Genomic DNA, 144179 nt, shown 5'->3' with positions numbered 1-144179 from the left:
TTCTTTGAATCCTATTTAGGTTAAAAAAGGCAAGTGATAACCCCCTGGAAATTGCTACAGAAACCTGACAGCCCAGGGTAATTTACAAGAAGTTAAAATTTATAAAAAGTACAACCTGACAGTGTAATATTTAGTTAGGGACAGCAATATCGAGCCCCAGTGCAACAAATTACAACAAAAGCATCAGGACAATTAATTGAGTCTAAAGTATATCTCATGAACTCAGTTCATATTTAGGACTCAGTTCTGTAAAAGGCACAGAGTACAGGGGTTTAAGAATGGGCCTCATAACCTAACCCTCCTAGGACTATCTTTCTAGTTAGAATAATACACAGGCAGTAAATTCAAGTAATATGATTACACTTTTACAACTATGCAGAGACCATGCATACAATTAGACTTCCAGTAGGAGAGAAAATGGTTCCTTGGATTTCATTGTAATGAATTATGAAGAACTCAAGCTATAGGTCAGTTCTTTAAATCTATAAATTATTCTCATTAAAGTCTACTTCTTTTTCTGAAATTACAGATTTTGACATTTTCCTCCTCCAAATTCTATGATGTAGTCATTTGGGGAGGGACTTTTTTTCTCTTCAGTGTTATCAAGTTTATATACATACTTGATATATTTAACATAACTATGAAAATAGTCTGACTTCTAATAGAGTAAATAATAAACTCAGATTTTCCCTGCTGAATAAAGTAAGCCTTAGCTTGAACTATGTCGAACTATGAAACACCCAATTAAACCATTTAATACTGTTTAATTATAGTTCTAAATAATAAAGAATTTGGTGTAGTAAATAACATTGAAACAAAGCCAATTCATCATAACACAGACGTGTTTTCCATAATTAAAAAATGGAAGGGTGACACTCGCAGAGCGAATGAAGCCAACTGTAGGTCTGTCAGCACAGATATCCCCACACCTCCCAAGGCTGAACCAATACCGCGATGTGGGAGGCTCGTGGTGTTCAGACCCTATCCGCACTGATGGACTCACACAGCCAACTCCTTACAATAGCAGTCATCCCGTAAATATTCATCAAATCGAGCCATGTAATTATTTGACTCTCCATTTGAGTAGTTATACCCTAAATCATGAGATGAACCAGCAGGTAAAGGAATGAAATTTGAAATTCATTCAATAATAGCTAATGTTTATACTATATTTTCACTCATAGAAATGACCTCATTTGCTCCAAAAGTAGCTAAGGGGTTACCCCAGCCTTCCTCACTTTAAAGCGGAAGAAACTGGGTCTGGCGGAGGTGAGCGGACTCTGCTGCCATGCAGCAAAGCCCACGACTGACCCCACCATGGCCGAGTTGCAAAAGCAGCCCTGACACCCCACCCCTCCTCACTCTGTGGAGGATCTCGGGGCATCCGAGGTGCACAAACGTGAATGTTTGTACTTTTTAAAATAACAGCTATCAATTGCTCTGTTGACAACCTCCCTCCACCTCTCCAGTTGGGAAGTGCTTCCCTGAGTCACATCTCAGTCTGATTTCCTAACTTCACGTCCGGTTTTGGTCACTATAACGCAAGTCTCTTTTCAGTCCCCCCCTGCCTTCCTGCAGCAGGCAGTGTAGGGTGGTCCTGGGTTCCAAGCTGGGGCGCAGGGAGGGCGCAGAGGGAGCGGGCGAACAAGGGCGGGATAGGGGCGTCCCCGGGCCTCCCCGGCCGGCGCCATGAGCCCAGCGAGACCGCAGCCCGGGTACCCCAGGGTCGCGCGCTGCCGTTGCCCTTGACCCGGACGCCCCACCGCCGCCTGGTCCCCGGGCCACCGCTCACTCCGCCCCTGCGGGTTTTTGACTGCGCGCGTGTGGGAGCTGTGCGTCTACGCGGACTTCCAACCTGGGCAGAAGCGGTCAGTCCTGCCTTGTTTCACACACCCAGGGAGTTGAGACTGAATTCTCCCGGAGCCTGACCCTCTTGCTTTAGGACGAAAAACACCCCCGGCCGCGCGTCCACCCCACGCCGCGGTGCCGCGTCCCCGGCGCGCCCCTTCCTGGCTGCGCTCCCGGCACTTGCAGCCTCACGGTGCAGCTGGCCCTGGCGCCTCGACCCCAAAGCCTGTGTCACTGTGGGACTCAATACCCATCTGTATCCTAGCGTTACCTGGTAACTTCTGAGAGCAGAAAAGGATCTCAGGAAGTGCCCGCAGGTCAGCCGCACGCCCACGAGTGAATAGGCTTTGTTATGGCTTAAAGCAGAGGGCTCTGCCTTCGTGGTTTGTCGGGGTCTAGCAATGTACATTGCACAAAGCTGGTCTAAATAAACCCCAAAGCCAGCCACCGGCAGAAACCCAGATGCCGTATTAAGCAAACTGATAACTTCTGGGCTTCCACTTTCTGCAACGCGTTAAAGATGTGGTGGTACAGACCCCAGCGTGTGGGACTCCGTGAGGCAGCTCCCTGCGAGGTGCGGGGGCCGAGGCCCCACCCGCAGGCTTCGCCCACGTGCCGGCTGCCGGGCCCCTGCAGGCATTTCAGTTTCTGATCCCCCATCTAGCATGCCCATACCAGTGTTGGGTCTCCTCCACTCGTTGCAAACTGGTGCAAAATATGAAATAAATTTAAGTCAATTTAGCATGGTTTTCCTACAGTATAAAACCAGACATCTGGAGTTGGGGAGTTCCAATTTCAGTGCCCTCCTGGCATTAGGCCAACTCTACACTCCTACGTCAAAGTCTCAGACCTAATTCCTGGTGACTGTCCCTCTAACGTAACGCTGTTGCCGTTCGTGCTCTCAGCAGCCTTGTTCGGCTCCCTGTGCTACCACCACAGACCTAACTAGGCCTTCCACGTTTTCTATTTCCCTTGGGAACTGGGGGGCCCTGGAGGATCTGACAGTCTGCAAAGTTAGTGTGTTATTTTGTGAAAAGAGAAACTCAGCATCCAAAGAGCTCCAGAGAAGGAAGGAGATATGTTGCGTGAAGACAAAAGGAGAAGGGACATCCAGGTTTTGCAAAATAGAGATACAACTGAACGCGATAAGGCTGGACAGATGGGATTTGCACAGGAACACTGGCTATCTGAACACGACGTGGCTGTCAGAAACACATTTGGGAGGGAAAAGAAAGAATAATATGATTTCTCATTCTGACATATTTTGGAGACCAGCCCATGGGGAAACAGTCTTATCGCTGAGATATTTTTCTTTCTTCAACACCACCCAAATTAACATTTGTTAACATTTTTGAATATTTGTAACATTTTATTTCTCTAGGGTATAAATTCATATATTGATAGATTCTACTTTCCTGGGCATAGAATAATTAGATCTTAAATTTTGGAGATTAAAAAAAATAGCTCAAACAGACTTGAACAAAAAAGATAATAAGGTTAGTTGTTCCTATAACAAACCTCCGAGCCAGCTTCAGGTAGGGGTGGATTCAGCTATTCATGTGGTGTTGCCAGGAATCAGGAACCACCTCCCTGCTCTGCTTTTCTTTGTGCTGTCTTTGTTCTCTGGCAGGCTCTCCTTCTGGGGTGCTGAGATGACCTCTAGCAGCTCCAGATGTATATTTTGCTAGCTTAGCAATCCCAACAAAAAGAAATGATCTTTCTCTAAAGAATTTGAGTACGGTCCTCAGGATTGTCTCTGTTTGATCTGGCCATTGCTGAGCCCAGAGGAATGTGGTGTTCTCATTGGTTGGACCCTGCATCTCCAGTTAAAAAAAAAGGGGGTGGTGCCATCTCCTCAAACCATCCATTGGGAGAGATGTGATTCTCCAAAAGAAATAGATGGATTCTATGTGGGGAAGAAGGAAGCTGGGCAGCCAGACCACGGATGGTCACTGACATTCTTTACTCAGGCTTTGGGGGAGGGGGGAGCATTCATTAATCCGTTTTTCTCCTGGTCCTTTTTCAGTATTAAGTTCCTTGGTTTTTGGATCCAACCCACAAATAAGCCAGAAAAGTAAAAATTATTCTTTTCATTGGATCACTGCATCAAATACAATCAAACAGGAGCCAAACTATCAACAAAGAAGCCTTTTCATGAGATTTGCTGCCTAGCTTTAGTGACCCAAGAGTTATCTCCAGGTAATCAAACATAAAAATGTTATTCATCCAAACTCCCATATATTAACTCTGAGACTACTGTGTTACTGGGGTAGAGCCAATTCTTAATTATTGGAAGATATAGAATACAGAACTATGGATCACACCTAAAGTCTTGTTTTTGCCAACAGTTTCAGACTCTTTCCCAGATAAAGCTTTACCCCAGCTGCAGGGAGCAACAACACTGACCAACCTGACCCACATCTGGCAAAACTGCTCCCACGCACATCTAGATGGTGGTGCAGGTCATGCCCTCCTCAACACGCTTCATGGAGTCTTATTAATTCATATTGCATTATCCCAAACACAAAAAGGAAAGCATTTTATCATCTTGGTGAAAAGATTCACTTAACTGAGAACTTAAATATCCAATGGTGAAAACTGAATCCAAAGCTGACATTTTAAACTGAATTCCTTCCTGTCTTAGTCAAGTTAGTCAAGAAAGACCCCCCAACAACCTTTCCTATCAAAACATAAAATTTTCTTTCTCATATGTCCTTAATCATTCTGTAAGTTTCTGTAACTACTTAAGCATAAATCATCAGAGACGAGAGAAGAGAAGGGGGAAAGGTTGAACCTTGAAGGAAGTGGGAGTAGAGGGGCCAGCTGAGGAAGACGAGGAGGGAGCAGAAAAGCTGGGCAGCGGCGTGGAGGGGTTTCACCACGGAGGCCGCGCTGCAGGACTGGCCATTGTAGCCTCCATAGTGGGCCTGGACTTCTCTCCCCCATTCTCTCCACCTGCTGAATAACTTTGTTTTCTTCCCTAGAAGTTCACTCCATCCTCTCTTTTAGAAATCTCCATATGGACCACAACTTGTGCCCAGCCGATTGCTGTCTAACTGCCCAGTCTTGACAGCCACTTGTCCTGCAGTGACAGTTATTCAGGCTTCCTGTGTGCCAGGCACAGTGTTAAAGACCAGGCATGAATTACTTTGTTCACCCCTTAAAGTAATTCTAAAGAATGGGACTCTTTTGTTATCCCATTTTCCAGCTGAGCAAATTTGGCTTAAAATGATGAAGTAGTTTGCCCAAGGTTAATCCATTTGTAAGTAGCAGAGCAATGCATAAAAATGGAAGGAAGAAAGAAGAAACCTAGAAAATCCACACATTTGTCTAAGCAATTATTGTGTGACCAGACTGTGTTTATATCTTAAGTAAAGCTGTCATTCTCTTTTTAGAATATCCATTAAGCAAATGCCTGATAAGAACATAAAGCTTGTATTCTTTAACAAAAAGCCTGTTAAAACATAAGGAATAATTAAAACTATAAAACTCATTTCTTGGCTCAGCATCTATGGCTCAAGTGGCTAAGGCGCCAGCCACATACACCTGAGCTGGCGGGTTCGAATCCAGCCTGGGCCTGCCAAACAACAATGATGGCTGCAACCAAAAAAAAAAAAAAATAGCCAGACATTGTGGTAGACACCTGTAGTCCCAGCTACTTGGGAGGCGGAGGCAGGAGAATTGCTTGAGCCCAGAAGTTGGAGGTTGCTGTGAGCTGTGATACCACAGCACTCTACCCAGGGTGACAGCTTGAGGCTCTGTCTCAAAAAAAAATAAATAAATAAATAAATTCTCAAGATCAACACATTCTAATAACATTAAGATCCAAAGAATATCTGTTTCTTTGTTTGTTTTCTAAGAACATACATCCCTTCCTCAGCTGAAAGAGAACAGAGGCGCCAGGGCAGTGACTGACTCATGATCTAGGTGTAAATTATGGCTCCCAAGAATAAATCACAAAAGAAACGCCATTGTAATTACAGAATTGACAGCTAGCACACGGTAGAATCCACATAGGACATGGAGTCGGAAGGGCAGAGTTGAGATTCCAAGTCCTTATTAGCTATGGGGTTCGAGACAAGTCCTGTAACCTCACAGGTTTGAGGACAACTGTGGTCCACAGGCTCCTGGGACGGCCGGTGGAGCTGAGGGTGATGGTGAGGGGGAAACCAGGTTGATACCTACAGATGCTTGAAAAGGAAATAGACCTGTTTTTTGATTCAGCAACCCCACTTCTAGGAAATAACCAGTAAGAATGAAAAACACTAGTAAATAAAGACACATGTAGAAGGATAATCATCACTCATGATAAAAGCAAAAAAGAAAAAAGTGAAATAGCTACCAAACTGTGGTCCATCCACTGCATAGTGCCTGGGAACGGGGGTAAGGCCCCAAGCTATGTGGGCAGCAGGGCTGAATTACTGGAGTTGGGATCCCGGCTGCATTAATGCTGTGTGATTCTGGGCAAATTACTTGAGTTTTCAAGCCACAGTCTCTTACTTCTGTAAAATAGAAATAATAAAAAATGGTAACCTCATGGGTCATTGTGAGTTAATACTTGTAAAGTGCTTAGAAGAATAAGTAGCACGTAATAAACTTTGGCAAATGTCAACTATTTCATAAATATTTTTAAGTTTTTTTATTTTTAGTTTCATTGAGATATAATTTACATATTCACCAACTGTAGGTATACAGTTTGATAAATTTTGGTAATTATATGCAGTGGTCTAATCATCAACATAATCACACACAGCTAAGTGTTCTTAATTTTTGTAAAGACAGGCCTCTCTCTGTTGCCCAGGCTTATCTTGAACTCCTGGGTACAAGTGATCCTCCCACTTCGGCCTCCCAAAGTTCTGGGATTATAGGCATGAGCCACTGCACCCAGCTCCATTGTAACCATTTTCAGAAAGGAAAAAGTCTAGGTGCTTGTAAGAGAAACCTAGGCAAAATATATATATATATATATAGAAAATCGCATTCCAATTTGTTTGAGAAAGTGGGTGTGAGGTAAAATCCCACATTTACAAAAAGAAATGGGAGGAATACACACCTTATTTTTTCTTTTCTTAACAGAAATTACCTCTGGAGCATGGCATGAGAGGAATCAAAGAAAACACTCTCCTTGTATCTATCTAAGTGACTAGATTAGGAAAAATCTTTTCTTTCTCATTTTTAAATATTTTTCAAGTAAATAAAAGCATTAATTTTCCTCGATTTTGATGCTGTGTTGGAAAGGGGCTGCCTCCTTTCCTAGGGCCCTTTGCAAAACAGATGTTGAGGTTCCTGGTCCCTGAAGAGTCCAGGAGACATCAGAGGGACTGCAGAAGGGCTTTTCATCATTCCACGGAGCCCAGGAGGAACCCTGCCTTAACTGGTAACGGGCTGCTTAGAACAGCTAAAGCAATGTGTGTCTCTAGTCATGGCCAACGTTACATCAACTCAGCGTGGTAACACTGACTAGTCCAGGATGATGAAACATTCAGGGGAGTAGTTTTCTTTTTCTACAAAATGTGACTAATTATTTTTAAAGAAAGAAAATGACAGGCGGCGCCTGTGGCTCAGTGAGTAGGGCGCCGGCCCCATATACCGAGGGTGGCGGGTTCAAACCCAGCTCCAGCCAAACTGCAACAAAAAAATAGCCAGGCGTTGTGGCGGGCGCCTGTAGTCCCAGCTGCTCGGGAGGCTGAGGCAGGAGAATCCCGTAAGCCCAAGAGTTAGAGGTTGCTGTGAGCTGTGTGAGGCCACGGCACTCGACCCGAGGGCGGTACAGTGAGACTCTGTCTCTACAAAAAAAAAAATAATAATAATAATAATAAAAAGAAAGAAAGAAAATGACTGGACCTAATAAATGCTGTTTGGCATATAAAGGTTTTCAGAACACAAACACAGAATTCAGCGGATTAAAAGATTGAGAACTGGCGGGTGAGGTGGCTCACTCCTGTAATCCCAGCACTCAGGGAGGCTAAGACAGGTGGATCTCCTGAGTTCGGGAGTTTGAGACCGGAATTAGCAAGAGTGAGACCCTGTCTCTACTAAAAATAGAAAAACTAGCCAGGTGTTGTGGTGAGCGCCTGTAGTCCCAGCTACTCGGGAAGCTGAGGCAAGAGGACCACGTGAGCCCAGGAGTTTGAGGTTGTTGTGAGCTGTGATGATGCCAGGCCACTCTACCCAGTGTGAAAGAGTGAGTCTCTGTCTCAAAAAAGAAAAATCAAGATTGGAAACTAACAGGCCAACAGACCGTGGCTGTCTGGTGGTGCTAGTGTGTTCAAGCTTCAAAAAGCTCTGGGTCAGGCTGCGTCCTTTATCAAAGCAAATGAAGGCAGCCCCTCCTTGGGTTTCCTGTCTGACAGAGCTCTTTAAAGGCTTTCAGTCAACTGGTAGCTTTTGCCAAGTAATGACTTGATAGTCTCCAGGTTCCATGTAACCTTGACACAATCTTTCTTTTTTCACCAGATAGCGTGTAGTAAATAACACTGAAGCTTCAGCTTTGTCAGGGCCTGGTGAGCCTCCCTGCCGCCGGTCAGCCCAGCGTGTCTGAACCTTTAGTCATCTCTGCAGAGCCACTTTTCCAGAAAGAGGCTATTGTTCCTGCATTTCCTGATCACTTCCTTCCTGTCATTTTTTTCAAAAGGAAAAGAATAAAAACTATTCTCAAATCACAGAGCAGTTCTGCTCCACTTCACAATCACAGCTCATTACACTATCATCATTGACTTGATTCGGGGGCCACCTAAATACACCATGACTTACCTGACCTCCGTCTTAGCTGTTCTTAGCTGTGTCCCTCCGTCACAGGTAGATTCCACCTGAGTCCTTGGCATAAAGCACGGCCTTGTCTTCATTCACACGTTCATGCAGCTTAAACTTACTTTGCTCCAACACCTCAAAGAAACATGTAAGAGTATCCACATTATCAATACTGCACCAATAACCCAATTGACAAAGAAAATGCAGAGAGGGGACCATCTTCCCAAGTTGAGAAGGGAGGAGCAGGCCCACGAAGACATGGGGATGTCTCTTCTCGGTGCCAGCCCTTCTCCCAATTCACAAAAGGGTAAGAAATGGGTCAAACTGACTCTTGCTGCCCAGAAGGCACTGAGTCACTAGGAGGAGGGGAAATGAGAGGGCGGAAGCTCAGGAAACCAAGAACCTGGGTTTGAACTGTGGCACACACGTGCACAAACGTGTGCCACAGGCATGCATGCACACACATATCCGTGCACACACACACAGGCATGCACGCACACATACATGCATGCACACACACACAGGCACGCACACACACAGGCATGTACGCACACACACACACAGGCATGCACGCACACACACGCATGCATGCACACGCACATGCATGCACACACACACACAGGCGTGCATGCACACATACACACATGCACACATATGTACACACATACACATTTAAGGGATTCCTTTGTACCAGGTACTGTGTTAAGTGTTCATGGATACTATCTCAATTAATTTTGACACCTTCCCTTCTCCTCGATACGCTTATTTTTCACATTTTACATATTAATAGGTACATGTTACACATTGATGAACTTGTCCAAGTTCATACAACTAGTAAAACAGCTGAGCCACAGTTAACTCACAGTTAGCTAATGACAAAGTTACACAATTAACTCCCTCTGTAATTTCTGGTAAATCACTTGACTATTCGGTGTCCTCATCTATAAAATGGAAATAATGGGTGGCGGCTGCGGCTTAAAGGAGTAGGGTGTCGGCCACATATACCAGAGGTGGTGGGTTCAAACCCAGCCCTGGCCAAAAAAAATAATAATAATTCCAAAAAAAAATAATGAAATAAAATGGAAATAATAAAACCTATAAAATCTGCTTCCATGCTGTGTTGAGAATTAAGGAAATTTATGTATGTATTTACCACACAGAAAGTTCATTTCTGCTCTTTATCTTAGTTTTGATTTGCTTCTAGGTAAAATGCTTATTATTACCAGATTATTGTAAGAATTAATGAAAAGGCGTGAAAATACCTTGGAAATCACAATTTGCTTTATAAAATTAATATTTATTTTTCTCAGTTTTTTTTTTTCTGAGACAGAGTCTCTATTGCCCTAGGTAGAGTGCCCTGGCATCATCATAACTCACAGCATCCTCAAACTCCCGGGTTCAAGTAATCCTCTTGCCTCAGCTTCCTGAGTAGCTGGGACTAGAGGTGCTGGCAACCAGACCTATTTAGTTTTTCCATTTTTAGTAGAGATGGGGTCTTGCTCTTGTTCAGACCAGTCTCAAACTCTAAAGCTCAAGTAATCCACCTGCCTCAGCCTCCCTGAGTGCTAGGATTATAAGCATGAGCCACCATGCCTGGCCTCTCATATATGGTTTAAACAAAAATATGTGACCATGTAATCTAAATTAACCATACAGTTTGTCGGTTTTCAGATGGGGAAAGATAAAAATGTTTGATAATTATCGTGTTAGAAGATGTAAGAGAAATGAGCAAGCTCACACACTGCTCATAGGTGTGTAATTGTCAAATCTTCTAAGGAGATAAACTTGACAACATTTGTCAAAATTAAACATTCATCAAATAATTCAAATCAAATAAATAAAGATTATTTGACCCAGTTTTTCCAGCTGCATATGTGTGAAATAGACAAGGCTATTTATTATACATACAACATCATGAGTCAAAATTGAAGGCAAAAATATTGGAAACAACCTAAAGTTTCACCAAAAAGAATGGGTTACATAAATGAAGTATTATACAACAGAATACCACAAATAAGTATTTCCAAAAATCTCTTTACATAGTGATTTTAGATGATTTCTAAGTCACATTGCTGAGTAGAAAAAGAAAGTTACAGAATAGTGTTTATATTACCCTACCAGACACTCCTGTGCCCACACACACAAACATGCATACAAGTGAACGCTTATTTATGTTAGATCAGCACTATCCACTAGAAATATAACACAAGCAACAAATGTGAGCCATATGTGCATTTTGAAATTTTCTAATAGCTACACGAAGTAGCTACACAAACCAAGTGTGGTGACTTATGCCTGTAATACTACATCTTTGGGAGGCCAAAGAAAGATCCCCTGAGGCCAGGAGATCAAGACTAGCCTGCAGCAACACAGCGAGACTCCACCTCTATAAAAAATTTAAAATTTAGTCCAGGAACAGTGGCTCACACCTGTAATCTTAGCACTCTGGAAGGCTGAGGCAGGAGGATCACTTGAGCTCAGGAGTTTGAGACCAGACCGAGCAAGAGGGAGATCCCATCTCTACTAAAAAAAAATTAAAAACTTAGCTGGGTATGGTGGTGCAGGCCTGTCGTCCCAGCTACTCGGGAGGCTGAGGCAAAAGGATTGCTTCAGCCCAAGAATTTGAGGTTGCTGTGAACTATGATACAACAGCACTCCTACCAGCACAACAGAGTGAGACTGTCTAAAAAAAAAAAAAGAAACAATATTTTCAATCAGACAAAAGCTTGAAAACTAGGATCTATAGAGAACTCAAATTAATCCACATGAAAAAAGCCAACAATCCCATATATCAATGGGCAAGAGACATGAATAGAACTTTCTCTAAAGATGACAGACGAATGGCTAAAAAATACATGAAAAAATGTTCATCATCTCTATATATTAGAGAAATGCAAATCAAAACAACCCTGAGATATCATCTAACCCCAGTGAGAATGGCCCACATCACAAAATCTCAAAACTGCAGATGCTGGCATGGATGTGGAGAGAAGGGAACACTTTAACACTGCTGGTGGGACTGCAAACTAGTACAACCTTTCTGGAAGGAAGTATGGAGAAACCTCAAAGCACTCAAGCTAGACCTCCCATTTGATCCTGCAATCCCATTACTGGGCATCTACCCAGAAGGAAAAAAATCCTTTTATCATAAGGACACTTGTACTAGACTGTTTATTGTAGCTCAATTTACAATCGCCAAAATGTGGAAACAGCCTAAATGCCCACCAACCCAGGAATGGATTACCAAGCTGTGGTATATGTATACCATGGAATACTATTTGGCCATTAAAAAAAAATGGAGACTTTACATCCTTCGTATTCACCTGGATGGACGTGGAAGACATTATTCTTAGTAAAGCATCACAAGAATGGAGAAGCATGAATCCTATGTACTCAATTTTGATATGAGGACAATTAATGACAATTATGGTTATGGGGGGGAAACAGAAAGAGGGAAGGAGGGAGGTGGGTGGGGCCTTGGTGTGTGTCACACTTTATGGGGGCAAGACATGATTGCAAGAGGGACTTTACCTAACAATTGCAATCAGTGTAACCTGGCTTATTGTACCCTCAATGAATCCCCAACAATAAAAAAAAAAAAAGAAACAACTTAAGAATTAGTTGGCATGGTGGTGTGTACCTTTAGTCCTAGCTACTCAGGAGGCTGAGACAGGAGGATCACTTGACCCCAGAAGTTCTTTATTACAGTGAGCTATGATCATGCCACTATACTCCAACCTGGGTGACAGAGGGAGACTCCCCTCTCTAAAAAAAGAAATATAGAAGAAAAAAATAACCTGAAATGGTATCTAAAATATTATCATACCAAAATGCAACCAACATAAAAATTATTTCCAAAATGTTTTGCATTCTTTTACAAATCTTTGAAATATGGTGTGTGTTTTACACCTACAGCACATGTCCATTCAGACTTGCCAGCGTCCCAGTGTTCAGTGTTCAGCGTCCCACGGGCACATGTGGCTGTCACCTACTCACTGAATGTCCACGGCATAACCATGTCCACGAGCAACTAGCGATAGCAGTCACCTCTGGAGGGGAGAACCTCCCTGGAAGCACGAGGGAAGGGGAGAATTACTTGTCACTCAATGCCTTTTAGAGCTTTTTGAATTACATGCCTAGTGCATGTGTTGCCTTTTCGGAATAAAGTGAATAAAAACAGTTTTTTATAGCAATTCTTTACAGTAACTGTTTATTCACTCTGCCATACAAACAGGAACAGATGATTCAGATGATGTGAATCCAGTGATCATAGCAAATGACTTCTGCTCCTTGCACTCTTGTCGTTGTTGAGTAATTCAAAGAGTCTGTCTGAGGGACAAGTCACCTTGAGCAACAGTTTGCCACCCAGAGGACAGAGTCAAGCCGGGGACATTCCCCCAAACTGGGGGAGGGGAGTGCATCAAATCAGAAAGGGAGTTCTGTGGTTGATTCCCAGCTGAGTGAATGGGGTACAAGACGCTCCCAGCTGGTCAGGCCTGTCAGACATCCCCCATGAGCGCAGAGAAGCCTCCGAGGCAGGACGCAGAGCAGGAAGTTGCAGGGGGCATGTGAAGGCAGACAGGAAGGACAGGTGAGGAAAGAGGAGGTTTCCATAAACAGGAAACAACTGGGTGCTCTCCCCACCTCTTAAATCTTAAGTAGAGACAAGGGAAGAACCCCCCCTCCCAACCAGGGGAGAGGACTTACCTTCTCCGGAAAGCTTAACACTGGAAATACTCAAATGGACCAACATGAGATTAATTATCTTCCTCTGATTCCTTCCCTGGGTGGCAAGGTAGGGTTCTTGGGGGAGAGAAAGATCAAAGTGGGTGGGTGGGCTGAAGAGAAGGGAGCACTGAATGCCCCAGCTTAGAATTCAGAGAAGTTGGGGGGTATGGTTGGAGGAGGGCAGCAGTCAGTGTACGAGTTCTGGCTGGGTACAGAAATTAGCATCAGGATGTTTATCAAAGTCCTGTTCAAGACCCGGAGACACCAAGGACAGCCCAATGCTTTCATCTGCCAGGTATTTGCAATATAATCCAGGGGGAAAAACAAATTTAAAACAATAGCACACTGCAACTCCACTCCTCAAAATAATTTTGCACACACACACACGTACACCTGCACTCACATGTGACTGGATGTATAGTGATTGAAACAAAAAAGGAAGCGATGGTGAAACTAGAGATGTATGTTAATTTTCCTTTTAGCTTGTCTGTATTTTCCAGAGTTTCAATAATAAGCACGTATTCCTTAGTAATAATGTAGAAGGTCACAAATTTCTCTCACAAACACTGGAAATACAAAGAGGCAGCTCCTTATTTGAACTGTAAATAACCTATTCTTCACAATCCCTACTTTGGAGAGGACAAGCCCGAAACTTCCATCCTGTCTACTGTGAAACGTAGTTCAGCCCAGTAGGTTAGACAGAATTTTTACAATATATACCATCCAATCCTGTAGCCACCACAGTCTATTTAATTTCAAATGTTAATTAACACTTAAAATTTGATTCCTCAAACACTTATTCTATTTGACTTCCTTTTCGACTCCTTAAAATAATTGTAAAAAAAAGTTTATTTTCACTGCCATTTACTCAGAAATAGTTCTGCTCTCTTCCTAAATATCCTCAGAGGTGAGATAATTAGCAGTTGATTTTTATCTTGTGTGTGTTCTATAATTTTAAAGATAAAAAAGGAGATACATCAGGGAATAAAGACTGAAAGAAAACACCGGTAACTGCATGTTGGGGTGTAAGGACTATAAGGGATAATTTTAAATTTAAATTCTCTTTTAATGTTACATTCTTTTAAATATATAATTTTAAATTCTATGTTTCCCTTTTAAAATTCTCCTTTGGCATTGTCATATTATTTTCTACAATAAAAGAAGTTAAAATATAAAAATAAAATCTGATTCCTCACAACCACTGGCCACGTTTCAAGTATTCAACAGCCACCTGCTGCTCTCGACCACCATATGGAATATTTAGAATGTTGCATCATTAAGGAACATTCTGTTGGACAGGCAGCTCCAGATGATGCCTGATTTCAGATCTTTCAGCCACCCAGCCCCTCCCTTGGCTGGCTAGGTCTGGGGTAAGATCTGCATGTGTGGAGATAGGAACGTGGCTGGCTCCCCTTCCTCCAGCCACCTTCCATGACAGACACTGCAGTCCAGGCCCACATGATTCTCCAGACTCCCATCACCGCAGCCTCAGCACCTCAGGACACCAGAACTCTTTCCCCCAGTTACCTCCCACAACTGGCTCTGATCTTACTTCTGCAGACCACCAAGTTTTTCCAGAGCCTGATACATTGAGAGCCTCTCTAAAGGGACTATAATTTGCCCAGACTGTGCTTAAAAAGTAGGGGCAAGGCCACAGTCTTCAGACTCCCTGAAACTTTTCTGGCCGGTGTTAGCACATACCTTCCTTTAGAAGTTTCAGTGCACATGGGAATAGGCCCAGAAGCCTGCTTCTCACCTCCCACCTCTGTTTTTCTCTCCTGACCATTTTTCTTCTTCCCACAGCTTCTTGGGGCTGGAACAGGGTGGAATATTCATTTTCTACCCAGTGTTGTATGGAAAAGCAACAATTCTACTAACCAGACTTTCTCACCCATAATTGAGAAAGCAAGACTTCTTCCTTTGTATATTTTAGGGGGAAATTAAGGAATTTTAAAAATCTCTCCTCAAAACAATAGCTGGCTTGCAAGACCATTGTCTTCCAGGAGAATGCAACTTTATTTCCAGTGTAGGGAGGGATTATTCCTTGCACCTTTGTCTTTGCATTCTGTATGTAAGACTTCCAAGCTCTACATCCTCCCTTGTGTTCTCCCACCCCACCCACACAGGCAGAGCGCTGCTGTGGTCCCACCAAGGCACAGATCATTTCCTTAGAAAGAGTAATCAGAAAAAGCACATAAACAAGTTTCAAATAATCACATCAGTTACAATAAGGAAAAATATATATGTTCATTTTTTAAATTTTCATTACAGTTGTTGGCTTACACTAATCTCAAACCATCTTTAGGGAGAAAATACTCCCCAAGGTCATTTTTTTATATAATTAGGATGGGATCAAATGGATGTTACAGAGTTAACATCCAAAATTCACACCATACTATGGGCTCTATGGTCTTGGGCAAATTGCTTTAAGTCTCTTTGCCTCACTTTTCTCATCTGTAAAGTGGAAGCAGTAATAATATACTACTATGTACTATTATGAAAATTAAATGGAACTGCGTGTGTCAAGTGTGAGGTCTGCAGTGGGGCTCAGATTGAGCATTCTAACTTCAGAAACCCGAAATCCAAAATGCTCTAGAATATGAAATTTTTTAAGCTTCAGAAAGATGGTGCTCAAAGATGCATTTTTGGATTGGGGATTTTTAGATTTGGGATGCTCAACTGTAAGTATGAAACAAATATTCCAAATCCAAAAAGTCCAAATTCCAAAACACTTCTGGTCCCAAGACTTTTGGGTAAGCAAAGGCCTTACACAGCCCTTAGTCACTCAGGAAATAACTCATGATAATATTATATTACCATACCATTACTAATTAATAACAACAACATTTAACGTCTTAAAACCGAGAATCACAGTAATAGCTTAATTTTTGCATTGAGCCCCAGGATTATGGTTTAAAATGGATATAAGTAGTACCATTAAATTCAGTAGAACTTGTAGAAGTTGACTGCCCAAGGAACTGTAACAAACTGGTCAACATACGGAGGTGTAGTTCCAATGTAAGGAACTGGGCCTCCTGTACTGATACGGATATGTGGTGCCTGGCCAGTATGTGAGAATTAGGTCAACTCAAGGATGTGGTCAATGTAGGGAGACAGTCAACTATGGAAGTTCTACAGTATTTTTATTTTATCTTGGAATCTCAAAATGTAGTGGGATCACAGGGGTGACAGAAGCCTTCCAGACCAGTCACCCAAACCCCATCAAGCATATGTGTGTCCTGACAGCAGTGACGGCTTGCTCCGTCTGCTCGGCGTCTCCAGAGGAGAGATCTCTCACCATCACTTCCAAATCAGCTTTTCCCTTTATGTTCTGATGGTTCTAATTCTCTTCTTCACATTATATGTTACTTTCTCTCATTATAACTGCTTATTCTTTAAATAAAAGTTTTTTCATGACTAACACAGCAGTTTATAAAGTAGACAGTTGAGTTTCTCTCATTAGATCCCACTCAATTCTGCTCTCTAGGGATGAGTCCTTCAACAGCCATTTTCCACTTGTATACAAAACCATCCATGTCTGCGTTTTTATGTAAGTGGGATCAGACTCTTTGTGTACTTCCGACAAGAGGGCTTTTCATTTAATATTGTGCTGTGGACATAGTCTCATATTCTGGATTGACACGATGCCCCTGCATGGACAGGCCATGATTTGTCTAACACTCCCCATCTGCGGCCCCAGGTTTGGGCTTCTAGTGCTACTTGCAAGAGTCTTAGTAGTTTTTAAAACATTTAAAGTCAGCTACCATGTCCCTGCTGAGCTGTCTCTAGGCTAAGTGCCCTGTGTTTCTGAGACTGTTCCTCATGTGACACGCTCAGCCCTTCTCTGGGCCCTTGATACCCAACAGCACATTCCAGAGCAGCTGCCCAGCCACTGCAGAGGGAGGGAGGCCAGGCCCCAATTTCTGCTGAAGGCCCAGGGGATGCTCACTTGCCAGGCACCTGGGTTCCCTTGTCACTCATAGCTGGGTGACTATATAATTAAATTCCCTTTCTTTTTTTCTTTTTTATTAAATCATAACTGTATACATTGATATGATCATGGGGCATCTTACACTCGCTTCATAGACCATTTGACACATTTTTATCACAATGGTTAACATAGCCTTTCCTGCGTATCTCAGTTACTGTGCCAAAACATTTACATTCTACATTTACCAAGTTTCGCAAATACCCCTGTAAGATGCACCACAGGTGTGATCCCACCGATCCCCCTCCCTCTACCCACCACCCCCCCCTTTCCCACTTCCCCCTATTGTTAGGTTGTAACTGGGTTATAGCTTTCATGTGAGAGCCCCAAATTAGTTTCATAGTAGGGCTGAGTACATTGGGTACTTTTCCTTGAGATACTTTACTAAGAATATGTTCTAGCTCCATCCATGTAAACATGAAAGAGGTAAAGTCTCCATCTTTCTTTAAGGCTGCATAGTATTCCATGGCGTACATATACTACAATTTATTAATCCATTCGTGGATCGATGGGCACTTGGGCTTTTTCCATGACTTAGCAATTATGAATTGGGCTGCAATAAACATTCTGGTACAAATATCTTTGTTATGTTGTGATTTTTGGTCTTCTGGGTATATGCCCAGTAGAGGAATTACAGGATTGAATGGCAGATCTATTTTTAGATCTCTGCGTGTTCTCCATATATCTTTCCAAAAGGAATGTATTAATTTGCATTCCCACCAGCAGTGCAGAAGTGTTCCCTTTTCTCCACATCCACACCCAACATCTCTGGTCTTGAGATTTTGTGATATAGGCTAGTCTCAGTGGAGTTGGATGATATCTCAAAGTAGTTTTGATTTGCATTTATCTGATGATTAAAGATGATGAGCATTTTTTCATATGTCTGAAGGCCGTGCGCCTGTCTTCTTCAGAGAAGTTTCTCTTCAAATCCCTTGCCCAGCCTGTGACGGGATCCCTTGTTTTTTTCTTGCTGATGCGTTTGAGTTCTCTGTGGATTCTGGTTACTAAACCTTTGTCAGAGATATACCCTGCAAATATCTTCTCCCATTCTGAGGGCTGTCTGCTTGCTTTACTTACAGTGTTCTTAGCTGTGCAGAAGCTTTTTAGTTTGATCAAGTCCCAGTAGTGTATTTTTGAAGCTGCTTCAATTGCCCGGGGGGTTCTCCTCATGAAATACTCACCCAGACCAATTTCTTCAAGGGTTTTCCCTGCATTCTCCTCTAGTATTTTTATAGTTTCATGTCTTAAGTTTAAATCTTTAATCCAATGAGAGTCTATCTTAGTTAATGGTGAAAGGTGTGGGTCCAATTTCAGTCTTCTGCAGGTTGCCAGCCAGTTCACCCAGCACCATTTGTTAAATAGGGAATCTTTTCCCCACTGAATGTTTTTAATTGGCTTGTCAAAAACAAATAGCGGTAAGTAGCTGGATTCATCTCTTGGTTCTCTATTCTGTTCCAGATATCTACTTCTCTGTTTTTGTGCCAATACCATGCTGTTTTGATCACTATCGATTTGTAGTAAAGTCTGAAGTCTGGTAGTGTGATTCCTCCTGTTTTGTTTTTATTTCTGAGTAATGTCTTGGCTATTTGAGTTTTTTTCTGATTCCATATAAAACGAAGTATTGTTTTTTCAAGATCTTTAAAATATGACAGTGGAACTTTAATAGGGAGTACGTTGAAATTATATATTGCTTTGGGTAGTATGGACATTTTGACAATGTTGATTCTTCCCAGCCATGAGCATGGTATGTTTTTCCATTTGTTAACATTTTCAGCTATTTCTTTTCTTAGAGTTTCATAGTTCTCTTTATAGAGATCTTTCACGTTTTTTGTTAGGTAAATTCCCAAATATTTCATCTTCTTTGGCACTACTGTGATGGGATAGAGTCCTTAACTGCTTTTTCAACATGACTGTTGTTGATGTATATAAAGGCTACCAATTTATGGATGTTGATTTTGTAACCTGAGACGCTGCTGTATTCCTTGATCACTTCTAGGAGTTTTGTAGTAGAGTCCCTAGTGTTTTCCAGATACACAATCATATCATCTGCGAAGAGCGAAAGTTTGATCTCTTCTGACCCTATATGGATACCCTTGATTGCCTTTTCTTCCCTAATTGCAGTGGCTAAAACTTCCATTACAATGTTGAAAAGCAACGGAGACAATGGGCAGCCTTGTCTGGTTCCTGATCTGAGTGGAAATGATTCCAATTTAACTCCATTCAATATGATATTGGCTGTGGGTTTGCTGTAGATGGCCTCTATTAGTTTAAAAAATGTCCCTTCTATACCAATTTTCTTGAGTGTTCTGATCATGAAGGGATGCTGAATATTATCAAAAGCTTTTTCTGCATCAATTGAGAGAATCATATGGTCTTTGTTTTTTAATTTGTTTATGTGCTGAATTACATTTATAGATTTACATATATTGAACCTGCCTTAACACCCTGGGATAAAACCAACTTGGTCATGATGTATAATTTGTTTGATGTGTTGCTGGATTCTGTTTGTTAGGATCTTGTTGAATATTTTTGCATCTATATTCATTAGTGATATTGGTCTATAATTTTCTTTTCTTGTTGGGTCTTTTCCTGGTTTGGGGATCAGGGTGATGTTTGCTTCATAGAACGTGTTGGGTAGTCTTCCTTCTTTTTCTACATTTTGGAACAGGTTGAGTAATATAGGTACTAATTCCTCTTTAAAGGTTTGGTAGAATTCTGATGTGAAACCATCTGGTCCCGGGCTTTTCTTTTTAGGGAGGTTTTGTATAGTTGATGCTATTTCTGAACTTGATATGGGTCTGTTCAACATTTCCACTTGATTCTGGTTAAGTCTTGGAAGGTGGCGTGCTTCCAAGTATCGGTCAATTTCCTTCAGATTTTCATATTTCTGAGAATAAAGTTTCTTGTACTATTCATTAAGGATTTTTTGGATTTCTGATGAGTCTGTTGTTATTTTGTCTTTGTTGTTTCTGATTGATGATATTAGAGATTTTACTCTTTTTTTTCTGATTAGGTTGGCCAGAGGTTTATCTATTTTATTGAACTTTTCAAAAAACCAGCTTTTTGATTTATTGATTTGTTGTATTATTCTTTTGTTTTCAATTTAATTTAATTCTGCTCTAATTTTGTTTATTTCTTTTCTTCTACTGGGTTTGGGGTTGGAATGTTCTTCCTTTTCCAGTTGCTTGAGATGTCCCATTAAGTTGTTAACTTCCTCTCTTTCCGTTCTCTCAAGGAAGGCTTGCAGTGCTATAAATTTCCCTCTTAGAACTGCCTTTGCGGTGTCCCAGAGGTTCTGATAGTTTGTGTCTTCATTGTCATTTTGTTCCAAAAAATTGGCGATTTCTTTCTTAATCTCATCTCTGACCCAGCTATCATTCAGCATAAGGTTATTTAACTTCCATGTTTTTGTATGAGTATGCAGATTCCTGTTGTTACTCAATTCAAGTTTTATTCCATGATGGTCCGAGAAGATGCATGGAATAATTTCTATTCCTTTAAATTTACTGAGGTTAGACTTGTGACCTAAAATGTGATCAATTTTGGAGTAAGTTCCGTCGGCTGATGAGAAGTATGTGTATTCAGTTTTGTTGGGATGAAATGTTCTGTAGATGTCTGCTAAATCTAAATATTGGATGGTTAGGTTTAAATCTAAGATTTCTTTGTTCAGCTTCTTGCTGGAGGATCGATCCAACACTGCCAAAGGAGTGTTGAAATCTCCGACGATTATGGAGCTGGAGGAAATCAAGTTACTCATGTCTGTTAGAGTTTCTCTTATAAATTGAGGTGCATTCTGGTTGGGTGCATAGATATTAATAATTGAGATCTCATCATGTTGAGTATTACCCTTAACAAATATAAAGTGACCATTCTTGTCCTTCCTTACTTTTGATGGTTTAAAGCCTACTGTATCTGCAAATAAAATTGCAACACCTGCTTTTTTCTGATTACCATTTGCCTGAAATATGGATGACCATCCTTTCACCCTGAGTCTGTATTTGTCTTTTAAGTTAAGATGTGACTCTTATATGCAACAAATATCTGGCTTGAGTCTTTGTATCCAGTCAGCTAACCTATGCCTCTTTAGAGGACAGTTTAAGCCATTCACATTGATGGAGAGTATTGATAAGTCTGGTGGAATTTTGGGTATCGAGTTTTTCAAAGGTCCAGTGGACATTTTTAATCCTTTCGCCAGTGTGGAAGTTGGAGTTTGATCCAAAGTTTCTGAGTGAGTTTACTTTTGTGGTATAGGATGGGTTGGTCATTGTGGAGGATAGGTCTGAGAATATCCTGAAGAGCTGGTTTACTTATGGCAAATTTTTTCAACATATGAATGTCATTGAAGTATTTAATTTCTCCATCATAGATGAAACTCAGTTTAGCTGGATACAAGATCCTGGGTTGAAAATTATTTTGCTTTAGGAGATTAAAAGTTGATGACCACCCTCTTCTGGCTTGAAAAGTTTCAGCAGAGAGATATGCAGTTATTCTAATATTCTTACCTTTGTACGTAATAGTTTTCTTTCGCCGGGCTGCTTTGAGAATCTTCTCTTTCATGTTAACTTTAGTGAAGCTAATTATGATATGTCTGGGGGATGACTTATTGGGGTTGAATCGTGCTGGGGTTCTGAAGCTGTCTGCTATCTGAATTTCAGATTCTCTAGGCATGTCTGGAAAATTTTCTTTCATAATTTCATGCAGAAGGGCCTCTGTGCCCTTCGAGGCCACTTCATCATTCTCAGAAATCCCAATAATTCGTATATTGCTTTTTTTCAAATTATCTGAGAGCTCTCTGAGTGAGTGATCCATTTTTGCTCTCCATTTCTCTTCCTCTTTGAGAGATTGGGAGCGTTCGAAGACTTTATCTTCAATGTCAGAAATCCTTTCTTCTGCTTGCTCCATTCTGTTACTGAGGAATTCTACTGTATTTTTCATATCTTTGAGGGCTGTAAATTCTTGCTTCAGTGTGTCTAAGTCTTTGGTGGTTTTGTCTTTAAATTCGTTAAATTCTTGAGACAACTTTTGAATTTCTCCTCGAATTCCTAATTCCATTTTATTAATCTTGTCTGCAATCCAAATTCTGAATTCAATTTCTGACATCTCAGCCAGTTGTTTATGAATGGAATCTTCAATCACATCTGCCGTATCTTTTCTTGGGGGGGTTGATCTATTCTGGTTATTCATGTTACCAGAGTTTTTCTGCTGATTCCGCCCCATGGTTATTTTACTCCCTTTGATTTTTCCCCTGGGGCTTTATCAAGGGCCCGTACAGTGTTGTGGCCTGAGAAACTGGGGCCCTGTCTTGTGTGGTGGAGCTAAGTGGTTCTGTCTTGTTTTCAGCTGGTTTCTGTTCAATCCTATTGCAACTTCTACTCTGGCTTGAAGTCTCAGCTGTGTGGAAAAATCAGCAATTAAGTCACCCTGCCTGCCCACCTCTGGCCCCAGTTGGAAAAGGAGAATCAAACCTTCCTACAACCGCACACCCAGGGCACCGCCTGAAAAGTCCTCAGTCTATTAGCCCAGTTCAAAAGGTCCAAATCAACTGTCTCAATCGGCACCTGTCTCGGGTGGGAGAGTTCAAGAGGTCTCTGGGAACTGGATCACAGGGGCCTGGTAACTCCTCTGACACGGCTCATCCCAGTGCAGCGTGGAGTCAGGAGGATGCACCCAGCAAACAGAGCAGTCTGGGAAGGTTGACGTCTCCTTCCCCACTTTGCCCCTCCGTCGGACCCAGTCACTGGTATCTCTGCAGATGGCTAACCCAGTTGCCTGCAGTGAACAGACACTCCAGGGGTTTGCACCTGCCTAAATCGCAAGGAAGTCTGCCAGGCCCCCGCAGACTGCCGCTATTTAGCAGGAGGAGATGGGGCCTGACATCTTGGAGTGCTTGATGCAGGTGATGGGAAGGAGGTGTTCACTCAGGCTTAGCCCCGTTCCTGATGGGTGCTGTTAACAGAACAGAACAGACAACTTTGCGGGGTTCTGTCTCTGTTCCTGCCGAAATCGCCTACAGAAGACGGGCTGTTCTGAGTTCAAACGTCTTTGCTGCTGGAGGTTTGTGTCCTCTTTGCTGCTGAAGGCTTGCATCCGATCACCTCTCTGTGTCGGCCCTGCCCTGGAAGCTTCCCGGGTTTGTGAGCAGTGTCAGGAAATCCCCCGCTCACCGGTGGCCTCCTCTGGTTGCCCAGGGAGACAGGGGGTGTGGCCTCAGAATATCCAGAAGTGAGCCGTTCTTCCGTTAAAGAAAAAACGGCTGTTGCTCTGCCTCCAGGGAACTGCTGCTCTGGTGTGGGCACTCAGCCGACCCTTTTCTCCTCTGTCTCGTGCCCCAGAGTCAGCACTGAGCAGCCGCAGTTTATGCTGGGTCCACACCCCTCCAGAGATCCCCCAAGAATCCGAACTCTTGGGGGACAGGCCCCCAGACCCCAAGTGGGAGTGGGGGGGGAAGCTAGAGTTTCATTCAGTTTTATGCCCAGCTGTACTGTTGCCCGCCTGGGGAGGGCTGCTGCACCGCACTGCAGGGAAGTGCCACCAAGGCTTGATTTCCCCTCAGCAGAGTGCCCTCTCCTTGCTCACGTGTCTCAGAGTCAGCGCTGACCTGACGCAGCTCGGGCACTGTGCACTCCCCTCGAGAAATCACCCAAGGATCCGCACTCCTGGGGGATAGGCCTCCAGACCCCGAGCGAGAGTAGGGGCACTCAGCGGGGAAGCTGGAGTTTTATTCAGTTTTAATGTTGCCCGGGGAGGGCTGCTGCACCGCACCGCAGGGAAGTGCCGCCGAGGCGTGACTCCCCCTCAGCCCGGTGCCCTCTCCTCACTCGCGCGCCTCAGAGTCAGTGCTGACCAGTCGCAGCTCGGGCACTGTGCGCTCCCCTCGACAAATCACCCAAGGATCCGAACTCCTGGGGGACAGGCCCCCAGACCCCAAGTGAGAGTGGGGGGGAAGCTAGAGTTTCATTCAGTTTTATGCCTGGCCGTATTGATGCACGGGGAGGGCTGCTGCACGGCACCACAGGGAAGTGCCGCCGAGGCATGACTCCCCCTCAGCCCGGTGCCCTCTCCTCACTCACGTGCCTCAGAGTCAATGCTGACCAGTCGCAACTCGGGGACTGCCCACTCCCCTTGAGAAATCACTCAAGAATCTGAACTCCTGGGGGACAGGCCTCCAGACCTCAGTGGGCGGGAGGGGAGTGTTGGGGATTCAGGGTTGCCGGCAAAGGATTTTTAAAGTTTTATTCAGTTTTATGCCCGGCAGGAGAACGCCACGGCACCCCAGTAGGGGAGGTAGGTCCAGTTTTTAGAAGGTCTCTCCCGTGGAGTGTAGTGGGAGGGCCTTTAATTTCTGCCCGTTTGTTTAATTGTGGGGCTCTTGAGTTGGTCTCATGGGGGAGGGGGACTCCCGTCCACTTGGTGGTGGATTTTGTACCTTTTGTTTGCGTCCTTGTGATCACAGCTTGCCTCAGCGGTGTTGATGTGCATTCTTCAACCTTCTCTCTTAGTGCGGCTCAAGTCCACCAGGATACTTACTAAATTCCTGTCCCTTAACTCTCCTTCTGGACGGGAGCCTCTGTGGAAAGCTGGCTTCAGTCCGCCATCTTGTCTCCCCTCCCCAGACCTTCTAAATTCCCTTTCTAAACCAAGATACATTTGAGAGTGGAAAGTATACCAACTGGGTGGAGAAACCAGGACCATCCAGGGTGAAAGAGGGCATTTTTCATGTAAATGCTGGAAGGAAGTAGTTGAAATTTTAAGAGCTTTTTTTTTTTTTTTTTTTTACAACGACTGCTTTTAAACCAAGCTCTAAGGCTACATCCTACTCAAGAGAGGCAGAACAGCCTTCTATGAGGGCAGATTTGATTTTTAAAGAGTCATTCTGTATCAGAGGGAGGAAATATGAGAGACCAACTACTCTAACTTCTTCTGCTGAGGAAGGACAAGCCCCCAAGAGGCCAAAGTCATCCAGCTGATCAGTACATCCTTCCTGAAGGGGGAAATGGAACCAAAATTCAAACCAACACCTGATATGTGACAGTCACTAGGACTTTCAAACATATTTTTTATTAAATTGACATTAATTGAGCACATACTTTATGCAAACCACTATGTCACAGGCTTGGGAGGAAATTCCTACCCTTACACAGCTCACCGATGTATTGACTCATGGAGCCACCAATAAACCACCAGGGTCAATAGTCATTTCTCATTTTAGGTACCTGGGGGTGTACGGGAGGACAGTATGCACACACGAAGAAATGGAGACTCGTAAGAGTGAACTTAGTTTCCTAAAGACACGTAACAAGTAAGCGGCAGAGCAGGATTCTGACTCCCAGCCTGACACCAGGAATCACCCCACAGCCTTCCCCACCCTGGCATCATTGTGTTTGGCTTGGGAAATCTGGGGGAAGGGTAGGGGTGGGGGAGATCTCAGGATCGCACCCTGCTCAGAGCACAGAGCATCTGTGAGCCAGAGCAGAAGTGGTGATGACCTCTACAAGAAAGACCGTAGTCTATTTCAGATTCCTGATGTAATTATAAGTAGGGAAGAGCATAAGACATTAAACAAAGATGTGTTTAACATACATGGAATAACAACACCCAGCATTTACCTGGACCTTTGCAGCTTCCTGAGTGCTTTCACATGCATCCTTACATTGGATCTTGATAACCCCAGGGGGTGGGCAGCCCTCGCCACCTTCACCTTGCAGAGTGACCAAGGACCCTGGGGAGTGAAGCAACTTGCCCAAATTGCCAGCATTAATGGATGAGAACCAATGTAGCAACCCAGACCCTTTTTCCTACTGTAATTAGTTGTCTATATCTGCCTATTGCGTTAGGAATCACAGTATGGAAGGTTCTTTTAGAGGGACATCACGAAATACCATCATGTTATTTGATGAATTGCAGTTTGGGGGAAGCAATGCTACTCTTCTTGAGGTGACTTCAAGATAATTTAAACTAGAAAGGCACGTTCAATCCAGCCTTCCAGCCTGAATCACCATCAGGGCCAATAAGCAGCCTGGCTCAGATTCCCTGTCCTCGGTGTTTTCTTATCTGTCTCCACCCCCCGACCCCGCAGTGGAGCCTCTATGGGTGAGTGGGGTCAGGAAGTGGTATCCAGTCTCTGCCTTTATTCTCTCTGTGGAAATTTTCTAATTATAGGTCACACCAAGAGTTTCCATTCTCCCCCATGGCACTTCACCTTGTTTATGTAACTTAATAAGCAAAGACCCAAGGCTTTTTTTTTTTTTTTTAAGACTTAAACCATGAAGCTTTTAATGAGAATTAAACTCATTCCCTTATCTTTCTGACTAGTAAATAGCCATCTGTTATCTGCTTAGTCTGTAGTTGAAATTACAATGTCCTCTCTGGTGGGGGTTTTACAGTCTGATTACGCCTCACACTTCCTGTGGGACCCATTAGGAGAAGTAGGAACATTAACACACCTAACCCCTCCCACACCAAAATAGATTTAAGAACAGTCCTTGAAAACTCCAGCCTTCATAGAATAAATAGATGATCAATCACAGAATCAAGAAACAAGAGTTACAGATTGAAGACAGACATATCATCACACCCAACAGAACATAAATGGGAGTCAGATTTCAGACACTTGCTATTCTTTGGAAAATGAACCTAAGTGCCAACACTTCGGTGGTTTTATTCTAATCATGTCCCTATTTCTTCCCCAACTTAACTGCCTACAAAGAAATTCTGAAAGTTATTCCATCTTTGTTGAGGATCCATCAGAAATGTATTCAATAATAGCAACTTTAAGGCAACATGTGAACAGTAGCAATAAACCAGAACACATTTTTAAGCCTAAATTTTTTTAAGTCAAAAAGCAACTCTGTAGGAAATATCCTCTTCTTTCCCTACCAACAGTGTGCAAAGTTCACTTTTGCAGAACCACTTGACGATGGAGGCTGGAAAGGAAGTAGAAAAGGAGTGGGATTTGAGTAACAGACCCTGACCCTGAAGATACGCACTAATATTAACTGTTATAAAATTAACCTTTTAATTATCCTCTAGGGTCCACAGGCTGCCAAGTAGGATCGAGTAAGGTATTTGCTAATCAGGAAGCTTAAAAAACAGCATAAGAATGAAAATTCAATTGACCCCAGAAAAGTTACCAGGTTTGCTGAAGCAGCAACAGTAGCAACCAAACTTTTTTTACCTGTCCCTTTATGCAGTGAGCAGGACACGAGATTCTGAGAGACATGTCCTAGCACAGAGCCTGGCACAGAATCAGTGCTGTCACCCGCGTAATTACCCTGTTATTTGGGAATCCCCAAGCAATGTTCACCTAGCAGATACCTGCAACAGTCAAACAAACATTGTCCAGGCTTTAGGGGTTTTTTTTTAACCTCTTTTCTTTATACTGATGTTCCCCTGGAATACATGGAAAAATCTTACCTCACTGTCCTAGATTTCAGTGTGTTTCTCCATGTGGCCATGTCCCCATGGGTCCCTAAGGAGTCTACTTTCTGGGTAGGATCAGCAGCCAGGAATAATTTGTTGAGCTTTACTTTCTTGTTGTTTATACTACGAAGTAAAACATATTTGCTGTAATTCAGGATAATGCAGAATATTTCATGTATACAGTGTTATGTCATTTATGTCATTTTTTTGTCTACTATCTGGTTAAACTGAACACATTTTCCCCAAGCGTCCACAGCTACCTTCTCCCCTCCCTGAATCCCTCACCATGCCCTTTATAAAAGTCACTGCTTTAGGACTTAGGTTAGGTCTAGGAGAATTACTCTGTCTTCGATACACACTGCAGAGTGATTTTCTAAAGAAAGTGGGGCTTTGGGTGGGAGCTTGCTGGATTCCTGTGGAAGGAAGTGAGAAAGTGTTCTGGAACATATGGCCAATATGCAGAAAAGTTGGAGGAGGAAATTGATTAGATCAGTTTGATATATATGTGAAAAATAAATATTATGCCCATTAGTCCCTCAAAAAGTGAAAGTGGTCACCTGAGCCTCCAGAACTCTAACATTGAATGATCCAAGTACACTTTCCTGTATTCTCCAGGCTTATCACCAGCTCACACAGAGCTTCTGGGCAAATTAGAAAAGGGTTCCCCTTCTTTAAGGCACTGTACCTTCATGACCTGAAAACCATTGCAAGGCACTGATATTTTTTAAGAACAAAAAACATGACTCCCATCTGCTTTTAAATTGTCATGTAAAGTTGCACAAATCTGTGATGTTTAAATGCAAATGACGCTCCACAGAAAGCCTTCTGTTCCATCTCCAACCTGCTCAGTGGCTCCCCTGGGAATTGCTGGTTTAGTGTCCATCACCACAACCACAAGAGGCCTTGCCTGTCTTACACAGGCTTCATCCCGCTCTGCTCCAGGCACAGTGTGTTCTCCAGAGAGCAATTGAATGAACGAATGAATAAATGAAAGAATGAAAGACCCCTCTTTAACATGAGAATCTGTTGCAAGAGTGAAAAAGTAAGTAGGGCTAAGGTTTACTGAGCACCCCCTATGCACCTAGCCCTGTGCTCAGCATGCACGCTCCACAAAGAGTTTAGGTAACTTGCTGAAGTCTGTCAGTTAATGACTCACAAACCACGTGACCACCACAATCACAGCCTAACCACTACACTGGCAAGTCAGCTCATAGTTTATCCTGCTCCGAGTGGTGGCTATCCCTGCTGCAAACTCAGAGTTCCCTGTGTGGCCTGTCCAAGGGGGAGAAGCTGCTAGAGCCCCCAGAGGCCAGCCTTCTCTTCCGTCTGTAGAGGCAAAGTTACTCTCTTTACGTGGCTCTGGCTGGTAATGAGGTCACGATATTCACCGTCCCAGCCTGCATGCCCAGCACTCACCTTAGAAATCAGTGATTCATTCAGCTGCTGAATAGGAGGGCCTTGCCTCACCTGTGGGTGCAACAGCAGGATTTTTAGCACCTTCTGAAATGTCCTGGCCACCAGATGGCACTGAAACTCAAATGTCACAGACCTATTTGGAATGCTTCTCCCTCCATATTTTTGGTAAGATTAATAACAGTAAGCAAAATAGCATTATTAAGCATTTATAATATGCCAGGTCCTCTCCTAAGGTCACTATCTGCATCACCACATTGAATCCTCACACCAATTCTGTGAGGGAGGATCCATTTCTAACTCCATTTACCCATAAAGGAACAGATTCAGAGTCAAGTAGCTTGCCCAAGGTCACAAAGCTAGTAAGGGGCAGAGCAAAGATTTTTAACCCAGGCAACCTGACTCCACAGCTCAACATTCCTGGCACCTCTCTGCTCTGCTTCCCCTGCACTGTCATTGTCCCTTCACTTAGCTGCTGAACACATGTTCAATCTCCACCACAAATTATTTTTTAAACTCCTTTGGAAAATCCTCTCTCATGGGGGATAAAGAAAAATTCTATTCAAGCCACATAAGCACGTCAGGCACAAGCCAAGATTAAGATGTACTGGAGCTATTTACTCAAGGGCACAACCTCAAAGCAAAATCATCCCGGTGGGGAAGAAATGGGTCACAGCCTGTGGTGCAGCAGAGCAAAGTCAGCTGAATCTGGCTGCAGCGTCTCATGTGTTAGAGCCCTAGGAAGATGACCTGGGTGATCAGAGCTCTTTCTTACTGGTCATAGGGTCCAGGACACGTCTTAGCATCTCAAGCCTCTGGTACTGTATCTGATAAAAGGGAGAATATTGTGTGTCTCATCCTCCCTCCTGGGTATAAAATGGGTGAAAGTGTTTATCAATGTTTAATGGTAAGTAAAGCATTATATCATTATAAGCCTTCTCTCCACATTTTCTCCTAAGCAAATTTCTCTTTTTTGCTTAGGAAAAAAAGCTAAAGTCTTTTTCCAGAGAACTATTCTTAAAGCATAGATCTTTCCAGACCTGCTTCTCCCAGCCATCAACTCAATCACAAATTTTAAACATCGTGCTAAGGCTTTCTGTGGCCCATGTCTAGCCTGCCACTTCCTCCTCATCCCTCCCAACTCTGCCCTCCTTCACCTTAGGCACAACCAGAACAGACTCTTTGCTGAGTTCAAACATCCTTCTTTTTTCTTTTTTTTCAGGGGGAAGGGGAGGATTCATTGAGGGTACAATAAGCCAGGTTACACTGATTGCATTTGTTAGGTAAAGTCCCTCTTGCAATCATGTCTCACCCCCAGAAGGTGTGGCACACACCAAGGCCCCGCCCCCTCCCTCCTTCCCTCTCTCTGCTTTTCCTTCCCCCCCCATAACCTTAATTGCCATTAATTGTCCTCATATCAGAATTGAGTACGTAGGATTCATGCTTCTCCATTCTTGTGATGCTTTACTAAGAATAATGTCTTCCACTTCCATCCAGGTGAATACGAAGGATGTAAAGTCTCCATTTTTTTTAATAGCTGAATAGTATTCCATGGTATACATATACCACAGCTTGGTAATCCATTCCTGGGTTGGTGGGCATTTAGGCTGTTTCCACATTTTGGCGATTGTAAATTGAGCTGCAATAAACAGTCTAGTACAAGTGTCCTTATGATAAAAGGATTTTTTTCCTTCTGGGTAGATGCCCAGTAATGGGATTGCTGGATCAAATGGGAGGTCTAGCTTGAGTGCTTTGAGGTTTCTCCATACTTCCTTCCAGAAAGGTTGTACTAATCTGCAGTCCCACCAGCAGTGTAAAAGTGTTCCCTTCTCTCCACATCCACACCAGCATCTGCAGTTTTGAGATTTTGTGATGTGGCCCATTCTCACTGGGGTTAGATGGTATCTCAGGGTGGTTTTGATTTGCATTTCTCTAATATATAGGGATGATGAACATTTTTTCATGTGTTTGTTAGCCATTCGTCTGTCTTTTTTTGAGAAGATTCTATTCATGTCTTTTGCCCATTGATATATGGGATTGTTGGATTTTTCATGTGGATTAATTTGAGTTCTCTATAGATCCTAGTTATCAAGCTTTTGTCTGATTCAAAATATGCAAATATCCTTTCCCATTGTGTAGGTTGTCTCTTTGCTTTGGTTGTTGTCTCCTTAGCTGTACAGAAGCTTTTCAGTTTAATGAAGTCCCATTTGCTTATTTTTGTTGTTGTTGCAATTGCCATGGCAGTCTTCTTCATGAAGTCTTTCCCCAGGCCGATATCTTCCAGTGTTTTTCCTATGCTTTCTTTGAGGATTTTTATTGTTTCGTGCCTTAAATTTAAGTCCTTTATCCATCTTGAATCAATTTTTGTGAGTGGGGAAAGGTGTGGGTCCAGTTTCAGTCTTTGACATGTGGATATCGAGTTCTCCCAGTACCATTTATTGAATCGGGAGTCTTTCCCCCAAGGTATGTTCTTGTTTGGTTTATCGAAGATTAGGTGGTTGTACGATGTTAGTTTCATTTCTTGGTTTTCTATTCGGTTCCAAGTGTCTATGTCTCTGTTTTTGTACCAGTACCATGCTGTCTTGACCACTATGGCTTTGTAGTACAGACTAAAATCTGGTATGCTGATGCCCCCAGCTTTATTTTTATTACTAAGAACTGCCTTAGCTATACGGGTATTTTGCTGGTTCCATACAAAACACAGAATCATTTTTTTTCCAAATCTCGAAAGTACGATGTTAGTATTTTGATAGGAATGGCATTGAATAGGTAGATTGCTTTGGGAAGTATAGACATTTTAGCAATGTTGATTCTTCCCATCCATGAGCATAGTGTGTTCTTCCATTTGTTAAAATCCTCTGCTATTTCCTTTCTGAGGATTTCATAATTTTCCTTATAGAGGTCCTTCACCTCCTTCATTAGGTATATTCCTAAGTATTTCATTTTCTTTAAAACTATGGTGAAGGGAGTTGTGTCCTTAATTAGCTTCTCATCTTCACTGTTATTGGCATATACAAAGGCTACTGACTTGTGGACATTGATTTTATATCCTGAAACATTACTGTATTTTTTGACAGCTTCTAGGAGTCTTGTGGTTGAGTCTTTGGGATTCTCTAAGTATAGGATCTCTCTACCTCTGTATCTCTGCTCAGATATTTCTTCCACCTGTCTGGTCTGAACAGCCCAGCATTGGCCTTTGGTTGGCGAGTGTGCTGTTCCTTTAAGGAATGGTCCCCTGGCATCGCACCGCACCAGGAGGCGAATGTGCAGCCCAATTTATACCTAGAGAGATGTGATCCAACCCAGTAGTGTAGTGTACTCATCCTTATAGGCCATTCTCTGAATAAAATATAGCCACCTGTCCCTAATACATCAGTTCTTAACACCTGTTTACTTAGAGGATGCTTTTTTTTTTTTGCAGTTTTTGCCCGAGGCTGGGTTTGAACCCGCCACCTCTGGTATATGGGGCCGGTGCCCTACTCCTTGAGCCACAGATGCCGCCCGAGGATGCTCTTTACATCAATTCAAGAACTACCTCCATGATCCCTAATAGATTCCCCCTCATGTTTTTTTCCTCTCCAATTAGCTAGAGTCCATCTCTGTTGCTTGTAGCCACTAAACAATCTTTCAAGATTCAGTTCAATGATAACTCCTTCATGAAGCCTGATACAAAGTTATTTGTGTATTTCCCTCTACATTAATTCCTTAAAGAGAGACATTTGGGTTTGTTCATCTTTGTTTCCCCAACTGTACTAGTAGAGTGCCAGACACACAGTCATGTTTTGATAAATATTTATTGACTTGAATGGCAAGCCTTTTAATAAGCGGAGTCTAAAGTAACTTATAGGATTTGGTGATATCTGTAGTGTTTGTGAATTCTGTTATCTAATTGATTTATTTTACTAAAGAAATTATGTGTCCATATTCTACAACATTACCACATTTTTCAAGAGAGCCCAGGGCTACAGTGAATTTGAGAGTGCTCCTCACATCCAGAGACTTCCCACTTTTGCCCTACTTCCCCTCTGCTGAAATGTTAGCAGCTGCCACATGGGATCCCAAACAAGCCTGTGAATAACAATGGGAAGTGTGACAATTCCCCAGGTTTTTTTTGTTTGTTTGTTTCAGCCTTCCCAGGAAGAGCTTGACTATGGTAAAATCTATGTTTAGACTGTTGTCTTTTGTATTTAGTGTGGTAAACTGAATTTCAAGGCCCTTAGGATGCAAGTTATACTCATTATAATGCACAAATAATTTCCCCTTCAACATGATTTTCACGTCAAGATGAGAAAGGATAACCAAAAAGTGAGAAGTACTGCAATATGAAACTGACCATAGTTAATGTGAAACCTTGAATGAGCACAATCCAATTGCTTATTGACCCATGTATATGACTACTATAAAGCGAACAGCATTTTTGTTAGCTTTATCAGGAAAAGATGATACTTTCCCTTTTTGACAGATTTTAGATCATTTTGAAGCAAGGTAAGAAAGATAAAAGAGGGAGAAGGGAAGTCAAGGCAACCCTCTGCTCCTTCTTTCCCCAATCAAGAGGTATGTTAATTGGGGCAGTCCTAATGGCAGTAGCCAGTGAACAGAGGTGCAGGGAAAGTCTTAGATCTGCTGGATATGCCCTAGAACAGGCACTCCCTGCTTTAAATTCTATGACTTGTTCACTCTCTATAATTACTTCCTGAACACCCATCCGGACAAGAGTGAAAGACCATCATAATAAAGGAGAGAGAAAAAGTTCAAATATTTTCTCCTTTCACATCTCATGCTTCTACATGTTGTCCCTCAATATCACAAAGGATAAGGTTAAACTTGACCTATTCTTCAAGAATAAAACCCAAAGGCATTATCCACACATAAATATAAACTGTACAGTCTGAGAAGATGGGGTAGATAACCCTTACCTATTCCTCCAACTAACCACAACTAAAAACTGTATACATTATGCATAAAACACACATAACAAGACTCTGAAAAGTGGTGAGAAGAAGAGAGACCGGCTAGGGGACCTCAGAATCCCAGGAAAAAGTTGGCTATAAGTTACCCTTATATATCCCAGACTTGGAGCTAAAGAATTGAACAACTCAGAAATGTCAGTGAGTTCAGGTCTAAAAAACAACAAAAGTCTGTTCTCCACAACCAAAGGGTCAGAAACAGGGCAACCTAGCAAGACAGAAAATCTTAGACAATAACCATTCTATTTCTACCAAATAGCACAAACACTGTGGCCCCACTCCCACCCAAATCAGCAAAGGTTGAAAGGAGACTTAGACTTCATTTTGAGGAAACTATAACAAGGTGGCTACTATGGTTTGAATGTTTGTGACCCCTCTAAAATTCATATTGAGACTTAACCCCCAATGCAACAGTATTAAGAAGTGGGGATGTAAGAGGTGGTTAGGACATAAGGGCTCTGCTCCGTCAGTCCCCTGTAAAAGAGCTGAAGAGAACTGGATGGCGTCCCTTTGCCTTTCTACCTTGCCACATTGTGAGGACACAGTCTTTGTCCCCTACAGAAATGTACCAATAAGGTGCCATCTTATAAGCACAGACTGGGCCTCACAAGACACCAAACTTGCCTTTGTCTTAGAATTCTAGCCTCCAGAACTGTGATTTCTATTCTTCAAAAACTAACTAGGTCATAGTATTTTGTTATAGTATTTTGTTAGTTAGCACAAATGGGCTAAGAAAGTAGCCCAACACCTCTCCAGGATGGCAACACAAGAAGCCAAGTAGGAAACTGGAACTTTTATCCCTGCCAACTGGAGCAAGTTCTCAGTCCCACAGAGTCAGTGGAAACCATCTGGGAACGTGGATTTCCACCCCAACTCAACAGTAAAGAGAAAATCCGCCCTCCCTCCCTGGTGCATGGAATCTCAGACAATACCTAGGAAAGAGTGAGGACTTCAACCACCACCCAACAGCAAAAAGCTGACTAGTAGCAACCCTTGTCAGAGGCTCCTAAGCAGAGGAAGAAAAACTGGACAGAATCAGACTCTATGAAGCCAAAGATGGGGAGCTGAGCCAAGAAAGAATTTCAGCAAGCTGTAACTCCAAGGAAGAGCATTCAAGAAAATAAATTACAGGTACAAAGCCTATTGACTAGAGGATGGGAGACCCCTCCGCCAAGCAGGAGGCCTGCCGCAGGCTATCTGTGAGGAGCAGGAAACAAAAGACCTCTCATTTTACCTGGCTGGAGAGAGCTGCTAAACTCCAGGTGTCTTTCTCCAGGGAGGTCCCACTTATGAACCTACACACCACCCTACCAGGCATAAAATTGAACAGATATTTTTCCCCTAAGTCCAAACTCCCAGTTCACCCTTTCCCCCTTGCATGGCAGTCTGAAGTTCTGCCCCCTGCAGAGCACAGAGTGTTTGGTCTTTTCCTGGGAGACCTGGGCATAGTGTGGACTGCCAACCATCAGGATGGATTCTGTGACTAACAGGGAAGAAAGAGAGTGTAGGAAGAAAGGGACACTCAGCGGGAGGAGGAGAAGTTCCCTGGTTATGACTATGCCTGGCCATTGGTAGCGTTGAGGGTCTGTGTCTGGCGGGATGGGGTGCAGAACCCCCATTTCTGATGGCACCCACAGCAGGAGAGTGGCTGCCCATGTGGACTGAGTTTGGCAGACAGGGCTGGTCCCCAGCCCCTGCTGGGCCTGTGAGCAGAGGTTTGATAGGCATGGACTGCGACCTGAGAGCAAGGGAGCAAGGGCATGGTCTCCTGATTCCAACAGAACCCTCAAGCCATGGCTTACTGGATGTGAACCAAGACCTAAGGGCTATGGTGTGCTTCACTGCCTCTAGTGGGGCTGGTGAGCAAAGGCCTACCAGGTGAGGACTGAGACCTGCAGGTATAGTGTGGTCCCCCGACTCTAACAGAGCCTGTGAACAGAAGCTTGCCAGGCAGTGGACTGAGACTAGAAGGTGGGGGCATGGTCCCTTCACTCCAACTGGTCTGGCAAGCAGAGGCTAGCTATGTGTGGACTGAGACTGGTGGGCGGGGGTATTGCCCCTGGCTCCAACTGGACCTGTGAGCAGAGAAGCAGACAATAGTGTGGACAGAGTCTGGTGGGTGGGAGTGTGGATTCCTGGTTCCAATTGTGCTTTGAATCCCTTTGTTTTGAATTGTCCTTGAATCCCTCTCTGTTGGGCAGGGTTTGCACTGCCAGAGGCAATTTGGTTGGAACCCGTGTCTGGGGATGTCCACTCAGGGACATTCTGAGAATGACCTTCGAAGTTCTGTAGTGGAAAAGAACTAAAGGGTGGGGGCTGGGTGCCACAGCATTTGTATCTCTTCACAGTCAAGATTTAAATCTAATAGTGTGGTTTCTTAGGATAGGGTAGAGGTTGGCTGATAATCAAAACAGAGCTAGCCTGCACTATCTCACCAAGTAGGTCCTCAGAGTCTCTGGCCAAAACTCTGAAAGGGGCCTTTGTAAGGATGTAGGAGATAAGCCACAATTACAAAGCCTAGAGCTTTGGTAAGGGGCTATCTCTACTACCTGAGAACCCCAATTTAATCTCACCTTACCAGTTCTAATAACTAAATAGTGGACAATAAACATGGTCCAGACCCAAAAGAACAGCTCTGGCAACATGAATAACCAGAGTAGATCAAACCCCCCAAGAAATGACAAAGGAGACACAACTGAAGATGGCATGCATAGACAAATGGCAACAGTGTCAGAAATTGAATTCAGAATATGGATTGCAAAAAGATAAATAGAATGGAAGAAAAGATAGAAATTGAATTCCAAAGACTAATTCTAAAGTTTTCTCAAGCAATTAATGAAATTATCTTTTACTTTTATTTATAAATATTAGTTGTCTATTTTTTGATACTTAAAAAAATAATAGTTAACTGATGACTCTATACTGAATCTCAGAGTCAAAGCATTCTATAATAGACTCTTATTTGACAATGTGAATGTTACTTTCTTTGCATTATTATTATTATTATTGCTTAATATTTCGATGAAGCAATTGTCTGATTCCTGTTCTGAATGTTTTTAAGTTTGTTCATTCTTTACGAGGTTTTTGTTTCTAATCCTTATCTTAAACATTGTTATTGTTATTAAATTTTAAGTCTTTTTAATTTTGTGAAGGCAAAAAATGGAAACCTAATTAACACATGTATATGTAAAAATTAAAATTAAAATTAAAAAAAGAAAGAAATTAATGAATTCAAAGACAAAGTCACCAAAGATATGGACATAATGAGAAAAGAGATAGCAGAGCTCAAGGTAATGAAAAAGTTAGTTGAGGAGCTCCAAAATACAGTAGAATCCCTCAGTAACGGAGTTGACCAGGCAGAAGGAAAGATCTCTGAAACTGAGGACAAAGATTTGGAACATTCCCAAACACTCAAAAGAGGCAGACAAATGGAGAGCAAAAACTGAGCATTCCCTGAGAGAGTTGTGGGATCACTCCAAAAGATTAAACATTCAACTTATAGGAATTCCTGAAGAAGAGGATGGTCCTAAAGGTACAGATGCTCTACTCCAAGAGATTTTGGAGGAGAATTTCCCAAACATTGCAAGAGATACAGAACTTCAGATAGCAGAGTTTCAGAACCCCAGCAAGACTCAATCCAAATAAAGCATCTCCTAGACACGTTGTGATTAACTTTTCCAAAGTTAAGACAAAGGAGAAAAGTCTGCAAGCAGCCAGATGTAAGAAAAGCATCACCTACAAAGGGAGAAATAGAATGACTGCAGATCTCTCAGCCAAAACATTTCAAGCCAGAAGAAGATGGTCATTGACCTTCAGTATCATAAAACAAAACAATTTCCAGCACAGGATCCTCTATCCAGTTAAACTGAGTTTCATTTGTGAAGGAGAAATCAAATGCTTTAATGACATAGACATGTTGAAGAAATTTTCCATAACTAAATAATCTCCCCAGGATATTCTCAGACCCATCCTCCACAACAACCAATGCAATGCTCTACCTCCAAAGTAAACTCACCCAGAAATTTTTTGAACAAAACCCAACTTCCACAGTTGTGAAAGGATTAAAATTGTCCACTGGACTTGAAAATCATGACACCCAAAACACAGCCAGGCTTATCAATTTTCTCAATTGATGTGAATGGTTTAAATTGTCCTCTAAAGAGGCACAGGCAGGCTGACTGGATACCTTCAGACCGGATATCTGCTATATACAAGAATTTCAGCTTACCTTAAAGGATAAAAATTGGCTCAGGGTGAAGGGATGGACTTGTATAATACAGGCAAATGGAAACCAGAAAAAAACAGGGGTTGCAATTTTAGTAGCAGATACAATTGCCTTTAAACCAACAAAGATAAAGAAAGATAAGGAAGGTCACTACATATTTGTCAAGGGAAACACCCAACATGAAGAGATTTTGATAATTAACATTTATGCACCCAAACAGAATGCTTCTCATTTCATACAGCAGACCCTAATGGGTATGAACAACTTGATATCTTCATGCACTATAATAGTTGAAGATTTTAACACCCCTTTGACAGTTTTGGATAGATTCTCCAAGAAGAAACTAAACAAAGAAATATTAGATTTAACCCTGACCCCAGAACAAATGGACATAACAGACCTCTACAGAACATTTCACCCTAATAAAACTGAATATACATTCAGCCCATCAATCATCCTCCAAAATAGATCATATCCTAGGACACAAGTCTAACCTCAGCAGTTTAAAAGAATAGAAATTATTCCTTGTATCTTCTTGGACCACCATGGAATAAAAGTTGAACTCAACAGCAATAGAAATCTTCATACGCAAACAAAGTCATGGAAGCTAAATAATCTTAAGCTGAATGATAGCTGGATCAAAGACAAGATTAAGAAGTAAATCACCAAATTTTTGGAACTAACTGATAACGAAGACACAAATTATCAAAACCTGTAGGATACTGCAAAGGCAGTCCTGAGAGGGAAATTTATAGCATTGGAAGCCTTCATCAAAAAACAGAAAGAGAGGAAGCCAACAACTTAATGGATTATCTCAAGCAATTGGAAAAGAAAGAATATTCCAACCCCAAACCTAGCAGAAGAAAAGAAATAACCAAAATTAGGGAAGAATTAAATGAAATTGAAAACAAAAGAATCATTCAGAAGATCAATGAAACAAAAAGTTGGTTTTTTGAAAAGATTAACAAAATTGATAAACCTGTGGCCAACCTAACCAGAAATAGAAAAGTAAAATCTCTAATATCATCTATCAGAAACAATAAAGGAGATATAACAACAGACACTTCAGAAATTCAAAAAATCCTCAATGATTACTACAAAAATCTCTATTCCCAGAAATATGAAAATTTGAAGGAAATGGACCAATACCTGGAAGCACACCACCTTCCTAGACTCAACCAGAAAGAATTAGAAATCTTGAATAGACCTATATCAACCACTGAAATAGCATCAACAATACAAAATCTCCCTAAAAAGAAAATTCCAGGACCAGATGGCTTCACATCTGAATTTTATTAAACCTTTCAAGAGGAACTACTACCTATATTATACAACCTTTTCCAAAGCATAGAAAAAGTAGGAATACTTCCCAACACATTCTATGAAGCAAATATCACCCTGATCCCCAAACCAGAAAAGGATCCAACAAAGAAAGAAAATTATAGACCAATATCATTAATGAATATCGATGCAAAAATATTCAATAAGATCTTAGCACACAGAATTCAACAACACATCAAAAAAATTATACACCATGATCAAGTTGTTTTATTCCAGGGTTACAGGGTTGGTTCAATATACACAAATCTATAAATATAATACATCACATCAATAAAATAAAAAACAAAGACCATATGATTCTCTCAATTAATGCAGAAAAAGACTTTGACAATATCCAGCATCCTTTCATGATCAGAATTCTTAAGAAAATAGGCATAGAAAGGACATTTCTTAAACTGACAGAGGCCATCTACAGCAAACCCACAGCCAATATCATATTGAATGGTGTAAAACTGAAAACATTTTAATCATGAACGAGGCAAGGATGCCCACTGTCTCCACTGCTATTCAACATAGTAATAGAAGACTTAGCCATAACAATCAGGCAAGAGAAGGTGATCAAGGGTATCCAAATAGAGTCAGAGGAGATTAATATCTCACTTTTCACTGATGACATGATTCTATACCTGGAAAATCCCAGGGACTCAGCTTCAAAACTCTTGGAAGTGATCAAGGAATACAGCAGCATCTCAGGATACAAAATCAATACTTAAAATTCAGTAACTTTTATGTATGCCAACAACAGTCAAGCTGAAATTATAGTCAAGGACTCTATTCTTTTTACAATAGTGCCAAAGAAGATAAAATATTGGGAATTTACCTAACACAGGATGTGAAAGATCTCTATAAAGAGAACTATGAAACTCTGAGAAAAGAAATAGCTGAAGATGTTAACAAATGGAAAACTATACCATGCTCATGGCTGGGTAGAATCAACATTGTTAAAATGTTCATGCTACCCAAAGCAATCTACAGATTTAATGCAATCCCTATTAAAGCACCATTTCATACTTTAAATAACTTGAAAAAATAGTACTTCATTTTATATGGAATCAGATAAAACCTCGAATAGCAAATACATTACTAAGAAATAAGAACAAATCAGGAGGTATCACGTTACCAGACTTCAGGCTATACTACAAATCTATACTGGTCAAAACAGCATGGTACTGGCACAAAAACAGAGCAGTAGATTTATGAAACAGAGTAAAGAACCAAGAGATTAACCTAGCTGCTTATTGTCATTTGCTTTTCAACGAGCCTATCAAAAATACTCAGTGGAGGAAAGACTCCCTATTTAACAAATGGTGCTGGGTGAACTGGCTGGCAACCTGCAGAAGACTGAAACTGGACCCCCACCTTTCACCATTAACAAAAATTGATTCTCACTGGATAAAAGATTTAAACTTAAGACATGAAACTATAAAAATACTAGAAGAGAGTGCAAGGAAAACACTTGAAGAAATTGGCCTGGGAGAATATTTTATGAGGAGGACCCCCTGGGCAAATGAAGCAACATCAAAAATACATTACTGGGATCTGATCAAACTAAAAAGCCTTTGAACAGCCAAGAGCACAGTAAGTAAAGCAAACAGACAACCTTCAGAATGAGAGATTTTTGCAGGTTATGCTTCTGACAAAGGTCTGATAAGAAGAATCTACAGAGAACTCAAACTAATCAATAAGAAAAAAACAAATAACCCCATTTTTATGTGGGCAAGAGACTTGAACAGAAACTTCTCTGATGAAAACAGGCATGGCCTACAAACACATGAAAAAATGTTCATCATCCTTAATCATCATAGAAATGCAAATCAAAACCATTTTGAGATATCACCTAACTCCAGTAAGATTAGCCCACATCACAAAATCCCAAAGCTACAGATGTTGATGTGGATGTGGAGAGAAGGGAACACTTCTACACTGCTGTTGTGAATGCAAGCTAATATGACCTTTTTGGAAAGAAGTTTGGAGAACGCTCAAGGAACTAAAAGTAGACCTACCTTTTAATCCTGTAATTCCTCTACTAGGTTTATACCCAGATGATCAAAAATTATTTTACAACAAAGACATTTGCACCAGAATGTTTATTGCAGCCCAATTTATAATAGCCAAGACATGGAAACAGCCCAAGTGCCTATCAACCCATGAATGGATTAACAAATTGTGATATATGTACACCATGGAATACTATACAGCCATATAAAATATGGAGACTTCACATCTTTTATGTTTACCTGGATGGAGCTGGAACACACTCTTCTTAGTAAAGTATCTCAAGAATGAAAAAAAAGTATCCAATGTACTCAATACTACTATGAAATCAATATATAACTACCTACACACTCATACAAATGGCAAAACATAACTATAGTTCCGAAAGTAGAAGGGAAGAGGAGAGAGAGGGAAAGGGAGGGTGGATATGGGAGGTGGGAGGGTATTTGGGGGGACCTCACCTAATGTGCATTATGCAATGGTACATTTCAAAACTATTAAGAAATGAGTATAATTATGATGGATGTGTTGCTTAGTTCAATGTAAATATTTCACATTGTATATCGAAGCAATAACCTCATAAATGCACCAATGTACAAAGTTATGATTCAATAAAAAATATTAATAAAAAAATCCAGGGTCTCATAACACAACAAAAAAAAGTCTGAGAATTCCATGTCAATATACATTATAACTAAACTTTTGAAAACTAAAGACAAAAAAAAGCTTTTAAGCAGCCAGAGAAAAACCATACCCATAACAAGAAAACTATTAGATTGTCTGTGGATTTCTCATCAGAAACTATGGATGCCAAAAGGAATTGGCACAGTATTTTTCATGTGCCGAAAGAAAAGAGCAGTCAACTCAGAAGTGTATGCTCAGAAAAAAAATATTCTAAGGAATGGAAAAGAAATAAAGACATTCTCGGATTATAGAACCCTAAGAGAATTTGTCACCAGCAGACCAATTCTAAAATATTAGATAAGGGAATTTCTTCTAAACAGAAAGGAAACAACAAAAGAAAAAATCTTGGAACATCAGAAAGGAATAAAGACTATGATAAGGAAAAACATGGGTAAATACAATAGGCCTTTCTTTTCTCTTCAGCTTTCTAAATTATGCTTGTTGATGCAAAAAATATATAAAATGACTTGATGTGGTTCTAAATGTACATAAAGAAACTATTTAATACAATTAAAAATGGGGATGAGTAAAGGGACATAAAGGAATATAAGGTTTCTATACTGGAACTGGTAAAATCATAATATTAGTAGACTTTAAAAGTCATGCATATATAATGTAATACCTAGACCAACCACTTAAAAATTTATACAAATAGATATACTTTAAAACATTACAGATAAATAAAAATGGAATCTAAAAATCTTCAAGTAACCCACAGAAAGACAAGTGGAAAAAAAGCAGAAAAACAAAAAGATAGAAAACACACAGATATTCTGTCATGGGATTATTTTTTTAAAAAAGAATAAAAAAGGAAAAGAATACACACAGAAAAAAAGACTAAAATGAAAGACTGAGCCCCACCAGATAAATAGTTACATTAAATGTGAATGGTCTAAATACACCAATGAAATGTGATCAGCAGGGTGGATTAACAAACATGATCCAACTATTTGCTGTTGACCAGAAATTCACTTCAAATGTAATGATATGGGCAGGTTGAAAGTAAAAGGATAAGAAAAGATACATTATGCAAAGGGAAGCAGGAGTGCCTATATCAGTATCAGATAAAATAGACTTGGGAACACAGAGAGGGACCATGTAATGATAAAACAGTCAATCCACCAAGAAGGCAAAGGAATCCTGAATGTGTATGAACAAAATTAATAAAGCTGCCAAATATAGGAAGCAATACCTGATAAAAATGAAAGGAGCAATAGAAAAATCCACAATTACAGTTGGAGAATTCACATCCCCTCTCAGCAATAGATACAACAACTACTTAGAAAATTAGCAAGGATATAGAAGAAATCCACAATACTATCAGCCAAAAAGATGTATTCAACATTTACAAAACACGCTATCTAACAGTAGCAGAAGACACATTCTTAACAAATGCCCACAAAATAGACCATATGTTGGACCATTAAAACAACTCAACAAATTAAAAGAAATGCAATCATATAGTGTATATTCTCCTGCTACACAGAATCAAGTGAAATACAAAAAAAATTAAAGGTAATAGGAAAATCTACAAATACATAGAAACTAAACCACACACATCTAAGTAATGTATGGGTCAAACAGAAAGTATCAGGAGAAATCAAAATTGGACTGAGTGGAAAGGACAGCACAGCATATTAAAATTTGTGAGACAAAACTAAAGCAGTGCAAAGAGTGAAATTTATAGCACTAAATGCATATATTAGAAAAAAAGGAAATGTCTCATCAATAATCTAAGCTTTCATCTCGAAAAACAAGAAAAAGTAAAACCAGAAAGAAAGAAAAAAATAAAAATATGAGTGGAAATCAGTGAAATTGAAAACAGAAAAACAATAGAGAAAATCAATAAAACAACGAGCTGTTCCTTTAAAACAGCGGTTCTCAACCTGTGGGTTGCAAACCCTTTGGACTGTATTAAAGATTTGTGGCATTAGGAAGGTTGAGAACCACTGCTCTAAAATGATTGATAGTATTAATAAATGTCTAGTAAGACTGGCAAACAAAAAAAAAAGAGAAGACATGACTTGCCAATGTAAGTATCAGAAATCACAAAGAAGTGGTGCCATTAGGGACACTGCAGATTTCAAAGGGATAATAAGAGAATACTGCAAAAAACTCTACACATGCTTAACATCTTAGACAAAATGGACTGATTCCTCAAAAAACATAAACAACAATTGACACGATGTAGACGAGATAATTTTTATAGCTATATAATTTGTATAAGGAAATTGAGTTCACAATTTTAGAATTTCCAGCAAAGAAATCTCCAGGCCCAAATATTTCACTGGAGAATTCTACCAAACATTCGAAGAAGAATTACCAATTCTACACAATTTCTTCCAGCAAAAGAAAAGAAGGGATTTCTTCCCAACTAATTTTATAAAGCTCTGATAGCTGATATCAAAATGAGAAATAGTACATTATAAGAAAGCTATTATCCAATGGGCTTCATGAATAAATGCCAAAATTCTCAACAAAATATTAGTAAATAGAATTCAGCAACACATAAAAGAACTTAGGAAGGGCACAGTGGCTCAGGCCTGTAATCCCAGCACTTTGGGAAGCCGCAGTAGGAGGATCACTTGAGCTCATGAGGTGACCAACCTGAGGAAGAGTGAGACCCTATCTCCACTAAAAATAAAAAAATTAACCAGGTTGGTGGTGTTTGCTTGTAGTCCCAGCTACTTGGGAGACCAAGGCAGGAGGATTGCTTAAGCCCAAGGGTTCAAGGTTGTAGGGAGCTATGATTGCTCCACTGCCTTACAGCCTGGACAACACAGTAAGACCCCACCTCTTTAAAAAAATGAATAAAGACTTTTTAAAACATAAAGCTTCATTAAAAGACACTTATTTACATTGCTTAAAGGGGGATTTATTTGGCCAACATATAAAAATGTGACAGAATACCACTTTACACAATAAAAAATGGCAATAATAACATACATATTTTTGCAAACATAAACAATAATACTACTAACAGTTACATGGGTATAACAATTATGAGCAGACAGACCATATTCATAAAGAAATAGTTTATATAATTGCAGTCAACTGAAATACCATCATAAACAACCTCCAAGTCTCTTGGCAAGACCAATCAAAAACAGAAGAAAAGTCTGTCCAGCTGTCAGAAAGAGACCAATTGCTTCTGTATTTATTCTCCCTCAGGCCTCTGGCCAATTGAATGGTGCTGGCCAACAGTGAGGGCAATCTTCCCCCCTAGTCACACACTAAGTCTCCTCAGGAAACACCCTCAAAAACACACTCAAAATAATGCTTTATCGAGTTTCTAGCTATTCCTTAATCCAGTCAAGTTGACACAAAAAATTAAGATGACATATCCATCTCTTGTAAACTTGGCACTCAAATGCATCTCCTTGACCACACTTAATTCCCAAATAAAGACAAAGAGAAAGTCACAATCTAACATGATGCAACTATCCTGCATAGAACCAAAAATGCATGAGTTGTGATTTGGGGGATTTAAACTTCAGAGATTTTGGTTATTAGGGATTTCAACATTCAGTATTATCCCATTCAAGATCGTGTCTTTCAAGATTATGATCAGCACCTCTCAAAAGCATGCTTAGATTTAACACCAAAAGCAGAAGCTATAAAACAAAAATCACTTCATTAAAATTAAAACACTTTTTCTCTATGAAAGCCTGTTAAGAGAATTGAAAGGGAAGCTATAGACCAAAAAAAAGTTTAAAAAACAAATTCAAAAAAGGACTATTAATAGAGTCTATTAATAGAATACATAACTAATTCTTAAACTTCAACCATTAAAAAAAAACTATTCAACAACCTACACAATGGGAAAGGATATTTGCATATTTTCAATCAGACAAAAGCTTGATAACTAGGATCTATAGAGAACTCAAATTAATCCACATGAAAAAAGCCAACAATCCCTTATATCAATGGGCAAGAGACATGAATAGAACTTTCTCTAATGACGACAGACGAATGGCTAACAAACACATGAAAAAATGTTCATCATCTCTATATATTAGAGAAATGCAAATCAAAACAACCCTGAGATATCATCTAACCCCAGTGAGAATGGGCCACATCACAAAATCTCAAAACTGCAGATGCTGGCGTGGATGTGGAGAGAAGGGAACACTTTTACACTGCTGGTGGGACTGCAAACTAGTACAACCTTTCTGGAAGGAAGTATGGATAAACCTCAAAGCACTCAAGCTAGACCTCCCATTTGATCCTGCAATCCCATTACTGGGCATCTACCCAGAAGGAAAGAAATCCTTTTATCATAAGAACACTTGTACTAGACTGTTTATTGCAGCTCAATTTACAATCGCCAAAATGTGGAAACAGCCTAAATGCCCACCAACCCAGGAATGGATTACCAAGCTGTGGTATATGTATACCATGGAATACTATTCAGCCGTTAAAAAAAAATGGAGACTTTACATCCTTCGTATTAACCTGGATGGACGTGGAAGACATTATTCTTAGTAAAGCATCACAAGAATGGAGAAGCATGAATCCTATGTACTCAATTTTGATATGAGGACAATTAATGACAATTATGGTTATGGGGGGGGAACAGAAAGAGGGAAGGAGGGAGGTGGGTGGGGCCTTGGTGTGTGTCACACTTTATGGGGACAAGACATGATTGCAGGAGGGACTTTACCTAACAATTGCAATGAGTGTAACCTGGCTTATTGTACCCTCAATGAATCCCCAACAATAAAAAAAAAAAACAACTATTCAAGGCTTGGCACCTGTGGCTCAAGCAGCTAAGGCTCCAGCCACATACACCTGAACTGGCGGGTTCAAATCCAGCCTGGGCCCTCCAAACAATAATGATGGTTGCAACCAAAAAATAGTCAGGCATTGTGTCAAGTGCTTGTAGTCCCAGCTACTTGGAAGGCGGAGGCAGGAAACTTGCTTGAGCCCAGGAGTTGGAGGTTACTGTGAGCTGCGATGCCTTGGCACTCTACCCAAAGCAACAGCTTGAGGCTCTGTCTCAAAAACATAAATAAATAAATAAATAACTCAAGACATCATTGAAAAAGATACACAGATGGCAATAAGTAAATGAAAAGATGTTTCACTGCAGAAAATTATGGTCAGTGGAAAAAGCTAATCCCTAAAGTTTACATATATGGTTCCATTCATACATATAAATGGAAATGTTCTCAAAATGACAAAATTATTAAAATATTTAACAGATTAGTGGCTACCCGGGACTAAAGAGGGAATAGGCCAGGAGGGAAGTAGTCATGGCTCCAAAGGGGCAATATAATGGAAATCCTCTGTGCCTTGATTACATCAGTGTCGATATCATGATAATCATGCTATAGGTTTTAAGATGTTACACACTGGGAGCAACTGGGTAAGGCAGACACAGAATCACCCTATATTATTTCTTAAAACTGCGTGTGAATCCACAATTACTCCAAAATAAAGAATTTAGTTTAAAATGTTAAGAAAAAAAGGTGTTAATTAAGCAAATAAAAGCTAGGGAATTGAAGGAAAATGCAGAGAAATTTATCACAGACTAACTGGAGTTACCTGCTAACTGTACCATATGGTTCCATGTTGTATTTTCAAAGTATTAAATCTCTTTTCTTTGGGATAACACTACCAGACACTGTGAGAGAAATCTCTGAAGGTGGTGGAGACTACTTGGTCAATATCACATGGAAAGAGTTGAACATTGCAGATATGATATAGACAAAGTGAGCAATACACCATGAAGTCAGTGGGAGAGGGGGAATCTTGCTTGACCAGCTACACTAGCCTGTGAGCGATAGTTATTACAGACAAAAGACAGAAAACAAAAGTTATGATGAATAGATCAAAATGGAGATAGAACAGAAACAAAATTTCAGATTGGTATTTGATTTTCATAGTCTTTTTCCATTCCTGGCTGTCACACTGTTTGGGGAGGGTGGTTTTACCATTTGGATAATCCACTTAATTCTCAAGATTATGGCACACAAAATTAATTGGCTCCCATGTTCAGAAAACTTATTGCTTTCAACGAAATGTTTTAAAAGTTTCACAGTCAACCTATGTGGCGGGGTGGGGCAATTCTATTGGTCTTTTTAAAAAATATCACCAACTCTTTTCCAGCAAGGCCACTCATGGCTGTGATGCATCTGATAAAGACCAGCTTAAATTCTGCATTTATCAACAAACGCATCTTCTCTATCTGTGAGTTTTGCTAAAGATCAACATGATTTATCTTGGGCCAATGATTCATTCATATCAATTCATGTAGTGGAATTTTCTGTGGGAATTCAAACAAAACTTGCCCACAAGAACATCCATAAATTATTCCCAAAAACTTCATGAAAAAAAAAACCTTCATGAAAAATTGTCATTAAAAGAAAATCAAGTATTTTTTCCCTTGAAAGCAATAAAACACTGTCATAAATGATAAATTAAGAATTTAGACCCAATAGGAAGACAAGACAAATGAAAGAAGAAAAAGGATATTCAGTAACTTCATTTTGATTGTATAGAGACAATACAATCCAGCACACGGTAGTTTAATGTCGATGTGACCTCTGAATAAAGCAAATAATTGTAATCAATCTTTTCTTTGTTTCATGGTTTGTCAGAATTATATCTTTGTTTTATGTCATGATGTTCAACTAGTTTGGTTTTTCTCTTTCAAAAGAATTAAAAAATAAATACCTGAGTCACTGTATTTAAATAATCGTTCTAAAACTGTCATCTATAATATAGGTATTTTTTAATAACTTTCTCATATAAGCAGATCAAAATAGATTTTTCACATGTATGGGGGTTTAATATCAATCACGAGAAATTTCTCTTTATGTGGTAGTGCCAGATGAACCTGAAAGATTCAGTTGGCCTGAATAACCCACAGGAAAGAACCCAGAGTTTGGTGTCCCTCCATACGTTTTATAATAAATAGAGACTAATACAGGCAAAGAAAACGGCCTGGACTTCCACCCTGCAGGGAAGTACTTGTCTCCCACATAAAAGAAGTCCAGTAGGCAATCTAGAGCTGGTGGGGAAATACCACAGATACTATGCAGCAGAGACCCAGATCCCTTATAAATTTCTGCTCCACTATAGCCTTTGTTCTTTGCATATGACTTTCATGACTGTGTTAGTCAAGAATCTCCAGAGAAACAGAACCAATAGGATGTGAGGGGAGGTGGGCAGAGATTGATGCATTTTAAGTAACTGGCTCACCTGATTATAGAAGCTAGTAAGAACAAAATCTGCAGGTTAAGCCAGCAGGCTAGAAACCCAGGGAAGAGTTGATGTTCAACTTGAGTTCAAAAGCAGACTGTAGGCAGATTTCTCTCTTCTTCAAAGGACCCTATTCTATTTTCTCTAAGGACTTTCAACCACATAATTAGATAAGGTCAAATCACATTATAGAAGATAACCTGCTTTACTCAGAGTCTCCCAGTTTAACCGTTAATCTCATCTTTAAAACAAACAAAAAAAAATAACCTTCGTGGCAATATCTAAGCTAGTGTTTAACCAACTATTTGGGTACAGTGACCTAGGCAAGTTGACACGTGAAATTTCTTTCACAGCAGCCTAATGAAGTAATATAGCTGCTGAAACTCAACCGTCATGAGAAGCAGGAAGAAGGTTTCCCACAAATTCTAATCAACAACTTCTCCCTACATATCAGTGGCCACTCTTCATTGAAAATATTCTGGAAATTATAATATTTTCATTAGGTAAATTATCTATCTGCCAAAGTAACTAATTTGATAATGTAAGCCCCAGAGTAAGTCCTTACTTACTCTGCTTGATGTCCATAGCACTTTTTGTATCTGTTGCTTGATATCTTCCATCAGTTCCAGAGAACTCTCAGTCACTATTTAAATATTGCTTCTACTCTAATCTTTCTTTCTCTTCCTGGCACTCTAATCATATTCATGTTGAATCTTTTTATTTATTATGTCCCTGTGTCTCTTACATTCTCTATTGCATTTTCCATACTTTCTTCTCCTGGCACTTAAGTCTGGATTTTTTTTTTTTTTAGAGACAAGAGTCTCACTTTGTCACCTTCAGTAGAGTGCTGTGGCACTGCAGCTCATAGCAACCTCCAGCTCCTGGGCTTAGGCAATTCTCTTGCCTCAGCCTCCTGAGTAGCTAGGACTACAGGTGCCTGCCACAACATCCGGCTATTTTTTTTGTTGCAGTTTGGCCGGGGCCGGATTTAAACCGGCCACCCTCAGTACATGGGGCCGGAGCCCTACTCACTGAGCCATGGGCGCCGCCCTGGATATTTTTTTTAGTCCATACTCCAGAATCTTAATCTTCTCTTTGACTCTGTAAAATGTGCTTTTAAATCATCTACTGAGTTCCTAATTTCAATTCTTGAAAATTTCAGTTGTAAATTTCTATTCAGCCTTCTTTTGTCATTTCCAATTCTCTGTTGAAATTCTTTACCTTGCCTTCTAATCTCTTGAGCACAGTATTTTAAAGCCTGTGTCTGCCAACCTCAAATATCAGAATATTTTGTTGGTCAGTAGTTATTGTCTGTTTTTTCTTGCTTTTGTTCTTTGGTTTTATTTGCTGGTATGCTTGGTAAATTTTTATTACAGTCAGACATTGAGGATGAAAAGCTATGTAGATAACTCAAGGTTCTGTGTGATGTTATAGTACTTCATAGATGATTTAGTTTTGCTTCTGACAAGTATTCAGAGTAAACAAATCACCTTAATCCAATCAAGAGTTGAGCTGGCATGAAAGATGATTTTGATTTTGTAAGGATTATCTATTTATGTTTTCATCCTTACTCTTAGAATGTAGTCTTTCACAGAGTCCAAATGAAAGCCTAGAATGTTGACCAGAGCCCCTCCTTCTTGGTGAGTCTTAAATTCCAAGTTGTTTCTTTAACCATATAAAACTGGTAGAAATCATGCTTAAATTCTGAGATTCCCAGCCACACTTTTCTGTTCAGCTTTTTCACATTTCACTTGTGAATCACCCAATGCCTTGAGAGAGAAAATGGCAACAAAGATTGGGTTCAATTTTGTGCTTCTCTTCTCTCCAGGACTTTGACCTCTCAATGTCTCTTTGCCTTGTTAACTCACAGATGCCTTCGAAGACTTGTATTTTTAAATTTTATACATCATTCATTATTACTGTCATTTGAAGAATTGCTGTGCAATCTTCACAAAAATTCTAATGATTATTTTAAGAATTGCCCTGAACTGAATTAAAATATCTCATAGCATCCATCTGTCAAATTGACCCACTGATTGCCAGAAATCCACAACACTTCGTGCTACTTAACAGCCTCTCTCTGATGTTTCATAGTGTCCAGGACATAGACAATTTTTTTGAATTTTGAGGACAAAAGGAGTTATGTTTATGGTAAGTTCATACAGTACATTAACCCACTTAAATTCATTTTTAAATAAACACTTTTATCTTGAGTTTGAGCATTTACTTTACTTTGTATCTGAGAATTCCATTTTGTTCCAGAAACAGAGATGCTAATACTTTAGTGATGTGTGGAATAAAACAGCCTAATACTTCAAAACAGCACTCAGGTTATTTCACTGACTGAGTCCCTCTCACATGCACCCCAAGTGCTTTGGGTTGGAAGAAATCCAGAGATTAGAGACACATGGATTTTAAATCTGAAAAGAACTTAGTGGTAATGTAACTACTATCCTCACTCAGTTCGCAGAAGAATTATTTGCTCCAAAACAAGAATTTGGCTTCTTAACTTCTGCTCAATGCTTTTTTCATAATAAAGTACCCGTGCTGGTTCCAAGAAAAAGATTCCTCTTTATCTCTCTCCTGGCCTCCATTATGTACTCAAACCTTTGAGAGACTTTACTAAATAATTGTACCTACAAATTGCAGTTCATGTGGTTCTAACGTAAGAAAAGTATAATTTTCCTACCAAGAGGCTTTTTAAACCTATTAACATAGCTCAAAATAAGATGCATTTTTCCCTCCAGGAAATTGGTGATATTAGAAATTATCACTGCCCCCCAGAAGTTTACTATCTCTATATAGAAAAAACATATAAATGAATGATCATATTCTAAGGTAGTGTATGTTATATTAGATATATGATTTATGACACACATAAACCATATGTAGTTTTCTGACATATTCATGTACGCGATATATATGATTTAGGTTGTCCTGTAATATCTGCCTCCCCTGTTAGATTAGGAACTTTTTATGAGCAGAAATTATGGCTTTTCATTGTAGCCTTAGCTTGAGGTCCACAATATAACAACTGCTAAATGAGAGAGATCCTTTGAATCTATGTAACTAGTCGAGATAATAAATGCTCTGAGAGGATAGAAAATTTTGAACTGAGATCATTAAGTAAAAACATAACAAAAATACAGTTTGAGGTAGACTGCTATTAAAATTTGAACTAACATGGATAGAATTCAGGTAGACTACAATATGGGGTAAGATGTTTTTGTTTCTGTGAGTTGTTGTAACCAATTACCACAAATTTAGCAGCTTAAGATAAGGTAAATTCATTATCTTATAATTCTGGAGGTCTGAAACTGAGATTAGTCTTCTGGAGCTAAAATCAATGTGCTGGTAGAGCTGTGTTCTTTATGGAGGCTACAAGGGAGAATCTGTTTCTCTGTCTTTTTCATCTCCAGAGGTCCTTTCCTTCATCTTCAAAATGCATCATTCCATTCTCTGACACTGTCCTCATAGATGCTTTTCCTGCCTTTGACCCATTTGCTTCCCTCCTACAAGGATCCTTGTGATTACACCAAGCACACCCAGATAAACCAGGATAACCTCCCAGTCTCAAGATCCTTGACTTAATCATATCTACCAAGTCCCATTTGCCATGTTAAATATGCACTTCCAGGGATTGGGATGTGACATATTCGAGGGGCCATTATTCTGTCTACCAAAGATGTTTTAAGAAAAATTGTCAAGCATTGGTCCTCTAAATATGGTCCCTAGGGGCAGTGCGTGTGGCTCAAAGGAGTAGGGCACCGGCCCCATATACCGGAAGTGGCGGGTTCAAACCCGGCTCTAGCCAAAAACTGCAATATATATATATATAGATATATGTATATAGTCCCTGGACCAGCTGCGTCAGCATCTCCTGGTAATTTCTTAGAACTGAAAATTCTCAGGCACCATCCCAGATCTACTGAATGAAAACTCTGTTGACATCCAACAATCTGCATTATAACAAGCCTGCTGCCTGACTCTGATGCACACTAAAGTTTGAGAATCACTGCCCCATGGTTGGGAAAAGGTAAAGCAGGCTCAGAAGATCATGAGGACAGAGTTCATGAATTTCAGGAGGACAGAGAATTCCTAGGGCATCAACAAAGACCACAGAGAATGAGCCAAAGCATGGAGAGTATGGAATCTCAGACTAAGGGTCACATCACAGTTACATTTCTGGCTCCAAATATGAATTTGGTGACCTTCTTAACAATTTCACAAAATCAGTGACTTAACTAAAAATCTTCATTGATTTTATGAGGCATAAGAATCAATCTGTTCAAATTCACAAGTTTAACAGACTGACCTGGAAAAAATGATTTCTCTTACTTTTAAACCTGAAAATTAAAAATGTATTTTAAGGATTCCCATATTAAAGGTACAATCTTTCACACACTCAAAATAAATAAAAATACAGAAATATTCAAAAGATTGATTAACATTTTAATTTCAGAAAGTCTTCCTTGAAATATCCATGACAATAGCTATAATTCATTCATAAATTTGACTATTTCTATTTTTTCCTCTAGTAAGCAGCACAGTATGAAATCTTGACTACAGTCTTATCTCTAGGAGTCTGGGCACTCCAAAGAAAAGAATTGCAGGTGACTTCCCATGAGGGTTGATTTAGAGCAGAGGACAATTGCCTTTCCAAAGGCAGAAAGATGGGGCAATTTAGAATTGTGCTCTCCTAGAGGCAAACAGGAAGCAGGAAGCTCTCTGTCAGCCATTCTCACCCTGCCCCCAGGTCAGGAAATGCAATGGGAGGAACCACATCAGCCCCTGTGACCTAGCCCGGGAAATAAAATGGCTTATTCAGTCTGTAGACATGGGCTGGGGGCAAGAATGTAGACAGAATCTACAACCTACTGTAATTCTCCCTGACAGCCAGGTAATATCCAGTCACTTTAATACAAAACACAGAGGAAACAAAAAGGAATGCATGCTTAAAATATGTTAATTAGCTTTTAAACAAAAGGGAGATAACAGCTTTTTGTCAGGCAGCTGTCCTGAGCACAGGACAAGCTGCCTGCCATCTCCAAAAGGCTTTGCGGGGGTGTGCCAAAATGTTTCTGGGTGAATAACACCCTAAGTCACCATGGCGTTCAACTACGAGAAATCGAAATAAGTATGCACCATAAGATGATTGGGAGTTATTAAGGTGAATCACAGCACCACTAGCAAATTTAAAAATAATAAGAACTACCAACATAACTGCTATTATTACACCTAGCCTCCTGAATTCCATAGAAGAGTGTACCCACAACTTGTATATATCTGTTGGCATTTTTCAGAAAATTAACAATACTTCAGAATAACTCTGACTTTCAAAAAGAAGACATTCAAGGGTAGAATATGCCAAAATATATCAATACATAAATATCATTCCAATCATATATTTTAAAACCTCTCTCAGGGCGTTTCATCTCTGAAAACGATGTGCATCACACAGACACAACAGGGCCCTGCCCTGTGAGACTGAGGGCCCTACACTGTCAAACTGAGGGCCCTGCACTGTGACACAGAGGGCCCTGCCCTGTGAGACTGAGGGCTCTGCACTGTAAAACTGAGGGCTCTGTACTGGGAGACTAAGGGCTCTGCAATGTGAGACTAAGGGACCTGAAGTGAGACTGAGGGCCCTGCACTGTGAGACAGAGAGACCTGCACTGTGAGACTGAGGGCCCTGCACTGTGAAACAGAGGGCCATGCACTGTGAGACAGAGGGACATGCACTGTGAGACTGAGGGACCTGCACTGTGGGACTGAGGGTTCTGCACTGTGAGACTGAGGGACCAGAACTGTGAGACTGAGGGCCCTGCACTGTGAGACTGAGAGAGCAGAACTGTGAGACTCAGGGCCCTGCACTGTGAGACTGAGGGACCAGAACTATGAGACTGAGGGACCAGAACTGTGAGACTGAGGGCCCTGCACTGTGAGACTGAGAGACCAGAACTGTGAGACTGAGGGCCCTGCACTGTGAGACTGAGGGACCAGAACTATGAGACTGAGGGACCAGAACTGTGAGACTGAGGGCCCTGCACTGTGAGACGGAGAGACCAGAACTGTGAGACTGAGGGCCCTGCACTGTGAGACTGAGGGACCAGAACTATGAGACTGAGGGACCAGAACTGTGAGACTGAGGGCCCTGCACTGTGAGACGGAGAGACCAGAACTGTGAGACTGAGGGCCCTGCACTGTGAGACTGAGGGACCAGAACTATGAAACTGAGGGACCAGAACTGTGAGACTGAGGGCCCTGCACTGTGAGACGGAGAGACCAGAACTGTGAGACTGAGGGCCCTGCACTGTGAGACTGAGGGACCTCCACTATGAGACTGAGGGACCTGCACTGTGAGACTGAGGGACCAGAACTGTGAGACTGAGGGCCCTGTACTGTGAAACTGAGGGTCCTGTACTGTGAGACTGAGGGACCAGAACTGTGAGACTGAGGGCCCTGCACTGTGAGACGGAGAGACCAGAACTGTGAGACTGAGGGCCCTGCACTGTGAGACTGAGGGACCTCCACTATGAGACTGAGGGACCTGCACTGTGAGACTGAGGGACCAGATCTGTGAGACTGAGGGCCCTGTACTGTGAAACTGAGGGTCCTGTACTGTGAGACTGAGGGACCAGAACTGTGAGACTGAGTGCTCTGCACTATGGGACTGAGGGCCCTGCACTGTGAGACTGAGGGCCCTGCCCTGTGAGACTGAGGAACCAGAACTGTTAGATTGAGAGCTCTGCACTGTGAGACTGAGGGCCCTGCCCTGTGAGACTGAGGGTCCTGTACTGTGAGACTGAGGGACGAGAACTGTGAGACTTAGGGACAAGAACTGTGAGACTGAGGGACCTGCACTGTGAGACTGAGGGACCTGCACTGTGAGACTGAGGGCCCTTCACTGTGAGCCTGAGGGCTCTGCACTGTGAGACTGAAGGACCTGCACTGTGAGACTGAGGGACCTGCACTGTGAGACTGAGGGACCTGCATTGTGAGACTGAGAGCCCTGCACTGTGAGACAGAGGGACCTGCACTGTGAGACTGAGGGCCCTGCACTGTGAGTCTGAGGGTCCTGTACTGTGAGACTGAGAGACGAGAACTGTGAGACAGAGGGATGAGAACTGTGAGACAGAGGGACGAGAACTGTGAGACTTAGGGACAAGAACTGTGAGACTGAGGGCCCTGCACTGTGAGACTGGGGGTCCAGAACTGTGAGACTGAGGGCCCTGCACTGTGACTCTGAGGGTCCTATACTGTGAGACTGAGGGACGAGAACTGTGAGACTTAGGGACAAGAACTGTGAGATTGAGAGCCCTGCACTGTGAGACTGAGGGTCCTGTACTGTGAGACTGAGGGCCCTGAACTGTGAGACTGAGGGACCTGCACTGTGAGATTGAGGGCCCTGCATGTGACACAGAAGGACCTGCACTGTGAGACTGAGGGCCCTGCACTGTGAGACTGATGGACCAGAACTGTGAGACTGAGGGCCCTGCACTGTGGGACTGATGGCTCTGCGCTGTGAGTTGAGGGACCAGAACTGTGAGACTGAGGGCCCTGCCCTGTGAGTTCAGGGACCAGAACTGTGAGACTGAGGGCCCTGCAATGTGAGACTAAGGGTCCTGTACTGTGAGACTGAGAGACCAGAACTGTGAGACTGAGGGACCTGCACTGCGAGACAGAGGGCCCTGCACTGTGGGACTGAGGGCTCTGCACTGTGAGTTGAGGCACCAGAACTGTGAGACTAGGGCCCTGCACTGTGAGTTGAGGGACCAGAACTGTGAGACTGCACTGTAAGACAGCGGGACCTGCACTGTGAGACAGTGGGACCTGCACTGTGAGACAGTGGGACCTGCACTTTGAGTTGAGGCACCAGAACTCTGAGACTGAGGGCCCTGCACTGTGAGTTGAGGGACCAGAACTTGAGACTGAGGGCCTTGCACTGTGAGACTGAGGGCCCGGCACTTAGACTGAGGGGCCTTCACTGTGAGATTGAGAGAGCAGAACTGTGAGATTGAGGGCTCTTCACTATGAGACTGAGGATCCTGAACTGTCAGACTGAGGGCTCTGCACTGTGAGACTGAGGGACCAGAACGGTGAGATTGAGGGCCCTGAACTGTGGGATTGAGGGGCCTACACTCTGAGACTGCAGTCCCTGCTATGTGAGACTTAGGGCTCTGCACTGTGAGATTGTCTTTATAGAACAAAATGAACCAGAATGCAATCATGGACAAAATGCCATTTGTTAACCTAAATGCTCGTTTGGACTGCTCAAGTCTAGCCAACTGATCATATGATATAAAAGGTTCCAAATGTGGTCTTACTCTAACTTTCTCCATTAGCAATGATATCAATAACCCAGTTACCCAAAGAAAACACTTAGAGCCATTGTTTTTAAACTCAACTTCTCCCCTACCCTCCCACACACATACACACCCAGCCAGTCACTTGCAACCCTTACTCAAGCCAGGTGTCCTCAAACTTTTTAAAGAGGGGGCCAATTCATTGTCCCTCAGACCATTGGAGGGCTGGACTATAGTTTTAAAAAAAAAAGCTATGAACAAATTTCTATGCACATTGCACATATCTTATTTTGAAGTAAAATAACAAAATGAGAACAAATACAATCATGTGGCCTGCGGTCCGCAGTTTGAGGACCCCTGCTCAAGACCTTTACTTATTCTACCTCTGCCCTTACCTTTCTGTCTCTCTCTGCTCTCACTGTCCTATTTGTGGCCTCGATCAGCTCTCTAGACTACAAACACTGCCTCTTGACTCACGTCCAGATTTGTGAAGCCTTGACCAGAAGGCAAAAACCAAATAAACCTTGTGTATTTATCTCATTCCTCCAGGAAAAAAAAATCAATGGTTCCCCCATCAGTGTTACGTATTATTTTCTTTATCACTTTATTTTTAGTATAATCATAGTATACAATTGTTTTATTGAGATTCAACTTATATATTGTAACGGACACAAATCTTAAGAATACAGCTTAATTCTGTGGTATATGTATACCATGGAATACTGTTCAGCCATTAAAAAAAAATGGAGACTTTACATCCTTCGTATTAACCTGGATGGAAGTGGAAGACATTATTCTTAGTAAAGCATCACAAGAATATGAATCACAAGAAGCATGAATCCTATGTACTCAATTTTGATATGAGGACAATTAATGACAATTAAGGTTATGGGGGGGGAAGCAGAAAGAGGGACGGAGGGAGGGGGTTGGGGCCTTGGTGTGTGTCACACTTTATGGGGGCAAGACATGATTGCAAGAGGGACTTTACCTAACAATTGCAATCAGTATAACCTGGCTTATTGTACCCTCAATGAATCCCCAACAATAAAAAATAAAATAAAAATAAAAAAAGAATACAGCTTAATTAATTTTTACACGTGTACACCTGTACCCTCCACCCAGCTCAAGATATCAAACATTTCCAGCATTTCGGCAAACTCTGTTATGCCCCCTTCCAGTGAATACTTGGCACCCAACGGTAACCACTATTGTAACACCCATCACAACAAATGAATGTGCCTATTTTTAAGCTCTATGGAAACGTAATCACATAGTATGTAAAACTTTTGTGTAATATTCCATTTTATGAATATGCCACAATTACTTTCTCTATTCTACTATGAATAAACACTGGAGTCATTCCCATTTGAAGGTTATTAATGAATAAAGCTACAATGAACATTCTTGTAAATGCTGTTTGGGGGGATATATGCACTCATTTCTGTTGGCCAAATGTCTAGAAGAGGAACCACTAGGTAACAAAGCAGATATGTGTTTTATATCATCACAGATTGCTAGACAGTTCTCCGGTGTGGTTATACCACTTTCTAAATCTGTGAATTATTCCAATAGTGATGCTATTTTATTGTTACCATTTTTATGTGTCCATTTCCTAAGCATGGTTGACCTCCTTGGACACAGGTTTCTCACCCTATACACCCAATATATAGATTATTTTAATAATTATAATTAAATATGGCTATTACATACAAGTAAAAGATTAAATGCGTTTTAGAGCATGGTGGTGGTAGGGGCTTAGGAATATTATGTTTACTCAAAGAAAAATCTATTACTGCTCTTCTAGATCCAGTCCAGGGAGGACATATGCCTACCCTAACCCTGTTGACACCTCAGCCATCCAAAGTGAGACAAAATATTCAGATCAGTCCCGTATATTCCCTGGTTCTCCAGTGAGTTGCTACAAAGCCCAATTGCATCTATCTGCCTGATTTCACTGGGTTTTAAAATTGCTGACAGGTATGTGGTCAATCATTAGAGGGCTGGAAAATTTAATAAGCTAAAAAAACCTTCAAAATTCCACTTTTTTTCCCCCTGTGACTTTGTGCAGATTCATTTTGAAATTCACTGAGGAAACAGTGTTCATTAACCATCCATCCTGCCTTCTAAGGTGGAATCAATTAGTACCAAAGTCAGCCACCTCAACTCAGAGATAGAAAACGCCTCCCAGAGAAACACCCCAAAGATGTGTGTCCCTTGCTCTGTTTGTGCAGATGGAAAGCATTAGTTACACAAACATGGTGAGGGCAGATAGGATTACAGAGCGAGCCCTCCAAAGTCCTGCAGCTCTCCCTGAAAGTGAATTTCCTGTCCTTCCTGGTTTGCTTCTGAGTATTAAATATTTCACTGCTTTTATATTTCTGTGAGTGTGTGGCATGAATTGCCTTCTGCTCCTTTTATGCAGGGACTATTTTCTGCTATCTGCTGTCATTTTTAATAAAACAGAGGCTCCAGACAGTGTCAGCACCCACATCCAAAAGAAACCCTCTGCATCTGCCACCCTGAAAAGATCGCCTTTCCTGGGCTGGAAGTCAAACTGAACTTTCAGAGATAAAGTTTTATAAAAACTGTGTGAAAAGGAAAATATATATTGCTATTATTTTCTTTGACCCAAGAGGTAAAATTAAATTAAATTAAATTGTCCTTTTGATTTCTAATAATGATTTTCTTTTGAGAAATGTTCCATGTGCTCAAGTCACTTGCTGTTGCTGCCTTATTCCCTCAGAGAGGTCTTAAAGGGAAAATTCAGATCTAGCTGCAGGTGGCCATCCTGCAAATCAGAGGCACCTTGTGCTTCCATCTTAAGAGACGCTTCTAGCTGGGCATCGCGGGGACACCCGTAATCCCAGCAGTCTGGGAGTCCCTGGCAGGTGGATTGCACGAACGCAAGAGCTCAAGACCAGCCTGAGCAAGAGAGTGAGACCTCATCTCTACTAAAACTAAAACTAGAAAAACTAGCCAGGCATGTTAACACACACCTATAGTCCCAGCTACTAGGGAGGCTGAGACCAGAGAATCACTGGAGCGTAGGAGTTTGAGGTTGCTATTAGCTGTGATGCCAGGACACTCTACCCAGGGCAACAGAATGAGGCTCTGTCTCAAAAAAAACACAGATGCTTCTGTAATGAACCCACAAATTAATGTGTCTGAACACCCTAAGATGTTTTAGCAGCCTGCACCTCAAAATCACAATTAAAGAAATGACTGCTAATGGAATTTCTCAAAACCCAGCAAATATTAATGATTTATCTGGGCAAGGGTCAAGCCTCCATTGGTAGGGAAGGACTCACAGTGTAATAATTTGGCCACTTCTTTAGGAAAACCCCAGAAAGTTTAAATAGATATTTGTCCTGTGACACTTTGACAGGTTTCAAATGTCATTCCCAATCTCCCCTGCAAAGTCCCTTTGCCACTCACCGCTCAGCATTACCAATCTCCAACTAAAATATCACATTTTATTTAAATAACAAGAAATGGTGGAGTCAAGCACCCAGATGGCCAAGTAATAGCTTCCCTGCAGCTGGGAACAGCAAGTCTGGGGAGACAAGACTCCAGGCATCTCTGGCTGGTGGGATCTGCCTATAATCATCCCTTTGAGGATACAGGGAGCCAGCAAGGGACTTCTGGACCCCAAGAGAAGGACAAAAACAGTGGAAAACTGGCAAGTGGTTGCATGTGTTTGATCAACCTAATCAAACAACCGTAAGTACAAGCAGCAGTGAGACTGAAAACCGGAAAGGCATTACCTGTGAACTGTTTCAGTGTTCTTGGACTTGGCACTCAGTTGAACTGCCTTGGGGAGAGCTTGAGCAGGAGGGGAACTTTGGGCATTTCCCCAGACTGAGCCACTGAGCTGGGCCCAGGAAGCCATTGTGAAAGAACTGTCCCGGCAAGCTCCGCCCTCAGGGTCTCAGAGCAAGGATTGGAGGGGTCAAAGTAACCTAATGACTGAGCAGCCTAAAGGCAGGGACTGAGCTGCCTTACAGCCTTAATCCTTAGGGGCAGAGTGAGACAGTTTTGGCACACTGGAGCCTTGGGCTGTTGCCCTGGGTAGAGTGCCGTGACGTCATAGCTCATAGCAACCTCAAACTCCTGGACTTGGCGCTGCCCAGACCTCCATAAAAGCTGTGCAGCAACCCCCAACCAGTGACCCGCACCCACCGGGCCTCCACATTCCCTGACCAGGAACTGCGGAAGCCATGCAACCCTGCATCCTCCCTCCTGTGTTCTCCCAGCTTCCACACTAGCCCATTCATCTGGACAGGGACTCTGGTAGCTGCGTGCCCTTTGGAGCCCTCCCTGCCTCTGCACAGAGCTCTTCTCCTGGCCAGAGACTGCTGGAGCCTTGGGCTCTCTGTGCCAAAGTCGCTGGGTGCCTGGCACTCCCAGAACCGTGTGCACCACCCCCACCCTGTTGCTGAATCCTGGTGTGTCACAAACCAGAGCTGCTTCCACAACCAGAATTCCCTAGTTAGAGCAGCCCCAGAGGAACTACACAGGGTCACTGCCTACAAAGATCCAGCAACAATAGAGTGAGCCTGCTGGGGTCTAATCTTGGAGAGACACCTCCCCAACTCTGAGGACAGCCAGAGGCAACAGTTAAAAACAATCATGAGGCAAAATCAACAGAAAAACTCTGGCAATATGAATAATCAGAGTAGATCAACTCCCCCAAGGATCCATGGGGCAGAAACAGTACAAGACCCCATGCACAAACGAATAGCTGAGATGTCAGAAATTGAATTCAGGATCTGGATAGCAAATAAGATCGAATTAGAATTCCAAAAGTTATCTCAAAAATTCAACGGATCCAAAGACCACATGACCAAAGATTTCGACACATTGTGACAAGAAGTTGCAGCCCTCAAAGATCTGAAAAACACAGTAGAATCCCTCAGTAACAGAATGGAGCAAGCAGAAGAAAGGATTTCTGACATTGAAGACAGAGCTTTCAAATGCTCCCAAACCCTCAAAGAAGAAGAGAAATGGAGAGCAAAAACAGACCACTCTCTCAGAGAGCTCTCGGATAATTTGAAGAAAACCAATATTTGTCTTATAGGGATCCCCAAAAGTGACGAAGTGCCTTCACAAGGCACAGAGTCTCTTCTCCATGAAGGAGAACTTTCCAGACATGCCAAGAGATTCCGAAATTCAGATTGCAGACAGTTTCAGAACTCCAGCATGACTCAACCCAAATAAGACATCCCCCAGACACATCATAATCAATTTCACTAAAGTTAATATGAAGGAGAAAATTCTGAAAGCTGCCAGACGAAAGAAAACCATTACCTACAAGGGGAAGAATATCAGAATAACTGCAGATCTCTCTGCTAAAACCTTTCAAGCTAGAAGAGGATGGTCATCGACATTTAATCTCCTAAAACAAAATAACTTTCAACCCAGGATCCTGTTCCCAGCTAAACTGAGCTTCATGTATGACGGAGAAATTAAATACTTCAACGACATTCACATGTTGAAGAAATTTGCCACAATTAAACCAGTGCTCCAGGACATTCTTAGACCTATCCTCCATAAAGACCAGCGTAATTCTCCACCACAAAAGTAAACCCACCCAAAAAATTTTTGATCAAATTCCAACTTCCACAGTCGCAAAAGGATTAAAAATGTCCACCAGTCTCTTGAAAGGCTTATCAATACCCTCAATTAATGTGAATGGTTTAAATTGTCCTCTAAAGAAGCATAGGTTGGTGGACTGGATACAAAAACTCAAGCCAGATATCTGCTGCATCCAAGAATCGCATCTTACATTAAAAGACAGATATAGACTCAAGGTGAAGGGATGGTCATCTATATTCCAGGCAAATGGAAAGCAGAAAAAAGCAGGCATTGCAATCCTGTTCACAGACGCAATAGGCTTTAAACCAACCAAAATAATTAAGGATAAGGATGGATACTTCATATTTGTTAAAGGTAATACTCAATATGATGAGATCTCAATTATTAATATTTATGCACCCAACCACAACGCACCTCAATTTATAAGAGAAACTCTAACAGACAAGAGCAACTCGATTTCCTCCACTTCCATAGTAGTTGGAGATTTTAACACCCCTTTAGCAATCCTGGATAGATCCTACAAAAAGAAGCTAAGCAAAGAAATTTTAGATTTAAACTCAACCATTAAACATCTGGACATAACAGACATCTACAGAACATTTCATCCCCAAAAAACTGAATACACATTCTTCTCATCAGCCCACGGGACATACTCCAAAATCGACCACATCCTAGGCCACAAATCTAACCTCAGCAAATTTAAACAAATAGAAATTATTCCTTGCATCTTCTCAGACCATCATGGAATAAAAGTTGAACTCAATAACAACAGAAACCTGCATACTCATACAAAAACATGGAAGCTAAACAACCTTATGCTGAAGGATACATGGGTTATAGACGAGATTAAGAAAGAAATAACCATATTTTTGGAACAAAACAACAATCAAGACATGAATTACCAGAACCTCTGGGATACTGCAAAGGCAGTCCTAAGAGGGAAATTTATAGCACTACAAACCTTCCTCAAGAAAACTGAAAGAGAGGAAGTTAATAACTTAATGGAACATCTCAAGCAACTGGAGAAAGAAGAACACTTCAACCTCAAACTCAGCAGAAGAAAAGAAATAACCAAAATCAGAGCAGAATTAAATGAAATTGAAAACAAAAGAATTATACAACAGATCAATAAATCCAAAAGCTGGTTTTTTGAAAAGATCAATAAAATAGATAAACCTTTGGCCAACCTAACCAGGAAAAAAAGAGTAAAATCTCTAATTTCATCAATTAGAAATGGTAATGATGAAATAACAACAGACCCCTCAGAAATTCAAAAAATCCTTAACGAATACTACAAGAAACTCTACTCTCAGAAATATGAAAATCTGAAAGAAATCAACCAATACCTGGAAGCACGCCACCTACCAAGACTTAGCCAGAACAAAGTGGAAATGTTGAACAGGCCTATATCAAGTTCTGAAATAGCATCAACTATACAAAATCTCCCTAAAAAGAAAAGCCCAGGACCAAATGGCTTTACATCAGAATTCTACCAAACATTTAAAGAAGAACTAGTACCTATACTACTAAACCTCTTCCAAAATATAGAAAAAGAAGAAATATTACCCAGCACATTCTATGAAGCAAACATCACCTTGATCCCCAAACCAGGGAAAGACCCAACAAGAAAAGAAAATTATAGACCAATATCACTAATGAATATAGATGCTAAAATACTCAATAAGATCCTAACAAACAGAATCCAACAACACATCAAAAAAATTATACACCATGACCAAGTCGGATTTATCCCAGGGTCTCAAGGCTGGTTCAGTATACGTAAATCTATAAATGTAATTCAACACATAAACAAACTTAAAAATAAAGACCATATGATTCTTTCAATTGATGTAGAAAAAGCTTGTGATAATATCCAGCATCCCTTCATGATCAGAGCACTTAAGAAAATTGGTATAGAAGGGACATTTCTTTTTTTTTTTTTTGTAGAGACAGAGTCTCACTTTCTGGCCCTCGGTAGAGTGCCATGGCATCACACAGCTCACAGCAACCTCCAACTCCTGGGCTTAAGCGATTCTCTTGCCTCAGCCTCCCAAGTAGCTAGGATTACAGGCGCCCGCCACAACGCCCAGCTATTTTTTGGTTGCAGTTCAGCTGGGGCCAGGTTTGAACCCGCCACCCTCAGTATATGGGGCCGGCGCCCTACCAACTGAGCCACAGGCACTGCCCAGAAGGGACATTTCTTAAACTAATAGAGGCCATCTACAGCAAACCCACAGCCAATATCGTATTGAATGGAGTTAAATTGAAATCATTTCCACTTAGATCAGGAACCAGGCATGGTTGCCCATTGTCTCTATTGCTCTTTAACATTGTAATGGAAGTTTTAGCCATTGCAATTAGGGAAGAAAAGGTGATCAAGGGACTCCACATAGGGTCAGAAGAGATCAAACTTTCACTCTTTGCAGATGATATGATCATATATCTGGAAAACACTAGGGATTCTACTACACAACTTTTAGAAGTGATCAAGGAATATAGCAATTTCTCAGGCTACAAAATCAAAACCCATAAATCTGTAGCCTTTATATATACCAACAATAACCAAGCCGAACGACCAGTCAAGGACTCTATTCCTTTCACAGTAGTGCCAAAGAAAATGAAATATTTGGGAGTATACCTAACACAGGATGTGAAAGATCTCTACAAAGAAAACTATGAAACTCTAAGAAAAGAAATAGCCGAAGATGTTAACAGATGGAAAAACATACCATGCTCATGGCTGGGAAGAATCAACATTGTTAAAATGTCCACACTGCCCAAAGCAATATATAATTTTAATGCAATTCCTATTAAAGCTCCATTGTCATACTTTAAAGATCTTGAAAAAATAATACTTCGTTTTATATGGAATCAGAAAAAACCTCAAATATCCAAAACATTACTGAGCAATAAAAACAAAGCAGGAAGAATCATGCTACCAGACCTGAGACTGTACTATAAATCCATAGTGATCAAAACAGCATGGTACTGGCAAAAAAGCAGAGAAGTAGATGTCTGAAACAGAAGAGAGAACCAAGAGATGGAACCAGCTACTTACCGTTATTTGATCTTTGACAAGCCAATTAAAAACATTCAGTGGGGAAAAGATTCCCCATTTAACAAATGGTGCTGGGTAAACTGGCTGGCATCCTGTAGAAGACTGAAACTGGACCCACACCTTTCACCATTAACTAAGATAGACTCTCACCGGATTAAAGATTTAAACTTAAGACATGAAATTATAAAAATACTAGTAGAGAGTGCAGGGAAAACTCTTGAAGGAATCGGCCTGGGTGAATATTTTATGAGGAGGACTCCCCAGGCAATTGAAGCAGTATCAAAAATACACTATTGGGACCTGATCAAACTAAAAAGCTTCTGCACAGCCAAGAACATAGTGAGTAAAGCAAGCAGACAGCCCTCAGAATGGGAGAAAATATTTGCAGGTTATACCTCCAATAAAGGTCTAACAACCACAATCCACAGAGAACTCAAATTTATTAGCAAGAAAAGAACACGTGACCCCATTTCAGGGTGGGCAAGGGACTTAAAGAGAAACTTCTCTAAAGAAGACCAACGCAAAATCTACAAACACATGAAAAAAAGCTCATCATCCTTAATCATCAGAAAAATGCAAATCAAAACAGCTCTGAGATATCACCTAACCCCAGTAAGAGTAGCCCACATAACAAAATCCCAAAACCAGAAATGTTGGTGTGGATGTGGAGGAAAGGGCACACTTCTACACTGCTGGTGGGAATGCCCACTAATACGTTCCTTCTGGAAGGATGTTTGGAGAATACTTAGAGACCTAAAAATAGACCTGCCATTCGATCCTATAATTCCTTACTAGGTTTATACCCAGAGGACCAAAAGTCACAATATAACAAAGACATCTGTACCAGAATGTTTATTGCAGCCCAATTCATAATTGCTAAGTCATGGAAGAAGCCCAAGTGCCCGTCGACCCACGAATGGACTAGCAAATTGTGGTACATGTATACCATGGAATACTATGCAGCCTTAAAGAAATATGGAGACTTTACCTCTTTCATGTTTACATGGATGGAGCTGGAACATATTCTTCTTAGCAAAGTATCTCAGGAATGGAAGAAAAAGTATCCAATGTACTCAGCCCTACTATGAAGCTAAATTATAGCTTTCACATGAAGACTATAACCCAACTATAGCACAAGACTATGGGGAAAGGGCCAAGGAAGGGGAAGGGAGGGGGGAGGTTTTGGTGGAGGGAGGGTAATGGGTGGGGCCACATCTATGGTGCATCTTAGAATGGGTACAGGCAATTGCACTAATGTACACAGCTATGATATAACAATAAAAAAAAGAAGAAGAAATAAAATAAAACAAAAAAAAGAAAAAAGAAATGGTGGCAAAGGAAATACAGATGTTTGTGGGGTGGATGTGGCATCATTCAAAACAAGATATGCCCAGCAGTGCGTCTTACAAGGGTATATGTGAAACTTGGTAAATAGTCTGTGAAGCTAGTGAATGATGCCCCATGATCATATCAATGTACACAGCTATGATTTAATAAAAAATAAAATAAAATAAAACAAGATATGCAATGCAATTCATAGTTGTCCTGATGTCTGCTGTAGCCCAGGCCCAAGGAAAGGCTTCCTCCTGAACCTGTCTTGTTTTAGATCTTAATCCCCCACCTTTTCCTTTTGTTTTTCTTTTCCCTTTTTTTTTATTAAGTCATTTGTACATAGATCTTAAATATATTTATGCCATTATGGGATTCAATGTGTTGATTATTTGTACAAATTGAGTGCTTACATCCTACTAATCAACATAGCCTTCACCTGATTTACCCAATTACAGCATTAAGACATTTGTTTTCTACATCTGATAGACCCAACTTGTACTTGCAATATGCTCCATAGGTGTGGTCCCCCTACATTGATCCATCCCCATCCCTTTCTCTCTCCCCTTCCCTTCCCTCCTTCATCCTAGGCTATAGTTGTGTTTTATTTTTCATATGCAATTGTGAGTGATTTTAAATTGGTTTCACAGTAGTACTGAGTACATTGGATATTTTTTTTCCATTCCTGAGATACTTTACTAAGAAGAATATTTTCCAGCTCCATCCATGTAAACATAAAAGAGGTAAATTCTCCATTTTTTAATGCTGCATAGTATTCCATTGTATACATATACCACAATTTATTAATTCATTCATGGGTCGATGGGCACTCGGGTTTCTTCCATGACTTGGCAATTATGAACTGAGCTGCAATGAACAATCTGGTGCAAATATCTTTATTGCCAAATGATTTTTGGTCCTTTGGATATACACCTAGAAGAGGAATTGCAGGATGAAACAGCAGGTCTACATTTAGATCCCTGAGTGTTCTCCAAACTTCTTTCCAAAAGGAACCTACTAGCTTGCATTCCCACCAGCAGTGTAGAAGTGTTCCCTTTTCTCCATATCAATGCCAACATCTGTAGTTTGGGGATTTTGTGATTGGGCTACTCTTACTGGAGTTAGATGGTATCTCAGAGTGGTTTTGGTTTGCATTTCTCTGATGTTTAAAGATAATGAGCATTTTTTCATGTGTCTGTTGAGAAATGTCTTCTTCAGAGAAGCTTCTTCTTCAGAGAAGCTTCTGTTCATGTCTCTTGCCCACAATGTGCCTATCTTCTTCAGAGAAGCTTCTGTTCATGTCTCTTGCCCACAATGAAATGGTATCACTTATTTTTAGCTTAGTAATAAGTTTGAGTTCTCTGTGGATTCTGGTTATTAGACCTTTGTCAGTAGTATAACTGGCAAAAATCCTTTCCCATTCTGAGGGTTATCTATTTGCTTTACTTAGTGTGTTCTTGGCAGTGCACAAGCTTTTAATTTGATCAGATCCCAGTAATGTATTTTTGATGTTGCTTCAATTGCCCGGGGTGTCTTCCTCATAAAGTATTCTCCCAGGCCAATTTTCTCAAGTATTTCCCCTGCACTCTCTCTAAGAATATTTATAGTTTCATGTCTTAAGTTTAAGTTCTTTAACCAGTGAGCATCAATTTTTGTTAGAGGAGAAAGGTGTGGGTCCAGTTTCAGCCTACAGGTCACTAGCCAAGTCATTCAGCACTATTTGTTGAATAGGGAATATTTCTTTCTCCCAATTTATATTTTTGATAGGCTTATCAAAAATCAAATGACAATAAGTGTCTGGGTTCACCTCTTGGTCTTCAATTCTGTTCCATACCTCTCTATTTTTGTGCCAGTACATGCTGTTTTGATCACTATCAATTTATAGTATAGTCTGAACTCTGGAAGCATGATTCCTCCCGATTTCCTTTTATTTCTGACTAATGTCTTGGCTATGCAAGGTTTTCTCTGTTTCCACATAAAATGAAGTACTAATTTTTCCAGGTCTTTAAAGTATGACAGAGGTGCTTTAATAGGGATTGTATTAAATCTGTAGATTGCTTTAGGTAGTATAGACATTTTAACAATGTTGATTCTTCCCAGCCATGAGCATGGTATATTTTTCCATTTGTTAACATCTTGAGCTATTTCTTTTCTCAGAATTCCATAGTTCTCTTTATAGAGATCTTTCACATCCTTAGTTAGATACACTCCCAGATATTTCATATTTTTGGGCACTATTATAAAGGGAATAGAGTCCTTGATTGTTTTTCCCCTTGACTATTGCTGGTTTATATAAAGGCTACAGATTTGTCAGTGTTAATTTTGTACCCTGAGATGTTGCTGTATTCCTTGATCACTTCTAGGAATTTTGTAGTTGATTCCCTGGGTTTTCCAGATATATAATCATATCATCTGTGAAGAGTGACAGTTTGATCTCTGGTCCTAGTTGTTTTTTTTGTTTTTTGGTTTTTGGTTTTTTTGGTCCTCTTTATTGCTGGAGATTTATTTATTTATTTATTTTTATTAACCATAGCTGTGTACATTAATGCAATCATGGGGCACCATACACTGATTTTATAGACCGTTTGACACATTTTCATCGCATGGGTTAACATAGCCTTGCTGGCATTTTCCTATTTATTGCATTAAGACATTTACATTCTACATTTACTAAGTTTCACATATACCCTTGTAAAATGCACCGCAGGTGTAATCCCACCAATCACCCTCCCTCTGCCCATCTCTGCCCTCCCTCCCCTCCCTTTCCCTCTTCCCCCTATTCTTGGGTTATAACTGGGTTATACCTTTCATGAAAGCCATAAATTAGTTTCATAGTAGGGTTGCATACATTGGATACTTTTTCTTCCATTCTTGAGATACTTTACTAAGAAGAATATGTTCCAGCTCCATCTATGTGAACATGAAAGAGGTAAAGTCTCCATCTTTCTTTAAGGCTGCATAATATTCCATGGTGTACATATACCACAGTTTATTAATCCGTTCGTGGATCAATGGGCACTTGGGCTTTTTCCATGATTTAGCAATTATAAATTGGGCTGCAATGAACATTCTGGTACAAACATCTTTGTTATGATGTGATTTTTGGTCTTCTGGGTAAATGCCTAGAAGAGGAATTATAGGATTGAATGGCAGGTCTATTTTTAGATCTCTAAGTGTTCTCCAAATATCTTTCTAAAAGGAATGTATTAATTTGCATTCCCACCAGTAGTGTAGAAGTACTCCCTTTCCTCCACATCCACGCCAAGATCTCTGGTCTTGGGGGTTTGTGATATAAGCTACTCTTACTGGAGTTAGATGATATATCAAAGTACTTTTGATTTGCATTTCTCTCATGATTAAAGATGATGAGCATTTTTGCACAAGTCTGTAGGCGTGCACCTGTCTTCTTCAGAGAAGTTTCTCTTCAAATTACTTGCCCAACCTGCGATGGGATCACTTGTTCTTTTCTTGGTCATACGTTTGAGTTCTCTGTGGATTCTGGTTATTAAACCTTTGTCGGAGACATAACCTGCAAATATCTTCTCCCATTCTGAGGGCTGTCTGCTTGCTTTACTTACTGTATTCTTGGCTGTGCAGAAGCTTTTTAGTTTGATCAGGTCACAGTAGTGTATTTTTGAAGCTACTTCAATTGCCTGGGAGAACCCCAGTTGCCTGTGGGGGTGGGGGGTTGATCTATTCTGGTTATTCCTGTTACCAGAGTTTTTCCACTGATTCTTCCCCATGATTGTTTTAAACTGTTTGATTTTTCCCCTGGAGCTTTGTGGAGGACCCGTACAGTGCTATGGCCTGAGAAACTGGGGACCTGTTTGGTGTGGTGGGGCTAAGTGGTTCTGTCTTGTTTTCAGCTGGTCTCTGTTCAACCCTAGTGAAACAGTTACTCTGGGTTGAAGTCTCAGCTGTAGCGAAATACCAGCAATTAAGTCACCCCGCCCCCCAAAGGGAACAATTAGAAAAGGAAAATCAAACCTTCCTACAACCACACACCCAGGGCACCACCTGAATAGTCCTTGGGCGATTGGCTCAGTTCAAAAGGTCCAAATAAATTGTCTCAGTCAGCACCTATCTCAGGTGGGAGAGTTTAAAAGCTCTCTGGCAACTAAATCGCAAGTGTCTGGTGACTGCTCTGATATGGCTTGCTGCAGTGCTCCGTGGAGCCAGGAGGACCCACCAAGCAAATAGATCAGTCTGGGAAAGTTGATGCCTCCTTCCACACCTTGCACCTCTGTCACACACAGTCACTGATAGTCCCACAGGGCTTTGACCCAGTTGCCTATAGTGAACAGATACTCCAGGGGTTTGCACCTGCCTGAATCACAAGGAAATCTATTTCTGCTCAGCCAGGCCACTGCTCTCTGCCTCTATCTAGCAGGAGGAGGTGAGGCCTGACAACCTCCGGTGCTTGATGGAGGCTGGGGTGTGTTCACTCAGTTCCAGCCTGGCCCCTGATAGATGTTACTGACAGAACAGAACAGAACAACTTTGTGGGAATTTGTTTCTGTCCATGCTAAATTCTCCTGCAGAAGAGAAGCTGTTTTGAGTTCCCAGAGCCTACGCCTCAGGCCCTGTCTTTGCTCCTGCAGGTTTGTATTTGGTTACCTGTCAGTTCTTGCCTCCTGTCTTCCTTTGTCTATAGGCTGATGATCCCCTGAGGGCCGGGTGTGTCTTAGACTCAGTAAAGCAGTCCTCTGGGTCAGCCCTGCCCTGGGAACTTCCTGGCTCTACATGTGCATTTCTAGTCCCTGTGCTCCATCCAGGTTGGTACCACCTCAGGCAAACCCTTTACTCAGGGGGCCTGCATTTCCATCACAGATCTGTTCCATGGTAGTTGCCACCTAAGTAGATGCCCGGCCTCCTCTGGTTGCCCAGGGAGACATGGGGTGTGGCTTCAGAGTATCCAGGAGTGAGGCTTATTGTTGCTAAAAGACAGCTGCTGCTCTGAACCCTCGGGGCACCGCCGCTCTGGTGTGGTTCACGTCCTCTCCTCATTCCCGTGCCCCAAAGCCAGCAAGGACCAGCTGCAGTTCAGGCCCTATCCACACCCCTCGAGAAATCACCCAAGAGTCTGGACTCCTCAGAGTGAGAGTGAGGGGAGTGAGAGTGGAGGGGAGTGCTGGGAGCTCAGAGTTGCAGGTAGAGAATATATACAGTTTTATACAGTTTTATGCCTGGCAGGAGAACGCCATGGTACCCTAGTAGGGGAGTAGGTCCAGTTTTTAGAGGGTCTCTCCCGTGGAGTGTAGTGGAGGAACTTTGAACTCTGCTCGTTTGTTTGTGGGGCACTCCGAGCCGTTCTCATAGGGGAGGGTACTCCCGTCTGCTTGGTGATAGATTTTGTACCTTTTGTTTGTATCCTTGGGGTCGCAGCTCGCCTCCGCGGGGCTGATATGCATTCTTTAACCTTCTCTCTTGGTGCAGCTCTAATCCACCAGGTTACCTGCTAAATTTCTGTCCTTTAACTCTCCTTCTGGATGGAAGCCTCTGTGGAAAGCTGGCTTCAGTCAGCCATCTTGTCTCCGCCCCCTGGTTATTCTATTTTTAGTTATCTGGAGAACCTCCATATTGTTTCTAAAACGCCTGTACTAATTTACAGTACACCAGCAGGGCATAGGACTCCTTTTTCTCCCTATCCTTGCTAACTCCCACCTTTCATCTTTTTGATAACAGTCAGTCTAACAAGTGTGCGATAGTATCTCACTGTGGTTTTAATTTGCATTTCTCTGATGACCGGAGAAGAACATTTTTCCCTTTTTTGGCCATTTGTATGTCTTCTTTTTAGAAATGTCTATTCAGGTCCTTTATCTTTTTATTTATTTATTTATTTATTTTTTCAGTAGAATCTCAAGTTGTTGCCCCAGGCTAAAGTGCTATGGCATAATAGCTCTCAGCAACCACAAACTGTTGCACTAAAGCTATCCTCTTGCCTCAGCCTCCCAAGTAGCTGGGACTACAGTCGTCCACCACCACATCTGGCTATCTTTCTATTTTTAGTAGATACAGAATCTCACTCTTGCTCAAGCTGGTCTGGAACCCCTGCACTCAAGTGATCCACCAGCTTCTGCCTCCCAGAGTATTAGGATTACAGGCTTGAGCCACCGCACCTGACCCCTTTTGCCCATTTTTAAATAGGGCTACTTATATTCTTATTATCAAGTAGTCTTTGTGCCTTGTATATTGTGGCTATTAGCCCCTTCCTTATTCAAGTAGGGGTACTGGATGAGTGGACAAACTCCTCCCAGAAGAAACTGGTGGTCCCGGGTTATTGCTGGACAGAAATGGGGAAGAGGTTGCCACTCAGGCTGCCTGAGGGCTGCTGGTTTACCAGTCCTGTGAGTCCCCGATGCAGGTTTATTTAGAAGTCAGGCAGAGGTAGCCATAGGAAAAGTGCTGTAGACCCCTCTTAAGGAGACAGGGAGCTTCACTTTTTAGCCCCATCTCTGTATTGTTCCCTAAAGGTACTTGCAAACCTATTTAAAAACAAACTCTTTGTTCTGTGATCCAGGAAGACTTACACATGCCCAGTCCCCTCAGCTCAGAGCTAGGAGGCTTACGATGCAGTCCACAGGGTGAAAGCTATAGAAGTTGGGGTGCTCCCTGTCTGGAAAAACACCTCTGGGTGGCTCAATACACTTGGAGCGACTACAACGTTGAGCCCAGGAGAAAGCTCCAGAAGGGCTGAGGGCATCACAGCCTGCTTCAGGGTGACCACCAGCTCCCCTCTAACTCCCCAGTGCAAGTTTGTGAGATTCCGAGGCTCCAGGCAGCCCCTGGTACAGTGTGTCATGAACCCCTTCCAGAGAGAGGCAGTGAGCTTTGTTTCCAAGCCCTCTCTCAGAGGGAATGGATTCAGGAATAGACTCGCTCCCTGGAGGGAGAGTCAGCCGCCTCCTTTTCTGCTGTGTTGCTAGAATCACACTGGCCCTTAAGTATGTAATGACATGAAGCCCCTTTTGCCCCCACCTTGTACTGTGGTTACCCTTGGCCCATTTGCTCAGTTTATTGAACACATGGAAGATGCTTAATAAACATTTGCTCCACCTCCTGCCTGGGCCTAAAGCCCAGCCGGGAGCTACTCTCACACCAAAGTGTTCTGTCACACAGGGCTCAGAGTTTCCCACAGAAGGACAGCACCGGACATAGAAGAAATGCTGGTTCCTACCAGGGCTGGACAGCAAAAGAAGTAAGGGGAGGTGTTGAAGACGTAGGTAGGGGAGGTGTTGAAGACGTAGGTAGGGGAGGTGTTGAAGCCGTAGGTAGCGGGTGGGGGGCAGAGTAGAGACTCCAGCCGCTCCTGCGTGAGGGCACACGGTGGTGCGGACTCCACCTGCAGGACCGCTCTGTGCCTTGCACCTAAGCACGCTCCTTGTGACCTCAGGTGATTCCTGGAAATCCAAGGAACTGGGACCTCAGCCTAAGGTAAGCCTTCCCTCACTAGAACCAAACATTTTTAAAGCCATGAAGGAAAGGAAGCTTGTTTTCAACCACTCACCATACCCCACTGGTGAGAACCCTGGTGAGCAGAAAAGGAGGTTGAGGTTAAGGTTGGAGAAACAGAGCACCTTCTTCTTCCGTGTTGTGCTGATGTATCATGATGTTTTTAATCAAATTCATTATAGCAATCCTAATGGATTAATGTAAGGGAAGATTTCCAGAAGAATGATACCAAGGGAAATCATGATCTTGTTAAGATTTGGGTGGCAGGAGATTTTCAACTGGATGGGGCCACAGTTTTTAGAAGCTCAGCACCTCTGCCCAGTTAACCTAAACTAAGTGAAACAGGGAAAGAGTAACTCCTGTTCTAGACTTTGAAATCTGGAGTATAAGTGATTAAATTCACAAGAAACAAATACCCTATAAAACAGGCCCCCAGCTTCCTGATTATGGAGGAGTGGCCACTCCTGCTTCCTCAAAACAGGCCTGGAAAACAGATCCTGAGGGGGCAGCAGAACCGAAGATGCACAATGCCTGTTTGGGGAAGCTCTCCAGGCTGTGTTTACCAACTCCCTGCCTCTCTTCCTCCTAAATACAGAAGAAAAACAAAGCGGACTCTTAAAGCGCATTTTAGAAAATGCTGTGCAGATAACAGGATCAAAATCAGGGACAATCAGAGCCACAGAAACACGGTGGACGCTGGCAGGCAAGCACAGGAAACATCAGGAGCGCGGCCCACAGTGCAGGGGAAAGGAAGACATGGCCTCTTGCATGTTTTGACTGCCTTTCCCCCAGAACGTTTAGATGAGTATTCTCTCTTGTTAAGGAAGACAATTCATCTACAAAAATAACCTCTGGAGACAACAGGAGGAGATAAGTTCCCTAAGATTTATATGTAATTTGTGTTTGATGCATACGGGAGGGAGAGCCTTTCTTGGCTGGGGGAGTGGGGACGACTTCGTCCAGGGAAAGGCATATGGACTGTGTCTTCAAGGGTTTTGACAAGCAGAAATGAGGATGAAGGGCATTCAAAGAAGAAAGGAGTAATAGGAACAAAGGCATAGAGGCCACTCAGTTAACGGGTAAGATTCATGAATTATGAGAGTAATACAAAATCGGAATGGAAGGGTGAACTGGGACCAAACCCTGAAAGGCCATGAACATGACAGCCAGGCTCAGACTGCATTCAGGGAGCAATATGGAGTCACAGAAGGCTATGGGCAGAATGTGGTCCAAGCTGTGACTTTTTGGATTGGTTGATTGTTTGTGAGAAAGTAGAGAATAGAATAGATAGACCAAGATGGAAAGTGACAAAAAGAAGGACCATTTGGGAAACTTTTACAAACTTTTCAAACTTTTGTGAAAGGTAATGATGGTTTGAACTAGTGAAATGGGAACTTCTAAGGATGTTCCTACTGACATTGTTGTTCTGAAAGAGCAAAGAGACCTTTTAAAGTAATTGAATTAAGCAGAACTATCAGTAGAAGAATCCCAAATAGGCATAATAGTGGGACCTAAAATATTTTTGTAGTTCAGAAAACTAAAAGGCAAAGTAAACAATGGTTGGTTTTCTGAAAAGCTGCCACTACTACTACAAGGGCCAAATGCCCACTTCCTATCACTCAGAAGCTACAAGCCTAAAGCAGCATCTTCAAATATAAAATACAATATGTACTTGGTAATGAATGATTAAATAAAGAACCATTCTAGAATTTATAAAAGGAGAGATGCCATTGACTCATATTATGTTTTAAAAATCTTCGACCTCACTAACAAAGAAAAACAAATGAAAAATAAAATTATTTACCTAACAATTTTGCAAATATTTTAGAAACTTTTTAGTATTCAAGTTGGTTAGGGTAAAAAGCCATTTGGCAATATGCATCAAAATTCTTAAAACTGTTCATATTCTTTATCTCAATAATTTCATTTGTAAGAAATGATTCTAGGGAGACAATCATTGATACTTATAAACATTGAGTTTGTTTATATGACTGATAATTGGAAGTAAACAAATTCTCCATAATTGGGGACTTCTTGCATAACTTTTGGCTCATCCATGTAATGAAAAACCATATAGCCATTTAAAAGCATTAGCATTTTTCAGTTGACATATCATGGATCAGTTTTGAAATCACTGCAAACACTATGTAGTGATTTTTAAATTAGTCTATTATATATTAAGTAAAAAATGTGTGAGCAAAACATAAATACAATATAATTTTTAAGTACCTATGTGATTATAATTGGAAACTATATCATACACTAAAGTTAGCCATTTTTATCTTTGAATGAGTGATAGTTCTTCCTTTTTTTGTTTATCTTTTCTTATAAAATCCTTACAACAAATATTTATTACCATAATAAGAAAAAGTGTATTTTAATAATAGAGCTGTTTAATGAACCTCGCCAGTATAATTATTGCAACAAAAATTCAATGAGCACCTACTAAAGGCACTGATCTAGGTGATATGACAGCAGGTAACACCCCCTACTCTCATGAGAGTTATAATTTAGAAGATTCCATTTTTCTTGTATTCAGTAGAAATGAAAAAAAATAAGTGCATTTATATCAGGGCTCCAGCTTCAGATAACATCCAATTCAAATGGCTTCCTCAAAACAGAAAGTTTGGAAGTTCATGAAACTGACACCCATAAGTAGCCACATGCACACATGGCTAGGTCATTTAGAATCTTCAGAACTTCCTATCTCATGAAATTTCAGCCTACTTTTCTTTGTGTTAGCTCCATTTTCAGGCTTTCCTGATACTGTCAAAATGTCAGTTAAACAACCCCAGAATTATCTCCAATGTCCTCAATAACTCCAGCAGAAATACAGACACTTTCTTCCCCATAGGCTAAAAGAAAAGACAAAAATAATTAAGTCCAGTTGGTTCTGACAAGGTAACATGCCCATTCTTGAATGATTTCTTTGTGGCCTAAGGAATGTCATATACTAATCAGCCAATCTGTCATTTGGCCTCTCCTGAACATGGACTGAGAGTGGAGAAAGAGATTTTTTAGCCCCCCCAAAAAAATTATAAAGGTGTTACAAAAAGAACAAGGAATGGGGCGGCGCCTGTGGCTCAAGGAGTAGGGCACCGGTCCCATATGCCAGAGGTGGCGGGTTCAAACTCAGCCCCGGCCAAAAAAAAAACCACACACAAAACACACACACACACACACACACACACAAAAGAACAAGGAATGAATTCTGAGATAGCAAAACAACAGCTGTTCACTACAATTTTATAACAGAAGCACAGAAGCAAAATGAGCAAGTTGGCTTCAAGTATGAAACTTTATCTTAACTAACTAGGCATAGAAGGAAGATATCTCACAATAACAAAGTTCATATACAACAAACCCATAACCAACATAATATCTAATGGGGGGAAGTTGAATGCATTCCCCCTAAGAACTGAAACAAGACAAGGAGACCCACTTTCACCACTCTTAGTCAACCTAGTACAAGAAGTCTTTGCCAATGCAATCAGGCAAGAGAAAGAAATAAAAGGCATCCAAAATGGAAAAAAGGAAGTATTTTCCTGTTTACTAGATCTTATATCTAAACACTATACTAGAAAACTCTTATATTTTGATAAATGAATTCAGTAAAGTTTCAGGATACAAAATCAACATGCATAAATTAGTAGCATTTCTATATACTAGTAATGATCTGGCTGAGGAGCAAATCAGAAAGGCAATCCCATTTATAATAGCTTAAAAAATGAAAGAATATATCTAACCAAGGAGGTAAAAGATCTCTACAAGGAAAACTGCAAAATAGTGATGAAAGAAATGGTAGATGATCGGCTCGGTGCCTATAGCTCAGCAGCTAGGGCACCAGCCACGTACATGGGAGATGGTGGGTTCAAACCCAGCCTTGGCCTGCCAAACAACAATGATAACTACAACCAAAAAATAGCCGGGCATTGTGGCAGGCACCTGTAGTCCCAGCTACTTGGGAGGCTGAGGCAAAAGAATCACTTAAACCCAAGAGTTGGAGGTTGCTGTGAGCTGTGATGCTATAGCACTCTACCAAGGTGACATAGTGAGACTCTGTCTCAAAAGAAAGAAAAGAAATTGTAGATGACATAAACAAATGTAAAAACATTCCATGCTCATGGACTGAAAGAATTAAGATGGTTAAAATGACCACGTTGCCCATAGCAACCTACAGGTTCAATGTAATTACTATCAAGTTACCAATGTCATTTTTCACAGAATTAGAAAACAAAGATCCTAAAGTTCATATGAAGCAAAAGTCTGAATAGCTAGAAACAATGTTGAGGCAAAAACAACAAAGCTAGAGGTATCACATCGCCTGACTTCAAATTATACTACAAGGCTATAGTAACCAAAATAGCAAAGTACTGGCATAAAAATAGACACACAGAAATAAAACACTTACTTACAGCCAAATGATTTTTGACAACGTCAATAAGAGCATATACTGGGGAGAGGACAATGTATATTGATAAACTGTGCTGAAAAATTTGGATTGCCATATGCAGAAAGAAACTGAACCCATGTATCTCACCATATACAAAAACCAACTCAATATGGATTAAAGACTTAAAGGTAAGAGCTAAAATTACAAAAATAGTAGAAGAAAACCTAGGGAAAACACTTTTGGGCATTGGTCTAAGCAAGGAATTAGTTACTGAAACCTCAAAGCAACAAAGACAAAAATAGACAAATAGGACTTAAACTAAAACGCTCCTCACAGCAAAAGAAATAATCAACAGCAGAATAGACAGCCTGCAGAATGGCAGAAAATATTTTCAAACTATTTTCCAACAGGGAATTAATGTCCATAATTTACAAGAAACTCAAACAACTCAACACAACAACAAAAACTGTTAAAAAGTAGGCTAAAGACATGAATAGATGTTTCTCAAAACAAGATAAACAAATGGCCAACAAGAATATGAAAAAATGTTTAACAACACTAATCATTGGAGAAATGAAAATTAAAATCCAATCACAATGGCTATCATTAAAAAGACAAAAAATAACAGGGGTTGGCAAGGATGTGAAGGAAAAGGAATACCTATACACTTGGTAGGAATGTAAGTTAGTACAACCTCTATAGAAAACAGTATGGAGATTTCTCAAAAAACTAAAAGTAAACCTACCATACAATCCAGTAATCCCACTACCCCGTATCTATCCAATGGAAAAGAAATCAATATATAGATACCTGCACTCATCTGTTTATCCTGACACTACTCACATAGCAAAGATATAGAATAATCTATGTGTCCATCAACCAAGGCTTGAATGAAGAAAATGTGGAAAATATACACAATGGAATACTATTCAGCCATAAAAAGAATGAAATCACATCTTTGGTAGCAACGTGGATGGAAGTGGAGACCATTATCCTAAGTGAAACAATTCAGACATAGAAAGACAAGTACCACATGTCCTCGCTTGTCAGTGAGAATTAAATAATGTGCACACACAGAAGCTGAGTAACGTGCCCCCATGGCAACAGGTGTGGAACACCAGCCAGAAGAGACTCCCTGGGTGGGGAGGATGACGGAAGTTGTTTGTGCATGGCACACGCACAAGCTAAGCTGCTCCAGTGATGGGCGCAGTGAGGACCCTGACTTCACCACGGCCCAGTGTATCAATATAGTACAATTGAACTTGTACCCCATGAATATAAACAAATAAAAACAAATCAATTTTAAAAAGGAAACAATCTAAAAAGCCAGGTTGCATTTTTATACTACCTTTAATCTCAGTAGGTGATGTGTTGCCAGGCGGATGTACTTTTACGCCCCATCAACCTTACTGCAGGTACTTGTGTGTATATCCTGCCGTGTGAATTCAGATCTCACACATGTTACAGGTGAACAGAGAATTAGAAATCTACTCCTTCAGTCAATGATGTGAGGCAGACACAAATAGTGCACATGGTGGACCCAGAATCTTTTCTTAATTTTAGATTAATTTAAATTTAAATTAATTAAATTATTTAATTTTCGATTAACATGAGGGTACAGACAATTAGGTCACATTGTTTGTGTTTGCTCGGCACAGGTACACAGTTGTGAGTCATAGCTGTGCCCTTACCTGCTTTCCTTCCCTCCTCCCTGCTCCCTCCCTCCCTCACTTGAATTTCATTGAACTTGTGTAGGCGTGTATTGTTCCTCACTGGTTTCATATTAGTATTCAGTACATCAGATACTTGCTTTTCCTTTCTTGTGATACTTTACTAAGTAGAATGTTCCCCAACTCTATTCAGGTTAATACAAAAGATGAAAAGTCTTCATCTTTTTTAATGGCTAAATAGTATTCCATGGCATATGTATGCCAGTTTATCGGTTCATTCATGAGTTGATGATGGGTTGATTCCACATCCTGGTGATTGTGAATTGAGCTGCAATAAACATTCTAGTCCAAATGTCCTTATGGTTAAACGATTTTTTTTTTCTTCTGGGTAGATTCCTAGTAATGAGATTGTGGGATCAAATGGAAGGTCTACTTTGAGTTCTTTGAGGATTCTCTATATTTCACTCCAAAGAGGCTGTAGTAGTTTGCAGTCCCACCAGCAGTATAGAAGTGTCCCCTCTGTTCACATCCACACCAGCACTGAAGCTTTGGGACTTTGTGATGGGGGCTGTTCTCCTGTGGACCCAGAGTCACTGCTCCTTGGCAACGTTCCAGGCTCAAGCCCTAGCTCGTCTCTATTGTGCTGCACCTGGAGGGTTCCCTGCTCTGCATGACTCCGGCCAACAGTAGACTCTCCAGACTTTCAAGATTTCACTCATTGTAAATGAAGCAGCACACTTAAAACTTTAATAGATCAGCTCATAAACACTTCATTTTTGTTCTGGCTAAAGATTAACCAGTGGCTAGCTATGTGAATAACAAGCTAATTAGCAACACATATTTCCCATTTATCCCCCAGGCTGATTTTAAGTAAGTTCTTCCTTATTAATTATTTTTCATAAGTATTTTCATATTTCAAAGCTCACACTTAATACTTAGAAACTAAGCTTGCCAAACATATTCATGCCAAACATCTGTCATTCCGAATCTGATTGCACCCTCTGTCAATCCAGTGCTACATACACACACTCACACTGATTTGTCACAGGCCTTGTCCCACACTGTCACTGATCACTTGGAGCAGTGTGTTGAAAACTGCAACACTAGATTTGGTGGGAAAGGAGCTATGATCAGTCAATGATACCTGTCCTGAGCATAGGAGGGGAGCACAGGATGTCATGTGACATCTTGTTCTCCTGTATTCCCAGGTCCATCCTAGATTTAATCCCAACCTTAGACTAAAGAGACTCCAGGAACTCCACTCAAGAGAACTTGGGGTCTAGTCCCTCCTCCCAAACAAGCAGAGGCCAGACCACTGGACACAGGCTGCTCCCAGCCCAGCTGGAGTGTCCAGGGCCTGAGCCTGGACCTGGAAAAGGGTGGGGAAGGACCGGACAAGGGCTGCAAAGTGTGTCATTGAATGGAGTGAGGCAGGCCTGGGAACTCAGTTATCAACCTGGAGGGAATAAGCAAAGAGGGAAAATCCAGATTCAGGGAGACAGGAAGGAACCAGGGAAACCAGACCAAAACAATAGGGTTCAGAGTGAAGAATGGAAGGTAGAAACTGGAGGAAGCCCCAGGCCATGGATTCCTAGACGCAGCTGCTGACAGGGCTTTGACCAAGTACACAGGTGGAAAGGAATCCTGAGGGGCAGTGGTTTAGACTCAGTCACTCAGCATCAAATAAAACTTGCTGTAGGCCAATTACTGAATCTTGATCTTATCCCCAGAATGTAGCTCCTCGTGTAACCAAATCCTGAAATTGAGCATTAGTCTTGTTCCCGATATCTGATTTCCTGTCTCACCCACTTTTGCCAATTCCTCACCCTTCGCTACCCCAGGAACAGAAATTCTACACCTGAAGCCCAGCCTGTGGCTGAGACCTGCTAGCTAATAACAGTGTTGATGGCATAAGTTTGCTGTTAATAACACACGGGGCTTTATTCCTCCTTCTGTAAATAGTTGCTGAAGGCCTGTGTGGGGGGTTAGGAATGCGTTGGTGAGTGATTCCTACCTTAGTGTAGCTTTCAATCTAGTGAAGAAACAGACATCACTCCAAGAACCACACAGATAAATGTGGATCATGACTGTGAAGTATATGGTGCCTTTAACAGAACTCTACAACCTAGTTTGATAGGTAAGAAAAGTCCTGCCCAAGGAAGTAAGAGTGAACTGAAGGAAGGGAAGAAGTTCTCCTATTCACCCCATTGTGGGTTCTTTCACTCCACAGACACTAGGTGAGTACCTACTATGTGCCAGGCACTGCTCTATGTTCTGCGCGTAGGGCCATGAATAAAATGAGAGCTCAGATCTCATGGGGCTTATGTTGTTGATAGAAGGTGAAAAGGACAAATATATAAACAATGAGACAAAAATAATAATTAAAAATCAGGTTAATATTGTGCTATAATGAAGATAAAACAAGGTGACAGAGACAGATTCTGGGATGGCCAGGGACAATCTCTCTCTGAGGGCAGATGCAGTGACAAGAAGATAAGGGGGAAGAAAATTTTGATGCAGAGGGAGAAGCAGATATAAAGGCCCTAAGGCAGGAATTAGCAGAATTAGCATGGCATCTTTCAGAGATGCTAAGAAGACCACAGGACTGGAGCCCAGAAACAAAGCCATCACTGGCAAACAAACAATTTGCTTTAAACATGAAAGAATCTTCAAAAAGCCAGCTTGAGAATGTGCAATTTTTATTCCCGATTCAGTCGGAACTGTGACGTATATATGACGCATATTTGTACACTTTTGCATAGGCACAAATCTCCTTGGCAGTTCTGGTAAACAAATGTAGGACTGGTTGGGTTCTCCTTGACGCCTGTCCCCACTGTGCACCAGCCTGTGATAACATTGTTTTGTCACTCTTCACTCCCACCAGTGATGAAACAGATAAATGGTTTCCTGACAAATGGCCCCACTTTCCAGGGTCTGGGCCTCTGCGGGAGGAGGCCTGAGGCTGGAGGATATCTGAGGGGCCTCCTGGGAGGGCTCCTGGCTGCTTTGGGAGCAGCCCGTGCACTGTTTTCTCTGAAAAGCTTCAGAGTTTTCTGAGGACCCATTAACATTTCCAAAGGCTCATGAAATGGATTCCTGTTGCAATTTGCAACAGGAAATCCCTGATCTGATTGAAGAAATAATAGAGTTCTGAAGTGAAAGGTACCTCATGCTTTGCTGGAGAAGCCCTGGAGAAGGCTAAGGCTAATAGGTCCTTTCTGGAGTGAATTTTCAGTCAGGGAAAATTCTTCCCAGGGAAGGCAGTTGAATAGTGTCCCCCCCCAAAATTCATATCCATTCGGAACCTCAGAAAGTGACTGTATTTAGAAATGGGAAATAGGGTCTTTGCAGATGTAATTAGTTAAGATGTCAGACTGGATTAGGACGGCCCAAAACCAGTGACAAGTGTCTTGACAAAAGAAAGAGAATGATATTCAGACCCAGACGTACACACAGGGAGGAAGCCAGGTGAAGATGGAGGCAGCAATGAGCTGGAGGCCACCACAGGACAAGGAGCTCCCAGGACTGCTGGTGGCCATCTGCAGAAAGCAAGAGAGGATTCTCCCTGGAGCCTCCAGAGCACCCTGGCCCTGCCAATGCCTCAATGTCAGGCTTCTAGCCTCCACTACTGTCAGAGAACAAATTTCTATTGTTTTAAGCCCCCATTTAGGGTGATCTGTTACTGCAGTATAGGACACTGATTCTACAACCATGGAGCCTGTGCCCTGGCACAGAAGCATAGAGAGGACCAGCATGGGAGAGCAGCAGGGTGATCTGTTACTGCAGCATAGGACACTGACTACAGCCCAGGAGCCTGTGCCCTGGCGCAGGAGAACAGAGGAGACCAGCATGGGAGAGCAGCAGGGTGATCTGTTACTGCAGCACAGGACACTGACTACAGCCCAGGAGCCTGTGCCCTGGCGCAGGAGCACAGAGAGGACCAGCATGGGAGAGCAGCAGGGTGATCTGTTACTGCAGCACAGGACACTGACTACAGCCCAGGAGCCTATGCCCTGGCACAGGAGCACAGAGAGGACCAGCATGGGAGAGCAGCAGGGTGATCTGTTACTGCAGCACAGGACACTGACTACAGCCCAGGAGCCTATGCCCTGGCACAGGAGCACAGAGAGGACCAGCATGGGAGAGCAGCAGGGTGATCTGTTACTGCAGCACAGGACACTGACTACAGCCCAGGAGCCTATGCCCTGGCACAGGAGCACAGAGAGGACCAGCATGGGAGAGCAGCAGGGTGATCTGTTACTGCAGCACAGGACACTGACTACAGCCCAGGAGCCTGTGCCCTGGCGCAGGAGCACAGAGGAGACCAGCATGGGAGAGCAGCAGGGTGATCTGTTACTGCAGCACAGGACACTGACTACAGCCCAGGAGCCTATGCCCTGGCGCAGGCACAGAGAGGACCAGCACTGGAGAGCAGCAGGGTGATCTGTTACTGCAGCATAGGACACTGACTACAGCCCAGGAGCCTGTGCCCTGGCGCAGGAGCACAGAGGAGACCAGCACTGGAGAGCAGCACTGCGGGTCTGCTGAGCCTCTACCAACAGGTAGAAACTGAGTAGTCACCTGAGGAATTTGACTATTGACAATCTGGGAATAAAAACTTGTGTTGTACAAAGTAGGAAAATTAAGTCTGTGAACTCATCCTAGAAAACGTGTTCCATGCCCCACTGCTGAATATCACTGCTGTCCCCTTAGAGGTGCCCCCTTGGGAAGCCGTGCACTGAGGCCAGGTCCAAGTCCACCCTTCAAAGCATTTTTGCAACTATTTTTATGGAATGACCATCAGAGCTGTTATTGTACAAGTTCTGAAAATTATGTTCGTCAACTCATCCTAGAAAAAACTCTTTGAGGGGTGGACTAGGCACTGGTGTTGGTGCACAGTTTCTGAGGGGGGTGCTTTGAAGGTGACCGTAGTGATATTCAGCACTGAGGTGTGCAGTGGCTGTTCTAAGATGAGTTTGTGAACTTAAGAGTCTGGCATCACATAGTGGTTACAAGTTGGGGCTTTGGAATCAGAAAGTCAGGATTGGATCTGTAGTTTACCTTATGCAAGTTACTAAATCTCTCTAAGCCTCAGCGTTTCATAAATAAAGTGAGACTTAGCTCATGAGTCAGCTGTGAGAGCTAAGGGCTTAACAAGTGTCTGTCCCACATACTCCCATGCTCCCCCAGTAAAAGAAGGCTGCTATGGCCATCGTTACCATTACCATTCCTGCCACTCCATCTTCAGAAATGCGTCCCTTCTGTCTCCAGAGTGAGGAACGAGTGGTTTGATCCACATGAGCTTTTAAAAGTTGTTCCTCATCTGCCCTGTATTCAGCCACCGCTTAGCAGGGCCAGTCTATAAACTAGCAGCACTGTGTGTACACCGTTTCCGAATGGTATTCAGCCACCGCTTAGCAGGGCCAGTCTATAAACTGGAAGCACTGTGTGTTCACCATTTCTGAATGGTATTCAGCCACCGCTTAGCAGGGCCAGTCTATAAACTGGAAGCACTGTGTGTACACCATTTCCGAATGGTATTCAGCCACCGCTTAGCAGGGCCAGTCTATAAACTAGCAGCACTGTGTGTTCACCATTTCCGAATGGTATTCAGCCACCGCTTAGCAGGGCCAGTCTATAAACTAGCAGCACTGTGTGTTCACCATTTCCGAATGGTATTCAGCCACCGCTTAGCAGGGCCAGTCTATAAACTGGAAGCACTGTGTGTTCACCATTTCCGAATGGTATTCAGCCACCGCTTAGCAGGGACAGTCTATAAACTGGAAGCACTGTGTGTTCACCATTTCCGAATGGTATTCAGCCACCGCTTAGCAGGGCCAGTCTATAAACTAGAAGCACTGTGTGTTCACCATTTCCGAATGGTATTCAGCCACCGCTTAGCAGGGCCAGTCTATAAACTAGAAGCACTGTGTGTTCACCATTTCTGAATGGTATTCAGCCACCGCTTAGCAGTGCCAGTCTATAAACTAGCAGCACTGTGTGTTCACCATTTCTGAATGACAGATGGTCTCACCATGTTCATACTGAGTCCAGACCCCCCCAAACCCTATTTTTAAATAACTTTTTTCCTGTCCCAAGAGATATATTTTTTCAAAAATGGATTGTAAAGACCACAGTAGTTTTTAACGACAGCATTTATTGAGAGCTCATCATCTGCAGGGTACTTCCCAAACGTTTTCACTTAGATCTGATAACCACTTGCAAACTGGGCAATAATAATGTTTTACACAGACAAGGTGGCTGAGGCTCAGAGAAGCTTCTAACTAAGTAGTCCGAATCAAGTAGAAGATAAAAGCAGAGTTGGGGAAAGGAATGGGGGAGGCAGGAATGTTGTTACAAGTACTCAGCTTCCCCAAAGGTCAGAAAGAAGTGCTCACTGGAGAACCAGAGCCGGGCGTCAGGCCTCAGGGTCCAGTGGAACTCCAGCATCGCCCAGCGGACAAGGCCCTGTCTCTCTCTGGACTTCAGTTTCCCTACTTGCAGAGCAAGAGATGGGCCAAAACAATCCCCTCACAGTGCTTTCAGCTCCAAAGTTTTACAACATGCAGCATCATTCATTGTAGTGTTTTTCAACAGTTTGATTTGGAAAAAAGATTAAAGAAGCTACAGTTGAAGTTTTCCACACAAAGACACAATATTTACAATACAGTCTTGTAATTTTAGTTTTCACAACATTGATCCTATTTCTTTATTTCTGTAGTTAGCTCAGATCAAAATAAATCTGGGGCATTTTTTCACTAAAATCATATATTTTTTTCTTTTTATGTAGGAAAATCTGACTAATACCAAAAATAAAAATAATAATGCTTCACACTGAAATAGTATCTTTGATCTGAGGCCTTCCTCTATGGTATTTTTGTAAGCAATGAATGTTATTATTTTTTTTGGTAGGTCACATTGAACTACTAGGATGTCCAGACCGCTGATGTTATGGGAGCTTTTCAAAGTGGCACATAATAATAAACTCAGATTTTTGCTTCAATTGTAACTTACATCCAGAAAGTGCTGAACTCTTCAGTCTTAAATGACGTCTCATCTTAGCAAAATAACTAAGAAAATGCTACAAAAGCTATGTTAACTAATGTGATGAAAATGTGTCAAACGATATATGAACCAAGTGTAGGGTGCCCCATGATCATACTAATGTACACAGCTATGGTTTAATAAAAAAAAAAATAATAAAAAAAAAGAAAGAAAAACTGAATCGAGGTAGATGCTGAAGAAAAATTCATTCTGACTAAGTGCGATGTTTGCTAATAATAGTACAAAGCACGTATTACATGTTTATATCTCAGTTTTAGAGGAAACCAAGGCGCAGGTAAGGGAGCACCTGGGAGTGACAGTCACTCACAAAGCTGGGACTCAACTCCTACAGTCAGTCCTCAGAGTCCTATCCTTACATGGGGAAACTGAGGCTTATACAAGTATAGTAACTTGAACATTTGCAAATTTAATTCACACGCACTCGCTACCCCATAGTAATGGTCCATCAGCTTTCCCACTCCAAGAGGAAATAAACAGCTCTCTGTCAATACTGCGAATGGCTCCAGCAACCTGCACTGTTCACGGGCAGTGAGTCCCAAGCTAAAGGCTTCACCAGGCCATGTTGGTCTTTTTCATCTAACTAACTGCTTCAGCTGTCAAACACTTGATCCTCACATCTCATTAAAATGTAATTCAGGAAGAACAAAGTTGATGCTAGTCTTTTTTCTGAGCAGGTTGAGCTTCACATCAAATATTTCACCTCCTTCCAATATATAAGCCAATCTCGTTCAAAAATCCTTAACTATCTTCATTGTATATTCATGTATCGTAAGAAAGATAAAAGTTGTTTTAAAAACCTGAGGAAGCCCTATATATTGGATCAAATCCACTCTGAACTATTTATTGCTATTCTTTAGTCTTGGAATTACTTTAGGTCACCTTGGTTAAAATTGCTATCATCTGTGAAGCATTTTAACTCCTTTGACTCAGAAGCCCAGTGGTCAGCCTTGATTTTTAGTGAGTTATTTTAGCAGACATTGCCTTATTCCTGTGATGTCAACTCCAGCACAGGGGGAGACAGACCTGCTTTCTCCCCCAGAAAAAGGAATATACTTTGAAGCTGCTGTAACTGAACTGAGGAGGTGTGATAATGCCTGCTCTATGATTACTAAGCTCGGGCTCATTTAATTTCTTTAATTAATTTGATCATTTATGTCTTTATTTCATGCGCTACTCCACAAAGCTTAAACTTTTCCTAGGTACATTGCCTAAGAATGTTTATCTTCCATGGGACACGTTTGTTCATGGCTGCAGACAAAGCTTTCCCCGTATTTCTGACTTTCTCCGTTTTTGTGTCAGGTAAGGTCTTAGATCCTAAGACATGAATAATCCTTCCAACAGAATCCCTCTCTTACTACCCACTCCACCAATTTCCTAGGGATCTCTTTAAAAGGAGCCCAGATATTTAAAACTGTCAGGCATACGCACAAAAAAGGGGGGAAGTTATTTAGTGTATAGAAATTGGCTTTCTCTCTCAACCATTTGCTTCTGTTATTAAGGAACCCGTAACTCCCATCTTCTCTCCATCTGCCAAAACGGGCTGACATCAGTTTGAGGCATTCAAAATTATTGAGGGGCGCAGGAGAAGGGGCGCCAGGACCAGGGGTTGGACATGCAGGCCTGGTGATGTCATAAACATTCTTTCCAAAGGAAACCAGGCTAAAAAGCTGATAAACCCCAATCTCTCTTCACAGCTTGCCCTTGGAGTCCCTTAATGCAACTCCTCATTTGTTCCTCAGCACTTTATGAGAAAATAAACAAAAACACGGCCTGTTTCCTCACTGTCAGCACATCAGAACACTTCCTGCTCAGAGAGGCCACCATCTCACGTGAAGAGTCAAGGGCTCACTCTAAATTCTACCTCCACTGTTTAACAACAGTGAAGCTCAACTCCAAGGGCCTAATAAAATCAGAAGCCCCCTCTGGGTGGATTGCGCTTCACAAACTCTTATGTTCCATAACCAGCAAAGGTCCTTCCAGGCTGCTGCTCTAGAAGAATCAGTGAGCGAGCTGACTGCTGTCCTGACGGTCACTTCCATTTCTCCATTATTATTTTACTTTTTTTTTTTTTGAGACAGAGTCTCACTGTGTCACCCTCGGGAGAGTGCTGTGGCATCACAGCTCACAGCAACTTCAAACTCTTGGGCTTGCTTCAGCAATTCTCTTGCCTCAGCCTTCCAAGTAGCTGGGACTTCAATTGGAGTCTCTTGCCTCAGCCTTCCAAGTAGCACCCGCCACAATGCCTGGCTATGTTTTGTTGCAGTTGTTGTTGTTAGCTGGTCCAGGCTGGGCTCGAACCTTCCAGCCTCGGTGCATGTGGCTGGCGCTGTAATCACTGTGCTATGAGCGCCAAGCCTACTATTTATTTATTACTCTTTCATCTGGGTGGAGTGCCATGGGGTCATACCTAACAGCGACCTCAAACTCTTAGACTCAAGTCATCCTCTTGCCTCAGCGTCCCACGTAGCTGGGACAACAGGTGCCCACCAAAACATGTGGCTAATTTTACAGACAGTATCTTGCTCTTGCTTAGGCGGGTCTCCACTCGTGAGCTCAAGCAATCCACCCGCCTGGGCCTCCCAGCGTGCTAGGATTACAGCGTGTGAGTCACTGCACCCAGCTAGTTTACTTTTTTAAAAAATATGGGCTGAGGAAAAGTAGGAACACTACTTGAAATTAAAATTTTTTTGCTAAATCTGACTATAGAAAGAAAGAAAGAAAGAGAGAGAGAGGGAGATAGTGAAGGAGGAAGGGAAGGAAAGAAAGGAAGGACGGAGAGAGAGAAAAGAAGAGAAAGAAGATACATGGCAAATGTGAAGCTGAAGGGTCATGACTCTTTTATGTTTAAATTCCCAATACCTCACCCACGCCCTGAGCTAGGGCAAGCCTGGGTATCTACCTCTCTTGTTGAAAAGATGTGAATGTTTGAAGAGGGAACACACGTACACAGAGTTTAGCTGGGGGACACCACCAAGACCTTGGATGGGTGTTGTAATGTTCAGTAGGTCAGAGGGGCAGTGGACACCTGCCATGCCAACTTCTAGGAGCCTGGCCTTTAAAATCCACCAGTGATATGGAGCACATAGGCTCTGGAGCCCAACTTCCTGGATTCATGGCTATCTCTGTCACTGGCTATCTCTGAGAACTCAGACAAGTGACTTAAACCCTTTAAGCCTCAGTGTCTGTCTCCCAGGGTGGCTATGACGACTGAGCGACATGATACTTGCAAAGAGTGGAGACCTGTGGATTGGGGCCCATGAAATGTTAACTCTGAGATACCAGACTCCATCAGCGAGTTCCAGGGTTTCCTGCACTGTGCAGATTCTGAGCATAATCCTATAGAGAGAGAGCAGACAGACACACCACGGACACCAACTTTGACGTATTTGCTAAGGAGTTGCAGTGGTATAATTTGCAGCAGCCTTAGAATTTATGCAATAAAGGATTTATTATCACAAAATAGAGAGACCTCATTTAGAAACAAACTCCTGGCATGAGCCTGGGGATCTAGCAGACTTTGGAACCAAAATCCCAAGGGAATAGTGCAGGTTATCACTGACTGGGTGACTGTGACCTTGGCCAAGTCACTTAACCTCTCACGAGTTCTCGTCTGAAGAAAAATGAGGAGTTGGACTAAAAGGTATCAAAGATTTCTGAGAGGTCCCAATTCTCTCTAATATTCCATGATTCCATGTAATGCCATGAAATGTTTAAGTTGGGAGGTCCCAATTCTCTCTAATATTCCATGATTCCATGTAATGCCATGAAATGTTTAAGTTGGGAGGTCCCAATTCTCTCTAACATTCCATGATTCCATGTAATGCCATGAAATGTTTAAGTTGGGAGGTCCCAATTCTCTCTAATATTCCATGATTCCATGTAATGCCATGAAATGTTTAAGTTGGGAGGTCCCAATTCTCTCTAACATTCCATGATTCCATGTAATGCCATGAAATGTTTAAGTTGGGAGGTCCCAATTCTCTCTAATATTCCATGATTCCATGTAATGCCATGAAATGTTTAAGTTGGGAGGTCCCAATTCTCTCTAATATTCCATGATTCCATGTAATGCCATGAAATGTTTAAGTTGGGAGGTCCCAATTCTCTCTAATATTCCATGATTCTCTACGTAATGCCGAGAAAGTAATAATGAAAGTACTAGCCCTCATGGGCTAGAATAGGCCAACTAACACTGTATCCTTCAGATGCCTGCAAATAAACTATTGTTGGAAGTCTTTTAGTCTTTTCTCCCCCATCAGATTAAAAACCCTTCAAAGACAGGGACCATATATCATTCTTTATATTCCTTATTACCCTAAACACAGCGTTTAACCATAGTAGCATCAGTAATGCGCTAAGTAGAGCCTAATTCCATAAACCTTATACATCCATCCATAGCACAACTTTATAATCATTCTGTGTACTTGTTCTTCTTAGAGACTAAGTAATTTTTTTCATTTCAGATTAATACAAGGGTATTGTTTGCATTTGTACAGTGAAGTCTGAGTTGCAGTTGCCCTCACCCGGGAGGTGCCAGGCACACACCAGCACTCCCTACTGCTGGGCAGGAGCCTGCTGGACTCCCCTCCCCACTCTTGAATTTAATTGAATTTTTCTCTCATGGTTGTTGGAGCACGTGGTTGTTAATCTACAGGTTTCAAATTAGTGTGTGCTTGTTGATCAATCACGGCAACCTAACCCAAAACAGACACTGATGAGACTAGTCAGGTGTGGAACTCCGTAGAGCAGATTCCAGCCTTCCATTTGATCATGAGTATTTACTGACCGGCCACTACGTGCCAGACACCATCATGGATGTTAGGGATGCTCCACCTCATCACAGCCCTGAAGGTTCCATGCACACAGGTGTGTTCCAACGGAGCATGACTAGGAACTGAACTGGCTCACTAACCCTTTTTCTCCCCAGTCCAGGCCTCCCCTCATTGATGAAGGAGCTTTGCAATTCATTCCCTGGGTTTTATTAGTATTTATCACATCAACAGGTGTGTGGCATTACTACATTAAAAAAAAAAAAAAAATGTGGCCAGGCCTGGTGGCTTGCACCTGTAATGCCAGCACTCTGGGAGGCCAAAGCAGGTGGATCACCTGAGCTCAGGAGTTTGAGACCAGCCTGAGCAACAGTGAGAATCCGTCTCTACGAAAAATAGAAAAACTAGCTGGGCATTGTGGTGGGAACTTGTAGTCCCATCTACTCAGGAGGCTGAGGCAAAGAGGATTGCCTGAGCCCAGGAGTTTAAGGTTGCTGTGAGCTATGAGACCACAGCACTCTACCCTGGTGACAGAGTCAGACTCTGTCTAAAAAATAATAATAATTTTAAAAAACCAACAACATGCATCTATAGGGCTTTTTATACAGATCTAAAACCTAAGGTGTTATATTCTGGTTTTTCTTCAGATCACATAAATCTTTCACCTTTTAAAACCTAAGGTGTTTATCAAACAATATTTTGACTTTTCTTAAAGGGAAATAGGTACTGTAGACTGGTGAGTTCTATTCCTAAAAGCCTTCTGAACTTAACATTTCCTGCCAGTGAGTTTCTGGTCCTAAGTACGTCAGCAAAATACTCTGTGGTCTGTAGATTATCTGCAAATCACTGACAGGTATCCAGTGCAGACCAGGCACAGACATCCCTCCCCAGCCCCCACGGTGGCTCTCAGATGATGCTGTGAAAGTAAAAGCTCACCAGATGCTGGCAGGTTCACCACAGAGCCAGGCCGCGGATTCCTCAGGCTGTAGGGCTGCGGGTGATTTAATGCTGCTCCAGCTTATCAGCCATGCGGTGGCATTCCCCCGCCTGAAGAGCGGCCTGCTTCCTTCCTACGGCTCCATCCACCGGTTGCCGAAGTTTCTGTAAATGCTAATCAGGAGACAAAGGACACTCTGTCATCTTGTAAAATGCTCACCCAGCAATTCGGCAGAAACAGAGTGCGAACATCATGCCTGGATACCTGCCTTTGCTGGTCAAGGTTCTATACAAAAATGACCATCACCAAGGCTGTGCCTGCTGTGACACAGAGAAAGGGCATGTCCAAACATTTTTCTAGAAAATTCAGATGTATTTAAAATAATAAAGCCAACAAATTTACATCAATGGCTACATGGAGCAAAAATGAAAAAGAAGGGCGATTAAATTATAAGGTGTACAGGCCTAAGGCCAAATGCACAGACAAAGCCTGGGTCTATGGAACCTGAGAGAGAAATAAAGAAACATTCCCAAACAATGTGAGTAATAGCATCTGGGTGCTTATTTAAAACAGATAAGATAATCAATAATACTGTATTTGACCATTTTTCTTAGAAAGTTGCTATGGTTTAGTGGATAAAAAAATTGATTCAGACTTGAGGGGTTGTTGTTTGATTCAGTAACTGTTGAGGGCCTTCCACCTGCCCCATAAGTACAACGAGTAACCATTAAAAAGGCAAACCGTTTGTACATTTTCTAAGTCATCATGAGAGAATCCAGTATTCAGCTCTTTTTAAGGCTCTGAGTCATCAGTAGTATTTATAAATATATAATCAAACAGACTTCTGTGTGCTGACTTTTTCAAAAAATCACTTGAGAATTTTAAATACATCCCTAGTGTCACAAAATCTCGGAGCTGGAAGCATCCTCAAGAGGCCGCCAGACAAGTGATATGTGGCAAGTGTCCGTGCATGATTAAGTCACCCCAGACGATTAATGCTCAGCAGTGATCAAGGAGGGACTCCTAAGGGGCCTGAATCTGTGTAAGGAACGAGATGAGATGGTTCCCAGAAGAAACAACAAAGATAAGAGGTTGAGCCAGGGCTACAGAATCAAAGTTAACCTCAAAACCTTCAGAGAAATCTGTCCTCTTGGGAGTGGGAGTAATTTCAATTCAGCACAACTTCTTTTGATTTTTATTCATTAATGTCAAGTCTTATTTTAATATTAATTGCTAAAGGTCAAGTTCAGATGCAAAGAGCGTAGGCGTGCAAGTAGACACAACTGATGTATTTATCTTTTCACTGCACACTTTCTACTGCAGGCGTGTGCCAGAAGGAGCAGCAGCTGCCGGAAGTTGTTTATCTACCCTCTTGACCTCTGTGAAGTGGTAAGAGATGGTAAAAATCATGTTTTTAAATTACAGGCATCTCCATTCAAACTAGTGTCTTCTTAGAATGAGATGGTTCAAAGTCTCTAGGTATTCTTATTAAGAAAACATTTGGGGAAAAAAAAAGAAAAAAGAAAACATTTGGGGTGAGTTTCACAGCCAAATATAAAAATATCAGAGGTAAGTGACATTTTTCTTGCAGAAAGCTTTGACCAAGCTTCAGGGTCAGTATACAGCTTCCTTGTTGATGGACTGCCTGCTCACGCCTGTAGGGATTACACTAAATGCAAGTGGGATCGATCTATCAACTAATCACTCAGGAGAAATAATAACAATGTCATTAGCTAAATTTCCAAAACAACCCAGTTCCTGCTTGAAAGCCAATCCCTCAGAAGCATGCTAAACCTTACTTTTGTTATGGCATTTGGATGAAGTCACAAAGGTACTTTGGTCTTTCTCTGTCAACGTCAATGCCCTCTGGGGAACCAGTGTGTTGATATCAAAAGACAAAGAAAAACAAGTCAGGATCTCCAAAGGGAAAGATACAAACAATCATTACTTTTAAGAAATCCAGTTACTTTCTCATTTTGGCCCAGAAATAATGCAAAAATACATTTCTTTTGCCAAAATGTCACCTTGCAACCAAAATCTAAATGTATTCTCACACATCTTTGAATCATGTTTATTGATTTATCATCTTCTAACCCAATTAAATACTTGTAAACCTGGACAGTCACCTTAGGGGCATAGATGAAGTCTTTTACTTAAATAACTGAGACAGATTTTATTTCTCTTTGAGATGTGTGCTCATTTGTTGTGTGCACACAGGTGTACAGGTATGTGCAGGTGTGCATGGATCTGCCAATACCAGGATTGACGTGTGAGCTTGCCTTCCAGGAGCTCTTAACCCAGTGGCTTTGTCTTAAAGCTGGTTCATTTGATGTCATTTTCTATTTCTGTTTTCTATCTTTGTTTACATAATAGACAGTGATAGGGTATAAGACTTAAATTTTTCAGCTTCCACAGCTGGCTTTCTTATTTTCCAACCAGTGCATACCCTGCAGTTACCCTTTATACTCTCTGTCAAATCAACATCCAGGAGAGGTCTTTCAAAATAATGACGACAAAGCGTCCTGTCACAGCAACACCCTGTTCAATTGATTTTCCAGCTATGAAAATTGTATAATCAGTGTTTCAGGAAATGACTTCAGCAGCATTAAAAAACATGAAGACATTCTGAATATATTTGTAGATACTAAAGAATGAAATAACCATTCAAACATCCAATAAGTATGACCTAGATATCTACTTTATTCTGGCTGTTGTGACAGAAAATTGCTTCCAAATGTCCTCCTCACTCACGTCAGAGCCTTGGAGAATCATGATGACCAGGGCTCAGCCATGGTCATGGAAACACAGCCCAAATGTCTTTCCTAAGACACTCTTGTTAGGACTTCTGTGAGAGCATGTTGATGGAAAAAGTGGTGACTGTTAATGAAGACAAAAATATGTGTATTATTGGAATGATATATGGACTATGTATATGGTATGATACACATAAATAGTAAGTATGGTGTGGTGGTAGGGAAAAAAAATCCATGACCTAGCCAAGTTGACAGAAAAAATTAAGCATCGCAGTCATGACATAAATTTTCTTTTAAACAAACATTTTTTTACATATAAATGTATTTGTATAAATTAATTTTTTAATTCCAAACAGTCACCATGGAAAGTCACACACTTACTTCACTGATGCTATCTTTGTTCCCTTTGGAAAGAGTCTTCTTATACCAGCCACGGAGCCAGTCATGAAGCAAAAAAGGAAATCTCTTCACTTATAGTAACTTTTTTAAATAGCCAAAGGCTATTATTTGCTTATTTAATCACATTATTGAAATAACCACCCTAAAGACCTTGGGACTATTTTTAATTCAAATTCACTTTCAAAGTTGAAAATTGACCACCTTCAAGAATCTTTAAAAGCAAATGTCACTAAAAATTAAAGGCAAAATCTTCAAAAAGCTATTCGCTCTCTAAAGATGTGTGAGTGCTGTTGTTTATAGTGAAACTCCTAAAATTTGTATGTAACATTCTGTGAGTATGTTTGTTTTTCTAAGCAGAGAGATCATAACTATCAGCATTGTTCAGAGTATACACGTTCTGAACCTAGTCAACTGATCCCTGTTTGGGTTTTGTATTGTGGAGTTTTTTTGTTTTGTTTTGTTTGTTTATTTGCTTTTTGTTGAGAGTCTTGCTTTGTTGCCCAGGCTACCCTGGGCAACCTAGTTCACTGAACCTCCAACTCCTGGGCTCAAGAGATCCACCTGCCTCAGCCTTTTGAGTAGCTGGGACTACAGGTATACACCACCAACCCTGGCCAATTTTTTTATTTTATGTAGAGATAGGGTCTCACTCTTGCTCAGGCTGGTCTCAAAGTCCTGTCTCAAGCCTCCCACCTCAGCTTTCCAAAGTGCTAGGATTATAGGCATGAGCCATTGTGCCCAGCCTTGTTTGTTCTTAAAAAAAGTAGTAACTATAATAGTAATTATGATAAGAATAATAAACTTTATTATACTTTATAACAACCTATACAGATGATTCCCTTATTTTGCTTCATTTCTGATTGTTATGGGGGTACATATACTTTGGTTACATAGTTTGTTTTTGTGTGGAAAAAGTCAGAATTATAGGTGCATCCCTTACCCAGATAGTGCACAATATACCAGTGCAATGTGCCCATGAGGTGGGAATTTACCTGTCCTCTCCCCCTCCTCCCCCATACGTGAATTTCATTGAGTTTTGTTTCCATAAGAAGTGGTTCCTTTCTTAATTGATTAGGCCTGGTATATATATCTCAGTATAAATCAATTAACTAGAAGTTTGATTTATATATTGGTTTAGTGTAAATTTTGATTTATATATTGGTTTAGTGTGGTTGACACAAATTGACACAAATCAATCTCCTTTGGTCACTTCATCTATGGATGGGGAAAAAATCAAATTTCTGAACTTGAAAAATTTAAAAACCCATATTGATGTGTCTGTGGTTCTCTTATCGTAATTCCTCAACTTTGACACAGATATGCGATCCCTGCATATGATAATAGCAGCCTCTTTCCCTCCAAAAGAATTAGTTTGTGAATGGACTATTCCCATTTTTAACGCATTAATTCCTGTGTGAGTTCTAAACTATTTTTCAAGTTTTCATATTACTTTTTGCTCTGCTAATTTTCAAATTTTTATATTACTGTTTTATTGAGGTATGTTTTAGGATTACTTGTTTTCAAAGTTTTTATTCTATTTTCATAATAAAACACCATGCCCCCCAAGGGGAAAAACAAATTTTTTTCTAGTGTGGCAGTCAATATGTTAAAATGTTTTTCTTTTTATGACTGTACCTTAAAAGGTTGACATTATCACCTATCTGCTAGCAAATGTTAGCAGCTGACAGTATGAATAATAACATGGCAAATAAAATCAGTCAACAACACCTAGTTCAATAGCTCCTGGCTGTTTGTTCACAGACAGTTGTGGTTCGGGTTGTGCATCGTTTTGGGCCTCCAGGTAGGTGCTGAGCAGGTTGGGGGGAAACGCTTATGAAAGACAAAGGAGAGAAGGGGCAGGAGCAGACAGACAGAGCCTCCAAACCCCATTTCTGGTCTGACACTTGGGAAAGGGGAGAGAGAAGTAGAAAGGAGTTGGTAGCAAGAGCCTCAGACTGCAGAGACCTCTGCAGACTTGTTGGTCCAGCTCCAGTACCTGGTCCTGCCAAGTCATTGGCAGGTAGCGGTCTGGAGAGGAGCCTCCCGTCAGGAGCGGTCTGGCCTCTGAGTGAACAGCCAGGCAGTGCCCACAGCTGAGACAGCTAGAGGTGGACAAGGCACTGTGCTCTCAAAGCACATCCTCTCTTGAAGGGGGATCTGAACAACACACTCACCATCATTACAGCCTTTTGATTTTTCATTTTATGCACAGGGGGGTTATTTTTTGCTACTGAAATTGTTCTGGTCAATTAAATATACCATTCTTTCCTCATATTCCAGAAAGAACATTGTAGTCTACAAAGAAGATCCTGATTTCCAGGTGTGTTACTACTTCATTAGAGATTTTGAGTCTCATTTTTGATTTGGAACCAGAAGACTCGGTCAATAATCCTTGCTTTGGAACAGTCTGCCAACATCGTCTTGAGCAAGATCCCTGATCTTACTGAACCTCAGTTTCCTCATCTATAAAGTGGGAATAGCCATCTTATCCCAGAGGATTGCTTTGAGGGTAAGTACAATAGCATATGTGAAAATCTCTGCCATATAGAAAATACTCAGCAAATGTTTTTAAATGGAAAACAGACCAAGCAGCTACATGACCTCTTACAAATTTCAGTTTCCTCATCTATAAAATAAAATAATCTTACTCTCTACGGCACTGAGTTACAGAAATAATGCAAACAAAGCATTTATCCCTGTACATGACAGTAAGTCCTCAGCAAATATTATAAATTAGGATTTCTTGCTCTAAGAACAATAGTTCATTTTAATTTTGAAATTCAGAGAAGTTAAATTTATTATACATTATATTACAATCTTTTTTTTTTTGAGGGGGAGAGAGTTTCACTCTCTTGCCCCAAGCTAGAGTGCCATGGCCTCAGCCTAGCTCATAACAACCTCAAATTCTTGGGCTCAAGTGATCTTCCTGCCTCAGCCTCCTGAATATCTAAGACTAAAAGTGTCCACCACCTGGCTAATTTTTTCTATTTTTATTAGTGACAGGGTCTCAGTTTGTTCAGGCTGGTCTTGAACTCCTGACCTCAAGAGATCTTGATGCTTCAGCCTCCCATAGTGCTTGGATTATAGGCGTAGGCCACTGCACCCAGCCCATATTACAAAATTAATCTCATAGGAACTTATAATCCCTCAATTGTTATCAGCTGAAGTTTAGTCTATGTTATAGTAAGTGCACACAAATACCTGTATTTACCAGAGATGATCACACCGCAGTATTGTACAGTGCCTAGTCTGAGATAACCAGGTAACTAGCAAAGCATCTTTACTTCATTGGCCATCAGTTTCAAGATTCACTCCTCTGAAAGAATTACATGCTTTAATTTTTCCATACAGATTTTGACATCTATTACTGATGGGTTATTATTATAATCATTGAAAATAAGGATAGTAATGATTATTATCATCTAAAAACCCTAATTTCTTTTAGGTATTTTTCTTATTTTGGAGCCTCAGGTGGACATTTTAAATGTAAATTGGATTTATTCTTTTCTCCTCTTCATCTTTCAATGTTACCACTAACAGTTTGTCCCTTTAAACTTCAGTGAGTTAGGGAGAGGAGAATATTGAAGGGAAAAAAGAAAATGGTTTAAAATGACGAAGCACTGTAGAAATATAAAGAACATAGAGTTCTCATATGTTCTCAAATTACTGGATAGTGGATAGAAACAGAGCAAGAGATAGCAACAGACTTTCCAAAGGCAGAACTGTAAACTCTCGCCTTGACCACTGAGGACAGGAATATGAAGGATGGTCACATATAAGGTATAAACTCTCACCTTGACCCCTGAGGACACGAATACGAAGGACGGTCACAGATAAGGTGTAAACTCTCACCTTGACTTCTGAGGACAGGAATATGAAGGACAGTCATAGATAAGGTATAAACTCTCACCTTGGCCGCTGAGGACAGGAATATGAAGGACGGTCCCCGATATGGTGTAAACTCTCACCTTGGCCGCTGAGGAAACGAATATGAAGGACGGTCACAGATAAGGTGTAAACTCTCACCTTGACCTCTGAGGACAGGAATATGAAGGACGGTCACAGATAAGGTGTAAACTCTCACCTTGGCCACTGAGGACAGGAATATGAAGGACGGTATAAATAAGGCAAACTTTTATTCCATACACGTAACAGATTAATAGTTCCCGAGTTCATGACCCCAGACCAAACTAGGCTAGTCTCTAGACTCTGGCTGGGAAGCTCTCCTTTCAAATTTGAAAATACAAAAAGAAATCTCATTATGCCCAGTCCTTAAGTGCTGGGATAAAATTGTCACTCAAATGATGCTTGTTCCTGACAAGGAAATCAATATGATTACAAGTGCAATGAAACCATGGGCTCTTTTCTCCTAGAATCAATGAGTGGTCACCCTCAGTCAGTAATGATGTTTCCATGCCAATCAACAAGGTTTAATTACAACTACTTACTCAAACATTAGTGGTTTTTAAAATTAGTTATTAATTCATCTACGCACCAATTGCACCACTGGAACTCAATATCAAATCTCAATTCAAAATCTATATTTTGAAAAATTTTATTCAAATGTATAATTTTCCACCATCACATATCACCAGGAATTCTAAAATATTGACCACCCTTGACAGAGCTATAGCTACAACAGAATCATATTAATAATAGTAAGCATCATTTTTATGAATAAGAAAAAGGACTCAGTTTTCCTTCCAAGCCAAAATACTTGAAATCAATTTACCTGCCCTCTCTCTCAGATATGAAGGCAACTCACAGAGAAGAAGAGGGAACTTTGTCTCCCAGAGTAGAAAAAAAAAGGAAAAGAAAAACCAAAACTACAGAGGTTGATGCAATTTTTGAAAACATAAGCAAATAAGCAAAATTCCCTGTAGAAGCCACTTGCTGGACAGAGCCGTAATGGTTTAAAAGACTAGTGGTGTTCATAGTTTCAAAGAAAATGAAATACCTAGGAATATACCTAACGAAGGAGGTGAAGGACCTCTATAAAGAAAACTATGAGACCCTCAGAAAGGAAATAGCAGAGGATATTAACAAATGGAAGAACATACCATGCTCATGGATGGGAAGAATCAACATTGTTAAAATGTCTATACTTCCAAAAGCAATCTACCTATTCAATGCCATTCCTATCAAAATACCAACATCGTACATTCAAGATTTGGAAAAATTGATTCTGCGTTTTGTATGGAACCGGAAAAAAACCCATATAGCTAAGGCAGTTCTTAGTAATAAAAATAAAGCTGGGGGCATCAGCATACCAGATTTTAGACTGTACTACAAAGCCATAGTGCTCAAGACAGCATGGTACTGGCACAAAAACAGAGACATAGACACTTGAAATCGAATTGAAAACCAAGAAATGAAACTAACATCGTACAACCACCTAATCTTCAATAAACCAAACAAGAACATACCTTGGGGGAAAGACTCCCTATTCAATAAATGGTGTTGGGAGAACTGGATGTCTACATGTAAAAGACTGAAACTGGACCCACACCTTTCCCCACTCACAAAAATTGATTCAAGATGGATAAAGGACTTAAATTTAAGGCATGAAACAATAAAAATCCTCAAAGAAAGCATAGGAAAAACACTGGAAGATACTGGCCTGAGGAAAGACTTCATGAAGAAGACTGCCATAGCAATTGCAACAACAACAAAAATAAACAAATGGGACTTCATTAAACTGAAAAGCTTCTGTACAGCTAAGGAGACAATAACCAAAGCAAAGAGACAACCTACACAATGGGAAAGGATATTTGCATATTTTAAATCAGACAAAAGCTTGATAACTAGGATCCATAGAGAACTCAAATTAATCCACAGGAAAAAAAGCCAACAATCCCATATATCAATGGACAAGAGACATGAATAGAACCTTCTCCAAAGATGACAGACGAATGCTACAGAAATGTTAGGAATGACAGAAAGGGAATTTAGAATACACATGTTGAAAATAATGAAAGAAATGATGGAAACAATGAAGGAAACTGCTAATAAAGTGGAAAATAAACAAAAGGAAATCCAAAAACAGAATCAAATAAGAGATGAACGATATGAAGAATATAAAAAGGATATAGCAGAGCTGAAGGAAATGAAACAGTCAATCAGGGAACTTAAAGATGCAATGGAAAGTATCAGCAACAGGTTAGACCATGCAGAAGAAAGAATTTCAGAGGTAGAAGACAAAGTTCTTGAGATAACTCAGATAGTAAAAGAGGCAGAAAAGAAGAGAGAGAAAGCAGAATGTTCACTGTCAGAATTATGGCACTTTATGAAGCGTTCCAACATACAAGTTATAGGAATTCCAGAAGGGGAAGAAGAATGCCCCAGAGGAATGGAAGCCATACTAGAGAATATTATAAAAGAAAATTTCCCAAACATCACCAAAGATTCTGACACACTGCTTTCAGAGGGCTATCGGACCCCAGGTCGCCTCAACTATAACCGAGCTTCTCCAAGACACATTGTGATGAACCTGTCCAAAGTCAAGACAGAAGAAAAGATTCTGCAAGCTGCCAGGAGTAAGCGCCAGTTGACCTACAGGGGCAAATCCATCAGATTGACCGCAGACTTCTCTAATGAAACTTTCCAAGCAAGAAGACAATGGTCATCTACCTTTAATCTACTTAAACAGAACAATTTCCAGCCCAGAATTCTGTACCCTGCTAAGCTAAGCTTAAAAATTGACGGAGAAATCAAATCATTTATGGATATACAAACATTGAGAAAATTTGCCACAACAAGACCAGCTCTACAGGAAATACTTCAACCTGTTCTGCACAGTGACCACCACAATGGATCAGCAGCAAAGTAAGAACTCAGAAATTAAAGGACAGAACCAAACCTCCACACTGATGCAAAAGATAAAACTAAGCAATGGACTCTCACAAAATAAGACGAATAGAATACTACCACACTTATCAATTATCTCAATAAATGTTAATGGCTTGAATTCCCCACTGAAGAGACATAGATTGGTTGACTGGATTAAAAAACACAAGCCATCCATTTGCTGTCTGCAAGAAACACACCTGGCTTCAAAAGACAAATTAAAGCTCCGAGTCAAGGGTTGGAAGACAATTTTTCAGGCAAATGGAATTCAGAAGAAAAGAGGAGTTGCAATCTTATTTTCAGATACATGTGGATTTAAAGCAACTAAAGTCAAAAAAGACAAAGATGGTCACTTTATATTGGTCAAGGGAAAAATACAACAAGAAGACATTTCAATTCTAAATATCTATGCACCCAATTTAAATGCTCCCAGATTCTTGAAACAGACCTTACTCAGTCTGAGCAATATGATATCTGATAATACCATCATAACAGGGGACCTTCACACTCCGCTTACAGAGCTGGACAGATCCTCTAAACAGAGATTAAACAAGGATATAAGAGACTTAAATGAGACCCAAGAACAACTGTGCTTGATAGACACATATAGAACACTCCATCCCAAAGACAAAGAATATACATTCTTCTCATCACCCCATGGAACATTCTCCAAAATTGATCATATCCTGGGACACAAAACAAATATCAACAGAATCAAAAGAATTGACATTTTACCTTGTATCTTCTCAGACCATAAGGCACTAAAGGTGGAACTCAACTCTAACAAAAATGCTCGACCCCATCCAAAGGCATGGAAATTAAACAATCTTCTGTTGAATAACAGATGGGTGAAGGAAGAAATAAAACAGGAAATCATTAACTTCCTTGAGCATAACAACAATGAAGACACAAGCTACCAAAACCTGTGGGATACTGCAAAAGCAGTTTTGAGAGGAAAATTCATCGCTTTAGATGCCTACATTCGAAAAACAGAAAGAGAGCACATCAACAATCTCACAAGAGATCTTATGGAATTGGAAAAAGAAGAACAATCTAAGCCTAAACTCAGTAGAAGAAAAGAAATATCCAAAATCAAGTCAGAGATCAATGAAATTGAAAACAAAAGAATCATTCAGAAAATTAATGAAACAAGGAGTTGGTTTTTTGAAAAAATAAATAAAATAGATAAACCATTGGCCAGACTAACTAGAAATAGAAAAGTAAAATCTCTAGTAACCTCAATCAGAAACGATAAAGGGGAAATAACAACTGATCCCACAGAGATACAAGAGATCATCTCTGAATACTACCAGAAACTCTATGCCCAGAAATGTGACAATGTGAAAGAAATGGATCAATATTTGGAATCACACCCTCTCCCTAGACTCAGCCAGGAAGAAATAGAGCTCCTGAACAGACCAATTTCAAGCACTGAGATCAAAGAAACAATAAAAAAGCTTCCAATCAAAAAATGCCCTGGTCCAGATGGCTTCACTCCAGAATTCTATCAAAACTTCAAGGAAGAGCTTATTCCTGTACTGCAGAAATTATTCCAAAAAATTGAGGAAGAAGGAATCTTCCCCAACACATTCTATGAAGCAAACATCACCCTGATACCAAAACCAGGAAAAGACCCAAACAAAAAGGAGAATTTCAGACCAATCTCACTCATGAACATAGACGCAAAAATTCTCAACAAAATCCTAGCCAATAGATTACAGCTTATCATCAAAAAAGTCATTCATCATGATCAAGTAGGCTTCATCCCAGGGATGCAAGGCTGGTTTAACATACGCAAGTCTATAAACGTTATCCACCATATTAACAGAGGCAAAAATAAAGATCACATGATCCTCTCAATAGATGCAGAAAAAGCATTTGATAAAATCCAGCACCCTTTTCTAATTAGAACACTGAAGAGTCTAGGCATAGGTGGCACATTTCTAAAACTAATTGACGCTATCTATGACAAACCCACAGCCAATATTTTACTGAATGGAGTAAAACTGAAAGCTTTTCCTCTTAGAACTGGAACCAGACAAGGTTGTCCTCTGTCACCTTTACTATTCAACGTAGTGCTGGAAGTTCTAGCCAATACAATTAGGCAAGACAAGGAAATAAAGGGAATCCAAATGGGAGCAGAGCAGGTCAAACTCTCCCTCTTTGCTGACGACATGATCTTATACTTAGAGAACCCCAAAGATTCAACCACAAGACTCCTAGAAGTCATCAAAAAATACAGTAAGGTTTCAGGATATAAAATCAATGTCCACAAGTCAGTAGCCTTTGTGTACACCAATAACAGTCAAGATGAGAAGCTAATTAAGGACACAACTCCCTTCACCATAGTCTCAAAGAAAATGAAATACCTAGGAGTATACCTAACGAAGGAGGTGAAGGACCTCTATAAAGAAAACTATGAAATCCTCAGAAAGGAAATAGCAGAGGATATTAACAAATGGAAGAATACACCATGCTCATGGATGGGCAGAATCAATATTGTTAAAATGTCTATACTTCCCAAAGCAATCTACCCATTCAATGCCATTCCTATCAAAATACCAACATCGTACTTTCAAGATTTGGAAAAAATGATTCTGTGTTTTGTATGGAACCAGAAAAAACCCCGTATAGCTAAGGCAGTTCTCTGTAACAAAAATAAAGCTGGGGGCATCAGCATAACAGATTTTAGTCTGTACTACAAAGCCATAGTGCTAAAGACAGCATGGTACTGGCACAAAAACAGAGAAATAGACACTTGGAATCAAATTGAAAACCAAGAAATGAAACTAACATTTTACAACCACCTAATCTTTGATAAACCAAACAAGAACATACCTTGGGGGAAGACTCCCTATTCAATAAATGGTGTTGGGAGAACTGGATGTCTACATGTAAAAGACTGAAACTGGACCCACACCTTTCCCCACTCACAAAAATTGATTCAAGATGGATAAAGGACTTAAACTTAAGGCATGAAACAATAAAAATCCTCCAAGAAAGCATAGGAAAAACACTGGAAGATATTGGCCTGGGGAAAGACTTCATGAAGAAGACTGCCATGGCAATTGCAACAACAACAAAAATAAACAAATGGGACTTCATTAAACTGAAAAGCTTCTGTACAGCTAAGGAGACAATTATCAAAGCAAAGAGACAACCTACACAATGGGAAAGGATATTTGCCTATTTTCAATCAGACAAAAGCTTGATAACTAGGATCTATAGAGAACTCAAATTAATCCACATGAAAAAAGCCAACAATCCCTTATATCAATGGGCAAGAGACATGAATAGAACTTTCTCTAAAGACGACAGACGAATGGCTAACAAACACATGAAAAAATGTTCCTCATTTCTATATATTAGAGAAATGCAAATCAAAACAACCCTGAGATATCATCTAAGGGTTGAGAATGGCCCACATCACAAAATCTCAAAACTGCAGATGCTGGCGTGGACGTGGAGAGAAGGGAACACTTTTACACTGCTGGTGGGACTGCAAACTAGTACAACCTTTCTGGAAGGAAGTATGGAGAAACCTCAAAGCACTCAAGCTAGACCTCCCATTTGATCCTGCAATCCCATTACTGGGCATCTACCCAGAAGGAAAAAAATCCTTTTATCATAAGGACACTTGTACTAGACTGTTTATTGCAGCTCAATTTACAATCGCCAAAATGTGGAAACAGCCTAAATGCCCACCAACCCAGGAATGGATTAACAAGCTGTGGTATATGTATACCATGGAATACTATTCAGCCATTAAAAAAAATGGAGACTTTACATCCTTCGTATTAACCTGGATGGAAGTGGAAGACATTATTCTTAGTAAAGCATCACAAGAATGGAGAAGCATGAATCCTATGTACTCAATTTTGATATGAGGACAATTAATGACAATTATGGTTATGGGGGGGGAACAGAAAGAGGGAAGGAGGGAGGTGGGTGGGGCCTTGGTGTGTGTCACACTTTATGGGGGCAAGACATGATTGCAAGAGGGACTTTACCGAACAATTGCAACCATTGTAACCCGGCTTATTGTACCCTCAATGAATCCCCAACAATAAAAAAAAAAAATTTCATAACATGAAAAATAAAAATAAAGACCAATGGTGTTTGTCACCGTTTCATTCCATTTTCAGCATTTTTGTGTGTGTCTATGATGTGCCAAACTCATCTGGCACCAAACGGGTCTTACTCTAGTTGCAAACGACCCCCCCCAAAATGTCACACCACAAGCAATTAGTGTGGTACCAACTCCGGGCTTGATTTCTAGTAACTGAGGCCCCTTGTGTGAGCATTGGGCCCCTTCTGCAGCAGGAACGCAGAAAATAAATCATTTTCTCTCAGTGTCTCAGAAATTTACTCCAGATTTCTGTGGTTTAAATTTTTTTCAAATTAAATAATTTTTCAGATTACTTAATTAATTTCACTTGATCTTAGCCAAAAGGCCAAGAATCAATTCAAGTGAAAATTGAAGACCTAAACCACATGTTTCTGTATCAAGTCCAAAGAAGCAAAGAGCAAAATGAAATGTACAAAATTTTTCCTGCTTCCCCATCTCCATGTGGGTTCCTAGCTCGCATAAAATTCCAAACATGACCTGCCTAACCATCTCTTCTAACATGTCCTTACTGAAAAGAAAGAGAGCAAATAGAGAGAGATGGCCCAGGGTATAGTGCACTGATCAGAGAGCAAAGGTTTCAAAGCAACTTTGTCACTGAAGCCTGGAATCTAAAATATGAGCATGGGAGGAGATAGGATTCGGGGTGGTCCTGGTTTCCCCTATGTCCCTGTTCACTCTCCCCAGCATTAACATAATCACAGGAGTCGTAAAGCCAGAGAAAAATGTTTGCTATTCTGCAAAGCTCCAGTCATCCTGGCATTGCAACAAACTCCAGTAACATGTTTTGTTACCATTTATGAGAAATAGCATAATACTCTGAGCTAGAACAAGTCATTAAGAAACCACAGAGGACAATTTAAGTGTCAGTTTTCATTTTCAGCCCAATGACCCTCATTCTTGTCATCTTTATTAAGACATCAATTTCATGCTCGGTTCCCTCTGCCTCAAGTAAGGAAAAGCAATGCCCAGGAGGAGACTAAAAGAAAAGCGAAACTGATAGGGCATTTGAAGAAGAGATAAAAATGGGTGAATAGCAGGTTCATATTCCCTTAACCCAAAAAATAACTAGGTTGACTCAGAAAAATCTTCCCTTTGAAATACGTAGCAGAAAAGAACAAGGCAGCCTCTGCCACAAACTTTGCATGACACGGCTTCCAGGGGCCCTGGTGGTTTAGGATTGGTAGAAAGGAGACTAAAATAAAAATAAATAAAAATGTGAATAAATGATTATATTTTAGGAGAAACTTTGTTCAGCTCCATAAAACCACTAATTTCAATAATTGCTATCATAGCTAACATTTAACCAGTGCTTAGTAAATGCCAGGCACCATACTAAGCCCTTCACACAGACCATCATATTTAGTTCTCACAAACATCCTATGAGGAATGTGCCATTATTATCCCCGTATTACAGACGAGGACACTGAGGTGAAGGAGCTTTCACAGGGTCAAAAAAACAGTTAAATTCCAGATTCTAATCCCAAAGCCTTGCTGGTCAGCTCTAGCTTGGGAGAGTTTGGCTTCCTGCCCCAGAGAGATTGTTCCAGTTACTTATCGCTGTGTAACAAAGCAACCCCAGTGTCTCCTGTTCTCTCGTGGTTCTGTGGGTTGAGTAAGCTCAGTGAGGCAGGTCTTGGGGTTTCTCATGTGGTGAAAGCCAGATGGCAACTGGACATTCTCTCAGGCTCCCATGGGCTGGGCTGGCAACTGGCACTGTGCCCAGCATGGTGCATTCACACAACTGCCGAGGGAGGTGGCTGTCTGGGAGCGCAGGTAGGGCTGTCCACCAGAGCACCAACATAGGGCTGGTCGCCCATGTCACTGGGCTCAATAGAGCATGGCAGGTGGTTCCAAGAGGGAGTGCTCTAAGATAGAAGCACCCCGAGGGTAAGCATTCCAAGAAATGCAAGCAGAGATCCTTCTCAGAAGTCCTGCAGCATCACCTCTGCCAAAGTCTGTTGGTCAACAATGAGCGACAGGCGCAGCCAGATTCAAGGGTATGAATTCCAGGAGGTGAGGGACGGACCCCAGCAGTCCCCCCATAGCTCCATATAAAGGAGTATGGAGTCACAGGAACAGCAGAATTTGGGGGCAGATGAAAGGGTCGTTTGACCCCCAAAGGGGTCATGACCCGCAGGCTGAGAACCACTGGTTTAAGGCGTGTTCTCGCGGCTTGGTAGCTCATTCCTTTTTAGCACTGACTACGGTTGCCTGGTCTGGATGCACGACAGTTTGTTCATCCATTCACCTACTGAAGAACATCTCGGCTGCTTCCGAGTTTTAGCAATTATGAATAAAGCTGTTGTAGACATCTTTGTTCGAAGAATTGCTGGGCCAAAGAATACGCACATTTCACAATTAATAGATATTGTCAAATGGTTCTTTTTTTTTGTTTGGTGGGTGTTTTTGATGTGGTGTTAATAGGGGCACTTCCTAATTATTTGTTTCTCCAAGTGTGGATGAAGGGATTGGAAGAAGAGGAGATGAGACAGATACTGAGGGAGGGTGGGATCCCAGTCATACATTTCACGTGAGCTGAGACCGCCCTGAGCTGATGGAAGCTCGGGAAAACTGAGACATGTGTCAGAGGCACATTCTCCCCAGGCCTGCTCATCCTAGCCCAGCTTGCTCTGACCTGGGCATGTTTACCTCTTGGGTCATGCTGCCTTCAAGCACCTGCTGGTGGCAGGGGGAGAGAAAACCCATCTCTGGAGTCTTAGTTATCCATTAGCAGGGAGGCAGCAACTGTGCCCGGGGCCAGCACCCCACTGGGCTTCGGATGAGCTTCCCACCCACCCCTTTCACCCTAGATGGCAGCCCTGCGGCTCCACCCAGGGCCTGCTTGGAAACAGGATGTAATGTTTCCCAGCCGGGTAAGCTGTTTGCTTATCTGCAGTGGTCAGTGAGGCAGACAGAAACATTCCTGGTGACCTTCCTTCCTTGGCATGTTTGAAAACCGTGACCCTATACCCCTTTATGGAGGAGTTTTAACTAAGCAGGGGGGCAAACATGAAATATTTATATCTTTTCCAATTATTGATTTCTATGGCTTTCAGTTGCATCCCCATGTCCCACTCTCTGATACCTTTGGCAGAATCCATAACTTTCTGCTCTATTTCAGTTACAGGAATTTCAGTCTACTTTGGTTTAAAATGTTGATCTCAGACTCAGTTTAAGTCTAATCTTCTTTTATTTTTTTAATATTCTTATACAGAGATAAAAATTATGCACTCAAAAAGAATTCTAGGACCCCAAGTTCACATAAGATTTCAATGTCTCCATTTCTTAACAAACCAGACACCAAATAATGTCTTTCCCAACAGCACAGATAATGTTTTGTTGGAGCCTAGAAAATAAATGTCAATACTTGCAGTAGTTTCCAAGAATTTAAAAGTTCTAGCCCCAAATAAATATATACTAGGGGGAAAGCTGATATGACCAAGGCCAATAAATATCCATCAGAAATGCTCACAGAGAAAATATGTGGGAACATGAGCGTGCTGAGTCAGAAGAAAGAGAGTAGCGTGAGGCTCACGTTGATCTGTGATGGGACTTTAATAAACTCAGGGCTTACTTGGCTGCCTGTGATAAAACTGTTCACTATTACCTGAGAAGTCAAGGCCAGGCAGAAAACACACACGTTCCCCCTAGTAGGAAATGCATTCTGAGTATCTATAGCCTTCCTTTTAGCACCATAAGAAACTGGAGATAATTTGCATTAACATGGGCGCTATGCCCATACCCATTTTATTCTATAGTTTTAGAAATGTTCGATAGACCTATAAACTGTAATTAATCCATATCTTGCCCCACCAAAATGAGACAGTCAAACCATTACTAGGTGTACTGTTGTAAGATGATCAGAGTTGATAATCCAAGTCTACAACTTTCCAAATTCAACAAGGAATGATCCCCACTTCTTCCCACCTCCATCAAGTCTCCCCACCATGTGTGCTCAGTAGTCTCCACCATGTTCAGTGCAACGCCTCTTTTCTGAGCTCTAATGTGAGGATTAATTAATTTTATGGATCAACTTGGCAAGGTCACAGTATCTAAATATTCAATGAAACATTATTCTAGATATTTCTATGAAGGTATTTTAAAGATTAAAATTAACATTTAAATTAGTAGACTTTCAGCAAAGCAGATTTTTCTCCATAATGCAAGTGGACCTCATCAAGTCAGTTGAAAGCCTTACTAGAAAGACTTCCTTCCCCAAAAGAAAGGGGAATTCAGGCCAAAGTTCAGTTCTTCCCTGGGTCTCCAGCCTGCCAGTCCACTGTCCAGATTCGGACTTGCCAGCTTCCACACTGCAGGAACCAATTCCTTAAAATAAATTTCTCTGTTGCCACATCTATGTCTTTCTTTTCTCAGAGACAGTGAGCTGATATAAGCTGTATACAAACATATAGACAATGGGATGGATAAACATGTACGTACATATACCCGGTTGGTTCCCTTTTCTTGAGACAGAGTCTCACTGTCACCCCAGGCAGAGTGCTCAGGTGTCAAAGCTGACAACAACCTCATACTCTTGGGCTCAAGTGATCCCCTTGCCTCAGCCTCCCCAGTAGCTGGGACTACAGATGCCCACCAGAAGTTTTTCTTTTCTTAGCAGAAACAGGATCTCACTCTTGGCTCAGGCTGGTCTCAAACTCCTGAGCTCAGGTGATCCATCTGCACTGGCCTCCCACACAGTGCTAGGATTACAGGCATGAACCACTGAGCCCGGCTGGTTCTGTTTCTTTAGAGAACCCTAACTAATACACCTCGTTAGAATCACAGAACTGATAATGACACTAAAGGACCTAAAAAGCATTTGCAAAGAAGCATGAATGCCTGCAAGATTTGACCACGGGCATTTCATGGGAATCTCAGATGTAACAGAGACAGGGATTCCAACCCTACCTGTGCCACTTCATAGCTGTGTGACTTCGGGAAGTTCCCTAACTTCTCTGTGCCTCAGTGTCCTCATCTGTCAAAGAAGAATAGAATCTACTGAACAAGGTCATCTTGATAAATAAGTTCCTACACGGGAAGCATTTAGCAGCATGCCTGCCACAGGCCTCACTGGACGTCGTCACAGTCCTCGCAAACCCCACCTGTCTCTGCTTCCCACGCACTCCAGCAGGAATGTCCCAAACACACAAACACGGCACCCCAAACCCTATCTCATCTCCCTCTCCTTTTTTCACATCAACTTCAGAACCTCTTGATCCATTGAGTCTATGCTTTCAATACCTTCGCTCTCTATTTTTTTTCTTTATTCAGTCACTCTGTCACTGGTCGCTTTTTCTGGGCCTAACACTGGGTTTTGAGGTATTGTAAGTACAAGCATAAGTAAATACAGGCCTCAGTCCTCTCCCTTAGATTGTCAATGGAGTTTCTTAAGAGTGCAAATCCTAGCACTCTCAAATCCTAGCACTCTCAATCTACCCTTCCTAGGAATGCTTTCCCCAGGTCAGGTCAGGTGCTTCTCTTGGTCTCTAGAATAAACCCTGACTGTCCCCAATCTTTGTTTTATCATTTCCCAATGTTATTCTCCACAGTGGGCTTTCTGACCCCTCCCCTGGAACACTGTGCTTCCCAGTGATCCATGACTGTTCCCCCAGCTGGTCCCTCCCTCAGATCACCTGCCCAAAGTCTCCCTTGACCTTCCCAGTCAGAAGTTATTGTTTTCCCCTCCAACAGTCCTTGCCCCTGCATTTGACATCCCAGCTGTCACTGTTTATGTAGCTGAACCCTGGATTGAGCCCAGGCTGTCTTTACTCCAGGACACAGATGAGGCCTGGGCAGGTCTTCAGGGCCCCTGGAATGGGTCTTCCAAGGCTCTACTGACATGAGGGTCTGACAAACCTCCTGGGAAATGAACTCATCCTGAGGGAAGACAGGGCCAAGTCACACAAACACGTTCCAAGGATAGTCAACCGGGATCAGAGAAGGGATGATTTTGAGTATAGCATGATATCTGACACTCAGCTTGTCCTTGGCCAAGCTCACAGGGGTGCATGCCAGAGTCATGTAGTCATCTATTACCAGTCAGCAAAGTATTTCTGGCCTTTATTGAGTGACTACTATAGGCCAGGCTGGGCACTGGGCCCTGGGATAGGAGAGGAAAGAAGATAGACCATTCTCTCACCTTAGGGAGTTTAACTAAAAGAATAGTGGGAAGTCTAAAGAGGGGGAAGTTACAGTCTTAAAACTGGGAGGATTTTGTTTTCTTTATTTATTTTCTTTTTTTTAACCATTTCACCTTTTTTTTTTTTTTTTTCAGATTAGGTTACAATGCCTGCATTTGTTTGGTAGAGTCCCTGTTGTAGTGTGTCACACCCAGGAGGTGGGCCGGGAACTCGTACACTGTGCCCATTAGGTGGGAGCTCACCAAGCCCCTCCTGCTTCTTCTCCTCCCCCTCCCTCCAACTTGAATTAAATGCAGTTTTTCTCTTCTGTGGCATGTATTAATTCATCTATTGGTTTCATAACTTTTTTACCACTCTAACTTTTAGAATTTGCTATTTGAAATATCCCTGTAACACAAGGAAAAAACATGGTAACTCTGATTTTTAATTTACATATGATTAAATGTAATCCTGTACCTTTAATCTTGGTACAGGATGCTTTTCATTCTTGACGTGAAAGCTGAGGAGAGGTAAGGCAAGACATGGCTCAACTGTGTGAACCGTGAGCTGAACCAGCCAGAGAAGGGCAGGACATGGCTCAACTGTGTGAACCGTGAGCCGAATCACCAGAGAAGGGACAGGACATGGCTCAACTGTGTGAACCGTGAACTGAACCAGCCAGAGAAGGGACAATACATGGCATCACTTTTCAGAGTTAGAGCATCCAGATGACCCTTGTACAGGGGGTCTGCATAACAGTCTACAGCAGGGGGACCACTGGAAGGACCAGGCCTGCACATCCTGCCTTTCTGCCTGTGTTAGGTTCCTGTCTCTACCCCAAGAGAATGTCTTTGGGAAACCAGCCCTTCTTCATTTCTAATGTACAAATTTGTCAGCTCTCTGTGGGGGAGCACTGATTCTTACTCATTTGGGGAAGCAAATGAGGAACAAGGCAAAGCAGGCAGAGCACCACGTTTTGTTGAATTGAAATGAGTATCTTGAGGTCAAGGAATGTGGCTCAATTGTGTGAACCGTGAGCTAAATGAGCCACAGAAGATGCAGGACATGCCTCAATTGTGTTAACCATGAGCTGAGCCAGCCAGAAAAGGGAGGGACATGGCTCAATTGTGTGAACCGTAATCTGAACCAGCCAGAGAAGTGACAAAACATGGCTCAATTGTATGAACCGTGAGCTGAACAGGCCTGAAAAGTGGCAGGACTTGGCAGAACTGTGTGAACCGTGAGCTGAACCAGCCAGAGAAGGGACGGGACATGGCATCACTTTTCAGAGTTAGAGCATCCAAGGACCACGGGAAGTACCTGCACATCCTGCCTTTATTCCTGTGTTAGGTTCTTATCTCTGCCCAGGAGAATGTCTTTGGGAAACCAGCCCTTTTTCATTTCTAACCCACAAATCTGTCATCTGTCTGAGGGCAGCACTGATTCTTACTCATTTGGGGAAGCAAATCCGGAACAAGGCAAAAGCAGGCAGAGCACCACGTTTTGCTGAATTTAAATGAGTATCTTGAAGGCAGGGGAGTGGCTCATACCTGTAAATCTAGCACTTTGGGAGGCTGAGACAGGAGGATTCCTTGAGCCCAGGAGTTTCAGGTTTGTGAGCCACAGCACTGTAGCCTGAGCAACAGAGTGGGACTCTGTCTCAAAAAAAAAAAAAAAATGAGGCCAGACGCAGAGGCTCATACCTGTAGACCTAGTGCTCTAGGAGGCTGAGGAAGGAGGATCCCTTGAGCTCGGTAGTTGCAGATCAGCCTGAGCAAAAGCAAGACCCCGTCTCTACTAAAAATAGAAAAATGGGCTTTGTGGTGTGTGCTGATAGCCCCAGCTACTTGGGAGGCTGAGGCAGGAGGATCCCTTGAACCTAGGAATTTGAGGTTGTTGTAAGCTAGGTTGGAACCACTGCAAGACTGTGTCTCCAAAAAAAATTTGTTAATGAGTATGTTTATATCATTTTTCATTTAAGTTAAATGGCCTAAGTATATAAATGTGAAAAAAAAATAAGTATAAAGAATACTTACAGTTAGTTAAGTGGGGCTTTTTCTCCCATTACAAAGCAAATTTTGCATTCACTCTTCATTCCATTCTGGAGGCTTAAGTTAGAGTTAAAGCAGAGTTAATTCATCACTGGCCATTTTATGTAAGAGTAATATGTTCTCATCATGAAAAAATCAAGTCCAGTCTGGTGAAGGATCTAGACGGGCAGGAGAAGGAGACCACCTCTGGGACACGCGTGGGGTGTTCAAAGGCTGATGGAGTCCAATACCGCATTTGGAGGTTCCAGTAAAATCTTTTTCCTCCTACTTCACTATACTTCAAGCACTGTATAACAATACTGCCTGGAACAGATATAAAAACAGGAACCGAACTGTAAGGTGGCTTTCACGCAGTCACACGAGCCAGCTGGCTTCGGATGTCCCGACTAGTGTCTGAGTGAGTCTGATTTCAGCACTGAAGCAGCAGCCACTTCCCTGCGACTCCAGAAGGGGTCTGTGAGAGAGAAGGCAGCAACAGCCGCGCCAGGGAACAGGGGCTCCAAGTTCATTTTTCATTCCTTGTTTCCTGGGGAAGCAACAAAAGGGAAGTTTCAGTGAGGAGCTGGAGGTGTGAGTTTTCACCCGCTGTCTGCTGCACACAGTGCGCAGGCGGCTGGGAGGAGACGGACGCGCCGCACCTGCCCACTGCCTGGTAGCCCTACAGCCCATCACTGTGCTTCTGAGCTGCTGTTTTCTCTTCAGCAAAAAAAAGAAGTGTTAATTCCTACCCTGCCTGGCTCACAAAGCAGCTCCTGTTTTAGGAAATTCTACAAAGGGATGGACACGATGGCGCAGAACCCGCATCAGGCTGCAATGCCGCACCCCAGGGCCGCCATCTGCCCTGCGTCTGCCCCTGGGGCTCCGGCTCCGCGCGGCTCTCCACGCAGGGCCGACCCAGCCTCTCCACGCAGCTCTCTCACCCCCGGGGAAGGTGCCCGAGGCCCACGGAGCTGACTGCCAGCGACAAGGACAGGCGGAGCCACAAAGGGAAGACCACACGGAGAGGACATATTGCCGTGATGACTCTGGCTGTCAGGTCCCTGTGAACACCAATATCATATAAAAATCTCCAGCTGCAAGGCAAAGGTCGGGGGTGCAGGCCCCTTGCTAATGAAACACCCAGAGGAAGTTGGCCCAGGAACAACCCAGGCAGGTGTAACGTGCTGAATCTGGAACACAGGGGTCCATAGACAGCTAACTGTGCGTGACCTTGAGCAAATCAGAGTCTCTCTGCGCCTCAGTTTCCTCACCTGCAAAAGGAGGTTTATAATGATGGCACCAACTGGATAGCTGTTGTAAGGATCCGCGAGTGGACGTGGGCAGAGGACTCAGCAGGGCAGCTGGATGGACGTGGGCGGAGGACTCAGCAGAGCAGCTGCAACTAGAGACTCCCAGGGGTGATGGTGATGACCATGGGGGCTGCATGGCAGGGGGTTGGGGGGGTGATTTTATCTGCCGCTGCTCCCGCATAAGGCAGGACCCAACAGAGACAGAAGAGAACGGAGAAAGAAGTTCCCTAGGAAGAGGCAGCAAACCTCTGCTTGCTACAGAAGACTCACTGAAGGAACTCAGTCTTCCTCAAGGCCAAGCAAGACAGGGACCTTACAACAGCAAATGAAATACACCAAGAGGCTTGGCACGGTGGCACACCTGTAATCCCAGCACTCTGGGAGGCCAAAGCAGAAGGATTGCTTGAGCTCAGGAGTTGAAGACCACCCTGAGCAAGAAAGAGCAAGACCCCCGTCTCTACCAATAATAGAAAAATTAGCCAGGAATTGTTCTGGGCACCTATAGTCCCAGCTATTTGGGAGGCTGAGGCAGGAGGATCCCTTGAACCCAGAAGTTTGAGGTTGCTGTGAATTAGGCTGAGGCCACAGCACTCTGCCCAGGATGACAGACGAAGACTCTGGCTATAAATAAATAAATAAATAAAATTTTTAAAATTAAAAGAAAATGTTTTTTTAGCGACAGAGTCTCTCTCTATTGCCCAAGTTAAAGTGCCCTGGCCTCAGCCTAGTTCACATAACCTCAAACCACAGGTGCCCACCACAAAAATTAGCCTAGCTAATTCTTCTATTTTTGGTAGAGACAGGGTCTTGCTCTTGCTCAGGCTGGTCTCAAAGACCTATTCTCAAGTGAGCTTCCCACCTCAGCCTCCCAAGTGATTATAGGCATGAGCCATTACACCTGGCCTCAAAAATTAAAAAAAAAAAAAAACTTAAACCAAGATCCCAGGTTATTGAAATATAGTTATTCCTTAGATTATGAACTATGTACAACTTCATTTAGACAGACTGAGAAGTGATAGGGATGTCTATTAAAATTCTACTAAAGGAAAGAGCCCACTCCAGGGTACATAGCCTGGGACTCAGAGGAGCACGGCACAGAGGGATGAGTCATAGGGCCTCAAAGCCTTGCTAAGGAGTTAGAATTTTATTCTGACGGCCATGGGAGCCAGTGAAAGATACATTAACTTAAATGCTCTACTGATATCATTACAAACGTTCACACTGAGAGAAATGCAAAAATTTCATTCTGATCCTAGAACCCAAAATGAGCTGAATTAAAACCTCTTCTTGCAAAATGACTACCACCCAAGGATGATTCCCTAGGAGTGGCTCTGAGTTACACTGTCTTCGTGCAACAGCAGTGTGTCAGCAGGCAAGGGCCCCTGTAACCCCAGAAAGAGATAAAACTGAGGCCCAGAAATTCTCCCCTTCAAAAAAGAAAAAAAAAAGATACATATACACATACACACACACACACACACACACCCCTATATATGAATCATATTTAGGAAAGCAATACTTTCATTTATTTCTGAGATTGAAGTTATAAGATCAAGAATGCCCAAGGCCAGAGATTTGCACTTACTAAAAATTTAAAAGCCAAAGAAATGAATTTTCATGGTAAAAATAGAATATCCTGAATCGAGGCCAGCCAGCCATTGTACTAGTCAGGACACTGCTCTTTCTACATCTGAGAAATAATGTCATAATTCATGCCAGAAATGTTTTATTTTCTAAATGTTTTATTTTCTAAAACCTTTACAAGAAGACTTTCTCCTTGGGAGCTACAGAGTCTCATCAAAGGAGGGTCTTATAAGCCACAACCCAGCCGGAAGAGATTTGTCATGAACTAGTAGACCGTTTTTATTCAGATTGTATGTTTTACTGTAATGGCTTGGAGATTAAAAAGAGGGAACTCAGGGTAGCACCTGTAGCTCAGTGAGTAAGGCGCCAGCCCCATATACCAAGAGTGGTGGGTTCAAACCCAGCCCTGGCCAAACTGCAACAAAAAAATCGCCAGGCGTTATAGCAGGTGCCTATAGTCCCAGCTACTCAGGAGGCTGAGGCAAGAGAATTGCCTAAGCCTATTAAAATTCTGTCTATTAAAATTCACACAGCAGGAGGCTGCTGTGAGCTGTGACTCTATGGCACTCTACCCAGGGTGACAGCTTGAGGCTCTGTCTCAAAAAAAAAATTCTTAGAAGAAAGTGTGAGGGAAATTCTCCATTTTGGCCTGGGGAAAGATTTTATGAAGATTCCATTAGCAATCACAAAAAACAACAACAAAAAAAAATGAGACTTAATTAAGCTAAAAAGCTTTTGCACCTATAAGGACACAACAATTAAAGCAAACAGACCACCTCATAATGGGAAAAGATATTTGCATGTTACAAATCTGATAGAGTTGATAACCACAATCTACAGAGAACTCAAATTACTCAACAAAAAAGGAGCAAACAATCCTATTTATCACTGGGCAAGACAAATGAACAGAATCTTCTCCCAAGAAGACAGACAAATACCAAAAAGTACATGAAAAAAATGGTCATTGTCCCTAATCATCAAAGAAAAGCAAATCAAAGCCACCTTGAGATATCACCTAACCCCAGTGAAATTAGCCCACATTGCAAAGTCCCTCACAGATGCTGATGAGGATGTGAAGAAAAGGAAGCACTTTTGACTGCTGGCGGAATTACAAACTAATACAGCCTCTTTGAAATGAAGTATGGAGAATCTTCAAAGGACTGAAAGTAGACCTTCCGTTTGACTCCACAATCCCATGACTCCACAATCCCATTACTAGGCACCTACCGAGAAGAAAAAAAATCATTTTACCGTAAGGACACATGCACTAGAATGAATGGATTAATAAGCTGCAGTGTATGTATACCATTGAATACTATTCAGTCATAAAAAAGATGGAGACTGCTGGGCGAGTCTATAATAATCCCAGCACTCTGGGAGGCTGAGGCAGATGCATTACTTGAGCTTAGGAGTTCAAGACCAGCCTGAGCAAGAGCAAGACCCTGTCTCTAAAAATAGTCAGGTGTTGGGGCAGGTACCTATAGACCCAGATACTTGGGAGGCTGAGGCAAGAGGATCTCTTGAGCCCAAGAGTTTGAGGCTGCTGTGAGCTGTAATGCCATAGCACTCAACTGGGGGCAAGAAAGCAAGACTCTGTCTCCAAAAAAAAAAAATGAAGACTTTACATCTTTTGTATTAACCTGGATAGAGTTGAAGAATATTCTACTTAGCAAAGTATCCTGAGAATGGAAAAGTGAGTATTTAATGTACTCAACTCTAATATGAACCCAGTAGACAAAAAAACCACACCCATACAAGAGAAAAACACAATTAAACTCAAGTGGGAGGGAGGGGGATTGGTGTGCTCTCACATAACAGGCACAATGTAAGGGTATATGGCACACCTCCTGGGGGAAGGGCACAACTTGGACTCCACCTAACACACACAAACTGTGTAACCTAATCACCCGTACCTTCAAATTAATCCGAAATTAAAAAAAAAAATGAAATTTCAGCCTAACAATATCCATTGAATGCCTGGATCCAGCTGAACCTGAAACTGAAACTGCATTTCCCACCCCCTCAGACTTTTGAATTATGTGATCTAATAAATTTGCTCTGTATGCTTACGGCAATTTAAATTGGTCTGCTGTTAGAACCATGCATGATTCAGACACAAAGGACACTTGCCACCATATGAGCCCTGGACAATTAAACCAGATGTTACATGAAAGAAAAAAATAAGCCAATTTATTTAAGCCACTGTGATTTGGGGGTCTCTGTTCCAGCTGGCAGACTCTTACCACTTAGATAACCAAGGCACACCCCACCTTTTGATCACTGCTGTTTTTTTCCCTCCCTGCTTTTGCTTTCAGTTAAACCCATCAAAATTGTGGGGTGGGTGTGGTGGCTCACACCCATAATCCCAGCACTTGGGGAGGCCAAGGCAGAGGAGTCCTTGAGTTTGGGAGTTCAAAACCAACCTGAAAAGAGTGAGACCGCAACTCTACTAAAAATAGAAAAATTCGCTGGGCATTGTGACCAGTGCCTATGGTCTGAGCTACTCAGAAGGCTGAGGCAGGAGGATCACTTGAACCCTGGAGTTTGAGGTTGCTGTGAACCAGTCTGATGCCACAGCACTCTAGCCTAGGTCAACAGAGTGAGACTCTGTGTTTAAAAAAAATAAAAAAAGACCATTAAGGCTACACTAAATTTATTAAAGTACACTCTAAAATAATAATTAAAACTGTAATATAGCAAACACATGAACCAGTAACATAGCCATTGATTACCATTATAAAGTGTTATATACTGTATGTAATTGTGTGTGTTAGACTTGTATATGGCTGGCAGCATGGGATTGTTTACACCAGTGTCACCACAAGCACAGGAGTAATGTGTTGCACTATGACATTACCATGTCACTAGGTGATAGAAACTTTCCAGCACATTGTAATCTTAGAGTATCACCATCATACAGTAAGTCTGTCATTGACCAAAGCATCACACACAGCACACGACTGAAGTTAAAAGCTGAAAACACCCTCAGCATCCAATGACAGGGTATCAGGAGAATCTGAGCAGACCCCTGCGTTCGATGTAATGTGACCTTTAAAACGCCTACTTACCTAGAGCACATAAGATACGAAGATTTAGTACAATAAGAAGAGAAAACAGGCAGGTTACAAAATTGTCAACAGCTTTATACAATTGTCTGGAAAGAAAACAGCATCACAATAAGACACTATCATGTATTAAGCACTGACTGAGTGCCAGGCGCTGTGCTAAGCACTTTACGTGCATTTTTCACTTAATCCTCAGGAAACCTACAATACAGATGCGATTATTATTTCAACAGGAGGTTTCTGTGTTTTTTTGTAGAGTGCAGTGTTGTCATCATAGCTCAAATTCTTGGGCTCAAGGGATCGTCTTGCTTCAGCCTCCTGAGTAGCTGGGATAACAGGTGCCTACCACAAACCCTGGCTATTTTTAGAGATGGAGTCTCACTCTTGCTCAGGCTGGTCTCAAACTCCTGAGCTCAGGCGATCCACCAGCCTCCGCCTCCCAGAGTGCTGGGATCCTAGGTGGGGGCCACTGCGCCCGACCGTATTACTTCAATGTTATTAATGAGAAGACAGACAGAGAGACAATAAGCAACTTTTTCAAAATTCCACAAAACATCAGCCCAGATGTATCTGACACCAGTAATCTGTTCAGTGGACTGTGCTGCCAGTAAATTTTCTCATCAAGTTTTTGAATTTTTTTTTAAATATCTTTCTACTTCCCAATTTTTTTAGAAACAGTATGATTATGTAACTAACAACATACACACAAAATAAACTCCATCCTTCTTCAAGGGAGGAACAAAAGCCCCTGCACAAACAGAATGTGTTGCTGTTCCCTAACATGCCACGTTAGGGGGCCTAGGGGGCCCTGCACAGCCTCACAGGCAGGGCCTTGGGAGTCTCGTGTGTGTTCAGCCACCTGTCAGCAAAGTCCCCCCACTAGAATCACTGTGAGTTGACATTGCCTTCATCTTTGGTGGGGTCATGATTCCTTTGAGAATCTTCTAAAAGCCACAGACCCTCTTCCCAGAGCAAGGTGAGAAGCATGTCACACACCCTTTTGCACACACACCCATTTCGCATACAATTTTAGGAAATTAACAGATGCAGCCATGCATGTGAATTCATCCCTGGTGAAATACCTCTGACATAAGCTCGCATAAGAAGCCGACTTCTGTCTGCCTTGCCGAAGCTGAACTGCAGCTCTGGCATCTTGGCCGGGTGACAAACTTCAGCTGGCTGTGTTGTCTGCCACAGTGCTTTGCTGCTAGCGGGGATGTACTCTGAAGCCTTTTCTTGGTGGGGAGATGGATTTCAGCAGATTTCTCTACATTGTTAACAGATTTCCCTGATGATCAACAGTAGCTGGGAATGGTGCAGAGGGAAACAAATGGAACTCATGAGGAAAGGCGTGAGAACACAAAGGCAGAACCCACAAGCGAAGCCCTTTTACGACTTACAAAGCATTTTCAGACTCTTGCTCTCCGTCGGCCCCTCACAATCCTAGGGGAACAGGTCATTGGCCCTATTTTACTCCAGACCCAAGTCTCCACTCTAAGATTCATCTACAAGAGCTGACTCTAATTTAGCCAAACTCCAGACTTGCAGCAAATTCAACTCCTTCACTATTTGAATGAGAAATCAAGTAGTTTAATTAAGCATATTGTAATTTTTCTAAATTGACTAAGAGAGTCTTATGGAAGGATCACCTTACGTAGAACACAGCTGTACAAAATCCCAGTTAGGCCTCCCCCAAGTCCCTCCTGCCCCATTCACCAGGCCCACCAGGCCCACCGTGAGCCTCCTGTAGTACATGGAGTGCCTTTCTTCTACGTGAGCAAGTCTTACTGCAGCATCTTATCACAAAGCTGAGACCTGGATACTTGTGGGTTTGTTGTTTTGATGTGTTTCTCCTTCTTTATCTTGTTACGCAGCATCTGCTCCCCTTTCTTGTGGTAACAACCCTTATGTTTCTTTGGGGAGCTGCTCCTCCCCCATTCCCAGTCCATCTGGTTCCAGAAGAGCTGACTCCATGATCAGATGACTCCAGCTTAGCCAACCAGAGCCTCAGGTTCCTCCAGCCACTGTGATCAGTTTGGGGAGAGATGAGTAATTCCCCAGATGCAAAGATGCCCGCCAGAGACTTTCACTGAGGCTTCTGAAAGAGATTTTCTTCAGCCACATTTGAAGATGAGAGGATGTAAAATCTAGAGTGATTGTCACCATTGTGCTGTCAATGGAGCCTGAGACCAAAGCCAGACACCAGAAGACAGATGAAAAATAACATGCAAACAAGTCCTGATAACACAATTTAGGTCTGATGCCAGCAATGTCTGAAACCAGCTGCGGTGAGCTGAACACTGACCACAAAGATAAGTCTACATCCTGATCCCTGGAGCCGACAAATGTTACCTTACTTGGCAAAAAGTGAATATCATCTTACGTGGCGAAAGATGTGGTTAGGGATCTTGTGAGGAGGATCTTTTCCTGGATGATCCCAGCCCTAAATGAAATCCCATGCTTCCTGGGAAGACTGAAGGAGAAGAAGACCTGACCCAGGCACACCAAGAAGGCCATGTGAGGAAGGGACAGGGTTTGGAGGGACACAGCCACTAACACGATTCAGTTCCCAAAACCACCAAGAAAGGCCAAGCAGCCTCCATACCAGTGTGACCCTGCTGACACCCAGAATTGTGAGAGAATAAATTTCCATTGTTTTCTGCCACCAAAGTTGTGGTCATTTGTATGGCAGGGACACTGACACACCTGCTCTGTCTCTTTTCACTTACCGAACCAATAAATTCCTCTTTTTTCCTAGACTCTTTTAAGTTGAGCTTTTGTATCATTAGTCACAAGAAAACTTTTAAGTGACACATCTGATCTATCATTGAAAATGAATTCCCATAACAGTCAATAAGATGATAAAATTTTTCTCCTTCTCATTATATACAAATGGGGAAACTTCAAAGAGAAGATGTAATTTTCTCAAGATGACATCAGAAGCACATCCGTGACAAATGTCCTAAGTACAAACCCAGGATCTTGGAGTATGACTCAAAGTTCTTCTGACCCCAAAACTCATGTCATGTTTTGCTCAAACTTAGCATAGTAATGATGACACCCCTGGGTACACCCCACAAATGATGAAACAGACACCAGCTATCATCAGAGAGTGTAACCTCAAACTGTTAGCTCCCCGACACTTACCAAAATACTAGCTCCAAAGGTGAAGTATGGCGACTGTCAGAAGAGTTCCATCCATTCGGCTGCAGCCTCTGAAATCCAAGGCGTGGACAAAGCCAAACCCATACTGTGCCTCCTACTTGGCCCACATTACCTTAGGCCCTCTCACAATCACCTTCACTGATGATATGAAGAAATATGTATTACTGTTTTACAGCAAAAATATTTAGAGTCACTATATGCTATGTATTTGAGTATCCCCCATGTAAATCTCATCTGAAGACTTTATTACATGGGTAAATACCAGAGAAACCTTTCCCCTTCTCCCTAAAGAAACTGGTAGGCCTCCACTATCTTGATACCAAGGTTGACATCACTGGTTGTATTTCCCTTTTGCTTTGGCTTCCAGAAAGTCAGTCAATCCAAGTCTTTCTCTAGCCCCTGTGTTAGTGCTTATAGCAAGTGTGCATATTTACTTTCTTTTCCCTAAACATAATTTTTGTTTTCTATCTAGAGTGGCTTTCCAAATGGAGTACAAAGGACAAAATCACACAGAGTAAAAAGCACCTGAATGGACACCTTGTCTGGCCCTTATGACATGTAGTAAGGTACACACACAAAATACAATTTTATAATGAATCTATTATTTTAACCATATCCTTGAATTCCTGTATGTTATTTGTGCCACTTTAGTCAAATTGCACCTATGTAATATATCCTTGATCCTAAACTATGCTTTTATTTGCTTATTATATGCATTCTTATTTAAGTTATCTCCAAGCTTTTGAAAAACAATGTAGGAAATGAACATACACATATATATACACACTTATACACATACACACACACACATGTGGTAAGCTATAGAGTTTTGAATATCTCTGCTTACAGGGCAATGTGCTGCTATCAACATCTGTTTAAAGATTTGAATCCTTCCAAAAGGTAGGAATAATGCTTATATTGCACTATACAACTTACAAAGTACTTTCATACACAGCCTCAAATTTTATTTTAATCCTCACATTTTCCATTTTCTGGCAAGGAAAATGAGGCAAAAAGTTGAAGGAATCTATCCAGCCCCCATTACTAGGAACCATCAGCTCTGAGGTTTGAAACAAAGTCTTCCAGCTCTTGAACAGTGGTTCTCAACCTGTGGGTCGCGACCCCTTTGTAACAATGAAAATATATCCTGCATATCAGATATTTACATTACGATTCATAACAGTAGCAAAATTACAGTTATGAAGTAGCAAAATGAAAAGAATTTTGTGGTTAGGGGTCACTACAACATGAGGAACCGTATTAAAGGGTCACGGCATTAGGAAGCATTAGGAAGATTGAGAACTACTGCTTTAGAAGATCCTGAACTAGTTGAAGGGACATCTTGATCTAGGGGAAGAGAATGTGATAACTGACCTTTTAAAGGGTTCCCTCCATCTCACCTCAAGTATGCAATCTTCAATTTGAGTGTTATTTGCATAATTGCCTATAACTGAAAAGAGTAAGATCTTCTTTGAGCTTCTGGCCACACTCTGGTTCCATGAAGGAGCTCAGTAATGAAACTAAGAAACAGTCTGGTTTCAGGGGCCATCACTGCTCCACCCTCCCCCACAAATGACAGTATCCTGAGATTTAGGAAACTTCTCAGGACCTGAAATGTCCCTATATCTATGCCCCTAGATGCCCTTAGTTAGGTGATGAGTGAAAACAGGGTTACCTGAGGGACCACTTGCCCCCAGCTAGAGGCCTCTGCTAGTCTCTCAACACACAAGTCAGGCCCCCATCGCTAAGGAGGCAGTCTTCCTTGGGCAGCCAGCCAGCATTGCTGAACTTCACCACCCTCGGCCCCTGTCTTTCTCTTCCTCCTCCCTTTCAAATTCTTTCTTCTTTTATCCTTTGTCATTCTTTCCCACCCAAATTTAACCCCCCTCTGCTTTAAGGTTCCCTTTTGTGTCCTCCAGTTGGACAGCTGACTTTATCCTGCCATACTCACCCCTCACCCAGAACTTGGCACTTCCTTCTGGATACTATAATTCCAGCACAAGCATCCTAGATAAGAACATTCAGTCCTCCCTGGAGAACACTGCCATAATTACAAGCAAAGTAAGGCCCTTCCCCAACTTACCCAAAACCTAGCCCCTCACCTCTACAACCAGCCTCCGTTCCTGATGCAGGGGTTGGGTCCAGCTCAGCCAAGGAAATACTGCTCTCGGCTAAGCCAGCCTTTGTTTAGTAGAGTTCTAATGGCTCTATTAAACACCCACCAGTATTGGGAAATAAGTCTTTATTGTTAAAATAATGCCAAGTGAAATAAGGCAGTCATAGAAGGACAAATACCCCTTGATTGCACTTACACAAAGAATCTAAAATAGTCAAACTCATAAGAGAAAAGAGTAGAATAGAGAGTCCAAGGGCTGGGAAAGGGGAAATGAGCCATTGCTGTTCAATGGGTGTGAACCTTCAAGATGCATAGCCTCACAAAGTCTGCCACCCAACACTGCGCCTGTAGTTAAAAATACCACAGTATATACTTACCAGTGTGTTAAGAGGATATATTTCATGGTAAGTGTTCTTTCCACAACAAAATAATATTTTTTTAAATTGCCTCCAGGAATCACAGGCCTAGCTCATGCAGCAGAGGACTTAAGGAAGCACTTCCTGTAACAGCATGAAACTCCCTGTTCTGAGGCAAATCGTTTCAATCACTACTCATATTCAAAGTCAATTAAATAAACTGAATCAGAGCAGGAGATAAGGAGCCTAGGAATAGTTTTCACAATGGAACTGCAATGATTCTGAGCATTTAACTCAACATCCCTCCTAATCAGTAGTGACAAATTATCCCACCTTGTGCATTGATCTCAGCCATAATAAACAATGTTTTTGTGTGTTTATACAGAAAAACTTTCTCCAGGAATTTGGTGTGCATACTTAACAGCCAGCTGCCTCTCCCTTTGGCCGGGTTAGGGAGTAGAAGGCAAGAAGGTGTCTTTGTCTCCCCAGCAGGAACAACCTAGGGGCTGAGTAAATGCAGCGGAGACTCTGGGCTGGCGCAGGCTCCCAGCCGTCCTGGAGCCACCATTCCTCTGCCCCGGTGGGCCACACGGGCAGGCCACACGGGGACCCGCTGCCTAGGGCAGCTCTGCATTTCCCCACAACAGCTATAGAGAAGCTTCATGCCCTTCCGACTTGGGATTCTTGGGTTTCATGCAAATTAGGAAGCAACCCTGAGCCTATTTAGGAGACAATTATAGAGCTACCCTATCCCTCCATGAGCGTTTAAGAGGTTTTCTACTTCTCAGAGTGAAAGTCTGAAGTCATGCAGCCAAGACAGCCTTACAGATTGATGATCTTAGTAAACACACAAGAGGCAGGACCATCTCATGCCAAGTTTAAACAGAAAGACAAGTATAAAGATATATTCCCAATAAGCAATGCCCAAACACACTAATAAACATAATAGAGGAAATAAGAAAATGACCTTCTTGACTGGTTAAAAAACGGGCAGAGTGGACATTTGTAAAATCCAGCTAGAAGGTAGATATGCTTGTAACTATACCTGAAAATTTTAGTTGTTTTCAAAACATCTATTTTTTTTTTTTTTGGAGACAGAGTTCCACTTTGTTACCCTCAGTAGAGTATAGCTCACAGCAACCTCAAATTCTTGAGCTCAAGTGGTTCTCTTGCCTCAGCCTCCCAAGTACCTGCGACTACAGGCAATCACCACAATGCCCAGCTATTTTTAGAGACGGGGTCTCACTCTTGCTCAGGTTGGTCTTGAACTCCTGAGCTCAAGTAATCCACCTGCCTAGGCCTCCCAGAGTGCTGGGATTACAGGCATGAACCACTACACCCGGCCACATCTATTTTTTTTTTAGAAAAAATCTTGCTGTATTGTCTAGGCTGGTCTTGAACTCATGGCCTTAAGTGATTCCCTCTCCCCCAGCCTCCAAAAGTGCTGGGATTACAGGCATGAGCCTCAAAACATCTGTTTTTATGTTAACAACAGTTGCTTTTAAGTAGATCATTTTTTACCTCTTTATACATCTTTAAACTTTTTAACTTTTAAATAATACACATCTAGTACTTTAAACATGTATTATTAAAATTTCACAGTACAGTTCCTCTTCTTTAAAAACAATTGGCATATGAGGTCTGACAATTAAGTTCACAAACTCATGCCAGGAAAAGTGCAACATCCATCATGCCTGAATGTCACTACGGTCACCTTTGAAGTATCCACTGATGCCACTGGACTATATGTCTATCCTTCAAAGCAGTTTTGGAACTTTTTTCTGGAATGGCCATCAGAGCTGTTGAAGTATTATCCTTGATGTCCTGAATGTCATCAAAATGTCTTCCTTTCAATATATTCCTTCATCTTGGGGTAAAGAAAAAAGTCATTGGAGGCCAAATCAAGTGAGTAGGGAGGGTGTTCAAATACAGTTATTTGTTTACTGGCTAAAAATTCCCTCATAGACATTGCTGTCTGAGCTGGTGCATTGTAGTGATACAAGAGCCATGAGTTGTTGCCAGAAAATTCAGGTAATTTTCATCTCAGTTTTACTCACAGCCCTTTCAGCATTTCCAAATGGTTAACTTAATTAACTGTTTGTCAAGTTAGCACAAATCCCTCTAATATCAAAAAAGGTTAGCAACATTGTTTTGACTCTTGATTTGGACTGACAAAACTTTTTTGTTTGTGGAGAATTGGCTGACTTTCCTTTTGCACTTTGACACTTTGTTTAAGGGTCGTATTGGCACACCCACATTCATCACTAATGGTAGCATGGCCCAAAAGATTGTCTTGCCTCTCCAAAAGGTTTTGTCAAACTCCAACTCTCCTTTGTTTTTGTTCATCAGTGAGACCCCGTGGGACCATTTTTGCCCACACCTTTCTTATGCCAAAATTTTCAGTTAAAATTTTCCTGTTTCTCTATTGATGTTTACTTGGTCTGCTATGCTTCTTACAGTCCACGGACAATTTTGATACACAAATTGATGAATGTTTGCAGTGTTTTTGTCATTTCTGCTCATTACTGGCCACTTTAATCTTTCTTCATCACCTCTCACCCCTGTAAAAACATTTCATCCATTTGTACACTGCCATTGTCTTCATGGCTTTATCCCCATAAACTTGGACTAACATATTCCTGATTTCACTTCCACTCTTATCAAGTTTTATAAGAAACTTAATGTTTGTTGCTTTCATTCAAGCTCCAACATTCTTACAACGGCACACAAAAACACACAACAATAATGAATGCCACCCAATAAGACACTGCTATACATTGACACTGTGTCAATGATGTGGGACACTGATATACCAAGGTTCTGAGACCTTATCAAGCTATTTGTAGAATGCTGTAAATGTAAGCAATTGGTGGCAAGTTTGCAAATTTAATTTTCAGACCACGTATTAGGCATAAAATCCCACACCTATAGATAACAAAACAAAAATGAGAAGGGAGTATGTGATCATTCTACAACATCCCAGAGGAGCTTCTAAACATACCCTAGTATTCTAGAGGTAGATCCTTGGATAGGCATGCTCTGAAAATTTCCAAAATAGGACCCATTCCTGGAAGAGGGGTGTTCATGTATAGCACTCTGAACCTCACCACTATCCCAGGCACTTTCTTCAGCCTCTGTCTTGGGTACTGGAATAAAACAGGTCTGGGAATGGGACCCCCCCTCACTACTTAATGAGGACATTAGAATGCCCTAAGGAGGACATTGTTGTCATAAGAAGAAAATTAGGATAAAGATACAAATTAAAACATCAATGAAATGTGATTTTCCTCAATACCATCAGAATAGCAAAATATGTAAGTTTGAAAATATCATGTGTGAGTGAAGATTTGAGGAGATGAGTTTTCTGGACAGCACTGGCAGGAATGTAAGTTAGTATAGTGGTTTGACTATACTATTAATCCATGAACTACACACAGCCCTCCACCATGCCGAGTACGAGTTTAATCATTGCAAGTGTAGGTAAAACTATTTTTCAGTCAGTCTAGACTATCACAAAAGCACAAAAACAAATGCCATGAAATTATAATGTACATGACTGACAATTTCCTGAAATGCAATGTCATCATGATGGTAAAAGATCTTTAGCAACCTGCCTTTTGAAAAAAGGGAAAGGATAGGAGCCACTCAGCTGATTTCACCACACAACATCACACATGTGTAAATATCCTGAAGAAACGTTCATGTGTATGTGTAACACTGCTCATCAGAGCGCTATTTACAATAGAATGAACACCATCTAAAAATCCATCAGCAGGGGGATTCTGGGAAGATGGCCGACTAGTAGCAACCCTCAGCAGAGGCTCCTGACCAGAGGGAGAAAAACTAGATGGAATCGGACTCTATGAAGCCAAAGACGGGGAGCTGAGCCAAGAAAGAAGTTCGGCAAGCTGTAACTTCAAGGAAGAGTGTTAAAGAAAACAAATTACAGGTACAAAGTTATCCACTAGGGGACAGGAGACCCTTCCCCCAAGGAGGATGCCTGCCACAGGCTATCTGTAAGAAAGCAGGGAATAAAAGACCTCTCATTTTACCTCACTGGAAAGAGACACTAAACACCAGGTCTCTTTCTCCAGTAAAGTCCTACTTATGCACCTAGAAGCCACCCTGCCAGGCATAACATTGAACAGATATTTTCCTCCACAAGTCCAAACTCCTAGTCCACCCTTCCCCCATTGCATGGCAGTCTGAAGTTCTGCCCCCTGCAGAGCACAGATTGTTTGGACTTTCCTGAGAGATCTGGGCATAGTGTAGACTGCCAACCATCAGGATGGAATCTGTGACTAACGGGTAAGAAAGAGGGTGCAGGAAGAAAGGGATACTCGACGGGAGGAGGAGCAGTCCCCTGGTTATAACTATGACCGGCCAGTGGTGGTGTTGACCCTTGGTTTGGGCTGAGTCTGGTGGGACAGGGTGCAGAACCCATGGCTCTGATGGTACCCACAGTGAGAGAGTGGTTGCCCCATGTGGACTGAGTTCAGCAGGCAGGGCTGGTCCCCAGCCCCTGCTGGGCCTGCGAGCAGAGGCTTACCAGGAGTGGATTGAGACCTGAGGGCAAGGGTGTGGTCACCTGACTCCAACAGAACCCTCAAGCAGATGCTTGCTGGGTGTGAACCAAGACCTGAGAGCAAGGGCGTGGTCCCCTGTCTCTAGCAGGGCCAGTGAGCAGAGGCTTACCAGGTGAGGATTGAGACCTGCAGGCAGGGTATGGTACCCTGACTCCAACAAAGCCTGCAAACAGAGGTTTGCCAGGCAATGGACTGAGATTGGCTGGTGGAAGCATGGTCCCCTGACTCCAACTGGTCTGGCAAGCAGAGGCTAGCTGGGTGTGGACTGAGACTGGAGGGTGGGGGTGTGGCCCCTGGCTCCAACTGGGCCTGTGAGCAGATAAACAGACAACAGTGTGGATTGAGTCTGGTGGGTGGAAGTATGGATGCCTGGCTCCAATTGTGCTGTGGGAGACCCATGAATCCCTCTCAGTTGAGCAGGGTTTGCAATGCCTGAGAACTGTCCACTCAGGAACATTCTGAGGTTGACCTTTGAAGTTCTGCAGCAAAAAAGAAATGAAGGGTGGGGGCTGGGCACCACAGCTGTTTGTATCTCTTCACAGCCAAGATTTAAATCTAATACCATGGCTTCTTAGGATAGGATAGAAGTTGGCTGATATAAAAACAGAGCTAGCTTGTGCTATCTCACCAAGTAGGTCCTCAGAGTCTCCAGCCAAAACTCTGAAAGAGGCTTTTGTAAGGTTGTAGGAGATCAGCCACAATTACAAAGCCTAGTGATTTGGTAAGGGGCTATCTCTACTACCTGTGAACCCCAATTCAATCTCATCCTACAAGTTCTAATAAACAAACTGTGGAAAATAAACATGGTGTGAACTCAACAGAAGAAGTCTGGCAACATGAATAACCAGACTAGATCAACCTCCCAAGAAAGGACAAAGGAGACACACTGAAGATGCCATTCATTCAACAAATGGCCACAATGTCAGAAATTGAATTCACCAATCCCCCTCCATCTGTCCTACACCTGCGGTGCATCTTACAAGGGTATATGTGAAACTTAGTAAATGTGAAATGTAAATGTCTTAGCACAATAACTAAGAAAATGCCAGGAAGGCTATGTTAACCAGTGTGATGAAAATGTGTCAAACGGTCTATGAAACCAGTGTATGTTGCCCCATGATAACATTAATGTACACAGCTATGATTTAATTAAAAAAAAAAAAGAAAGAACTTGAATTCAGAATATGGATGGCAAAAAGATAAATAGAATGGAAGAAAAAATAGAAATTGAATTACAAAGATTGTCTCAAGAAATTAATGAATTTAAAGCTCAGGTCACCAAAGATATGGACATAAAGAAAAAAGAGATAGCAGAGCTCAAGGAAATGAAAAAGTTACTTGAGGAGCTCCAAAATACAGTAGAATCCCTCAGTAATAGAGTTGACCAGCCAGAAGAAAGGATCTCTGAAACTGAAAGCAAAGCTTTTGAACATTCTCAAACACTCAAAGAGGCAGACAAATGGAGAGCAAAAACTGATCATTCCCTGAGAGAGTTGTGGGATCAATCCAAAAGATCAAACATTCATCTTATAGGAATTCCCAAAGGTGAAGAGGTGGGTCCTAAAGATACAGATGCTCTACTCCAAGAGATTTTTGAGGAGAATTTCCCAAGCATTGCAAGAGATACATAACTTCAGATAGTAGACAGTTTCAGAACCCCAGCAAGACACAATCCACATAAAGCATCTCAAGACCAGCGGTTCTCAACCTGCAGGTTGCGACCCCTTTGTAACAATGAAAATACATCATGGCATTAGAAAGGTTGAGAACCACTGTCCTAGATGCATTGTGATTAACTTTGCCAAAGTTAAGACAAAGGAGAAAATTCTGCAAGCAGCCAGAAGTAAGAAAAGCATCACCTACAAAGGGAGAAATATCAGAATGATAGCAGATCTCTCAGCTGAAATGTATCAAGCCAGAAGAGGACAGTCATTAACCTTCAATTTCCTAAAACAAAACAATTTGCAGCCCAGGATCCTGTATCCAGCTAAACTGAGTTTCATTTGTGATGAAGAAATCAAGTACTTTATTGACATACAAATGTTGAAGAAATTCGCCATAACTAAACTAGCTCTCCAGGATATTCTCAGACCCATCCTCCATAATGACCAGCTCAATGCTTTCCTCCAAAGTAAACTCACCCAGAAATTTTCAAACAGAACCCAACTTCCACAGTAGTGAAAGGATTAAAAATGTCCACTGAACATCCAAAAATCATGACACCCAAACACAACCAGGCTTCTCAATTTTCTCAATTAATGTGAATGGTTTAAATTGTCCTCTAAAGAGGCACCGGCAGGCTGACTGGATACATAAACTCATAGCAGATATCTGCTGTATACAAGATTCACATCTTACCCTAAAGGATAAAAATAGATTCAGGGTGAAGGGATGGACTTGTATAATACAGGCAAATGGAAACCAGAAAAAGGCAGGGCTGCAAATTTATTTACAGATAAATACAAATTACAAAGAGACAATCTTTGTAATTGGCTTTAAACCAACAAAACTAGAGAAAGATAAGGGTGGTCGCTACATATTTGTCAAGGGAAACACCCAACATGAAGAGATTTCGATAATTAACATTTACGTACCCTACCAGAATGCTCCTCAATTCATAAAGCAGACCCTAATGGATATGAACAACTTGATATCATCCTGCTCTATAATAGTTGAAGATTTTAACACCCCTTTGACAGTTTTAGATAGATCCTCCAAGAAGAAACTGAACAAAGAAATATTAGACTTAATCCTGACCCTAGAACAAATGGACATAACAAACCTCTACAGAACATTTCACCCAAATAAAACTGAATATACATAGTTCTCATCAGCCCACTGATCATCCTCCAAAATAAATCATATCCTATGACAGAAGTCTAACCTCAGCAAATTTAAAAGAATAGAAATTATTCCTTGTATCTTCTTGGACCACCATAGAATAAAAGTTGAACTCAACAGCAACAGGAATCTTCATGTTCAAACAAAGTCAAGGAATCTAAATAATTTTAGGCTGAATGACAGCTGGGTGAAAGACGAGATTAAGAAGGGAACCAAATTTTTGGAACAAAATGCTAATGATGACACAAATTATCAAAACCTGTGGGGATATTGCAAAAACAGTCCTAAGAGGGAAATTTATAGCATTGGAAGCCTTCATCAAGAAAACAGAAAGAGAGGAAGCCAACAACTTAATGGATCATCTCAAGCAACTGGAAAAGGAAGAATATTCCAACCCCAAACCGAGGAGAAGAAAAGAAATAACCAAAATTAGGGAAGAATTAAATGAAATTGAAAACAAAAGAATCATTCAGAAGATCAATGAAACAAAAAGTTGGTTTCTTGAAAAGATTAACAAAATTGATAAACGTTTGGCCAACCTAACCAGAAACAGAAAAGTAAAATCACTAATATTGTCTATCAAAAACAATAAAGGAGATATAACAACAGACCTCAGAAATTCAAAAAATCCTCAATGATTACTACAAAAATCTCTATTCCCAGAAATATGACAATCTGAAGGAAATGGACCAATACCTGGAAGCACGCCACCTTCCTAGACTCAACCAGAAAGAATCAGAAATCTTGAATAAACCTATATCAATCACTGAAATAGCATCATCAATACAAAATCTCCCAAAAAAGAAAAGTCTGGGACCACATGGCTTCACATCCGAATTCTATCAAACCTTTCAAGAAGAACTACTACCTATATTATATAGTCTTTTCCAAAGCATAGAAAAAGAGGGAATACTTTCCAACACATTCTATGAAGCAAATCTCACCCTGATCCTCAAACCAGGAAAGGATCTAACAAAGAAAGAAAATTATAGACCAATATTAATGAATATTGATGCAAAAATATGCAATAAGATCTTAGCAAACAGAGGGGCGGAGGCAAGATGACTGACTGAAGCCAGCTTTCCACAAAGGCTCCTGTCCAGAAGGAGAGTTAAAGGACAGATATTTAGCAAGTAACCAGGCAGATTAGAGTTATCCCAAGACAGAAGGTTGAAGAACACACATCAACCCTGCTGAAGCGAGCTGCAACCCCAAGGATACAAACAAAATGTATAAAATCCATTGCCAAGCAGATGGGAGTCCCCTCCCCCATGAGAACAGCTCAGAGTACTCCATAAACAAACGAGCAGAGTCCAAAAGTTCTCTCATTATATCCCACGGGAGAGACCCTCTAAAAACTGGACCTACTTCCTTTACTAGGATGCCATGGCGCTCTCCTGCCAGGCATAAAACTGTACATATTCTCTACCTACAATTCTGAGATTCCAGCACTCCCCTCCACTATCACTCTGAGGTCTGGAAACCTGTCCCCCAGGAGTCCAGATTCTTTGGTATTTTCTTGAGAGGTGTGGACAGAGCATGGACTGCCGCTGGTCAGTGCTGATTCTGTGGCATGGGAGTGAGGAGAGGATGGTCAGCTGAGAGGGAACCACAAAGGAGTGGTGGTGCCCCAAGGCACAGAGCAGCAGCCATTTTGGGCAACAATAGGGCTCACCCCTGGATATTCCAGAGTCACACCCCCTGTCTCTCTGGGAAACCAGAGGAGGCTGGGCATCTTCTCTGGTAGCAGCCACTGGTGGAACAGATCTGAGATGGAAAAGAAACACAGGCCCCATGAGTAAAGGGTTTGCCTGGGTGGTACCGGCCTGGGTGGAGTGCAGGGACTAGAAAACACACGCACAGAGCCAGCAGATACCCAGGGCAGGGCTGACCCAGAGGACCACTTTACTGAGCCTAGGACACACCCTGCCCTCAGGGGATCATCAGCCCAGACAAAGAGGACAGGCAGAGCTGGAACTGACAGCTAACTGTGTGCCACTGAAATACAAATGGCAGTGTGACCAAGCAGTGGCACAGACAGAGCCTGAGGTGCAGGTTCTGTGAATTCTAACAGCCTGTCTTCTGCAGTGGAAGATAGCCAGGATAGAAACAAATTCCACGAAGTTCTTCTGTTCTGTCAGTAACATCAATCAGGGGCGGGGCTGGAACTGAGTGAACAGCCCCAGCCTCTATCAAGCACCCAAGGTTATCAGGCCTCACCTCCCCCTGCTGAATAGTGGCAGAGAGCAGTGGTCTGGCTGAGGAGACATAGATCTCCCTGTGATTCAGGCAGATGCAAATGTCTGGAGTATCTGCTCATTGGAGGCAACTGAGTCACAGCCCTGCGGGGTTATCAGTGACTGGGTGTGACACAGGTGCAAGATGGGGAAGGAGGCATCAACCTTCCCAGACTAATCTATTTGCTAGGTGAATCTTCCTGACTTCACGGAGCACCAGAGCAAGTCATATTTGGGTTGTCAGCAGACCCCTGCAATCTAGTTGCCAGAGCCTTTTAAACTCTCCCACCTGAGACAGGTGCTGACTAAGACAATTGATTTCGACTTCTTGAACTGGCCCAATCACCTGAGGACTATCCAAGTGATACCCTGGGTGTGTGGTTGTAGGAAGGTTTGATTTTCCTTTTCCAATTGTTGCCTGCAGGGGGGGGAGACTTAATTGCTGGTGTTTCTCCATAGCTGATACTTCAACCCAGAGTAAATGATTCACTAGGGTCAGACAGAGACCAGCTGAAAACAAGACAGAGCCACTTAGCCCCGTAGCACTGTACGGGTCCTCGGCAAAGCTCCAGAGGAAAAGGTACAGACATGAGTCCCAGCTTTGGGGGAAAGGGCTGGTTAATCACTACTCCTGGAGCCCCAAACCCAACTTTTCTTTATTCAGTCATCTAGTCAAATGGTGTAAAATAATTATGGGGCATAATCAGTGGGAAAACTCCGGTAACATGAATAACCAGAGTAGATCAACACCCCCAAGGAAAGATAAGGCAGACGTAACTGAAGATCCCATTCATAAACAGATGGCCAAGATGTCAAAAAAGAATTCAGAATTTTGATTGCAAACAATATTAATAGAATGGAGGAAAAGTTGGAATTAAAAATTCGAGGAGCAATTCAAAAGTTGTCGCAAGAATTCAACGAATTTGGGTGGCGCCTGTGGCTCAAGGAGTAGGGCGCTGGTCCCATATGCTGGAGGTGGTGGGTTCAAACCCAGCCCAGGCCAAAAAAAAAAAAAAAAAGAATTCAACAAATTTAAAGACAAAATCACCAAAGATTTTGACACATGGAAGCAAGAATTTGCAGCCCTCAAAGATCTGAAAAATAGAGTAGAATCCCTCAGTAACAGTGGACCAAGCAGAAGAAAGGGTTTCTGACATTGAAGACAAAGCTTTTGAATGCTTCCAAACTCTCAAAGAGGAAAAGAGATGGAGAGCAAAAACAGATCATTCTCTCAGAGAGCTCTGGGATAATTTGAAGAAAGCTAATAGCCATCTCATAGGAATCCCTAAAAGTGATGAAGTGGCTTTGCAAGGCACAGCGGCTCTTCTCCATGAAATTATGAAAGAGCATTTTCCAGACATGCCAAGTGATTCTGAAATTCAGATAGCATAGAGTTTCAGAATCCCAGCATGACTGAACGTGAATAAGACATCCTCCAGGCACATCATAATTAACTTCACTAAATTTAATATGAAGGAGAAAATTCTGAAAGCAGCCAGACATAAGAAAACCATAACCTAAAAAGGGAAGAATATTAGAATGACTGCAGATCTCTCTGCTGAAACTTTCAAGCCAGAAGAGGGTGGTCATCGACTTTTAATCTCCTAAAACAAATAACTTTCAACCCAGGATCCTGTATCCAGCTAAACTGAGTTTCATTTGTGAAGGAGAAATCAAATATTTTAATGACATTCACATGTTGAAGAAATTTGCCATAACTAAACCAGCTCTCCAGGATATTCTTAGACCTATTCTCCACAATGACCAGCCCAATTCTCTGCCACAAAAGTAAACTCCCTCAGAAACTTTTGATCAAACTCCAACTTCCACAGTGGCAAAATGATTAAAATTGTCCACTGAACTTTTGAAAAACTTGATACCCAAATTTTACCAGGCTTATCAATATACTCCATTAATGTGAGTGGCTTAAACTGTCCTCTAAAGAGGCACAGGTTGGCTGACTGGATACAAAAATTCATGCCAGACATCTGCTGAATACAAGAATCTCTTCCTACCTTAAAAGATAAATATAGACTCAAGGTGAAAGGATGGTGGTCCATATTTCAGGCCAATGAAAATCAGAATAAAGCAGGTGTTGCAATTCTATTTGCAGATACAATAGGCTTTAAACCAACAAAAGTAAGGAAGGATAACAATGGTCACTTCATATTAGTTAAGGGTAAAATACACAATATGATGAGATTTCAATTATTAATATTTATACATCCAACCAAAATGCGCCTCAATTTATAAGACAAACTCTAACAGACCTGAGCAACTTGATTTCCTCCAGTTCCATAATAGTAGAAGATTTCAATACTCCTTTGGCAGTATGGATTGATCCTCCAATAAGAAGCTGAGCAAAGAAAATTGAGATTTAAACCTAATCATCCAACACTTAAATTTAACAGACATCTACAGAACATTTCATCCCAACAAAACTGAATATACATTCTTCTCATCAGCCCACGGAACATACTCCAAAATCAATCACATCTTAGGTCACAAGTCTAACCTCAGTAAATTTAAAGGAATAGAAATTATTCCTTGCATCTTCTCGGGCCACCATGGAATAAAAGTTGAACTCAGTAACAAAAGGAATCTGCATACTCATACAAAAACATGGAAGTTAAATAACCTTATGCTGAATGATAGCTGGGTCAGAGATGAGATTAAGAAGAACATCACCAAATTTTTAGAACAAAACAACAATGAAGACACGAATTAGCACAATCTCTGGGGTACCGCAAAGGCAGTCCTAAGAGGGAAATTTATAGCACTCCAAGCCTTCCTCAAGAGAACAGAAAGAGAGGAATTTAACAACTTAATGGGACATCTCAAGCAACTGGAAAAGGAAGAACATTCCAATCCCAACCCCAGTGGAAGAAAAGAAATAACCAAAATTAGAACAGAATTAAATGAAATTTGAAAACAAAAGGATAATACAACAGATCAACAAATCAAAAAGTTAGTTTTTTAAAAAGGTCAATAAAATAGATAAACCTTTGGCTAACCTAACCAGGAAAAAAGGAGTAAAATCTCTAATTTAATCAATCAGAAATGACAAAGACAAAATAACAACAGACTCTTCAGAAATTCAAAAAATCCTTAATGAATATTATAAGAAACTTTAATCTCAGAAATATGAAAATCTGAAGGAAATTGATGAATACTTGGAAGCTCGTCACCTTCCAACACTTACCCAGAATAAATTGGAAATGTTATCAGGCCTATATCAAGTTCTGAAATAGCATCAACCATACAAAATCTCCCTAAAAAGAAAAGCCCAGTGTAACCTGGCTTATTGTACTCTCAATGAATCTCCAACAATAAAAAAAGAGAGAGAGAGAGAGAAAAGCCTGGGACCAGATGGCTTTACGTCAGAATTCTACGAAACCTTTAAAGAGGAATTAGTACCTATGTTACTCAACCTTTTCCAAAGTATAGAAAAAGAAGGAATACTACCCAACACGTTCTATGAAGCAAACATCACCCTGATCTCCAAACCAGGAAAAGACCCAACAAGAAAAGAAAATTATAGACCAATATCACTAATGAGTATAGATGCAAAAATATTCAACAAGATCCTAACAAACAGAATCCAACAACACATCAAACAAATTATACATCATGACCAAGTCGGTTTTATCCCAGGGTCTCAAGGCTGGTTCAATATACGTAAATCTATAAATATAATTCAGCACATAAACAAATTAAAAAACAAACACCATATGATTCTTTCAATTGATGCAGAAAAAGCTTTTGCTAATATCCAGCATTCCTTCATGATCAGAAAACTTAAGAAAATGGGTATGGAAGGAACATTTCTTTAACAGATAGAGGCCATGTACAGCAAATCTGCAGCCAATATTGTATTGAATGGAGTTAAACTAAAATCATTTCCACTCAGATTAGGAACCAGGCAAGGTTGCCCATTGTCTCCACTGCTCTTTAATATTGTAATGGAAGTTTTAGCCATCGCAATTAGGAAAGAAAAGGCGATTAAGGTTATCCATATAGGGTCAGAAGAGATCAAACTTTCACTCTTCACAGATGATATGATTGTATATCTGGAAAACACCAGAGATTCTACTACAAAACACTTAGAAGTGATCAAGGAATACAGCAGCATCTCAGGTTATAAAATCAACACTCATAAATTAGTAGCCTTCATATATACCAACAATAGTCAAGCTGAAAAAACAGTTAAGGACTCTATTTCATTCACAGTAGTGCCAAAGAAGATGAAATATTTGGGAGTTTATCTAACAAAGAACATGAATGATCTCTATAAAGAGAACTATGAAACTTTAAGAATAGAAATAGCTGAAAATGTTAACAAATGGAAAAACATACCATGCTCATGGCTGGGAAGAATCAATATTGTTAAAATGTCCATACTACCCAAAGCAATATATAATTTTAATGCAATTCCTATTAAAGCTCCAATGTCATACTTTAAAGATCTTTAAAAAATAATACTTCGTTTTATATGGAATTAGAAAAAAACTCGAATAGCCAAGACATTACTCAGATTCCTCAAAGCAGGAGAAATCTTGCTACCAGACCTCAGACTATACTATGAATCAACAGTGATCAAAATAGCATGATACTGGCACAAAAACAGAAAGGTAGATGTATGGAACAGAATAGAGAACCAAGAGATGAACTCAGCTACTTACAGTTATTTGATCTTTGACAAGCCAATTAAAAACATTCAGTGGGGAAAAGATACCCTATTTAACAAATGGTGCTGGGTGAACTGGCTGGCAATATGTAGAAGACTGAAACTGGACCCACACCTTTCACCATTAACTAAGATAGACTCTAACTGGATTAAAGATTTAAACTTAAGACATGAAACTATAAAAATACTAAAAGAAAGTGCAGGGAAAACTCTTGAAGAAATCTGTCTGGGTGAAGATTTTATGAGGAGGACTCCCCTCCCCCGGGCAATTGAAGCAGCTTCAAAAATACACTACTGGGGCGGCTCCTGTGGCTCAGTGAGTAGGGCGCCGGCCCCATATGCCGAGGGTGGCGGGTTCAAACCCAGCCCCGGCCAAACTGCAACCAAAAAATAGCCGGGCGTTGTGGCGGGCGCCTGTAGTCCCAGCTGCTCGGGAGGCTGAGGCAGGAGAATCGTGTAAGCCCAAGAGTTAAGAGGTTGCTGTGAGCCGTGTGCTGCCACGGCACTCTACCCGAGGGCGGTTCAGTGAGACTCTGTCTCTACAAAAAAAAAAAAAAAATACACTACTGGGACCTGATCAAACTAAAAACCTTCTGCACAGCCAAGAACACAGTAAGTAAAGCAAGCAGACAGCCCTCAGAATGGGAGAAGATATTTGCAGGTTTTGTCTCTGACAAAGGTTTAATAACCAGAATCCACAGAGAACTCAAACATATTAGCCAGAAAAGAACAAGTGATCCCATCTCAGGCTGGGCAAGGGACTTGAAGAGGAACTTCTCTGAAGAAGACAGGTGCACGGCCCACAAACATATGAAAAAATGCTCATCATCCTTAATCATCAGAGGAATGCAAATCAAAACTACATTGAGATATCATCTAACTCCAGTAAGATTAGCCCACATCACAAAATCCCAAAACCAGAGATGTTGGTGCGGATGTGGAGAAAAGGGAACACTTCTGCACTGCTGTTGGGAATGCAAATTATCACGGTCCTTGTGGAAAGATGTTTGGAGAATACTTAGAGATCTAAAAATAGATCTGCCATTCAATCCTATAATTCCTATACTAGGTATATATCCAGAAGACCAAAAATCACACTATAACAAATATATTTGTACCAGAATGTTTATTGCAGCCCAATTCATAATTGCTAAGTCATGGGAAAAAACCAAGTGCCCATCGACTCATGAATGGATTAATAAATTGTGGTATTTGTACACCATGGAATATTATGCAGTCGTACAGAAAGATGGAGACTATACCTCCTTCGTGTTTACATGGATGGAGCTGGAAAATATTCTTCTTAGCAAGGTATCCCAAGAATGGAATAAAAAGTACCCAATGTACTCAGCCCTAATATGAAACTAATTTATAGCTTTCATATGAAGGCTACAACCCAATCTCAGTATAAGAATATGGGGAAGGGAGCAAGGGAGGGGAAGGGAGGGGGATGTGGAGTGGAGGGAGGGTGATTTGTGGGTCCACACCTAGGGTGCATCTTGGAAGGGTGCAGGTGAAGTTTACTAAGTGTAGAATATAAGGATTTGAACACAATAATTAAGAAAATGCCATGAAGGCTATGTTAACCAGTTCAGTGAAAATATTTCAGACTGTATCTGGAAGCACATTGTACTTCATGATTGCATTATTGTACACAGCTTTGATTTAATAAAAAAAAATGGAAAAGAAAAAAAATAATGGAAGAAAAAGTATCCAATGTACTCAGCCCTACTATGAAACTAATTTATGGCTTTCATATGAAAGCTATAACCCAGTTATAACCTAAGAATATGGGGAAGAGGAGAGGGCGGGGAGGGG

The sequence above is a fragment of the Nycticebus coucang genome, chromosome 23 (genome assembly GCF_027406575.1).
Source record: "Nycticebus coucang isolate mNycCou1 chromosome 23, mNycCou1.pri, whole genome shotgun sequence".
Classification (NCBI taxonomy): domain Eukaryota; kingdom Metazoa; phylum Chordata; class Mammalia; order Primates; family Lorisidae; genus Nycticebus; species Nycticebus coucang.
Note: the sequence above shows the minus strand (reverse complement) of the source record.